The sequence below is a fragment of the Electrophorus electricus genome, chromosome 11, assembly GCF_013358815.1.
Source record: "Electrophorus electricus isolate fEleEle1 chromosome 11, fEleEle1.pri, whole genome shotgun sequence".
Lineage (NCBI taxonomy): Eukaryota > Metazoa > Chordata > Actinopteri > Gymnotiformes > Gymnotidae > Electrophorus > Electrophorus electricus.
Window position 1 is genome coordinate 16,462,116 of NC_049545.1, and position 133,149 is coordinate 16,595,264.

The 133,149-nt window shown below is 38.8% G+C and overlaps 2 protein-coding genes and 2 long non-coding RNA genes across 9 annotated transcripts; all 4 read right to left on the reverse strand.

Annotated features, from left to right (window-relative positions):
* Positions 1-4,356: 4,356 nt before the first annotated feature.
* mypn (myopalladin) lies at positions 4,357-74,178 on the reverse strand. 3 transcript variants are annotated; one of them, XM_035531413.1, is made up of 20 exons: positions 73,958-74,178; positions 58,903-59,772; positions 57,336-57,511; positions 57,157-57,202; positions 56,361-56,712; positions 55,509-55,580; positions 46,448-46,589; positions 33,441-33,557; positions 23,808-23,906; positions 23,272-23,461; positions 21,405-22,832; positions 21,190-21,328; positions 20,553-20,774; positions 11,282-11,431; positions 11,119-11,195; positions 8,002-8,128; positions 7,699-7,906; positions 7,257-7,422; positions 6,875-7,008; positions 4,357-5,646 (listed from the first exon to the last, which is right to left on the reverse strand). In XM_035531413.1, exons 2-20 carry the CDS (start codon positions 59,769-59,771, stop codon positions 5,468-5,470), a joined length of 4,893 nt encoding a protein of 1,630 aa, XP_035387306.1. In that variant the 5' UTR covers position 59,772; positions 73,958-74,178; the 3' UTR covers positions 4,357-5,467. The 3 variants fall into 3 exon arrangements, with proteins under 3 accessions (XP_035387306.1, XP_035387307.1, XP_035387309.1); XM_035531414.1 differs by having other exon boundaries at positions 58,903-59,775; XM_035531416.1 differs by lacking the exons at positions 4,357-5,646; positions 6,875-7,008 and having other exon boundaries at positions 7,391-7,422; positions 7,699-7,776.
* Positions 74,179-85,201: 11,023 nt separating this feature from the next.
* Positions 85,202-86,254, reverse strand: LOC113568186. The gene is made up of 3 exons (XR_003409553.2): positions 86,214-86,254; positions 85,834-85,974; positions 85,202-85,749 (listed from the first exon to the last, which is right to left on the reverse strand). It is a non-coding gene; the product is annotated as an uncharacterized LOC113568186 (long non-coding RNA).
* A 1,398-nt stretch (positions 86,255-87,652) lies between these two features.
* Positions 87,653-90,719, reverse strand: LOC118242227. The gene is made up of 4 exons (XR_004776678.1): positions 90,399-90,719; positions 90,172-90,298; positions 87,867-87,948; positions 87,653-87,682 (listed from the first exon to the last, which is right to left on the reverse strand). It is a non-coding gene; the product is annotated as an uncharacterized LOC118242227 (long non-coding RNA).
* A 17,367-nt stretch (positions 90,720-108,086) lies between these two features.
* Positions 108,087-130,286, reverse strand: cacul1 (CDK2 associated cullin domain 1). Of its 4 annotated transcripts, XM_035531836.1 has the most exons (10): positions 129,889-130,286; positions 123,755-123,881; positions 115,085-115,187; positions 114,878-114,928; positions 114,501-114,596; positions 114,235-114,337; positions 111,511-111,600; positions 109,770-109,908; positions 109,058-109,132; positions 108,087-108,842 (listed from the first exon to the last, which is right to left on the reverse strand). In XM_035531836.1, exons 1-9 carry the CDS (start codon positions 130,181-130,183, stop codon positions 109,102-109,104), a joined length of 1,035 nt encoding a protein of 344 aa, XP_035387729.1. In that variant the 5' UTR covers positions 130,184-130,286; the 3' UTR covers positions 108,087-108,842; positions 109,058-109,101. The 4 variants fall into 4 exon arrangements, with proteins under 4 accessions (XP_035387729.1, XP_035387728.1, XP_026851355.1 ...); XM_035531835.1 differs by lacking the exon at positions 109,058-109,132 and having other exon boundaries at positions 108,097-108,842; XM_026995552.2 differs by lacking the exons at positions 109,058-109,132; positions 114,878-114,928 and having other exon boundaries at positions 108,103-108,842.
* Between the last annotated feature and the right edge of the window lie 2,863 nt (positions 130,287-133,149).

Genomic DNA, 133,149 nt, shown 5'->3' on the forward strand with positions numbered 1-133,149 from the left:
GTTTGTAAGTCCAGTATTGTTTCTTTAAATTGTTTATTTTATTTTTTAAACAATGCAAGTTGAGTTGTGAGTTCACTAATAGAGTGTTGTAATGTTTTGTTTTGCAGCGGTAGCTCAGTGGATAAGTACTTGACTTGTAATTGAAAGGTTGCTGATTGAAGTTCCACTACTGCCAAGTTGCTACTGTTAGGCCCCTGAGCAAGGCCCTTAGCCCTCAATTGCTCAAGTTGTACTCAGTCATAATTGTAAGTTGTATAGGGTAAAACCATCACTCTGTTACTTTCACAGGGTGCTTGGAATTTCTTGTGTAATATCTTGACCAGAGAGATTCTGGCTTTCAGTGGGGATGGTTTATCATTGAAGCAGAATAGAACTGACCTCAACAGGGTGGTAATACTGGTTCTTCTGTTACTTCATGTGAGCTGGGTGGTCATGGGTGTTTTGTTCTATTTGTTTTTAACCTTGTCTTCTTTTTTATCTGTGTTCATGATGACAACGTTGTTGTAGTAGTAGTCAATGTGTTCTTTGAAGGATTCCAGGACATCTGATGTGCAATTCCAAAGAGAAAAAAAAGATGTTTTACGAGATTTTTGTGGTCTTAATTTTATTTGGCCAGTCTTCTAGCAGCGAGAAGCCACCATCTTGATTCTTGCAGTCTGTCTCATGGGAGATTGTTCAGTGTGTCATTGCCTCATTACTACAAAGCATTAGTAGTTAATAGTTTGTAACGTCTACAAACCAAGTAAGTAATTACACTGATTTGCTCTAACCTCATTCTAAGACCAGGAGGTATAAATTGATAGGAATACGGGATTTTTATTATTTTTAAAATTCCTTTATTGCTTTATTTCTTTTTTTTTTGAGTCATCGGACAATTTCCTAGAAAGGACACTAACTATTCACTGCCATTTAGGCAGTTGGATAAAAGACTGATCTTAACATCTGGCACGCTGACCTAAAACCTGAAGTCAAATGGACACTCCCTCACACTCTCCGTGCTGTCTGGACTATCCAATGGAAAACACTCAGACATATCCAGACTGTTCGACAGGGTCGAATTCCAGGGGGTTATAAGAGCAGACATTTCCTTTATATGCTATGAGTTGGTATCAATATTAGCTTTAGTGTCAGTAATCAAAGTAGATGAGTTAACCCTATCCCCTCACCTATGACACATCCATTTACAGCATTTAGCTGACACTTTTATCCAAAGCAACTTACAATTATGACCGAGTGCAACTTGAGCAACTGAGGGTTAAGGGCCTTGCTCAGAGGCCCAACAGTGGCAACTTGGCAGTGATGTGGTTTGAACCAGCAACTTTCTGATTGCTAGTCAATTACCTTTACCACTGTTTATAACTGTCCATCCTTACAACTTCTACTTAGTTCCCCACTTCACCAGTTCCCAATGGCTTTCTCTCCTGATCTTCCTATTAGACTGTAGGCATACATTTATTATGAATTTGCTGATTAATAAGTTTCCTTTGTTGGTCTTGATCAATAAGTAGATTACCCATTTGAGTACTCCCATAGATTGTGGAAACCAATCTACTTGCCTTGTTTCTCTAATTATTTTATTAGCAGCATAGCTAAATGCCTGTATCCACCACGAATTTGTGTTAAATTTACCTGATTTATATTGTTAGGCTTGTGATTATAATGATTCTATTGAACTAGACACTCCTGGTCATTAATAGAATCTTAATCAATGATTGTTGTGCATGTTTTTCTTATCTCTGCTTATTCAATAAACATACCTTGGTTATTACAGTTGTGGCCAAAAGTTTTGAGACTAGCACAAATTTAGATTTTCACAAAGTTTGCTGCTTCAGTTTTATGGTGGCAATTTGCATTAACTCTAGACTGTGAAGAGTGATCAGATAAATCGCAATTATTTGCAAAGTCATTTCTTGCCTGATAATGAACTTAATCACAAAAATTACTGCATTGCAGCCACTGCATTGCAGCCCTGCCACAAAATGGCCTGCTAACATCATTTCAGTGATATTCTCATGTTAATGAGGACAAGGCAGCTGATGTCACTCTGTGATGCTGATTAGAAGAGCAGACTGGTTGCTTTAAATAGGTGGTGGTGCTTGAAGTTTTATTCTGTTAACTATGGTTACCTACCAAGGTTACCATGCAGTCATCATTGCATTGCATCAAAAGGGCTTCACAGGCAAGGGCATTGCTGCTTGTAAGAAAGCACCTAAATCAACCATTTATTGAATCAAGAACCTCAAGGAGAGAGATTCAAATTGCAATGAAGAAGGCTCCAGGGTGCCCAAGAAAGTCAAGCAAGCACCAGGACCGTCTCCTAAAGAGGATGCAGCTATGGGATTGGGTCACCACCAGTGCAAATATTGCTCAGGAATGGCAGACGGCAGATATGAGTGCATCTGTATGCACAGTGAGCCGGAGGTTTTTGGAGGATGGCTTGATGGCAAGAAAGGCAGCAAAGAAGCCACTTCTAAAAAACATCAAAGACAGACTAACATTCTGCAGGAAGTATAGGGATTGGACTGCAGAGGACTGGGGTAAAGTTATTTTCTCTGATGAAGCCCCCTTCAGACTGTTTGGGATATCTGGACAAATGATTGTCCAGAGAAGAATAGGTGAGCGCTACCATGAGTCCTGTGTCATGCCAACAGTGAGGCATCTTGAGATTATTCATGTGTGGCGTTGTTTTTCATCCAAGGGAACTCAAAATTTTGCCTAAGAACACTGTCATGAATAAGGAATGGTATCAAAGCATTCTCCAAGAGCAACTTCTCCCAACAATCCAGCAGCAATTTGGTGATGAACAATGCTTTTTCCAGCATGATGGAGCACCATGTCACAAGGCAAACGTGATAACCAAGTGGCTTGGTAAACAAAACATTGAAATTTTGGGCCCACGGCCAGGACACTCCCCATATCTCAATGCCATTGAGAGCCTGTGGACAAACAAAAACACAGAAACTCCAAGCACTGATTAGGCAAAAATGGGTTGCCATCAGTCAAGATTTTTTCCCAGAAGCTGATATCCAGTATGCCAAGGTGACTTGCAGAAGTCTTAAAAAAGAAGGGTCAACACTAAATATTAAGTCTTTGCTTAAACTGGATGTATTTGTCAAACAAAACATATGAAATGCTTTTTCTTATCTCTGCTTATTCAAAAACCATACCTTGGTTATTACAATTCTGGCCAAAATATAATTGTACTTCATTATACCATATAAACATCTGACAAAAGGATCTAAAAAAAACTGAGCCAGTAAACTTTGTGAAAACCAAAATTTGTGTCAGTTTTGGCCACGACATTGCATCTGTGAGCCCAGAGTATATAATGTTTGGTAGACGAGTAATAATCATGTATCAAATTGGCGACTTTCATGAGTTGAGACTTAATTATTAGTAATTAATGCATTAATTAAAATGAATACATTTTCCCTGATAATCAGGGTGGTGCCCCAATTAAATTTACCAACTGTAACTGACAATTCATTAAAAGTACTAAAATCACTACAATTGGTACAAGACTAACATCAACACTTGTGTGACATGATGCATCTAACATGACTACACACAGAGGTTTAATTACATACATAGATGAAACAAACAACAATGTGCAGGTGTGTGCTAACAAGGGGGTGTGCAACAAACAAGGCAGTAACAGTGAACACAGTCAACAATAAACTCCCACTGCATGTGGCGGGCTGTACCATGTGATAAGTGGGAAGGTAGGCATAGCATTACAACTAGGCTTTATCCTTTTGATTAAAATACTGTAGTTCATTAGCGAAAATATATTGTGGAAAATTAAGAGCTTCAAATCATCAAAGCATTTTATATTATTGTTGTTTACCTTTATATAGCACCTTTTCCAGACTCGAGGACAGTTTATAGAAATATATCAGCACACACCGATCAGAAGTGGCAGCCAATTTGCGCAGAGCATACTCTCTATTGGAAACCACAGCCCCCTAGGGACTATACCAGGTTCAGGGGAAGGGAAGGAGGAGCACCAACCATCACTTGACATATTTTTGATAATATTGTCATTTTGATAGTGTTTCTGATAATAAGAAAAGGCCTTCTCTGCATCTAGTGTGACTATAGCAGTTTCTAACTTGTGGAGTGAAGTGTATTGTATTAGACTGAGTAGTCTACGCATGTTGGTGGGTGGTGTTTTCCTTTTATGAAACCACTTTGATTATGTGTATCATTGATGGAATAATGAAATGCCTTGCTAATAATTTTTGTGTCTATGTTGATGAGTGATAATGGTTGATAACTGGAGGGTAAGACAGGGATCTTTATTGGGTTTTAGATTAATTGAGTTCTGTCAGGTTTTTGAACAGAAACAGAGCCAAGTGCAGTAAAAATATACAGTTTAATAGGGGCAATATAAAGAGTAGTCAAATACTGGCAATGTTCAATACAATTAGAGGCGCTTTATTAGAATTGGCGCTTTATCATTATGAAACTCAAATGGACTAGTTTCTACCTCTATCTGGTAGGTATTTCTTAATAAGGTGCAAGGTATGTGTTCTAAATCTGTTGATCCTCAATATTGATATCCATTGGTATACATTATGATTTACTGTTTCTATATTTCTGTAGGGCATTGAAGGCTGTTCCCATCAAACCTTTGCAATTTTCATTTGGTAAGAAATAAATACACAGATGTATTTGTTAGCCAATGCATTTGTTAATCACCTACACTTCAGTAGATCCCAAAACAATGTACAACAGAGATTTTTGCAGAGATTTTAATTTAAGCAAAGTAGTATTTGATGTGTTTGTATTTTAGGTAGCTCAGGGCACATGAAAGCATAAAGCAGAAATACATACAGCTATTAAAACATACTGATTGAATAATCCCAAATTCAACCTGTTTTGACAAAAAAAATTGTCATAAAGATGTTTAATACAGCAAGATTAATGGATAGCTAGCTTTTTTCCCCATATGTTTCCTTACACTTATTACTACAGAAATTTTAATTTGATTTGTTAGGCTGGGGGGAAAATTTTTTGAAAAGAGAAACTGAAACTTTGACATTTTATTTTTTCTTGTTGACTTTATTTGAGATGATGCTTGGAGAATTGACAGGCAAATTTGTAGCTCATAAACAAAAAAAACTTTCAAAACTAAAGTTAAAAAAATCAAAAAATGGTGCATACAGCTGGTATAGTTGAGTCTCAACTTTCTCAATCATAATTGCATTTCTGTACTGCTATTTACTTTCATTGTGTATGCAAATATTCATTAGTTTGATTAACCAACATTAGCTATTATACTGTCATTTATATGAATTATTATAAACTCATTTGGCAATTTAAATACAAATCATACATGCATTAATAGAGCACATGCTGTTAACACACCTGTTAAACATTGCCCACTGAAAGAAAAAAATAAATGTAACAGATACCTCTAGGTGCTTTTAAAATAAAAATATGGTTGTTATTAGGTTATTAGCATTCAGAGCTCCTCACTTTGTGGTGTACACTCTTCTTGGGAGGTGGAGAATATCATGAGGTGGTTTTCAGATTTGGGAAACACTGGCTTAATATCTGGACCTTCACCAGTTGGTGGTGAATAGTGATTTCCAGTAAATGATGCATTCCTAATTGGTGAATGGATCTGTTGATGCCATTGGGCTACAAAAAAAAAACAGACAATCAGATACATTATATTTTAAATATAAAAGACTATTAAGCTGGCTTGCCAATATGCTTATAGAAAGTAAGACAAAATTGGCATAATTTTAGCAACAAGGTAAATTAGAATTTTCTTTTGAAGGGATGCACCTGGATTTTAACAGTTTGAGGTTATAACTCCAGAATTTGCAACAAAAACCTGAAAGAAATAAAGCAAGTCTAATCAAGTCTAATCAAGCAATACTCTATTATATTGTGGATCTATATAGACTAATTTTGCTTAAAAATTCACTTTAATTTTGTTTTCTGTTCTTCTTTAGATCATCCTCCATCTTCCTGATATACATACTAAAACTGTTTGTTCCATTAATTCTTCCTCAGAAACCTATTGATGTTGATACTCATGGAAACCTGCAACTAGTCATTAAATAAATCAAAACTAACTTCTAAACAAAACTGCCCTTCATACTCAAATCTACCTAACTGGCATCTTTTCTTTTATCTCTCTATTGTCCCATGGAACGCCACTGATAGCAGTTCTTACCAATAGCACTAACCCTAACCATACTGGAATTGTCAAGGTAGGTCAATCAAACATTGTATAAAATCAAATGATTAGATATCGTAGTGATTGATTTACTAAGTATTCTAAGTTCCTGTGCTTTTGGAACGGGCTTTTGTAATGAAGCTGGCCCAAGTGCTGCAGGGCGGGGGGCAGGAAGCACAGACTTCCTCGTTGGTGAAACACATTTATTAACATAAAACATATATGACACAGGTGGCACTCATACATAACACTTACAGTAAACATGACTATACATTCAACATTAAATTAAGAGGTATACACATTAACGGGAACTACACAAACCAATGTTACTGCTACAGAGCTAGGTGTTAACACACACATAGTGACAATGATCAACAAAGGGAGCACACACAGACAGGGGTTTAAATAGACACATTAACACTTAACAATAAACCTTGTGCACATGTATGCAATCCCGAAGGAATGTGGTTATAAAACAGATATTCACAGTACATATGTGGATCCCCCTGCACGTGGCGGGCCTTACCATGTCACTTATGGGGGAGGAGCAGTCCCTGACAGCTTTGGCTAGCCAACTTAATGTTTGTTCAACAAATATACAAAGTACTTGGAAATTGTATTATTGTATAATTTAATAATATATAATAAATAATACTACAATGCCAAGGATAATGGACTCACCATAAATGTCTAGTCTGGCTGTGCATGAAAGTACACCAGCCTCATTTTTTGCAGACACTGTATACCAGCCAGCATCCTCTTTCCTGCTTGGTTGAATGAGGAGGCAAACATATCCTGTGGTATCTTGGTGTAAGCTAAGTTGAAAGCATTACACACAATAATAAGCTTTAGGAAAAGGAAAACCCTGTATAATTGATGTTATAATGTCTGCAATATTCCTAGTTACAAATACTACTACTATTATTATCAATAATAATAGCAATAATACATATGTCTACATATGCTATATAAGCTTTGCAAATGAAGACTGCATGTATTTAGTATATATGTTGCTCTTGTTTGCCCATCTATTACACAGAAAACACTAAAAAGGCAGACTTGCCTATATCTCTCTTTAGAGTTAGAGATGGTGTCATTATCTTTCTTCCAGTAAATCACAGGTGTTGGCATCCCAACTATCCGACATTCTAAACGGACAGGAAGACCTTCTGCAATGCCTCTGTTCTGCAACTTTTCCACAAACATGGGGGCTTGTTTTGTCTCTTTCTCTAAAAATAAATAAATAAATGAATAAAGATTTTTTTCTCATGAAGCATAAAATGATGTTTATGCAATTACTTGCACAGTTCCAAGTGCTGACTGACATTCGCAAAACATAAGAACTAATAAATAAAAATGCAGTTATTTTGATGAAATATATGTTATTATTTATTATTAGTGACAGTGGCTTGGGTTAATATAGAACTGAATATATTAAAAGAATATTGTATAATTAGCTCACAACATATTTTCTTAATCATAAAATAGGACACTTGCTATCTTACCAACAACGCTTAGCTCAAGGAAGAATGAACTCTGTCCAGCTTTGTTTGATGCAATGCATGTGTAGGTCCCAGCATCACCTTTTGTGAGAGGGTCAATTACTAGAGAGTGAATCCCATTTTCTCTCACCAACATACGATGATTCAAATCTGGATATACTGGTTTTCCATTCAGGAGCCAAATCATCTCTGGATAGGGCAGTCCGCTCACCTAAATTATTTAAAGAGGTCTGTTAATCTCTTTCATACAAATCATGTTATTGAAAATGATTTGCTGAAGTTTGTAAAGACTAGCTATTTTTGTACCTTGTAATCTAATCTACAGATCCTGCCCTCATGAGACACCATGTCACCAGGAGCCTGCAAAAAATGAGGGTGGAAAAAATGCTCCTCACTAGGCTCTCCCTCCACTTGCTTTACACGGGTTCTTACCCTATGATGAATGCGAGAAATACACACAATTAAACACTTATTACATATTAAGACCTTTGGGTTTTTAAATAGTTTGTAATTTTGGCAAGACAGCACAGGAAAATAGTAATTTTTCAAACAACAGATATCAGTGAGTCTTGGTTACTGATATTCTTCCAAGCATTTTTGTATGTAAATCTTTTGTGTATGTAAATCCAAATATTACATTTATATTTGCAAATGAGTTATCATTTATTTAAAAATCTATAAATATGAATATATCTACTTTTACCAGCCATTGCCTTTGTGCATACATTTGAGAATCAAAAATCTAGCTCTTCAGTGATCTTAGTATGTAAGTGTTTATTTCATAAATAGGCTTTTGCCTCAATTAGGAGGGACAGTGGAAGCGTGAGGTTTTTTTGTTTTTTTTTTGGTCGTGATGGTGGTGGGGGACTTTAGGTAGAAAGAATTTTAATGCAAATTTGCAGATCTGAGATTTTTATTGCATCAGCTTTATCATATTGTATATGCCTCTTTAATTCTATGTTTTCAGTACCAAATGAATTCTTATTGTCTTAACAGTAAATTGTTTACCTGTTCATACAATCCACTCAGGTAAGACATAAACAAAAGCATAATCAATGACTTCCTTAGGAAACCCACAGTTATGAAAATATTCACTCATTTCTATACTTTTCTAGAGGAGGTCTTCATTCTCACTGCAAATGCCCTTAAGTCTTAGTAGCTGTGAGTAAGGGATGGATTTTTTACAGCCCTTGGGATGGGAATAATTGTATTGCAAATAGGAGGTTTATAATGTGCTATATTTTATGTATATTCTAGAGCTGAGTGTAACTTGGAGAAGGAAGAAATGAAATGAATAGTTGGTGCTCTTCAAATTTACATGCAGCAGTACCAAAAATGTCATCAATGTACGGTATCTACTTCTATTTTATTAAGAGTATTGTTTATGTTAAATAAAGTTAAAGCTTGTTTGCTCCACAACTCCTGCATACATACCTTCTTCCTACCTAAGCAGTATATAAACAGTATTATACACAAACTTTGGTCAAGGATATTATACACACTCATTGGCCACTTTATAGTGTCTTAATTAAGGTGTTAGGCCACTGTGAACCACTAAAACAGCTTCAGTATGAATTGGTACAGATTTTATATCATAAAACTGGAGAGATTCATCAAAAATATTTTTTTTCCAAAATATATGTAAAATATGGAAATACTAATTTGTACTCTAGCCAGGCTGAGGCTAGCAATTATGGAATTGTGATTGTACAGCAGTTGTTTGGACCTAAATTTTTTTATTTATTTTTTATTTAATAACCCGGCCACAATTTCTGAATTATGATCTAGGTATTAGGTGTGACCAAGCATAGCATATACCACAGAGGTTGTTAGTAATTGTTTTTTATTCTCTTATCTGCTCTAAATATTGTATTTTTGTTGTGCACTTACACGAGTAAATGTTTCAGAATTGTTTAGAGTTCATTCATATAGTTAACTTATATAGTTATTAGAATTAGTTCATATAGCCTTTGTTATAATTTAGTATGGCAGCATCATAAAAAAAACTAGCATACAAACTAGTAATAAATATTAATATTGCTAAAACACTTGCTAATATTAGATCATTTACCACATTTAGTTTGTTAGCTGTCAGTTAATTTGCTATTCCATTTTGTTGCAGTTTTGAAATGAATGTTGGCAGTAGCTATAGCACACCATAACCAGTAACATCTGTACTACTTCTGGCAGTACTATCAAATGACCTATAGAGATCATTCTTCCCTATAAAGATTTACAGAAGATTATATATCCACTGTTGGCTTTTTGACAACCATGTGGCTGTCTGTCATTGTTGCATTATGGGATACATTCTGGTCATGGAATATTTGGTTGGAGTCTTACATGAGCAGTGTGCGACCAATTTATATTATGCCATTTTGAAACACATTTACATTTATGGAATTTGTCAAATTATCTTATCCAGAGCAACTTACATATTTATCAGTATTTCTCATGGTTAGTCCCTCCTAGCTTCCATGTTCTATGGTTTCCCTGTCTTCTGTGTTTTGGTTCCATTCCATAGTTTCGTTTTCTCCACCCCTCGTTTGGTTTTCCACACCTGTACTTCGTTTCTAGTCTTGTTAAGTTCATGTATTTAAACCATGTCTTTTTAAACGCTGTGTCTTGGCTGTTAATTGGATGTTTGGATGTTTTTGAAAGCCTGTATCTGTATGCCTGTAAATTTTTAGTCCATGCCTCCTAGTCTGTATGTTAATCCTAGCCTTTGTGTTTCTTTCTTCATGTTATAGCCTGCTTCCCATGTTTTGCCATTGTGTGCTTTTGCATGCTTGTTATCATGGATCCTTGTATTCTCCATTATCGGTAAACTGACCCTGGGCTACTCTGATGACTACCACTTTGGATTTGCCACTAATAAATCTCGCTCTTCTCCACACATGCGTCCGCTTCCTTTACCGCTCACTATTACAAGATGTATACTCCCTGGGTACTGAACGCAACCTTTGTGGATGTGTGTTCTTATCTGTATGCTATCTTAGGTATATGGTTTCATCAAATGAGAGATTTTGAATTAACTAATAATTCTCTGTCAGATTAATTTTATACTATATGTATCATGATAGGGGAGACATCAATACCATGTTCTTAAAATCCTCAGGCAAGGGCAGAGGGTGTTTAAATGCTACTCAAGAAAACAACAGCACTAGGACACAGAACGGCTGGGACATTATGGGTCTCCCATACCAAGCCAATATGCTTTAGTACCTGGGATTCTAAACAGCAGATGCAGAGTGAGAAACATTTGCTCCAGAATTTCTTTAGTAATAAACACACTGTAACTACAATGATGTGCTTTATATTATCACATTTTTGTTGGTATTCTTTTCTTTTTACATTGACTAATGTTGTTTTAAAAAAGAACAAACATTAGGGAGACATAAAATAATATGGAGAATAACTCACCTCTGAGAATGAACCATAGGCCTACTTCGCACAATTCCTGACTGTACTATCAAATGGCCTGTGGAGCTCATTCTTCCCTATAAACATTTGCAGAAGATTATACTCACATATTACAATATTCTGAAGACACTCCAATATTGGAAGTCAAACTGTAAGTAGTTACCTGAGGATTTGCTGCCATAACAGTATAATTGCCATCATCATCATTAGTGGCAGCTTCGATATGCAAAGAACATGTTCCATCCCCACTTCTTATTCTTTTAAAGTGCTCATTTTTCTTGAAAATCTGTTTCCCATCCTTAAACCAGTAAACCTGAGGGGGGAGTATAAAGCACACAGTTTAAATATTCTATGTGTTGGCTGAATCACATGATTAATAAAATAGCTAATAAAGGAATAACATTTTTGTTAAGTTTCTAAATATTTGGTCATATAGAAGAACTGGGATCTATGACTATTGATTTCCAGAAATTTCAGACTTGATTCTGACTTGATTGTAAATAATTGGAATCAATGTAATGTAGTTTACATTAGGAAAAAAATAAGCAAATATTTTGCTGCAAACATATTTTTATTTTTTGTGAAATATTGCCATATTGTTCCAAAAAGTTTTTTAATGTCTGTAGTGTGAAGGGTTTTTGTCAGACAGTTCTACCCTCTCATTCTGTATCTTTGTGCAAGCAAGGCTCAGCAAACGTGATCCAACCCCAAAGGGTCAGGGTCAACTGTTAATTTATACTGTCTGAAATTTGAGAATCATCTGTTTTTTTTTCCAGGTTGTAACACTTTATTTGAATATAACTACTTTGGAGTTTCATTTCATAACACAGGTCATGAATTTATATATATTAGTATGTGGACTATGCTGGATTAATCTGTCAGATCAGGATTAGGACATGTGCGCATTGTCTGTCTGGGATATTACAACATTGTTCTGGCTACATAAACACGATAATACCACTAAAATATATATATATATATATATATATATATATATATATATATATATATATATATATATATATATATATATATATATAAAACCATTTAAGAAGTGATATAAACATTTATACGATACTCTACAAAGCATGTCACTCCACAAAGCATGTTCCATTACCACGGCTTTGCAAGGTTTATTACCCATTTGTGCTTTCAGCATTTTTGTCATTCCTGGTTTGTGGATTATCATTTAATGTTTAACTAGTCTTAGCCTTCAGAACAAGAATAAGAATCACTTTATTTCGCCAAGTATGTTAGACATAGAAGGAATTTGTATAGGTGTGTCCACACATTATGACATGTAAAATACTAGAAAGGCAAGACAAGTGCGAAGACTATTTACAGATATTCATAAGAAAGTAAAATATTAAACTTAAAAGATATTAACACTATAGTGTGAGGTAAAAAAAAAAGCATACAAAAAGTATACAATAAATAGAGCAGTGGTAGTAACAGCAATGAAACGCCTCAAGAGCAGCAGGACGCTCTGTTGGACACATGTAGCAGTACCAAGCTTATGGAGTATACCACATAGTAAATCAATATCAGTGAAACTGGATACTACAACTTAAAGATTAAAAACAGCCAACGTAATGTGTTGAACATGTGAATGTGTGCCTATTAGCAGAATCTGGAAAAACAATTGTCTATTATTTACAGTACATTGTACAATTATTTACAGTATATTACAGTTATGTGGACATTTTTACATGGGAGTTGGGACCTTGTAAGGCTGGTTTAGAGTCCAGAGTGTCCCTTAGGTGGGCCTAAAGTATCCTGTCCAAGTTGGTATTTTGATCTGTGTCATGTCTACAGACTGGAGCGTTCCCCATTTCCCGGGCAACCTAGTTACTTCCAGGTTTTCATCCCTCTCTATGGTTCCCTGTCTCCTCCTCTTAGTCTCCACCTCTTCCGAGTTTGTCCCTAATTGTTGTCTTATTTATACCACGTTCCTTCGTCTCTTGTTTGTTGGTCATTGTTTTGGTAAAAGGTTTCTGGTTAGTTCTCGTTTGGTCTCGCTCTATGTGGTTCTGGTTATTTCTTGCTTGTTTCTGTCTCTTGCTTATTGTGTTTTTGGTAAGATTCCGTTTGTCCTTGATTCTCGCTCCTCTGTTTAGTTAGATCTCATTTGTCCTCATGCATATGTGTTTAGCTACCTCCCGTTTAATCCCGCTTCCCATTCCTCGATCTAAATTCATATATATTTTCTCCACGCACTCTGTTTATCCTCGTGATCTATGTTGCTTTACTTGTCTAGTTCTGCTACCTGTATCTTTGTCGCGAATGTTGTTTGTTCATCTTACGAAGCCCAGTTCTTTTATCCCTGCTCGTCCAAGTCTTTGTGTTCATAGTTGTGTTTATCATTGTTGCTCTCAGTAAGTCTTTGTTTGTGTATGTATATACTTTGTTGCATAAATCTTGCCCACACCCTAATTAGCCTGTTCCCCTTATGTTTGTCTGTTTATCCTTGGTTCTAGTCAGTATTGTTAGTCTATGTTTGTTAATAAAAACATTACATGATTCCATTCCATCCGTCCCTTGTATTATGGCTTTCCTGGTTAGTTCGGTTTTGTATAAATGTGTCGGCACTTCGCAAGTGTGTTCGCACATTAATCCCTTCCTCGTTACAATCTGTGAGTTCAACAAGTACAATTTGGAATCCTGTCTCTTTTTCAAAGATATCAATAAAACCAATTGTTCAACAAAACTGATTAATAATATGAGAATAATTAAATAATGAGTACTATATTTTTTTTACTTAACACTACAGTGTTTACATGCATTTAATTTTAGCTCAGTAATGAAAATCAAATTTATATAGCGCTTTTTATATGTCCAAGCCTGCTTACCACTCAGCCATTAAATTAGGCTTTTATCTTAACATGGCAGGCTAGCCTAGCAAGTTACTATTCTAGTGATGTAGTTAAGTGTCATTTAATAAATGCCATGAAACGTAGCATTAGTAGCCCCCCTCCCAAATGAGAAGCCCTTCCTTTTACTCTCCACACAAGCTATCGCCTCCTTTTTCAGCAGAGTTCACAGCTTTTTCTTTGCAAATGCATCACAGACACTCAAAGTCATCCCCCAGTCAGAAATCACATCACTTCAATTCAGCATGGAAACGTTTGTGTTAGTGTGTTCTAAGGAATTATGTATATAATACATAACTGATATATCGCAATTTGAAAAAACATTTGATGTGGGTTGTGTCACCTACAATTTGAATAAAGTTATGGTGAAATAGTGCTAGGTTGTGTTTTACACACACACACACACACACACATACACACACATACACATACAGAGAGAGAGAGAGAGAGAGAGAGAGAGAGAGAGAGAGAGAGAGAGAGAGAGAGAGAGAGAGAGAGAGAGTTTCCACAGAACCAACGAAACAGAACATTTCAGACAGAGGTCCTTCATCAGCTGTGCAAGCAAAGCGCGTCTTTATTTATATATATATATATATATATATATATATATATATATATATATATATATATATATATACATATATATATATATATATATATATATATATACATACATATATATATATATATATATATATATTTACATATATTTACACACACGCATATTTATATATATATATATATATGTGTGTGTGTGTGTGTGTGTGTGTGTGTGTATATATGTGCCCAATCACACCAAGATAGCTTTCATCATCTCTCGAGTCATGGAGCGGTATCACACTAGGGGAGCTGCACTAGTGTCCAGAAAAAGAAATCAAGGCAGTATTCCATTGGTCAAGGTGGACACCTTCATCAGAGGACTGTGATGACAACTGCAGGCTGAACTAGACTGTAAGCAGGAGGCAACAACCCTGAATAATGTTGTTCACCATGCTATTACCTACGACCATCTCCTGCAGGAAAGACGTCACTCCATTTGCAGAGGGTCGCCTCTGCAGGAGTCCACATCACCAGTAGGATAGGCAGCAGCTCCTCAAGAACCCATGCAGCTGTGTGGTGCTGGGATTCAACTCAAACGGCTTTACATGATGTTATACACAAGGGTTGCTCTTTTCTTGTTGCAATGCTAATGGGCTACAGCACAACCTCATGGACCAGGGCCTTGCCAAATTGCTAAGCATCAAGCAGATTCCCCTGCCATCTCCACTACGTGTGCATACACTTGACACAGGACCTGTATCAAAGAGTGGGCACTCATGTGCAGCAAACAATGCTTCTCTAACTGGGAGCTTCCACACTGTCTACGTCTACATGAAGTTTTCTGGTAGATCTATTGTCACTTACATTGATGCCATCTTGATGTACTCACCTACCTTTGACCTACATATGCATGAAGTATGTGCAGTAAGGTGGAGGTGGTGACCGGATGGCCAAGAGCCCAGACATGCCATGAGCTCCAACGGTTCCTAGGGTTTGCCAACTTCTATTGGTGGTTCATCCAGTCTTTCAGAACCCTGGCCAGGCCTCTCAATGACCTTTTCCATGGGCAGGCTAAGTGGCTAAAATGGAAGCCCAAAGCAGAATAGGTCTTCAAAACCATATCTGCAAAGAACTGGCCCTCCCTCCCTCCTGCTTCGTGGGAGCTGTGCACTGCGACCTGGACCACGACATTGAGGCAGCAAATCCCCATCCTCACTGCCCACTGCCCTGACTCTACATCTTACTGAGACATCGTAAGGCACTCATCACACAGACACACACCTCACTGGGCACAGGGCACATCCAGGATTGACGTGCACTGCCCAGCTGTTAAGTGTACACTACAGGTGGCCGGCGTCAAACAGCTCTCCTCCTATGTGGAGTGTGCACACAGTAAAATACTGCATACTCTGCTAGAAGGCAAGCTGCTCCCTTTACCCATATCATATCATCCTTGGTCTCACCTGGCTTTAGATTTTGTGACTGATCTCCCTACTTCCGAGGGAGACACCATAATCATTGTAGATTGATTCTCCAAGATGGTGTGATTTATCCCTCCTGCCTGCACTACCCACCACTCTGAAAACAGCTGACCTGCTCTTCCATTACACATTTAGACATTTTGGGCTTCCAGAGGATATTGTATCTGCCAGGGAGATTCAATTCACATCATGAGTATGGCAGGAACTCCTTGGAAAGGTGTACATCACCATGAGCCTCACGTCCCGTTACCTTCTCCAAGCTAACAGGCATGTAGAGAGAGTCAACCAGGAGCTGGCTAAATTTCTCAGCCAATCCTTAGATGTGGTGTACTTACCTCTCCTGGGCAGAATACATCTAAAACTCTCTGCCATGCAGGGACGGGGCTCAGTCCCTTCGAGTGTGTGTCGATACTGGATACATGGATACTGTGGGGGATACCAGCCCCCACAGTATCCATGGAACCCCTTAACTTCAGACCAACCCAATGTCCAGAGTTAGCAGGTGTGAGAAGACATGCACTGGTGACTAAGCTCTGTCACTTTTTTCACTTTTCCTCGCAGAATTTTCACTTTTAACACCCTTCACTCTGCACCACGATGCGCTTCACATACAGCAGATTCTCTTATTTCTATTAGTCTAAACAATACTTACCTCAAACCGCTTCTAACCCCAGACCCAAGCTGGCCAACTAAGATCCTGAGGGAGAACAAAGGATGCGATGTGAGGAAAAGGCCTTGAGGGAAGCGAGCCGGCGCCAGGAACAGGCTGAGGGCTCAGGAACACCAACCTCCCTTACCTAGCATCCTGCTAGTCAACGTTCAGTCTCTGAACAAGCTAGACGACCTCCGGGCCAGGATAAAGTTCCAGAGGGACATTCGAGACTGCAACCTCCTCTGCTTCACCAAGTCATGGCTGAACCCAGTGGTACCGAGCCAAGCTATCCAGCTGGCCAGGTTCTTTTCGGTACACTGCATGGACAGGATGACAGATTTGGGGAAGTCGAGAGGTGTTGGAGTGTGTTGGAGTCTGCTCATCAAACCTGGAGCTGCTTGCCTTCAAGTTTCGTCCTTTCTACCTTCCTTCAGAGTTCACCTTGGTCATCATCAACACTGTGTACATTCCACCTCAGGCAAACACGGACACTGCACTGTGTGAACTTCATGAGGCTCTCACACAGTTTCAGTTACAACACCAGGACGCTGCACTGATCCTGGTTCAGGATTTTAACAGCGCTAACCCCAAGCTTGCAGTGCCCAACCTTTACCAGCACATAACCTGCCCTACCAGGGGAACAAGGACACTAGATCACTGCTACACCCCATACAAGGCCAGCTACAAGGCACTAGCTCATTGACAGACCAAAGCACTAGCTCGCTGGACAGAGCAAAGCACTAGCTCGCTGGACAGACCAATCGGTGGCCGTTCCGCAGGATGCTCTGGATGACGCAGACTGGGACATGTTCCAGCACAGCACCGATAATGTCAGCGAGTTAACAGAAACAATAGTGGGGTTCATTGGGAAACTGGTGGATGATACGATCCCAAGAACCACCATCAAGACATTTCCCAACCAGCAGCCATGAGTGGACAAAACCATCCGTGTGGCTTTGAACTCTCACACTGCTGCCTACAATGTGGGAATCATCAGAGGGAACATGGACAAGTACAAGGCTGTGGTATACGGAGTGTGCAGGGCGGCGAGAGAGGTGAAGCGGTGCTATGGGAAATTAGAGTCACAGTTCCAGCAGAGAGGCTCTAGATTCCTGTGGCAGGGACTACGGACGATCACATACTACAAGAGGCCACCGCCCGGACTGATGAGCGCGGATGAGTCTCTGGCGAAGGAGCTAATGCTAACAGCTCTAGCGCTAACAATGCAAATGGTGCTATCGGCGCAGCCAATGGCACATGCACAGAGCTCACTATAGGGCAGCACCCTCTCATCATCACGGAGAGTGATGTGAGGAAAGTGTTCAAAAGAGTGAATACCAGGAAGGCGGCGGGACCAGACGGCATCTGCGGGAGAGTCCTCAAAGCTTGCGCAGACAAATAAACTTTGAACTTGAAGTACACTGGTCCCTACATTATCATTAGCCACATAAACGACATTACATACAAGGTTGGTTTGTTGGGGAGCAACAGTGCATTGTTGGCCTTACATGTATCAGCTCTTATGTCCATGGTAGAAAGTCCCCTCTCTGACATCGACTTCTCAGGCCCTCTACCACCACCTCCACCTGCACCGGAGGAATGTCGCTGGACAGCGGCTTCCTAGATCCTGGATCTCGACCTCACCACCTCCTTCTACCATGAGGGGGGGTTCTGTCATGGTAGGCTGGCCATCCATCAAGAGGGATGTGTTCATGCATTCACACACACTGCACACTGCCCCAGTCCCAAACTCCTGCCTACTAGTGTGTACACACCAGTTCCTTGTTTGCCCTATTTTGTTTCTCACTGTATATGGCCACAAATTCCTACTGTTGATGTTGCACATTGCCAGTTTTCCATGAAGCTGTTGTCTGAGTCTGATCCTGTGCACGTCTCTTTACTACATTGTTTACACTTTTATTTTCATACTGCTGCTTTGGTAGCGTTTACTTTTGTTTGTGCTCCAGTCTGCTAAGAAAAATAAAGACTCAAACTTCAGTCGCCACTCTCGCTCCCTCTGTGCCACCAGTCACAGGAAAAGCCTATGGTTACCACCATCAAAATAAACAATTTCACAGACTAGACAAGGATATTGTACTGTGGTAATGGAGGCATTCGATAAACTCTTCACTTTTCCTCCTGACCGGAACAGATGGATTTGGTCCAATCAGTCATGGTATTGTTTTTAGTGAATAATTAATTTAGTGAAAATTTTGATCATCAATACTTTCGGCCATCATAGAAAGGAAGAAGCTTTTTTAGCTGAAGTTTATGTGAAGTTGTTTGGTTTTGAGCTGGAAACAGAGATGGTTCAGTGGCTTCTAGCATGGACTGGCAACGATGTCTGCATCGCAAATCACTGTTGTGTTGTTTTAGCAAAAAAATCTTGCATACTTGATGTATAGTGACTGATGATTTTGTGTGCACTTGGAGAGGTTTTTGGGCACTTTGTAGATGTCTAGGACTGTCACGCTCATGGACCGGGACATTTCCCATTTCCCTGGCTTCCTGATCACTTTCGTGTTTTCCAGCTTTTGTCTGTGTCCATGGTTCCCTGACTGCTTTCCATTATTGTGGTCCTATTTAAACCTTGTTCCTCATCTCATGTTTGCTGGTCATCATCTATGTTTATGTCGATGTCTATGCCATTTTCTGACTCTGCCTTGCACAGGCAAGGTTACACTGGTTACCTTTCTGGTTACGCTGTACTTATTGTCTATGTCCCAAGTTAAGTTACTCTCTCTGTTTACACTCGCCAGTCTCCTGTTTAGTTATATCTCTTGTTAAGTTCCTACAAGCTTTCTATCGTTACTCCAGTTTACGTTGCCCTCTCTGTCTGTATTGCCCTCCCAGTTCATGTTCGTTAAGTTTATTCTGTTTTCCTGTCCGCTGTACGTTATCTCGGTGCTCTTGCCTACATTTTTTTCCAGATCCATAATAACCAGTCTTAATCTATTCTCATTCCTCATCAGTTTGCTCCCTTTTAGGTTTCTATCCCCTTATTTAGTCATGCAAGTGTTGTTAGGTTTTCCTTTAAAATCTGTTACCTGTATTTTAGTCTTGGTTATTGTTTACCTAGTGAAGTAGCCCAGTTCTTTGTACTCCCCCTTTTCTACCCTGTTTATCTTAGTTTCATGCTTTGTTGTTGTCCCGTATGTCTTCCCTTAATATTTAGTTCCCTTATTTATCTAGTGCTCATCCTCACCCTGATTAGCCTACTATCCTTTTGTTTGTTCCTGGGTTTTGTTCTGTATTGTGTTCTCCTGGTGTTTCCGTTATTAAACTTGTCATTCATTTACACTGTCCTGTCTATTGTTTTCATTATGACTTCCCCTGCTTTGGATTCAGCTCACTCACATCAGAGGTGGTGGTACTTCACACGTGTTTGCCCTCAAACTTCCCTGTGTTACAAGGACACCTAATGTAAAATTCTGTGTATCGCCTGAGTAATTTCACATACACGCTCAAAACTGTTCACTTTATTTTACAAGACCCTTGTAAATCAGGAAATGTATAGCATGACTGAAAATGAATCTCCAGCATCCAAATACATATCATAAACCCCCAAAATAAAAGGTATTTTTTGGGGTTTTTTTACATTTCCTTCTGTATTAGATGAGCTCAAATGGAACCTAAATGATGGCAAAATAAGCCTGTATGTGAATGATTGTCTTGGCCTAAGTGTCTACTTAAATTTGAATTCTGAATGTTCATTGTGCTATGTGTACAATTTCAGATAACTAGTGTAAAATTGAACAAGTAAAAATCATTCAAAAATGAATTCAAAACTGGAGGTGCAATTAATAATATTTAATCTTTAAAATGTCTTTGTGTTGAGAATTTGATATCTGTTTACATATTGAAAAAGCATAAAAGTTTAGAAATGTCTACCTTAGGTATAGGAATCCCAACCACTTTACAAGTAAATGTGACAGGAACCCCTTCCATAACCCGGAAATTCTTCAGTTTCTGGTCAAACAGGGGGGCAATACATTTCCCTGTGGGAATCTCATCATGCTGAATCTCGTCATCTGATTCCTCTACTGGAGTTCTCTCAAGATGAAATTCAATCTCATTCATCAGCCTTTGTTCAAAGTTTGAGATTTTGTATTCCTAAAACACAATGAATTATTATTAGCAAGATCTTTATTGGCTAAAAATTTCTGAATTATTAAAATGAGAAATGCATTAGGTTCTGTTTTATTATGTCTGGTAAAAAACAAATGTTGCATAAATTCATAAATTTAGGAGTGTTATAACCTATTTATAATTCATTAACTATTTTGTAACTTGAAGCTTGCCTCAAAAAGTACAAAAGCCACTAATTTTCTTTTTAAAAACATCATTGACTATTTTGCTACAATTATAATATGTGTGAAAATATTTGTTCCATTTCATATCAGTAGTGCTCACTGGTAAAATTCCAATGAGTTCCTAGAGAAAGAGGACAGTCTGGACAGAAGTCCTTCATCAGCTATGCAAGAAAAGTGCACTTTATACATGCATATTGGCTATTTTAACCAATTACCTTTTGTCCATAATAAGGCAGTTCATTTTTAAATTGAAACATTTTTTGAGTATCATTTGAGAGAGTTTCTCTGCTGTTATGGATATCATATGACATGGGATGAGACCCTCTGTGATCTTTCCTCAGGGTGACTTGAGACCTGAACACACAATAATAATGAGTTTTAGATATCTCATTAAACTGTACACATAAAGAAATAAAAAAGATAGACATACCCAGGTGGGGCCCTCATGGGGAGTCCCATGGCATTGGTTGGAGGACATGTTGGCAAAGCAGGTAGAACAGAGCTGAGAAAGGCCACTGAGTTCTGAATAGGGCTAGGTGAAGAGCTGTTAGAAGAGGCCTGCGATGACGACTGAGGCTGTACTGCACATGCTGGATTCACCAGAGCCAGAGGTATTGATGAAACATGTGGATGACTGCTTACTACTGGGGGTTCCACATGATTGATGGGTGAGGTAAAATCCATGGTAGGTCTGGGAAATAATTGTGTAGCTAATTCATGAAATATTGGAACAGGGGATACAGTTGGTGAAGGAATCCTGACAGGCGAAAGATTAGAGGCAACAGTTAACTCCTTAGATCTAGTGTAATTCTCACTCTGCAAAGAATTTGCACTTGAAATTGGAGTGATATATACTGGTGGAGTCTGAATACTGGAAGCAGACATTGTGCTCAGAAAAGGTAAAGGGGCATTTTTAAACGAATGCAGGGGGGTGGTACAATTCAGTGTCACACTGTTTGCAATTTGATAATTATCTTTCTGTACCAATGCTGGCTCCAAGCTAAGTTTATTCAGTGGGGTGATATTCTGTATAGTTTCAGGGATAATTCCAGATTTGTTCAGTGAATTTTTTGTAGAGACAGCCATATCAACATGCATAATAGGCTTTGATCTCATCCAAGTGGTCAGAGCCATGTTCATTTGAGATATGGGAGTGGAAGGAATAGTTGAAGTCATATTTATTTTGGCTGTGGGGCATGGATTCAGTTGGGCTTTTGTAGTCAAACCAAATGGGGACAAAGATGTAGAGGGACCCACATTAGGTTGAGTCACTGATATTCTAGGAGTTGTGAGCTGAGACAAGGAAGTTGTACATGTGGCATTTAAATTGGAGATGGAAGATATTGGAGCTACAGTTGGGGCTACAGTAGGGGGCTCTGGTTTAAATGACACCATATTAAAGGATGACATAAGAGCTCTGGGATGTAAAATCATTTTTGGTATCTCTGTAAAAGGAATCGGATTTATAGAGAGAGTATTTAATTGGGAGTTGAGAGACATATTTTGTTGAGATATGGGATGGTTGTCATGCAAGATTACAGGGTTGTTCTCTTTCAGAGGAATAGAATCACCATGGCTTGCAGGTGCATTGTTATTAGGTGATAGGGCAGGAGTGGTACTTAGTAAAGAAAGAGGGGAAGTGTTCATCTTTGCCACTGAAAATGTGTTTATCAAAGGTGCAGAGGTTTGCATAAGTGCTGATGGTACTGGATTTAATGGAGGGAGCAAATTCTCTTTCTTGCACTCTGGTTCACGACTTGCACGGTCTGATTGTGAGAACTCTTGGCAAAGCGGAGCACTCTCCTGCTGCTGCTCCAAAAGTATTTGGTTGTGAAGAGTTTGGAGCTGCAATGGATTACTGAGAGAGAGAGTGTGTTAGAGAGAGATTAAATACCTAAACTTGAATTTAATTTTTACTTTACTTCCAAAAAGTAACTACATAGTTACCAATATCTTACAACCTATGTACGAATGTTATGGCTATTATAGCTGACATAAACTGGAAATAGCATGTATTGCTCAGCAAATAGCTAGGAAGTGTACTGAGTAAGCCAGAAGCTAACAGTTAGCTACAGTTCAGTGCCAAAAAGGCTTCTCTGCCCCTTGCTAAATCAGCACATGTAAATAGGATATGATATGTTTCTGTAAATTAACGTCATAAAATATTTTTATATTTAAGTTTTTGTACATAATCATGAAAGACCTAGTTTTGAACAGTAAAACCTAGTTTCAAACAATAAAATGTGGTTAGGTGGTGGGTACCCTGACTACAATAACAAAGTGGAAACATTACTTACAGTTTAGGTTTAGCAAGCACTGGTGGGGGCTCTTTATTGGATAGCATGCCTTCCTGGCTAATTGATTTTTTCTCGTCATCCTCTGGAAGCTTAAATGTTACACGGAGACCCACTCGAGAGCTGGACCGTGACTCAGTGTTGTTCTCCAGCACCCTCTCTGATTTACTCTTCAGACAGGATGTCAGGGGATCTGGGAGGAGTATAATAGGGGGTGCATTATGATGATTCCTGAAATGTACTGAAGGAGCAACAGAATTAGAGGAGCTGGTGTAGTTGGAGTTAAGGATCTTGTGATGCGAGGATTTATAGTTCAGTCAGAGTGGTTATTGAGGAGATCTAACTAAAGTAATATGGGCCTGAATGCAAGTTTTATTTGTGTTGATGGGTTTATTATGGTGAGACAAACTAGAAGGGAAAAGGCAGGCTATGTGAAGAAAACTACAATCCAAAGATGAAAGTGGGCTAAATAGATTAAGGCAAAGTGCAGTTTGAGGTTAGTTTTTGTTTCTTTTTAACCAGAGATGTGCTTGGCTTACATTTTGTTTCTGTTAAAAGGACAGATTCCAGGACACTGTGGTAAGAAAGGTCCACAGCTGAAGTGCTCAAAGCTTTGGTATAGTTCCTGTTGTCATTTCCTTTTGGTATAGAAAATATAAATACATAGATTTAAGTAAAATTGAACATGCAAAAATAGATAAATTGCTAATTCTAAATACACCCTCCCAAAAGGACCTCAAATACAAAAAAAAAAAAGCTTCAACATTATTAAACATTAAGATACAGGTTATCCAGTTTTAGATTATTTATACTCAGCAGCAACTGACTGTATTCCCTTGGCGCAGATCATCCCTTCCACAAAATTCTGTAATTACCTTCGCATAACTCAAAAGAATATAGGGCTGTGTTCAAAATGGCACACTATGGTCAAGTACTGATTTTCTGATTATTCTCAAAAGCAGTGGAGGTTACTGTGGAAGCAACATGGAAAAACACTTTGCTTGCACAGCTAAGGAAGGACCTCCTTCTGAAACATCCAGTCCTTTGGAAACCTTGTAATGCTAGCAATGACAGGGCAAGTGTTAGTGCCAGCCTAAATCAGCTCCACTCTCCTTATTCATGTCCAGGTACAAGTCTCTCCTGTGATCATGGCCTCTTCTGATTCTGTATCTATAATCTTGGTATTTTTTAAGGTGGGTCCTGTGCTTCTGCGTCGGACTCTAAAGGCCCATCAGGCTTACCCCATACGACATATGGGGAGGACTATGGGTCTGAAGGACTACACAGGCGTTGCTCTTCCTGTGTGTTTTCTAGACCCCAGTGTGGAATGCACTACCCAGTCTCCAGCACAGGACCCAGCCTTAAAAAATACATGGAGGCCTCCACTCCAAGGGCAAGGGCCACCAAGATACAGAATCAGAAGAGGCCATGATCATAGCAGCAGACTTGGACCCAGACATGAACGAGTGGAGCTGACGTGGGCTGGCACTTGGGCTTGAGGCCTCTATGGCAGGGAGGGATTTTTAATGAAAACAAATGACAGCATGAAACTGAAACAAAAAAGACTGACTACTTGAAACAGAACAAGTAAACAAAGTAACATGAACACAAACGAGAGCCAGGACAACCATGGAGCTAAGTAAAATGTAGCAAACACCCAAAGCCAAAGTAACCAACTGGGAACTCAGGAAAACACTGGACTTAAATATACAAACCAATTAGGGCATAATGGGGACAGCATGGTAGCTTGGTGATTAGCACATTTGCCTCTCAGCACTAGGGTCTTGAGTTTGAGTCCCTAACTGGGTGGAGTTTCCATGTTCTCCCTGTGTCTGCGTGGGTTTCCTTCCACAGTCCAAAAACATGAAGGTTAGGTTGATTGGATACTCTAAATTGTCCTGTGTGTGTAGCTGAATGTGTGCATATATGTCCAGTGATGGTTGGTGCTCTGTCCTGGTCTTAACTTCCCCCCAGGCACATGGTGCAGTCCCCCAGGGGGCTGTGGTTTCCGACTAAGAATACACTGTGTGCAAATTGACTACTGCTTCTCATCAGGTGTGGCTAGCTTCCCTGCGGCCATCTTGTGGACACCCATACCCGTTGTCTAGGTTCGTAGCGGAGGGTATCATCATGTCTCCTATTGGCCTTCCTTTTGTAGGCGGCTATAGCTTTGCAGTTTCTGGTGGGCCTCCTCCCACACCCACTCGCTGCACTGATACCACATCTCCACCACCAGCTAGTCGGACGTGGGGGGATTCCATGGGTACAGCAGGGGCTGGAACCCTAAAACACATTCAAAGGGGGTTAAGCCTGTTGCCGCATGCTGCAGTGAATTCTGGGCATACTCCGCCCAGGGGAGGTAGGTGCTCCAAGTCTCAGGGTGCTTCTGGCAGTACTGCCTGAGGAACTTGGCTAGCTCCTGATTAACTCTTTCCACCTGCCCGTTGGCTTGTGGGTGGTACCCAGACCTCAGGCTGATGGTGATGTTCATTTTACCCAATAACTCCCGTCACACTCTGGAGGTGAATTGGGGGCCCCAGTCCTAGACGATGTCCTCCGGTAGCCCGAATTGCCGGAAAACGTAGCAGAAGAGCTGGTCTGCCGTCTCCCAGGCAGTAGGTAGACCCTTGAGGGGGAGGAACCTTACCATTTTCGAGAACCAGACCACTATGACCAGGATCACTGTGTTGTCCTTTGATACAAGTAAGTCAGTGATGAAGTCTATTGCTAGGTGAGACCAGGGTCTCATCAGCGTGGGTAGTGGCAGCATCTTACCTGCAGGTGGTGTGCGAGGAACCTTGCTGCAGGCACACTCGGCGCAAGACACCACATACCTTACAATGTCCCTGTGCATGGCTGGCCACCAATAGCGAGCACTCAGCTGCTGCGACATGCAGGTTGCTCCTGGGTGACCTGTTCCCACGGAGGTGTGTGCCCACATAATAAGGGCTTGGTGTAGGCAGAGAGGGACAAACTAGTGGTTTGGCGGGCACTGCAGATGCAGCTTTGCTGCCTCTATCTGTCAGTACAGGTCCCAGCTTAGCGTTGCCAGGAAACAGGTGGATGACAGTATTGGCTCCATTCTAGTAGACTGGACTTCTGCGCGGTGTTGCGGAGTGAGAGCATCCGCCCTCACGTTCCTCTCTTCTGGTGAAGTTGAACCTGGTGAAGAACAACAACCACCAGGCTTGCCTGGATTTGAGCCGCTTCATGGTTTGGAGGTATTCCAGGTTTTTGTGGTCCGTAACAACCAAAAAGGGGTGTCAAGCTCTGTCTAACCAATGCCTCCATTCTTTGAGCGCTAGTTTCATGGCAAGGAGTTTTCGGTCTCCCATGCCATAGTTCCTCTCTGCAGGGCTTAGTTTTCTCAAAAATTAGGCAACTGGTTTTAGCTGCCTGGTTTTTGCCTGGTCCAACGTCCGACGCGTCTACCTCTACCGTGAAAGGCTTTCCCGGGTCCGGCTGCTGCAGCACCGAGGTGGTAGAGAAGGCTTCCTTCAGCTCCGAGAAGGACTTCCCCACCTCGGGTCCCCATTTTAGCCTCTTAGCTACTCTGCAGAGTAGGTCTGTGAGCGGTCTAGCTACCGTGCTAAAGGATTTTATAAAATGACGATGAAAGTGTGTATGACTATGTATGTGACAAATAAACCAAACTTGAAAGTTAGCAAATCCCAGGAAGTGCTGTCGCTCCCTGTGAGTCTGCAGTCTATGCCAGTCCCTTACTGCCTAGTTATCTTATACCGGAAGCATGTTTTAAAAGGCCATTTAAAACTACAGGCACAACTGTTGTGGAAATTGACCAAACAAAACTGTGTATTCAGTGTGGGATTTCTAGTGAACAGTTGCACACAGTCGGCTGAAAATCAGTAAGCAGGTACTTATATTAGTCCTAAGAAATTTTATTGGATTGTATTTTATTCAATGCTATCAAGTGATTTATTTGATTATGCCAGATCGGGCCCGCTAGAGGGCACGGGTGCCATAGGAGGTAAATACATTTTCCAGTGTAGTAGTAGTAATAAATTAATAAATGTACTCTTTGCAAAGAAATTACTACAGTTATCCTTCTAAGCTTGCTATGCCATAACCTGACAAATAGACTGATTATTCATTTACACAAATAAGTAAATTAGAGTAAGGTCCGATTAGAGTAACGCCACTGGTGGATTTCTACAGACTCTTAGGATGCCCATAGGCTTAGCAAATCTGCTGTATCTAAATGTGTGCATGATGCCACTAAAGCACTGCTGTGTGATGCACCAAGATGTATAACATTTCTACACACTACGAATGTACAGCATGAAATCAGAATAGCTTTTCATGCAATTAAAAACATTCCTGGAATTGTTGGTGCAGTGAATCACCTCATCCCCATGCACATCCCCAGCCTCTTGAGCCCTAACTAAATCAGCAATAAAGGCTTCTCTGTGTTGAACATGCAAGTCATATGCAACCATGAAGGCCCCTTTATGGACACTGTGGTGAAATGTCCTGTAGGTACTAATGTCCTGGGGGTTATCTGGGCCAATTCTGGAGTGTGTCAGATGGTAAGGGATAGTGCAATTGTAGATATATATACTGGGTGACAGCAGGTATGCACTCCAAAGCTACTTACTTCTGTTATGAATTACCAGGAGAAAGGGAAGCAAGAACTTTACCAGCCTGGCTTGGAAACAAAAAGGCAAATGATAAGAAATGTTTGTGCCTAAATTTACCCCCAAATTATTTGGGATAAGTGACCTGTGTTTGTTTTGGTTTTTTGTTATAAACATAATACAGACTCCAAGGCATTTACTGGGGTGCAAGTTTTACTTTCACTAAACTTTACTGCTGCACACTAGATAAATAATGAAATATAACAATTATTGAAAAAAATATTGTCTTCGCATCTTTTTTGTCTACTACAACAAATTTTCTTTATTTTTTTGCCATATGTCTGGACTGATGCATGAAAGGTTAATTGTGTGTCTATTATACAATAGGTAGGAATTGCAAGTTTAATGTTTTACTTATTGTCACGCTCACAGACCTGAGCATCTCCCGTTTCCCTGGCTTCCTGATCACTTACCTGTTTTCCAGCTCTCGTGTGTCTCCATGGTTCCCTGTCTCCTCCCTTTTATCTCTAGCTGTTCCTAGTTTGTCCTTAATTGTGGTCCTATTTAAACCTTGTTCTGTGTCTCATGTTTGTTGGTCATTGTTTTGGTAGATCCTGCTTGAGCGCTTGTCTTTTTTCTATGTACTTTGTCCTCGCGTTCCAGGTTAAGTTCCCCTCTCTGTCTATATTGCCTTCCCTGTTCATATTCAAAGGTAGTTTTCTTCTGTTCACTTGTCTGTTGTACTTTCTCTATGTGTTTTCATCTACGTTGCTTTCTCCATTAGTATTAATTTGATTCCGCTCTTTCCTCATCAGATGTTCTCCCATCGCTTCGCTTCTGTTTAAGTTTTTCTTCCCCTTTTTTATATACGCTAGTGTTTTCTGGTTTTCCTTTAAGTTCTGATTACCTGTGTCGTTTGTCTTGGTTATTGTTTGGTTTTCTTACGTTGCCCAGTTCTGTATATTCCCCGCTAGTTATACTTTCATTCCTCAATGTTTTTCTCCATTAGTCTTGCCTAGTTCTTGCCCTCAACCTGTTTGCCTATTATTCATGTTAGCCTGTTTGTTCGTCATGCTATTCTGTATTGCTAGTCTGTTTCTGTTATTAAACGTATTTATTTAATCCATTCGATCTATCCTGTTCCTTATGGCTTCCTTAGTTAGTGCCATTCCTTCTCATGTCCAAGGTGCCGACACTTCGCAAGTGTGTTCGCCCTTCACCTCCCCAATGTTACTCTTAATAATATTTTATTTTATACCAATACTTTTTAAATGCTTATTAATTATTAGTTTTTATAATAATTTTCCTAATTATATTTGTGGTATAATAATGAGAATGCATGTAAATCAGTGGTTTGGTTTTCAACTGGCAGTGCTTTTTCAGTGCAAACGCGTAGGGAGGGTCAACAAAGAACTACTTAAAATTTGTTATGAATTTTGGACATCTAGAAAAGTCTATAAAGACTTTTGGGAAACACCCGCAAATCTGGCGTTCAAAATGTTGTTAGTAAAACAAATCGTTATTGGGAAACACAATGAGACAGCAATCTACTGTGCATTTACCAGCAGATTCCATATGTCCATTATTTAAAATGCAGCAAAAAGAAGTTGAGTATGTCCTGGTAATGACAAGACATATATACAAAAAGGTGGAAGTATTCCCACCTGGCCATGGCACAGCAGCAGGTGAAAGAGATAATCCCCAAATGGAGCCCACTATGCTAACTGTATATCAAGCAACACTGAACAAGACACACATTAAAGGATAGATTATTTAAAAAAAACAAAAAAAACAGCTCAAGCCCTCTTAGTGGTGAATGGATTTTTCATATATAACACCAGTCAAGCCACACTAAGGAGTAAAATCAGTGTCTACATATAGACGAATGCCATTATGGCTGTCACAAAAGGCTGGTTAATTATGAATATAACATTTAGGCAAGAAGCTGTAAATGTTTACTGCATCCAGATATTTTGAGTTTGAGGTCCAAACTAAGTGGTTTGTTCTCTCCCTTTGAAATGTGAATCAGTTGACCTGTGACCAGAGGACTTCTGCCTGATGGGGAGAAAGCTACATCTAGTAGGTAAATTTGCTGCTTAACTACTTTCAGCTTTTGTCTTAAGTGAGTCTCACATGTACGAGATCCAAACTAAGATCCAGAAGTGAACCCATGAGACAGGAACCCATTGAACCTAGTGATGAGGTCCTGGAGATGGGGTGATAACGACCTGCTGATGAAGTCACCAGATGTTCATTCTATGCTGGACTTGTCTGTACTTGGTTCCCTTTACAAGTGGGGCACTTGGCCTTGAATTAATTTGAAATGCTTGAGGAAAATACTGGAGTGGGGTTCAGCATGAAGCACATTAATCTTCCTTCACTCCTCAGACTCCTAGGGAGTTTGATTCTCTGGACACACACACACCTGAGATGAGCCCTTATCAATACCATGCAAATTCAACTATTTGAATTCATTCATCCTTATTGAATAAGGGTAATTACAGTGTATGTAACAAAATATGGCAGAGCTCTTATTTGTGGATAGATGTCACTGGGTCTTGAGGTAATAAAAGAGTGTTAGCAGACAAAAGAGGCCTAACATTACATTAGACATATTAATAAAGTAAAACATAAAGGACTATAGAGAGTACTTTTAGAATGATTTGCATACAGGGCCTCTGTAAAGACCTCTGCAGGCTTTAGCAAAGGATCCTGGGTAGGCTTTGGTGGACTTCAGGGTAAGATATATAACCTCTCCACCAGGATCAGGATGGTACAGAAAAACTTCTTTTGGATAAGGTCAAGAGAAGTCCTCTCTTGGAATGTGGTGGTAACGGGTTTCTACTGGAGTGGGTCTTGAATGTCAGTTTGCATATGTTGACTAATGCATGGTTTGGATGTAACGGTGGTGAATGCAAACACTAGTATGTAAAACGGTGGGGTGAATACATAATCAATTATGACCATTGTATAAAAATGTGGGTTGTTTGGTTGTTGAACATTCTCAATAATGCTTGTTAATATTAACTTGCATTAAAAGACGGAGTAGCTATTCTCTTTAATTAATTCTGAAGTCTGCATCTTCATTTTATATTTAAATGTTTAACTTAATAACTAGCTGACTGGGGATTTAGGAATGAGTCTACAGAAGATGCCATTTCTATATCCATAGATTCAAACAATCATGACTGGACAGAAAAAATATTAACAATGAGTACCACAGCAGTGGCAAAGGGAGGACTATAGACTAACCAAGCTACTTGCCATCTGGCTTATGCAATGTATGCTACAGGGCAGGTAATAACTATTATGCTCCATCATATACCAGAAAATGTTAAATGTAAAAAGTTGAACTCAATTACATGGTGCGGCTATGGGCCTTTCTTCTTCTGTCAAATCATGCCGAACCCTTAAAACCTCTTATTCTAACCCCTTATACTCCTTTACTGTCTTAACCCAGCTGGTACTTCAATTACTATCAGCGCTCTACTGGTAGCTCCTAATATCACTGCTGAACTGTCCAATTCATCTCACCCTATTCGTGAAGTAAACCCCAAGCAGTCTTTAGAATCAGAGCAATAAAAGAAATCATTTCTAAAAAGTTAAAGGAATATAGGACCAAATTTGAGCAGGCATGTAGTTTTACAAGGGCAGCAACCAGCAAGTAGACCATTATCACCTTGCTGCTTAAAAAAGCTACAACTCAGATCCAGTGACTGACAGGATATCTCTTTTGTGAATGTGATTTCGTGTTTCTCTTTGGATCCCTTGTCATAAATCCACTGAAAGCTGATGAAAGAAAGCTTCCCTAATAGAGCCTGAGCTCTCTGAAGGTTTCTCCATTAATTGTAAATAAGCTAGACTTCTTTTCCAAAAGTATCCATTTGTTGTCTGTGTATGTATGTGGAGTCTAATTGTGTTCCATTTCAGATCTGCTTCCAGATCCACTTCTGAATTCCACTCCTGAGTTTCGTGCTTCCAAGGCAATCATGAGACAAGACTCCACCCACCCAGAGAGGGAATAAAAGGAAGAAGAACTAAAAGTTGGAGAGGCTAGGGAGGAGATTTGTATTTGTACTAGTATGTATAGTTGTTCTATGAGTGATGTGTAACCTTGCTCTTGTCTTTGCCCTTATAGTTAGTCTGCTGTTGTATATTTGTAAATAATTCACTTTGTTCCATTGTTGTGTGTTCACTGGTAAGTAGAGAGTGACTGCCATTTTGTTTGCCATGTGGGTTTGGTCTGTTGTTCACCTAGGGTTAAGTGTAGTTGTGTGTATTTTCTTTCGTTTGTGGTTTAGTTAGCATCTTTTGTTTAGAGTGTGGGTGGGTTTATTTTTTTGGCCTGGGTTACTCCTGAAGTTACATTCCAGTGTCACACTGTCTCTTTTACAATACACTGGCTAACACTGAACAACTTTGGTATGTTGTGGTCTGTTATAATTTCCACTGCACAATTGCCTAGCCATATTTCTCACACTTCCTCTTATGGACTAGAGCCCAGCTGAGGTTGTAACAGAACAAATAAAACAAATTTTGATAGACTTATGCATTTCTTTTTAAGCACTGAAAGGGGTATGAAGTAATAAGTGTGTTTACAGGGAAAAGAGGTTTAACATTGAATTAAACATATTAATAACATAAAACATAAGGGAGTATAGAGGTTCTGTGTCCTTTTAGAATGAGTTGTGTACAGGCCTCTGCAAAGGATCCTGGGTAGGCTTCAGTGGATGAGAGGCCTCTGCAAAGGATCCTGGGTAGGCTTCAGTGGATGACATGTGTAAAATAATTATCTCTCCTCCAGGCTTGGGACTGTATTGAAAAACAATCTTCTTTAGAATAAGTTCAAGAGAAGTCTTCTCTTGGAATGTAGTGGATGACCACTAACCCATTAGGGTTCCACCTGGTGTGGGTACTGAATAACAGTTTGAATATATTGACTAATGTATGGTTTGGATATAATGGTAGTGAATGCAAACTGCAATAAGTAAAAGGTGGGGTGAACACACAATTGCACAAATATATAAAAATGTGGGTTCTTTGCGTGATTGTTCTGACATTCACTGGAGGGTCCCTCAATAATGCTTGTTAGTTAACCTGCAACAAAGGATGGGACCAGATATTCTCTTCAACTATTTCTGAAGCCTACATCTTTTTCTATTTGAATGTTTAACTTTAAAACTAGCTGATTGGGAATTTAGGAACAACAGGTGTAATACTCAGGGATAAAGAAATTAAAGCATCTTAAAAATGCTTGCAAGTCTTTCACTAACAATGAATCTGTAGCCTGGTAATCATGTGACTTTGTAGGCCACTACTGAATATTGTGTTGTGTACTACTATGAGACAAACTTTCTAGTATAAAGGAATGTCATTTAAAACACAGCATATCTCATAATTTAATATCCCTACTGCCATAATTAGTCAGCTATGAACCTCATTAAACCAGTGCCACAACTAAGCTCCAATATCTCCCATCTCAAGCCATACTTGTTTTTAATCACATATTTACATAAGCACACACTAAAATAAACACAACAAAAAAATAGCATGTTTGTTGTATAAGTTAAATTTTACCTTTCACCTTCAACACAGCAATGCTTGATACTGTGCCATATTTATTGCTGGCTGTGCAAGTGAATGTCCCAGAATCTTCAGGGAAGACTTCAGCAATAACCAAAGTGAATCTCTCCTCTAAAATCCATTTCAAACAAAAGTGAAGTGAAAGAGCATTACAATAGTTAGTGATCAGCCACTGGTGGCTAGATTTATTTTCATGGCAGATAATTCTCAACCCAGTAATGACACTGTAAATGTGTTAAAACCCCAGTTCAACACCCAAAACCAAATTACCATCAAGGCTGCTAAGTTAAAAAAGGTCCACCACCTATACACACTAAATTACTACTTTATATGGTAAACATAATCTATATCTGAACCACATAGACTGCCATAAATTTTAGGGTCTATTGCAAGTTATAATCTACTACCAGTGCTACCACTATTGTACTCTGAAGTCTCTGAAGTGGATATTTCTGACATTGATCCACAGTGTTGAACTTTTAATAGCTAATTCAGCTAATTCATAAAATATATCAAGATATTGTATGTTTGTATGTCAAAGCATTATTTCACTTTTATCCTTACATAAGGATACTGTAACGATGAGCGGTTAGGATGACGCAAATGTGGCCAGAGGAGGATGGGCCCCACCTTTGAGTCTTGGTTCCTCTCAAGGTTTCTTCCTCATGCTCTAGGGAGTTTTTCCTTGCCACTGTCGCCCTTGGCTTGCTCACTGGGGGCTTGGACTTGGACATTTGTAAAGCTGCTTTGTGACAACATCTGTTGTAAAACGCTCTAAATAAATTCTGATTTGCTTTGATTTTATATGCAGTGAAGAGCGAGATTTATTATGGGCAAATCCAGAATCATAATCCTTAGAATAGTCCAGGGTCATAGAGCTAATACACAGAGTCTGGGAATACATCAAACTACATGAGACAAAAGACAATGACAAAAGGGGAAGCAGGCTAAAACAAGCAACAATAAGAACAAACACCAAACATTAGAGATCATAAAGGAGGCTTGGGTAACTAATAGAGGCTAGGATTCACAATGACCAGCAAACTAACAGTGAACAACACATATATACACGTACAAATGGGGTTAACAAGACAGGTGCTACAAATAATGGGTGAAGATAAAAGAAACACGGAAGCAAAACAAATACATGATACAGGGAAACCATGACAACATGGACAATAGGAGGGGCCAAACATGAGAGATACATTGTAGAGCAATGGTAATGGGAAACAATAGGGCAATCACGTCCTTCCATCAGGACCAGGACAGAGGTTGAGACGGAGCTTCTTTCCCCAGGCCACATGAACAATTAACAGTTAAATCTCATAGCACACATTCTGTGACACACACAAAACACACATACCTCAACTCCACACTTGCACATGTTCAGGACCCCAGTGAGGCACTCTAATTCTCACTCACATATGCACACACACACACACACACACACACACAGAGCAAATCTATAAATGTACACAAATAGGACTCCATCAAGTTACTTGAATTAGTAACTTTAACTTCATTTGCACTATTTGTATCATCACATATTTAATATTCCCCCCAGGCATCCCAATTCCATTGTTCTTGCCTATAATGTTTATACAAAAATTTGTTATATGTAACTACTACTCACACAGTCTTCAAAGCAGCTGCATTACATTTTGCTCTTCTTTTGTACCAGCTTAAATGCACCTGTGACAAATAAAGAATCTACTCCATTGAAGTGACAATGGATCAGTCAAATAAAGGATGTTCCATGATTATGTTCTGGTTGTGTACTACTGCAGATTCTTGGCCATAAGATAGGACCTTGCCTCGTCTGAGGGACAAAGGATTTTCCTGAGGATGTTGGTGAGCCAGGTGCGAGAGTAGAGATGACCATTCTGGTGGATCCAAAATATAGCCTTCTCCTGCAAGGACGTCTTTTTATTTTTGATGTGGCTCAGACAAGTAGCCAGTGCTGCTTTCTGGTCCAATGAACGTATAGTGGACATTCAAACAGAAAAGGCAAGTGGGTCTGTAAAGTTTATTGTATAGGGGTGTATCAGTGTCACTCTTGCCCCAGTCTGTTTATGAAGATCATTTTCAAAGAAACACCCCTTAACCATTGACAGTATGACTAGTCACATACTCCCATAAACACGTCAACATCTTTGGTTGCATGCTGTTACTAATGTGATGTGACATACTGCAGTGTGGAGACAGGAACTGCACTAATGGGGATGGGTTATTTACAGCTCATCAGCTTCATATTAAAGGTAACTATTAAATGTTCTTTGCACCTTTTCTTTCCACAAGACCAATCATGCTGTTCTCCACTAACCAGGGATGGATTGGCCCTCTGGAGTCCTGACTCTTTGTTTGGGCTTCTGAGAGAGCTAAAAATGTAAGTATTCTAACATTGAATTGCATAATGGTGCACAGTATCTTTAGTGTATGTACATCAGCCAATCATGGAAATGCTACTTCACCAAAGATAAACTGTAATTACAACTGCACAATCATTAGTTTAGTAATGAGAACAAAATGGAGAAATTAACACAAAAAAGCACAAAGGAGGGGCTGAAAAGGCGCATGATAAAAAGAAGATATTTCAACAAGATGAAGAGAAATGCTTAAAACTTGTTTGGCTATCAGAATGAAGAACAGAATGGCCTAAGTACATAAAAGGTACGTTCAGAGTTCAGAGCCTTTATTTTGTCAGCTAGCTTATGCCAAGTTTACACTATATGATTTTAGCCCCAGTTTTCCACTCACCAACAGGTTATTGGAGGTCAGTGAGTAAAAGTTGTAGCCAAATTTGCTGGGGCTAGAAAATTGGCTCTCGAATGCTATGTGTGAACTGTTCAAAGACCGAAGCCAACATATTATGCACTCTTTGGGTTGATGTTCTGCCATTTCATGTTCAACATAGTATACTACATAGGGTGGAGGAAGTAATTTGAGACAGTGCCATTAGTTTCTGTTCCTCAGAAAAAGTCAACTCTGTCCTGGCAACTGTTTGTAAAATAGAAATGAAAATGAGTTTTATTCAAGAAATTAAACTTTAGTAGTTATTCTGATAATAAGACAGTGCCTGTTATTCATAAATACATGTACTTACAAACTTGTGTTCTACTTATTCTATGGAATGGAGTCATTGTGACATGAAACATACAGGGAGCTGGGTGCCGGCAGGGGGAGCTGGGCATTTTCATTTTAGAGTTGTAGTGATTGTAGTGGGATGGCCTAGAAAAAAGTCCAGGTCTGAATGAAGTTCCCAGTCCAGCATTGCCTCTACCCTTGCCTCTCTTGGTGTGGTCTGCATGAAAGGTTTTATGCACCAGGTGAATATGTCTCCCTCTGCTGTATCATGATTTCCCCCTCTGGTGTTGCGGTTCCAATGGCGCCGTGTGCCTCTGCCATGTGCTTTTGTTTTCCTTTGGTTTCTGTCTCCATCCTTTGTGTTGTGCGCATCCTCACCCATGACTGTTGACAGCTGTTTTTGTTCCTCATTCTGTGTATTTATACTGTTTTCATGCCTTAATCATCAGTTGCTAAATGAACATTTTATGCTAATGTGCCTTTACGTACATATGTGCACTGTAGTTCCATTGTTGTACACATGTCTCTGTGAAAGTCCTTACTTGCTTTGTTTCCCTTATCATTAATTAATGCACATGCATCCTGCCTATGCCTACGCTGCAGCATGATGGAATAACTGACCAAATATCATGGCTGTAGAAAAGTGAAGATCATCAGACCAATGGACAAGACTATCGCTTGTCTCTCAGACTGGACATAGCACAACACTGCTGCACAAACAAGGCCAGCCAGTGCCTGTTAATAGGGGTTTTCAAGTGCCAGTGCCTTGCCAACAGTGGTCTGCCAGTGGTAGTGCCTGTGCCTGTTCTCAATGACTTGCTGATGGCCATCTTGTCAGTCCCTCCTGAATTCAAGGATGTGTCCCTCTGCCCCTGTTGTCCAGTTCACAATGTGTACCCTGCTCTCCAGGCTCCCTCAGGTCTTCCAGGAATTTGGGTAGGGGGGTGCAATGTGCCCATGCATGTGGCTCTCCTGTGGCCAATCAGTCCTCATCTAGCAAAGAGGAGACTGTTAGCCTAGACTAGCACTGAGGGCTCTCTCTTCCTGTGTGTGTTTCAGTGTGTCGAATCCCCAGAGTTGCAGATGCCACACAGAGTATATTTTCACCATTGCAGATGCCTTAGTGTGTCCAGTCCCTGGCATTGCAGACGCTGCCCTGTGTCCTGTCACCAATGTTGCAGATGCTGACCTGTGTTAACATCTCTGCAAGGAGTTGTGTCCGAGGATCCACAATGCCTTATAACTGCAGGTGTCACTGAGAGAGTCAGTGTCACACAATGGATTTCCCAAATTGTAGTAACACCCACAAGGAGAAATCAAAATGTGCATAGGCCTCTGGGAGCCTAATAAAGTGGACAGCCACCCCATCCTACCCATGGATGCACTGCTTTTCTCATTGTCAGGTACTACTCTTTTCTCCAAAATTGACTTAGAAAGTGCCTATTACTGCTTCACCAAGACAGCCATTACCTTGCAACCTTCACAACCAATCATGGGCTGTTCCATTTTTCAAGGAAATGGTATATGCCCCTTCAGCTTCCAATAAATAATCTTGAAAGATATCCCAAATGTTAAGGACTACCTGGATCACATCATCTGTTTTGGACGTACTCACCAAGAACATAATGCTGCCTTGAAGACTGTGCTACAGTTCAGTGATGCTGGACCTCAGTTAAATGAAAGAAAATGCAACTTTTGAAATCCAAAACTTTCTTGGGCAACTGCTGAATGTTAAAGTTATTCAGCCAGGCAACACCTGCATGCAATAACACAAGCTCTTGCACCAGGTGACACTTCAAGCCTCGGCTCATTCTCATGCTTGTTTTTGTGAAACTTTTACATGGACAGAAGAAGCACAGCAATGCTTCACAAAGGTGAAAAAACAACTGGTCAGAAGTACAGTCCTTGCCTTGATTAAGCCTCATTTGCCAATAATTGTCCAATGATGCTTCAGATTACAGCCCGGGTGGTGTTATCACCAGTACAGATCAAACTGAGCACACGGTGGCTTTTGCTTCAAGGACTGACTCCAGCTGAAAAAAGTAATGAACTGTTGAGAAGGAGGTCATCACATGTGTTTGAGCTTTGGAAAAATGGCACAGGTCACCAAGCACTGATTATTTTGCTGTCTACTAAAGAATCCGATCATATAGGCATACCTCCTGTTTTTCATGTATGGTATCATAATACATCACATTGGAGACTGTTTGTCATGTTTACCTTTGCCAGTTAATTCCGCATCTAATTCAGATGCCAAATTAGACTTGGTTGGAAATACTGTGCACAGCACTTCAATTTCACCTCAAGAATTCAAGAGCCTCCTTCCACTCCTGTCCTGAAGGCGTGGCTCTCGTTATGCACAGAAGGGAAGCTCCCCTAGAATTTTTTGGGGTAGGGTGGGGAGCGTGAGGTGCTCCTGATTTGGATCCTGCCATTGACCAATAGGTCCTTACCTGGGTGGTCAGGTTGGCCCATGAAGGTGCCCAGGAGTTTGTTTATATGCCACCCTGCTCACCAGGAGGTGCTCTTACTGCTGTTGAGGTAGTTTAATTTTCCTTAAGATGATCACTTTTCCTACTCTTTTCCAGCCTGAATGACATTCCAGTGTAGATCCTGGTCAGATGGATCATGAGTCCATGCAAGATGGCGCCGGTGAGGTCGGCTGCCGTCACGACTGCTCTGTCCACACCTGGCACTTTTTTCGCTCTTTTCGCTCTTCCCGCTACCCCTGATTTCTCCGCAGCCCTTCTCTACACACCACGGCACGTATCCCGTACAGCAGAGACGCCCTTATTTCTCTTAATCTACATAGCACTCACCTCAAGCCGTCTATAACCCCGGACCCAAGATGGCCGACGGAGATCCTGAGGGAAAACAAAAGACGCGGCGCGAGGAAAAGGCCTCTAGGGAAGCGAGCCGGCGTCAGGAACAGGCTGAGGGCTCGGGCACACCGAGCTCCCTTACCTAGCATCCTGCTAGCCAACGTCCAGTCTCTGGATAACAAGCTCGATGACCTCCGGGCCAGGATAAAGTTCCAGAGGGACATTCGGGACTGCAATCTCCTCTGCTTCACTGAGTCGTGGCTGAACCCAGCGGTACCAAACCACGCTATCCAGCCGGCCAAGTTCTTCTCGGTTCACCGCATGGACAGGACGGCAGATTCGGGGAAGTCGAGAGGCGGCGGAGTGTGTGTGATGGTAAACAACAGCTGGTGTAACAATGCCAATGTTATTACTCTCACCCGCTTCTGCTCACCCAACCTGGAGCTGCTCGCCTTCAAGCTTCGTCCTTTCTACCTTCCCCGGGAGTTCACTTCGGTCATCATCAACACCGTGTACATCCCACCTCAGGCATGGACACTGCACTGTGTGAACTTCATGAGGCTCTCACACAGTTTCAGACACAGCACCAGGACGTTGCACTTATTGTGGTTGGGGATTTCAACAGCGCTAACCTCAAGCGTGCAGTGCCCAACCTTTACCAGCACGTAACCTTCCCCACCAGGGGAAATAGGACACTAGACCACTGCTACACCCCATACAAGGACAGTTACAAAGCACTAGCTCATCCACCGTTTGGTAAGTCGGACCACGCCGCCATCTTCCTCCTACCACAATATAAGGAAAGGCTGAAACGGGAAGCTCCGGTTCAGAGGGAGGTCACGCGCTGGACAGACCAATCGGTGGCCGCTCTGCAGGACGCTCTGGATGACGCAGACTGGGACATGTTCCAGCGCAGCACTGATTATGTCAGCGAGTTTACGGAGGCAGTAGTAGGGTTTATTGGGAAACTGGTGGACGACATGATCCCAAGAATCACCATCAAGAAGTTTTCCAACCAGAAGCCCTGGGTGGACAGAACCATCTGCGAGGCTCTGAACTCTCGCACTGCTGCCTACAATGCGGGGATCATCAGCGGGAACATGGACGAGTACAAGTCTGCAGCATATGGAGTGCGCAGGGCGGTGAGGGAAGTGAAGCGGCGCTACGGGAAGAAACTAGAGACACAGTTCCAGCAGAGTGGCTCTAGATCCCTGTGGCAGGGACTACGGATGATAACGGACTACAGGAGCCCACCCTCCGGACTGATGAGTGCGGATGAGTCTCTGGCGAACGAGCTGAATACATTCTTCGCTCGCTTCGAGGCTACATCTAGCAGCCCTAATGCTAACAGCGCTAATGCTAACAGCGCCAATGCTAACAGCACCAATGCTAACGGCGCTAGTGCTAACAGCACTAATGCTAACAGCGCTAGTCCAAATGGCACTATCGGCGCAGCCAATGGCACATGCGCGGGGCCCACCATAGAACAGCGCCCTCTCATCATCACGGAGAGTGACGTGAGGAGAGTGTTTAAAAGGAATACCAGGAAGGCGATGGGACCAGACGGTATCTGCGGGAGGATCCTCAAAGCCTGCGCAGATCAGCTAGCCCCGGTATTCACATCTTCACTGCCAGCCTCCATGGACCCACTGCAGTTTGCATATCGCCACAACCGCTCCACTGACGATGCAATTGCACATCTGCTCCACACTACACTGACTCACCTGGACGAAGGGAGGGGAAATTATGTTAAAATGCTATTTGTTGACTACAGTTCAGCATTTAACACTATCATCCCCTCCCTACTCACTACTAAGTTGGGGGATCTAGGACTGCATACATCCCTGTGAGACTGGATCTCCAACTTCCTAACAGACAGACCACAATCAGTACGGGTGGGCAACTGCGCCTCATCCACCCTCACCCTCAGCACTGGAGCTCCTCAGGGTTGTGTCCTAAGCCCCCTGCTCTACTCACTGTACACCTACAACTGCACAGCCACTTCCAGCTCCACCATCATTGTCAAGTTTGCTGACGACACCGTTGTCACGGGTCTGATCTCGGACAACGACGAGAGGGCCTACCTGGAGGAGATTAAACACCTGGAAAACTGGTGCCAGGAGAATAATCTCCTCCTAAACATCAGTAAGACAAAGGAGCTGATCGTGGATTGCAGCAAGAAGCAGGAGCGGCACTACCAACCTGTGAGGATCAGTGGAACCACGTTGGAGAGAGTAGATAGTTTCAGGTACCTTGGTTTTCACATCTCGCAGGACCTGTCCTGGTCCCGCCATACCAACTCCCTGGCAAAGAAGGCTCGTCAGCGTCTTTACCACCTCAGACGCCTAAGAGACTTCAGACTGCCCTCCAAAGTACTGCGGAACTTCTACACCTGCACTATCGAGAGCATCCTCACGGGGAACTTCACAGTCTGGTTTGGGAATAGCACCAAGCAGGACAGACAAGCACTCCAAAGGGTAGTGCGTTCAGCAGAGCGCATCACTCACACGGAACGTCCTGACCTGCAGACCATCTACTACAAGCGGTGCCAGACCAAGGCCAGGAGAATTGTGAAGGACCCCACCCATCCCAACAATAGACTCTTCTCTCTGTTGAGGTCAGGGAGGCGCTTTCGCTCCCTGAAGACCAAGACAGAGAGGCTGAAGAGGAGCTTCTTCCCACAGGCCATTCGGGCCCTGAATCAGGGAAACTGATAAACTGTGGGGACCACCACCACCATGTAACATAACTGTATATATATATTTATATTCAATTACCTTGTTACACAACAACTGTAGATATATTTTGTACATACATAGAATATATATATTTATCTTGCATATATATATTTCACATTTAGAGAATATCTATATTTCTCTATGCACCCCTGTTTTCTTTTCCTCAGTTTGGATAGAGCACTCTCCACCATTTCACTGCGAGTTATACTGTGTATGACTATGTATGTGACGAATAAACCAAACTTTAAACTTGAAACTTGAGTCAATGTCCTTTTCTTGGTGTATGGCTTAATCCTTGTCATCCTTGTACAGGAGATGGCTAATGGTAGTTTTGCTCCTGATTTCTATTTATTTCATTCAATTCATGGCCTGTTATTTCCAAATATGCCACTCAGTTGCTTGTCCAATCCCCTATCATTTCAAAACTACACTACCGTAACTCACTCTTGGCAGACCTTCCTGCACACACCACAAGACCCTTGCAGCTGATCCAGAATGCAGATGCATGACTCATTCTCACATCTTCCTAAGTTCACAATCAATCTACTGTTGTGTTCTCTCCATTGGCTTCCTATAGTTGCCTGCTCCCTCCTACATGTACGCACTTGTCTCCCTCCGCTCCATATATTGCACCCTTCATGCCTTTATTAAAGTCAAGGTCAAACGTATTTATATAGCACTTTTTACAATGCTCAATGCCACAAAGCAGCTTTACAAATGTAAGGAAACACTCCCTAGGTGGGCTTTAGGAAGAAACCTTGGAAGAACCAAGACTCAAGAGGGAACTCATCCTCTATTGAGCAGTCCAGCTAGTATCATACATCTACAGCTTGAACTGAATCAGTACCCACTAAGAGTCATGGACATGCCTGAACTCTTTTATGTGCTAGAACCCAGACAGTGGAACTCATACTACCTGTTTGTACATAAGAGTCTCTTGCTGTCTTCAAACATAAAACCCATCTTTTCAAGCAGCACTTGAATGATCCATTGTCACGTCAATGGAGTAGCATAATCAACTTTCACTTACTTCTCTACCAACAAAGTTCTTTATGTGGTTTCCCTCTGACAGGATTCTAAACATAACGCTATTCTTAAACTCAGAAATAGCATAAAACATAAGTATTTCTTCCATGGAGACAACGAATCGCTACAGTAAGCCAAGAGCATCTGATAAATGCTGAAAAATTTAATGTCATGTCCTCAAAATAACTTTTGCATTTTTAACATATAATTGTCAATTTTCTATTTTTACCTGAAAAGAAAGGTAGCATCTAGGTAGTATCCGCTTAAAACTTGAACATTGATCATAATTAGGTCACTCCTGAAAGAAGCCAAAAGTACAGAGGGTACCGCACTCCAAAGTCACAGTTGACATCACAGTATAATAGTGGTTCCAATACTGGTGTAATAAAATTAACAGCATAAAATTTATGGCAGCCCATGTGGTATTGCTACAGAGTCTAACTCAATAAATATATATATATATATATATATATATATATTATTTTTTATTTATTTATTTTTATTATGTGAAATGATATACAGGTGCAACACAATAAATTAGAATATTATTGAAAAGTTAATTTATGTCAGTAATTCAATTCAAAAATTGAAACTCGTATATTATATAGATTCATTACACACAGAGTGATCCATTTCAAGCATTTATTTATTTTAAATGTTGATGATTTATGGCCTACAGCCAATGAAAACCCAAAAGTCAGTATCATAAAATTTGAATATTGTGAAAAAGTTCAATATTGTAGACTCATGGTGTCAGACTCTAATCAGCTAAATCAACACAAAACACCCAAAAAGGTTTCCTAAGCCTTTAAATGGTCCCTCAGTCTGGTTCAGTAGACTACACAATCATGGGGAAGACTGCTAACTTGAAAGTTGTTCAGAAGGCAGTCATTGAAACCCTCCACAAGGAGGGTAAGCCACAAAAGGTCATTGTTAAAGAAGCTGGCTGTTCACAGAGTGCTGTATCCAAGCATATAAATGGAAAGTTGAGTTGAAGGAGAACTGTGGTAGAAAAAAAATTGCACAAGCAACAGGGATACCCACAGCCTTGAAAGGATTGTCAAGAAAAGGCAATTCAAGAATTTGGGGGAGATTCACAAGGAGTGGACTGTTGCTGTTTTCAGATGAAAGTAAATTTTGCATTTCATTTGGAAATCAAGGTCCCAGAGTCTGGAGGAAGAGTGGAGAGCCACACAATCCAAGCTGCTTGAGGTCTAGCGTGAAGTTTCCACAATCAGTGATGGTTTGGGGAGCCATGTCATCTGCTGGTGTTGGTCCACTGTGTTATATCAAGTCCAAAGTCAGCACAGCCATCTACCTACCCGGACATTTTAAAGCACTTCATGCTTCCCTCTGCTGACAAGCTTTATGGAGATGTGGATTTCATTTTCCAGCAATAATTGGAACCTGCCCACATTGCCAAAAGTACCAATACCTGGTTTAATAACCACGGTATCACTGTGTTTGATTGGCCAGCAAACTCACCTGTCCTAAACCCCATAGAGAATCTATTGGGTATTGTCAAGAAGAAGATGAGAGACACCAGACCCAACAATGCAGACAAGCTGAAGGCCGCCATCAATGCAACCTGGGCTTCCATAACACCTCAACGGTGCCACAGGCTGCTCGCCTCCATGCCACGCCGCACTGATGCAGTAATTCATGCAAAAGGAGCCCTGACCAAGTATTGAGTGCATATACTGTACATATTTTTCAGTAGGCCAACACTTGTGTATTAAAAATCATTTTTTTAATTGGTTTTATATGATATTTTAATTTTCTGAGATACTGACTTTTGGGTCAACATTAAAAGAAATAAACGCTTGAAATAAATCACTCTGTGTGTAATGAATATGAATGAATATGAGTTTCACTTTTTGAATTGAATTACTGACAAATAAACTTTTTGATGATATTCTAATTTATTGAGATGCACCTATAAATGCATGGAAATAATTACATTACAAGAAAATAAGCCAGCAATGTTAAAACTCTATCAGATGAATAAACTATTGAATATGCTAGACATAAATATACAATACTAGAAATATGAGGACACTTAATGCAGCCAAGTAGAATGGCTAGTGTAATTCCAAAAATAACCTTTTCATTTTTTAACCTATATTTGTGTAGTCCAATATACAGTGGTGTGAAAAAGTGTTTGCCCCCTACCTATTTTATTTTTTTGCATGTTTGTCACACTTAAATGTTTCAGATCATCAAACAAATTAAAATATTAGACAAAGATAACACAAGTGAACACAAAATGCAGTTTTTAAATGAAAGTTTTTATTATGAAGGAAAAAAAATCCAAACCTACATAGCCCTGTGTGAAAAAGTGATTGCTTAAAAAGGTGGTTCATGCTAGAAAACCCTCCAATGTGGCCGAATTACAATTCTGCAAAGATGAGTGAGCCAAAATTCCTCAACAGCGCTGTAAAAGATTCATCGCCAGTTATCGCAAATGCATGATTGCAGTTGCTGCTAAGGGTGGCCCAACCAGTTATTTGTGACAGGATAAGCAAGGCCAGATGCTCGCAGATGTAGAGAAATAGATTTATTATATTCCAACTTCGTGATGGGTGAACAAACCAGGGTCAAAACCAGGAAAGCCAAGACAGGGGTAATCAAATCATCAAGGTAAACAGTCAGAGTCCAAAAACCAAAAGAGCAATACTAAACCAGGCAAAGTATACAAAAAGGGGCAGGCAAAAATCAGTAGTCCAGAGAGCAAAAAATACAATCGAAACACAGGAAAGCAATCAAGGAAATAACGCTCGCTATAACAGTCTAAACTAGTGGCAATACCGGTAAGGTCTAAACAGGTTTATATACAGTTGAGATATAAAAACTGGCACTGTCAATATTCTGGTGATGAGGATCTGAATGAATGTGTATGATTGAATGAGTCTTTAGCCTTGGGACGAACAGCATGTTGGGTGTCGTAGTGTGCTTGGGGTTCGATGTGACATTATTAGATTTAGGGGGCAATCACTTTTTCCACACAGGGCCAAGTTAGTTTGGATTTTTTTTTTCCCTTAATAATAAAAACCTTCATTTAAAAACTGCATTTTGTGTTTACCTGTTATCCTTGTCTAATATTTAAATTTATTTGATCTGAAACATTTAAGTGTGACAAACATGCAAAAAAATAAGATATCAGGAAGGAGACAAACACTTTCACACCACTGTATTTGTTAAACTTTTATTTTAGCAGGGAAGGTGAATTCGGAGTATTTTCAGTTACAAACATACCTGGGAAGAAAACATTTTAATTTGCTCTCCCAGATTTGTAACGGGCAATGTACATGCTTAGAACAATTATACATACTCTTTTGCAGAATCCTGAAGTCAGGAGAATCCTCGATGAGTGACCCCTCACGGTACCAGTTGACTCTTGGTGAGGGGACTCCCTTAACATGGCATTCCAGTACCACTAGCTGACCCTCAAGAGCAAGAACATCTTGAAGACTCTGAGTGAAAATTAACAATGCCATTTGTTAATAGTTTAAACTTTTAAAATGCACTATGGGATTGGGTGCAAACCTCTTCTGGTTTGATCTTGATTATTATCCTGCAATGTGCTCTACATATGACAGCATCTTCTTTACTTTCTAACAGCAAGAGATGATTATAAAATGGAAGCCTTAGACTGATGATGAAAATGGAAAAATATAAGGCCAAAAAAGCTGTATATTCAATTCTCAAATAACTGGAAAGCTGAAAACATTATGAATCCAAGAACACAGCATCATATCTATATATAGTTGTCAAATAAATATATATGTATATGATCAATAAAAGCATCAGGACAAGACAGTATATCATCTCGGGTTCTTAAACTGTCAGTTAGTTACGGTTTTAATGCATCATTGTCTACTTCAATTGTATTGACTTTTTTTTTTTTTTTAATCAGCAATTCAGGAAAGGAAAAAAAAAATCAAGAATCTGTGTTAAAAAATTCTGTTTTATCTAGCATGAATGAATATCGTTGATTAACGACTGGTAAAGTCATATTTGTGCAGTAAATCTTCAAAATGATCAGAATCCTTCCAGTTTGTTTATAAACAAATAGATCAGTATCAGATGCTGTTTCGTTGCTTCTCCACACAGCCTTGGAGCAGGTCACTGCACATGAAGTGAATTATTTAAGAATGAGTGATATAACAAAGTCTTTAGTACTTCACCATTGTTGACATTTTCCCTATATTTTAGGGTGGTGCCTGTTTTCAACAATTCATAAAATTATGTGCTTTTGCTGCATTACCGATTTTTAGTTGCCTACATACAACCTTTTGCCAGAAATACACCTTTTTTTTCCCCCACAACAACCATGCCTGTCCTTTTAAAAAAATGCTCCTGGTATAAGATAAGATTTTGTTAGAAAATTAAATCAACATCAAAGCAAATATGTGACATGTTTAAAAAAATATAGAATGCTAGTAAAGTTCTTTATTCACTTGCTCATATCTTTGTACAAAAATACATGTTCCTTTCCTTCATAATCTAACACAAAATACACAAGTCTTTAGTTACCACAAAATGCACATTACTCACGTAGCATTGTTCCTGAATAGAAGACGCCCCTTTCTTAGATTCCATGTTTTTTACTGGGCCATAAAGAGCTATTTTCCCATGGCGAGAGCAATTCACACCTACCACAGACCAAGGTGTGAAGGGGAAAAGGGGGGCTATCACATTCCTTCACAAGTGTTTTCCAGGTGCAAGCGCCATGATTGGCAGCTGTTTCAACAAATAGAGGATACTTAGACGAAAACATAGATGCCTCAATTGCTTTATTTGTTTTCCCCTTTAGCCAGTTACAGCTTTATCCATCAGACCAGCTCTTGCGCATTGTAATTAGATAAACTGTAGCGCACGCATGTGATGCGGTTTGGTAAAACTCATGCAGCCATACAAATGACATGATCGCCAATACTACTGGACATCATGCCATTGAAGAGGTTTATTTTAGCTTAAGTTTATGTGGAGTTGTTTGGTTGCAGTTATGAGCTGGAAGCTGTAATAAAGTTTCTAGCATGGAATAGTAATATTTGCATGCAAATCACTAGATGTTTTCATTCACTGCAGGAAAATACATAATCCTGCTACAAACTAAGTATAAAAGCATACCATTTCTTTACAGTATTACAGCATTTACATTATTACAGTATTTACCCCATCATAAACTTTTAGCCTAATAGCAATGAAGCTAATATTGTTTAGCCTTCAACAAAGATGCTATGAAGCCAATGTTGGCTTTTAGTAAGTTGTTGAACATTGTTGTGATATTTTAGCAAAAATAATCTTACAAACTTGATGTATAGTGACTGATGACTGTGTACATTTGGAGAAGTTTGGGGGCACTTTGGAGATGTCTAGCACGCCTAGTTGAAAATGCTGTGTATGTACTTAGTAATTTCATGTATATGCTCAAAAGTGTTGTTTATTAGACAAGACCCTGGTGAATCAGGAAATGTAGAGCATGACTGAAAATGAATCTCCAGCATCAAAATACACATTAAAAACTCCAAAAATAAAGGGCATTTTTTGACATTTTCATCTGTATTAGATAAACTCAAATAGAACCTAAATGATGGAAAAATAAGCCTGGATGTGAATGGATGTATTGACCCAAGTGTCTACTTCAATTTGAATCCTGAATGATCATTGTGCTACGTTTACAGATAACTAGTGTTAAAGTGAACAAAGTACAATTCATTCAAAAATGAGTTTAAAACTGGAGATGCACATAGGGGTTAAAGCAGGGGTGGGCAAACATTTTGGCTCAAGGGCCACACTGGGTTTTACATTTACGGTATTTAGGAGACCCTCTTATGCAGAGCGACTTACAAAAGTGCTTTGTCATTTACTCATAGAATATATCCAAGTACAGTATAGTAGCTTAGAATTAAACATACCAATGAACTAGAATACAGGGATGAATGCTGATACCTAGAACTGCAAAATACATAAGGTGTCTCTTAAACAATAAGTGCTATAAACAATAAGTGCTAGTGTTTGTTAAAAATCATAAATAGTGCCCTACAATAAGTACTAAATTAGTCAGTCACTAAGGGAGCAGTGTCAGTTGTCCTTTAAATATTCTGCAAATAGATGGGTCTTTAGTCTGCGTTTGAAGATTGCAAGGGACTCTGCTGTCTGGAGAGCAAGCAGGAGATCATTCCACCATCTTGGAGCCAGGACAGAAAATAGTCTTTTAAAATTTAAAATAGGGTTTTAAAATTTGACAAACGAGCCAATGCATGGCCGGTAGGAGATTGGTGGGGACACCAATATAAATTACATGGAAAATTTATTACCCAACAAATAAAGATTGTTTCCCTACAGTAGAAACATTGTTGATCACCCTTTTAGCTAGCGTATCAGAGTTTGGTGTCAGCTTTGTTGTGGTAATCAGGACAGATCTCAGGTATTCATCGGTTAATGGGGATCTGTGCCATGCTTTGTTGATGTTCATAATGCGGAACATCTGCTCACACATGTAGGTAGAGCCAAATCACCAGCATCTTCTGTGCCATCTGCTGGATGTTCGGAAACTTTGTTTCATTTAGCATAAAACGCATCTAGTTTCAGGGAGTTGAACTTTTCCTTTAATAGGGAGACACAATGAAGATATATCACTCCCAATTGAAACTCCTCCGGTGTTGTTGCAGAATGAATTGACAGCTAAATCAACATCATAGACCAAGGCTGAATAACTGCTGAATTTTGTTAAGATTTTGAAAATGGAATCAACATTGATACTGCAACATTGTTTGGGCAATTGGGCATTCGATTATTTTATGTGCTAGTTTGGAATTTGTTTTTACATATTTCATGTTTGTTCACATTTAACTTACTTGCCGAACCATACATATAAGTCAGCTTGAAAGTGATCAAAATGAAAAATTAAAATAGTCCACTTCTTAGAATATTTTTAATCAAAGAGTTAGAAGAGTACAACAGGAAAATGAATAAGCCAGGCAATTAAAATGCACATCCCACATATCTTCATTTCTTTTGGCTACCACCACCCATTCTGGCTGGTGCTTACTTCGAGTATTTAGCCATGGTCTCCATAATGTTTGTGTGTGGTTTTATATGTACTGAGGACAGTGTCTAAGGAGGAAAAACCACAGGTTAGGTTATGGTCTCAAATACTGTACATTACAGCAAATACGGTGTACATTGCCAACAATTTTCCAAAGCTGTAGTTGTTTAAGTATGATCACATTTAGATCACACCTTGCGTGTTAAGAGACGCTTGACTTGTGAAGCCAGAAAACCCACTTTGTTTTTGCTATGAAACCACACTCCACTAAAAGTATATTACTTGACTAACATCTTCAACAGCAAAGGATCTACTGTTGATCCAAAACTTGGATAGGCAGAGAACAGTCTCTCTAGGATAGTGTTCAAAAGCAATGATTGACTGACAACCAGCTGAGGTAGTGTGCTTTGTCCAGACTGCACGCCAAATTTTGACTATACTCACTGCTCACCCTAAATGACAGTGTGCACATTCAAGAAACCTGTCTACATTTACTGCATTTATCTGATACTTTTATCCAAAGCAACTTAGAATTCTGACAATACAACTGAGTGGTTAAGGGCCTTGCTCAGGGGCCAGCAGTGGCAACTTGGAAGTAATGGGGCTTGAACTAGTAACCATCTGATTACTAGTCAATTATCTTAACCACTGGGAAAAGGGAAGCTTCCCACATCTGCCCTTAAACCTTATTTTAGACATTATGGCATTTGAGATGGTTCTGAAAAAAACACAAACATATTTAATTTTAAAGTAGTGAATTGAATATTTTGGTTATACAATAACAAATGTAGCACAAGTACATTTTACAAAAGTATTTACTGTTGTTGAGGAACATTTTGTACAAAGGGTGCACATTCAAGAACACTTACACAGTCATTATACATTTATACTTTCATTATACTTGACTACTTAGGAATTTTGTGAAATGTGTTCATTGTAAACTCAAGATTTTAAAGTGGCCAACTGTTTAATCTTCTGCTGCTATCCTATTGGCTGGGAACATGTCAGAGGAATACATGTGGTCAGAGAGAGGGGACTGTATAGTTTGACCTGAGGTTGCTGTTGCTGTCTGAGGAAAAGTTATAAATAAATAATCAAAAACAAGAAGTTTGTTCTACTGAGGAGCATAAGTTTCTCACATTTTTGTGGTTGTACACCAAATAGATTAAGATATATAATGCCCTGGAATAAAGTTATAATAATAAATACAAATACAGCTATGGGTCTTACTACATGGCTTCTATAGCTAATGTGTATGTGTAGTGAGTGATAAAATTAAGACGTGAATAGGGAGAGGAAGTAAGGGAAAGATGAGGGTCCATGCATGTGTCTTATTAAACTGACATCAAGTGGCAGAATTCAAACCAATATTCCACAATGTATTTCTAATAGCAATTTTCAAGTTTTGAATGGATTCTGTAGCTATATTAAGAGGTTCAGATGTACTGATCGAAGAAAAGTGGAGAATAACATTATGAAAACGTATGAAGAACAATACAATGCTTCACATACGGCTGTAATTATGAATTAACACCAAACTATTTATTCAGCCATTGTCAAGCTATTTCCAAGCTGCCACAAAAACAAGAAAAAGGCACAAAAAAGGCACAAACAAAAAAGGCAAAAAAAAAAGTAATATTAGTCTAACTTCTGCGGGACTGCAGAAATTAGCCTGAGTACCCTTATTACATTAGAAATTTAGCGGTCAACTTCGGCTACTTTTGCTAGCTAGCTAGGTTAGCTACTTTGGCTGCCACATTAGCTACTACATCTGCGGTCTACAGCTACAACCATAGAGTCACTAGCAAATTAGTAGCTAAGTTAGCAGCCTAGCTAGCTACGTTACACAAGACGCACTTCGGCTCTTTGGAAATGTTATTGACAACTGCAAATGCGTGAGCTGACAGTATGAGTGTCAAAACGCACATGCTTCTCACCGTTTCCCGACCAAGCTAGCGTTAGCTTTCTAACTAATGTATTTAGCTTATAATGAGCTAGGGTCGCCAATTCAGTTAGCTAATAGCTAGCTAGTTAGCAAGCTAGCTAGCTAATTAAGTTAGCTGACGTTAGCGAACTTACATAAGAATTATCGAAGCGCTGGCAGAATGCATTTTAGTAATGCATTTGAGAGTCATAACCTTTGTTATGTAGGTTATGACTCTCAAATATAGATAGACTTAACTTACCTTTAAAAGTCGTGATGTCTCGTTCCTTTGTTTTCAGTCCATAAAATGGTGCGAAAGTGTTATGTAGCGTCAATTACCCTCCTCTCCACTCACACGTGGAGCTGTTATGAGCTACGTCACCTCTAGAGTCTATAAAATAATGTTAGCTATGCATTTTTGTGAGATATATATTATTGTTTTCTGTTTTTAACATAAATTTGACTTTTGATGTGGTCTTGATCACAATATTAAAAATGTGAATAAAATAAATAAGGCAGAATTTCACTGTTGATTCTGCATTAATAATCTAACTTTGATTTATAAGTAATTTTCACAATGTTTTAAACAACATTTTTTTTTCAACTTTGAAACAATGGACATTATTTTAACCACATTTCCACATTTCAGGATCGCTCAAATGCCAGCTTGGAGGGAACATGACACCAGCTGAAGAAACCTCTCTATCTTTTTAAAATCAGAGAATCAATGGCAGAATTCTCCGTGCAGTTCGGCCAGTGATTTATTTGCATGTTGAGGGGCTTCTTTCAGTGTCACTAGTGTTAGGAAATGAGCAAATGAGTTGTTTGAAATTTGTCTTGAGAATAAAATCAGTTTGACTTTGAAGGCTTTCACATTTGTAAGTACATTTGTATCAGGCACAAACTGATCCTTCCCTTCTAGCTTCACGTTCAGGACAATCACGTCTGCCAATATCACAAAGCCAGCCTGTATCACTCAACTCAGGAAAATCATCAGGTTTCCCCATTAACTCCAAAAATAAACTTATCTGCCCTTTGAGCTCCCACACTCGCTGACATACTTTCTTCAAACTTGATCAACAGACATTAGTGTAGTAAAGTAAGTCCTGGTGATCAGCATCAGTTTCTTCAAAGAATTTGACAATTAATTGAAGATGGTTAAGCCCCCTAGCTTGTATAAAGAGCTTTACAATTAGATTCACTCCGTGATCAAGCTGCAATACAGACTTGCACAGGGCTTCCTGGTGGATTGCGCTTTGTGGGAAAATTGCAACAAACTCAGGGTTTTCCTCTTTCATTCTTTTCGGCAGCCCAATATTTTTTCCCTGTTAATTTTGGCAATCCATCTGTGGTGACATTCGCAAGTGTATATTACGGTATCTTAAGCCTCTCAATGACACCAGACAACCTGTCATGCAAGTCCACTCTTCGTGTTGTCCCCTTTATGGACTCTATGGCCAACTACTCTGTGATCTCAAAATTGTCATTAATCCCTCTAATAAAAATTCTTCATGGTGTCTCTTATGTTAGTTTCATCCAGTGCTAATGAATATAACTTAAATGACTGCTTTTTTCTTTAACTCACTGGTAAAGTCTTTATCAGTTAGCTCTATACAGCGAGTCACTGTTGTCCGTGATAAACTATTTTGTTCAAATTTATTTTTGATCTCTGGACACAAGATATTGCTGTCTCTACCATGCATTATTTCAAAAACTCCCCTTCAGAGAAGGTTGCAGAAAAGGGTTGATTTCAAGTGGGCTTTGAAACTAGCTTGTGTTTTGGGAGAGTTATTTTAATTCTGTTGAAATAACAATAAATAAAACAGTAACTCACAAACATTCAACAAACCAGTACCAGATAAGTTACTAAATAAATTTGACAATAAACATTATGGTAACAGTTCATTTCGAATGGTTCTAGATTAATAAACTCTCAACAGAGTAACATTTTCATGAATGAATCAGAGGAGTGTCTGGATACAGTCACTGACAAGTTTACTCACAAAGTGGAAGATTTCAAGGGTCTGACACCAAATGATCAGACCTCAGACAAACCCTACTAACCTTAACCTCAACTCAAAACATAAATTGTTAAAGAGGACAAGGCTGCTGATATCACTCTGTCATGCTGATTAGAAGAACAGACTGGTTGCTTTACAAGGGTGGTGGTGCTTGAAGTTTTCTTCTGTTAACCATGGTTAACTCCAAGGAAACACATGCAGTCATCATTGCATTGCATCAAAAGGGTTTTACATATTGTTGCTTGAAAGATAGCACCTAAATCAACCATTTATCGAATCATCAAGAACTTCAAGGAAAGAGGTTTATTTGCAGTGAAGAAAGTTTTAGGGCACCCAAGAAAGTCAAGCAAGCACCAGCACCATCTCGTAAAGAGGATGCAGCTACAAGATCAGTTCACTACCAGTGCAGAGCATGCTCAGGATTCACAGAAGGCAGGTGTGAGTGCATCTGCATGCACAGTGAGGCGAAGGCTTTTGGAGGATTGGTATCAAGAAGGGCAGCAAAGAAGCCACTTCTCTCCAAGAAAGACATCAAGGACAGACTGCAATTCTGCTGGATGTACAGGGATTGTACTGCAGAGGACTGGGATAAAGTTCTTTTATCTGAATAAGCCCACTTCAGACTATTTGAGGCATCTGGACAAATGATTGTCTGGAGAAGATAGGTGAGCACTACCACGAATCCTGTGTCATTCCAACAGTGCTTCTCATCCAAGGGAGTGGGTTTGCTCAAAGTTTTACCTAAGAACATTGCCATGAATAAGAATAGTATCAAAACATTCAAGAGCACCTTCTCCTAATGATCCAGGAGCAATTTGGTGATGAAAATGCTTTTTGCAGCATGCCTGTGCACCATGTCACAAGGCAAAAGTCATAACCAAGAGGCTTTGTGAACAAAACATTGAAATTTTGGATCCATGGCCAGGAAACTCCCCAGATCTCAATCCCATTGAGAACCTGCATCAATCCTCAAAAAGAGTTTGGACAAACAAAAACACTCCAAGCACCGATCAGGCAAGAATAGGTTGCCATCAGTCAAGATTTTGCCCTGAAGCTGATATCCAGCATGCCAAGGTGACTTGCAGAGGTCTTAAGAAAGAAGGGTCAAATATTAATTCTTTGCTTAAACTGGATGTATTTGTCAATAAAAAGTTTTAAAACCTTATGAAATGCTTATAATTGTATTTCACTATACCATATTCATCTGACAATAGGATCTAAAAAACCTGAGGCAGTAAACTTTCTAGAAACCAAAATTTGTGTCAGTCTCAAAACTTTTGGCCATGACTGTGTGTGTAATAATTTCAGGTGTCCATCCGTGTTACCGTTTGTCCATTAAAATGTGGGTAAGATACTAAATTATTATTAGTTTTAAAATATCATTATAATTTACCTTTGTAAAAACAGGTGCAGCCATTATTGGTCTTCCATCTAAGCCTTGTGGATAACTGTTACAGTTTTGGTTCTAAAACAAATGAATACAAAACACAAACAAAGAAATAAACAAAGTTTCAACAAACAAAATCATAAAAAATTACCAGAGATAAAAAAAAAAAATTGAAATTGCTATAATTTCAGTCAATCTGCTGATTTTTTTTTTTTTCTTCAATTTGATCCTATGATACATGGCTCTGTACCTGAAAGTTCTGTTTTTAAAGTCAAAAGACTTCTCTGGTCATGAGAAACCAACTTTCACTATGATGGACAAGAAGCTACATGTGTTCTTGAGACGAGGAACTGATTTCTATCAAAGAGGCAAGGCAGTTAAGGCAGTGTATTGCAGTACTGATGTCAAAGAGGGCAACAGTGTACATTATATATATATATATATATATATATATATATATATATATATATATATATATTATATGTGTGTGTGTGTGTGTGTGTGTGTGTGTGTGTGTGTATTACAAATGAAAAAAATCTTGTCACTTCTCTAGACAAGTTTGTAGGCCCTTCTGTTGAATTATATTGCATCAAGGCACCACTAGATGGTTGTCACTAATACAGGGGCCTTTTGTATATATCCAAATAAAATTTGAAGAATGTTATCCTATTCCAAACATACTCATAAGATGTATTTCTTCTTCCTTTGAAATTGTTTCTGCACTGCACTTACACTGCATGTCACTAATTTTACAAAAATACATACATTTTTGTCTGCTGCACACTATCACAACAACTTCTCCCCCACTTTTTTAGTGTCAGAACAAAAACTGAAACTACAAATGCACTTATGTTTTACCTCAGTAAAATTGTGTTGAGTTGTAGACAGAAGATTGGAGATTTCTTGGCCATGGGCAGGTGTTGAAGTATTGACTAACTGGGCAGTGCATGTTGAGGAAATCATCTGAGATGGTGCAGTAGAGGGTTCCTTGACTGTTATCTGAGAACTATTTACTTGAGCAGGGTTTATATCTACTTCAATTGATATGGTAGAAGAGGCTAGGTCATTGAACAGAGTTGATGGGGTATCGAATGGAACTGGTTGGTTGAGAGAGGATGTCAGATCTGACTTGGAGTCTTCAGTATTCAGAGGTGCAGTGTAGGCCACTGGTGGTATAGTAAGGGAACACTGTGGAACTCTTTTGTGTAGTCTGAAAAAAAAGTTTGAATCAGTGCTGGTAACTGATATTACATGTATCTAAACCTGTATATACTGTATGTACTTAACACAATGTAGGAAACAATATTTATCTAAGCTTGTATATACTGTATGTACTTAAAACAATGTAGGAAACAATATTATAGTGTTCCAAACCACATAAGTATACTTAACACTACATAATGATTTTAGACATATTTCTGCAGTAGTATGATACAAAATGGTTGGCATGAACCTTGCCTTGCTTTTTAGCTATAACATCTATGTAATACTAAATAAGTAAAATGTAGACAATAAGCATGTCTCCAACTGACTATGATATAAGGGGAAAACTATAAAAAGTAATGTTAAATATTTCATTAATACTAAATATTCAAAATATTACCAAATGAAACGATCCTTAAGTTATCATCTTAGGAAATCTGTTAAGACTCACTGTGCTTCAAAATGCTGTTCCGTGTCAGAATCAGAAGATGAGGCACCTACAGAAAGTGTTAACAAAAGCAGATTGATTAGAAGTTGCTTTTAGAAGTAACATTGCTAAACACACATACTTGTCTGATATTTATGTTTAAGATTCAATGTTAGATTGCACCATAGGCTAACATTACTTACCTTCAATATAGATTTCTGCTGATGTTGAGTCTGTGCCACAAAAGTTGGAGGCAAAGCAAGAGTATCGCCCTGTGTCTTCTTCAAAAGCCTCTGAGATACTCAGTGAGTGCAGCTCACCATTATTTATAATTTGAATATCAGGGCTATTTTCCAACTCTTTACCCTCACAAAACCACCTGAAAAATATCAGCATGGGAAAAAAATGAGATGAACTTACATTGATGCAAAATCTTATATACAGGTCCTGTTCATAATTTTTGACACTTTTTGTAAAGATAAGCAAAAATAAAATTAAAATAATGTCTTTGTGACTTATCAGCTTGTTTTTATACTGAAAATATTACAAAATAAAAATTACATTTTTATGTAAATACATTACATTAGACAAAACAGAAATTCCATAACAGTAGGTTATCTGAATTACACAAACCAGTTTTTATAGGAACTAATGTATGTGCACATGCCTACCCATTTTATATCAGCAAAAGTTTTTTTTTTCTTCTTAAAGCAGGTTTTTATATACTTCATGGTAACCTTAAGACAAGTCTGTAAATGTGTATGTTAAACAGTACATAAAATATATTTTATTTAATAGTTAATTTAGCATAATAATTATTACATTTGTGTAAACAGAAGAATGCATTCATACTGGATCCACAACTACTCAAACTAAAGAAGTCCTCTTGACAATTTTCAATAAGCTGTATTCAACAATTTCTTAAATACAAGTTTTGTTCCATGAGATTTAAAGTAAAGTAAGATGAATATGGAAGATTTTTTTTTAAAACGATGTAGCAATAGCTTATCCTTATTCCTCTTGCAATACCATGATGTCTAACAACAGCAGCCATTAATGAGCAAGCTAGTGGTTGACAGTGGATTAAGAAAGAATCCTTGACAGGATTCAAGAGGAAACCAAGACTCGAGAGGAAACCCATCCTTGGCCAAGCATATAAACAGTCCATGCATTCGATGCACTATATATCCATGTAACCAGTTAAGTTCAGAGTTAACAAAGTCTTCAGTTTTATTCAATTTTAGCAGCAGCCTCACCTAGCAAAAACTGTCATATCAGTATTATGTCACTGTGACATACCATAAATAAATAAAAAAGCACTGAGCAGCAATCATTATAATATGCTATCATTTCACCGCAGATGTCATCAAGCATCCATCACTTAACATAGTTATGTCAACTTCAATCAAAGTTGACAAAAGCAGCTTTTATGACAGGATATGCTTGTTGGAATAAGCAAGATGGAGTCTTCTAAACAGTGCCCTTCAGTAAGTTGTTACCTTATTTTTAAAAAAACTTTAATTTCTTAGGAATTTATCTAGTGATACTGATTTTTCCCTCTGTGCTTGAAAAAATATATCTGTAATTAAAAAGGCATATTTTTTGTTCTTTAGGCATAAATAAAAATGAAAGAAGAGTTCTTGAAATATGTGATTTAAATGCTGTTCACAGATCCTTAAGTTGTATAATGCTTAGGCATTCAATGATACTAAATTGATAATAAATTAATAGTAACCATAAATTAATTAAACTATATATTACTTAACTCACCGAACCTCTGGTACTGGGAATCCTCTCACAATGCAATCCAGGTGAACCTTGCTTCCCTCTGCCACCTCTCTGCTTTTGAGTTTTTGTATAAAATGTGGGGGTTCATACACAGGCTCTGAGCTTTCAGGCTCCATCATGGCTGGAACTTCACATTCCATCATGCATTCTGACTCCTCTTGCATTGTGTTGTATGGAACTTCTTTAACCTGGTTATTCTGGGCATGGTTCTTCAGAGGTTCATTATGGTGAATAGATCTTTCCCTATTCTCTGGATAATGGATAAATGGAGCTGTTTCAGCCTGATGTTTGATCTGGTTTCGGCTTCTTTGAGTTCTGCAGGCTCTAGGCCGAACCCGCTTTGAGTTGTTGGCCTTGAAGAGGGAAGAAAGCTCCTCTATGAAGTCAGCTGCTTTGTTAAGGAACTCTTTCTTGGACTGAGTCTCTAGGCCATATGGAGTGTTCCTTATGGTTCTCTTAAAGTCTGCTGGGGGCTCCCTTGGATTTCCAATGCTCCCAAGTTTGTTGTCCAGGATAGGGGCCTGGAGCATTTCTCCTTCATCCATTCTTTCTAATGTGGGTTTTATGATAGTGGCAGAGTAAGAAATGATTTGTGGACAGCCATCTATCCTTTCATCTTGTTCATTGCCAATAGACTTGCGGGCAAGGTCAACACTTTTATCCAGTTCCTCCTGGCTCAGGAAAGCAGACAGATCAGGAAACTGGTGTTCCTCTTGAGTCCCATATTCCTCAACTTTTTCTCTCTGAGTCCCACAGCCAAACTCACTATGTCTATAGTTGGCATCAACCAGGTAGCTCTCTTGCAATAACAGCGGTAATGACGTTGGATGAGCCACGTCATGCTCCTGCATGCTGCTGACAAAAAGAAAAACAGGTAAGAATATGAGCAGCATAGATTATGTACCATATTAAGTACCATTAAGGTACATTTAACACTAAAATAACTAGCACAAAAGGATCAATCATTATCATCTATTTCTCCTCATGCAGAATTTTTTACTATATTAGTTGCAAGAGATGTAATCAGCTTTCCATTGGAAAAACCAAGAGAAGGCTTGCTGATTGTTTTGTTGAAGACCTTTGCACCATGAGAATTTGTTATTTCCTGTGGCAAGGCATTTTCATGTTAATGGACATTAATCTGTTTGTATTTCCAGTTGTTGCTATGGCAGTGTCATGGTACAGACCCCTCCTCCCAAATGTCTCTCTGTGTGTTTGTTTCCATGGCCACGCCCTCCATGTGTATCACACCTGTTCCTTGTTTCATGTCGTTAATGTGCATGTATATAAGGTCCTGTTTAGTCGATGATGTTTGTCAATGTTTGACCTTACATTAGCCTGTGTGCTACATCGTTGTTGTCTGTGTTCTACACGGCTCATTTCTGCCTCCTGCGTTACAGGCAGCAATGAACTTGACACTATTTTATTGCAATTATCAAAAGGTAAGATATAAAAACTAAATGACATTAAGTCATTAAAATAGCAATAAATATGTTCAGTAACTGAATGGCATGATGTGTATAAACACCCTGTAATGAACAGAAGGCAGAACTCTGTGAACTTCAGCAAGTTTTTAATATTTTTAAAACAGCCAATCTTAAAACACAAAATGCATAAAAAGTCACAAAATTCCAGTGACCATCCATATATGTAAGTGTTTCCATACTCTACTGATTTTGACTTTAAAAATAAATTACATTTATTAAAAATAAATAAATATTCATGATGTTTAGTTTACTAACATCCGTAGAACTGAGCATTCCCCATTTCTATAGCAACCAAGTCACTTCTGGGTTTTTGTCAGTCTCCATGGTTCTGTGTCTCCTCCCCTTTGTGTCCAGCTGTTTGTCCCTAATTGCATTCCTATGTAAACCCCGTTCCTACGTCTCTTGTTTGTTGGTTATTCAATATCTCTTTGTCTCTCTGTTTTGGTAAGGTTGTTTCTGGTTAGATCTCGTTTATCCTCGCTCCTTTGCACAAATGTGTTTTGGTATATTTCACTAGATTCTCGTTCCATGTTTTGTTACCCTCTCAGTATATGTTCCTTTCCCTATTAATATTCACCAGTTCTCTGCTGTATGTAATACGTTCTCTCTATGTTTTCGTCTAAATTATTTGTTTCGTGAGTATTTGTCTCTTAACTTCGTTTAGGTGTTTCTTTCCCTGTTCATTTATGCAAGTGTTGTCTGGTTTTCCTTTTCAGTTCCACTTACCTATGTTTTTGTTATTCCATCATAAGTACCTGGTTCAGTGTATTCCCCTTTCATTCTAGTTAAATTTATTATCGTTATTCTCCATGTTTCCCCGAAGTGTTTACGCCCCCTTTACCCAGTTCTCGCAATCACCTTGTTAGCCTCTTGTTCTGTCTGTCCTTTGTTCTGCTCTTGTTTGTATATTTCTGTTATTAAATCTATTATTAATAATATTCTATTAGTCTCGTTCGTTATGGCATCACTAGCGAGTTCCGTTTCACATGACCTCCAAGGCGCTCGCACTTCGCAAGTGTGTTCGCTGTCCAACCCTCACACATTACAAATGGCCTATAAAGTCTCCACATCCCTTGGATATTCTAAACAATTCTAATCTTAGGACTCAGAGGAAGCAACTAATGATCACACTCTTTGTCTTAAGCTGTATTTGAAGACCTACCTCTGAAACCTTAATGAGGAAGGGTAACCAGCATACTAAAGGCTGGATTATACTTCCTTCCTAACAGGCTTCTGAAGCCCCAGTTTATATCCACAACTCTTGATGTTATAAGTGCAAGAAACATAGGAACACATTCTATAAGATCCAACAACTTGGGGCATACAGTTGGCAGACACCAGGATGTGCATCAAAATATGAGTGATACAAGTAGGAAGATGAGGAACTATAGCAGTAAACCTGGACACTGAGAGGACAAGTGCAAGAAAAACTTGCACAATTAAAACAGCAAAGGTGTTATTATATTTATTATAGAATTACATTATAGACTGCCACTGGAAATAGATAATTTTAAAAATGTTAATGTTGAATATTATTACACCACTCTACAAAAATGCATGTCATATCTATTATGTAGAACATGAAAGTGTTCTAAAAATATGCTTTTCATACTTATGCTTTTTTTTTTTTTTACTGCCTGAAAGCACTATGCAAGATGCATGCCCACTATTTTTGAGTACATTCAAGCTAATCTAAATAGCCTTCCTTCAAGGTTAATTGTCACAATCAGTCCCTCCCAGGTTTCATGTTTTCCCTGTCTTGTGTTTTTTACTTCCGTACCATAGTTTCGTTTTCTCAAGTTCAAGTTCAATTTCAAGTTCGGTTTATTCGTCACATACATAGTCATACACAGTATAACACGCAGTGAAATGGTGGAGAGTGCTCTGTCCAAACTGAGGAAGAGAACCAGGGGTGCATAGAAAGAAAAAAATAATAAAAAAAAAAATAATAATAAAATATATATATATATATATATATATATATATATATATATATATATATATATATATATATATATATATATATATATATACACACATATATATACATACATATATGCACACATATATATACATACATATATACACACAGATAAATATATATATTCTATGTATGTACAAAAATATATTAACAATGTATGTACAATATATGTATATTATGATTATATACACAATGTACAATGTATATGGTTGGGTATATATGTACACAATCTACAGAATGTACAGATCCATTTTGTATAATACCATATCTACAGTTGTTGTGTAACAGGGTAATTGAGTATAAATCTAAATCTATATATACAGATGTACAGATATACAGTCATGTTACATGGTGGTGGTGGTGGTCCCCACAGTTTATCAGTTTCCCTGATTCAGGGCCCGAATGGCCTGTGGGAAGAAGCTCCTCTTCAGCCTCTCTGTCTTGGCCTTCAGGGAGCGGAAGTGCCTCCCTGACATCAACAGAGAGAAGAGTCTATTGTTGGGATGGGTGGGGTCCTTTTCCTGGCCTTGGTCTGGCACCGCTTGTAGTAGCTGGTCTGCAGGTCAGGAAGTTCCGAGTGAGTGATGCGCTCTGCTGAACGCACTACCCTTTGGAGTGCTTGTCTGTCCTGCTTGGTGCTATTCCCAAACCAGACTGTGATGTTCCCCGTGAGGATGCTCTCGATAGTGCAGGTGTAGAAGTTCCGCAGTACCTTGGAGGGCAGTCTGAAGTCCCTTAGGCGTCTGAGGTGGTAAAGACGCTGACGAGCCTTCTTTGCCAGGGAGCTGGTATGGCAGGACCAGGACAGGTCCTGCGAGATGTGAACACCAAGGTACCTGAAACTATCTACTCTCTCCACCGTGGTTCCACTGATCCTCACAGGTTGGTAGTGCTGCTCCTGCTTCTTGCTGCAATCCACGATCATCTCCTTTGTCTTACTGACATTTAGGAGGAGATTATTTTCCTGGCACCAGTTTTCCAGGTGTTTAATCTCCTCCAGGTAGGCCCTCTCGTCGTTGTCCGAGATCAGACCCACGACAACGGCGTCGTCAGCAAACTTGACAATGATGTTAGAGCTGGAAGTGGCTGTGCAGTCGTAGGTGTACAGTGAGTAGAGCAGGGGGCTTAGGACACAACCCTGAGGAGCTCCAGTGCTGAGGGTGAGGGTGGATGAGGCGCAGTTGCCCACCCGTACTGATTGTGGTCTGTCTGTTAGGAAGTTGGAGATCCAGTCGCACAGGGATGTCCAGGTAAGTCAGTGTAGTGTGGAGCAGATGTGCAATCGCATCGTCAGTGGAGCGGTTGTGGCGGTATGCAAACTGCAGTGGGTCCATGGAGGCTGGCAGTGAAGATGTGATGAAGTCTCTGACTAGCTTTTCAAAGCACTTCATCACGACTGATGTGAGGGCGACAGGGCGGTAGTCATTGAGGTCGGAGGGTCGAGGTTTCTTCGGGAGGGGGACGATGGTGGACCGCTTGAAGCTGGACGGGACAATACCGAGCGTCAGGGAGAGATTGAAGATGTCGGTGAATACCGGGGCTAGCTGATCTGCGCAGGCTTTGAGGACCCTCCCGCAGATACCGTCTGGTCCCATCGCCTTCCTGGTATTCACCCTTTTAAACACTCTCCTCACGTCACTCTCCGTGATGATGAGAGGGCGCTGTTCTATGGTGGGCCCCGCGCATGTGCCATTGGCTGCGCCGATAGTGCCATTGGCGCTGTTAGCACTAGCGCCGTTAGCATTTGTGCTGCTAGCATTAGCGCTGCTAGATGTAGCCTCGAAGCGAGCAAAGAATGTATTCAGCTCGTTCGCCAGAGACTCATCCGCACTCATCAGTCCGGAGGGTGGGCTCCTGTAGTCCGTGACCATCCGTAGTCCTTGCCACAGGGATCTAGAGCCACTCTGCTGGAACTGTGTCTCTAGTTTCTTCCCGTAGCGCCGCTTCGCCCCCCTCACCGCCCTGCGCACTCCGTATGCCGCGGACTTGTACTTGTCCATGTTCCCGCTGATGATCCCCGCATTGTAGGCAGCAGTTCGAGAGTTCAGAGCCTCGCGGATGGTTCTGTCCACCTAGGGCTTCTGGTTGGAAAACTTCTTGATGGTGATTCTTGGGATCGTGTCGTCCACCAGTTTCCCAAAAAATCCTACTACTGCCTCCGTAAACTCGCTGACATCATCAGTGCTGCGCCGGAACATGTCCCAGTCTGCGTCACCCAGAGCGTCCTGCAGAGCGGCCACCGATTGGTCTGTCCAGCGCGCGACCTCCCTCTGAACCGGAGCTTCCCGTTTCAGCCTTTCTTTATATTTTTGGTAGGAGGAAGATGGCGGCGTGGTCCGACTTACCAAACGGTGGATGAGCTAGTGCTTTGTAACTGTCCTTGTATGTGGTGTAGCAGTGGTCTAGTGTCCTATTTCCCCTGGTGGGGAAGGTTACGTGCTGGTAAAGGTTGGGCACTGCACGCTTGAGGTTAGCGCTGTTGAAATCCCCAACCACAATAAGTGCAGCGTCCTGGTGCTGTGTCTGAAACTGTGTGAGAGCCTCATGAAGTTCACACAGTGCAGTGTCCATGTTAGCCTGAGGTGGGATGTACACGGTGTTGATGATGACCGAAGTGAACTCCCGCGGAAGGTAGAAAGGACGAAGCTTGAAGGCGAGCAGCTCCAGGTTGGGTGAGCAGGAGCAAGCGAGAGTAACAACGTTGGCATTGTTGCACCAGCTGTTGTTTACCATCACACACACTCCGCCGCCTCTCGACTTCCCCGAACCTGCCGTCCTGTCCATGCGGTGAACCGAGAAGAACTCGGCCGGCTGGATAGCGTGGTTTGGTACCGCTGGGTTCAGCCACGACTCGGTGAAGCAGAGGAGATTGCAGTCCTGAATGTCCCTCTGGAACTTTATCCTGGCCTGGAGGTCATCTAGCTTGTTATCCAGAGACTGGACGTTGGCTAGCCGGATGCTAGGTAAGGGAGCTCGGTGTGCCCGAGCCCTCAGCCTGTTCCTGATGCCGGCTCGCTTCCCTCGCGGCCTTTTCCTCGTGCCGCGTCTTCTGTTTTCACTCAGGATCTCCGTCGGCCATCTTGGGTCCGGGGTTACAGACCGCTTGAGGTGAGTGCTATGTAGATTAAGAGAAATAAGGGCATCTCTGCTGTACGAGATACGTGCCGTGGTGTGTAGAGAAGGGCTGCGGAGAAGTCAGGGGTAGCGGGAAGAGCGAAAAGAACGAAAAAGATAGTGAAAAGAGCGAAAAAAGTGCCAGGTGTGGACGGAGCAGTCGTGACGGCAGCCGACCTCACCGGCGCCATCTCCGCCCCTCGTTTGATTTTCTACATCTGTCCCTCATTTAGTTGATTGTATTTAAACACTGCCTTGTTCCCTTAGTTTTTGCTGTTCATTTGAATGTGTTTTGTTCACTGAATGGTTGTATGTTTATTTCGTATGATTGTTTTGGTTTGTACTCTGTTTCCTAACCTTTGTGCTTCCTAGCCTTTGTTATAGCCTGCATCCCCGTTTGTCTTCGTGTGTAATTATTTTGTTTACTCATCTATCCCTGTGCTCTCCGTGTTGGCTCTTTGACCCTGGACTGCTTTAACGACTCTGATTTTGGATTTGCCCCTATTAAATCTCACTCTTCTCTGCACATACGTCTGCCTCCTTACCGCTCAACATTACATTAATAGAAACACAAATATACCAAGCTGTTGTACAATACTGTTTTGTACTCTGAATTATTATTGTCAAAATAAATGTAAACCTAATTACTACCTCAAAAAAAATCACTGTGCAAAAGACCTTGGGCAAGCTGCGCTTCCATCTCAGCAAACATGGTGATTTAGCAGAGCAGGGGAGAGATGCACAAGTGATCTTTTTGCCTGAGATAACATGTATGTCCATAATTAAATCTTCCAAAGTTCTCCCACTATGAAATTCTGTATCTCTGCAACCATGACGCCTGAGTTTTTGAGGTAAAACCAAAAGGACGTTCACCCTATCTTTCCATATCCTTTTCAGCACTGCAAGAAACAAAATACACAGGGGGGAAATTACCAAAGCACTTGTGGACACCAAGGAGCCAGGTTCTTGCTGTTGTGTTGTCTGTCCTGATGACATTTGATTTAAGCACTGGCTGAAATTATTACCTTTGTCAAGAATCTATGGCCTTTTTCAACACTGATTGGCTTTCCAGCACTCAAGTGTCACTTGGATGATTGTTTCCATCTCTCTGGAGATGGAGCATGTGAGATTTTTTGGCTGATTGAAAATATGGTACAATTAGCATAAATTATTTTTGCTTATGCAAACTGGACATGAATTATGTACAATAAATGTTAAAGAAATTACTTGCATTGCATCACTGTTTTAAATTTGCCAAAATACTCAACCAGGGCACCACCCTAATTTAGGAAAATTATACATTATCATTAAAGATTAATTAACAAATTTTTAGATTAGGGTTTGGGTTTTTTTTAAATAATAAATCTGTCTCACTCTAAGACATATGTCCTTACATGTATGCAGGGATATTAAACCCCTGGTTAGATGCACTTTCTCCAAACAACAGGTTTTTAATAATTAATGGAAGTTTATCAGCTCATAAAGTGGGCTAGGCATTACATGGCAGAAACATGGCTCAGGAATATTGGACTAACTAAATTAAACAAAATGAAAGTATAAAATGACAACAAAAAGAAACTAGTAAGCACACTAAAATAACCACAACCAGTAAATAGAACCAAAGAACTAAACTGGGACTCCTGAAATGAAAGGGAGGTCCTAGATACTAATCAGTGAACCAGGCTGGGTTTGTTTATCCACAGTAAAGTTATGTGGTCACAGATAATGAATTGACTTCTGAGAAGACCATGTAAATTGTCAGGATTTGCAAGCAGACACGACTTTGCAATAACAGATTGGGTGAACTGAGTTTATATAGTTGAACATATGGGGGATAACTAAGCACTGCTGAGGTTAATAGTTAGGTGATCTAGATCGAACTAGGGGTTTGTGGGCAGTATAGTTTGTTTGGCTGAGTCAGACTAGAAAACATGACATAGATGAAGTGAAGGTTCAGGTCACAGTCTCCTCTGCTTTGAATTGGATCATGCTGGAGAATTTTTGGAGCGCCAGGAGCAAGAGCTGGAGTGTGATTACAGTGGTTTCAAAAGCAATAGGACAACCTTCTATATGTCCTTAGAGGGAACTCAAGAACACCAACATGATCCACCATTTACCAACTCTTCAAGATTACTCCAACCTGTACTTCTAGAGAAAAACTAATTACTTTTACTGTGTCCTGAGTTTCAACTAAATCTTTTGAGGGGCATTAACAGGGGTGTTTGTTTAACTTGACTCATGCAAATCTAAATCATAAGCATTCATTTTTGGATTTCTACCCAATTCCCTGGGTTTACTAAAAATAAATGTAAATAAAAACACCTATGTATATATACCTATACATTTTCTTTAATAACCTGATACCTGAGGCATTGTAAATCTGGTTCCCAAAACATTAAAGGCATACTAATTCACCTGAGCATATCTATGATTAAAATAGTATTTCTCATGTAAAATAGTATTTCTCATGTTCATTAACTAGGCTCACGAGGGCACAACTTAATAACTGAGACTGTCATGACTGGCTATCCAGCGTCCCTGTCTCCATGGTTTCCCTGTCTCGTGTCTTTGTTTTTGCATTACTTCCTTGTTTTGGTTCCGTTCCTTAGTTTTGTTTTCTCCGCCCCTCGTTAGCTGCACCTGTGTCTAGTTAAGGCCTCGTTACGCTGCGTATGTAAACCCTGCCTTTTCGCCTGTGTTTTCCCAGTCGCTGTAATTCTAGCTTCCGTGTTTTAAGTTTAGTCTCTGTATGTGTGATTCTTAGCCTGTTTGTAATTCCTAGTTGTTCGTGTTTCCTAGCCTGTTTGTTATCGTGTGCTTTTGTTTCATTTAGTTGATTATATATTCCCGGAATCTTCGTACCAGCTCACTGACCCTGGATTTGCCCTTAATAAATCTCACGCTTCTCCACACATGCACCCACCCCCTTACTGCTCAACGTTACAGAGACACTTTCATTAAACTGGCTTATGTATGATTACTGGGGTTTTTTGTATTGACATGACAGCATAAGAAAAAAAAAAACAATTGAGAAGAGAAACATCATAAATTTATAAAGAGATAGAATCCAGATAATAATGTAATGGTTATACTAATTAGTTATACTAATTATTCAGGAATATGAGTAATAGTTGTCACTATGCATATTGAACCAAACTTCATATTGAGACAATTCATATGTATACATATATTTTGCATCAGTCTGATTGCAGGCACAAAGGTTAATTTGAGAAATTTAGACAGTAAAAAGATGATCTTGGGACTTCTACATTAGCTAGTTTCCATGATCATGCATAATCAGTCAACGTGTGGCTTCATGAATCGTGCTCTGGCATGAAACATTTCTTCAACACAAAAATGTCTGACATTTAGCTACATAACCATACATGAATCTTAACCATAGTTTCCATATTCAATTTATTTGCATTAGTAATAATTTTAATAATTGCCTATTATTTTTGTGTTAGCTAATTACAGGATATAATTAATATTAATTTAATATAACAGAACCATCAATTTCAGATAGACGTGTCAGATGGTTAAGGATATTGGAATGTGTGATCTTGTAACCACAATGATGCCAAGATTCCCAATTGCAAAACAGCAAGTTATATAGTGTGAAAAGTACAGCAATCTGATTACTTTGAAATTCATGTAGTGTGTCCGTGGCATAAACAGCTTGGTGAGGTCATTGCTATTTACAGCTGCCTGTATTTTCATCAGGCAAAAATAAAAATGAAATGGTCAGAAATTGTGTATATTTATGAAACATAAAATGATAAGATAGTTTTACAAATAATTTACTGCTTTCTGGAGGCTTGCATAGTTGACCATGGGTGCACAGCATCTATGACACCTATTTCACACAAGTTAGCGCTACCAGTAAACTATCCAGCTAACCAATTTCATGTCATCATTGCTAATGTAATGGTAATATATTGCGGCAATCCAGAGTGAAAACATAGTACCAAATAGTACAATATTATAATATGTAATCTTTTATATATAATGTTTTCTCAAAATAAATTCCAAAACAATTCTGTATAAAACTCATTAAAGTTAGGGTGTTTCATGTCCACTTTAAGTCTACAGTATTTACTCTTTCAGTCCATCCATAATACATTAATGCTTATAGTAGGCAACATTTAAACAGGTAAACACATGTTTATTTATTTTAACACACATGTATTTATGTTTTAACCCATGGCACATAGAAAAATGTTCACTTAGAAAAATAATTGCTATACTGCTATTAAAACATTTTTCTAGGTGTTAACTGGCCTAAAGCGATCCAAATTCTCCATATTACAGGACCTGTTTACAGAGGAGGACATTGACATTGTTAAATGGACAAATGGAATACTATCTCCTACAGAAATGGCAAGAAAGGAAATGCAAGTATACAGAAAGATGCCAACCCTACTGACTTAAAGTTATCCTGTAGCTTGGAGGTGGGAAAATAAAGTGTTGCCAATGTTGTCAGACTTTGCACTGAAGTATCCATGTACACTGACTTCTTATTCACCAGAATCCATCTTCTCCTAAATAAGTTATACTATCAGTCATCAGAATTTTAGAATGCAATATTGTAATCAATTCCCAATTATCTAATAATACCCAGAAATGTAATAAATGCTTGCACTTAACTCAGTCAGAAATGGAATAAAAACCAATAATGTAATAATTTCCCTAATAATGTAATACAATTATTGGGAATGTACTGTTTTCATGAGTTCCCTTTGTGTTAATATATTACTTAATATATTCAGTGACTCCAGTGAGTAGCTCTGTGTTTTATTTGTTTTTCCATATTTGTATAGGCAACAAACAAATTTGTATACTGGTGCGGAAGTTTTGCCAAATATCAGGCAGTACATGCAACATTGCTCCTGATTTTTCATGTGTTTTTGGACATTTTACTCAGAGGGCACATCCCTGTTCAGCAAACACAGATGCAGGCGGACACACAGACATGGACAGCATGCAGGAGCACTCATTAAACTACAACAGCACGGATTACGTACATCACTGCCCAGCATCCATATGGTGAACCTTCGCTCTTTAGGGAACAAAGGGGATGAGCTTTCACTGCTTAACAGAACAAACAAGGACTTTTCTCACTCCACTGTGCTGTGCTTAACCGAGACCTGGCTGAGTGGGATTATTCTGGACAGTGTGCTCCAGCTCCACAGTTTTCATATTCACAGATCACACCATGCTATAGAGATCTTAGGAAAAACAAAGGCCCCTCTAACAACTGCCTACTCCATCTTCTCCCAACATACAGGCAGAAACTCAAATGCACCAAACCTATTGTCAGTACTATGAAGAGGCAGACTAATGAGGCTAAAGATTTATGAGACTGGGGTGTGTTTGATGATGCTACAAGCAGCCTGGATGAATACACTGACACTGTGACATCCTACAACAGCTTTTGAGAGGACGTCTGTGCTCCCACCAGGACTCACATTAAATACAATAATGACAAGCCCTAGTTTAATGCCAAGCTGTTGCAACTTCATGGACCCCTCAGTCAACTTCCTTTTCAGATCAGTCATCAGTCATCAGTCTCGTACGTGACGGTGATGAGTCCGCTTACCGAAGGGTGGTGTACCAGGTTGTTCTCTGGAGCATCCACAATAACAATGGATGTGACAGTGGACTTCAGAAGAAGTTCCCCAACCCTGCCAACACTCACCATCCTTGACAGAACTTTGTCGGCAGTGGAATCCTTCAAGTTCCTTGGTATTACAATCACCAAAGACCTCAAGTGGGACAGCAACATCAGCTCCATCATCAAGAGAACCCAGCAGAGGATGTACTTCCTGGATCAGTTGAGGTTGAATCAGCTGAGTTCAACCTGTCCCAGGAGCTGATGGACCAGTTCTATGCTATCAACATAGAATCTGTCATCACCACATCCATTATAGTGTGGGGCAGCTCAGCCACCAAGCATGAAATCCATAGACTGCAGTGCATTATCAGGTCTGCAGAGAAGACTATTGATGTTAAGCTGTTGACACTGATAGACCTGCTCACTTCCAGAATCAAGAGGCAGGTGAAGAAAATCACAGCAGACCCATCACACCCAGGCCATCACCTGTTCCAGTGCCTACAATTTAGTTAAATGAGGATCACAACAACCCATCTACAGAGAAGCTTTTTTCCATATGCCATCAAATTCATGAACAGTTGAACACCACAATGCATATAAACTCCCCATAATATATATAATCACCACATCTTAACATTTTATCTTGATCTTGTCATAGTACTTCACATTGCACATTCTGCACATTTCTCCTCTACCTTTTACCTGCAAATGTACTTATTTATTTTACTTTATTACTCTACAACTTAATTTCCCAACCACTTCACTCAACACTCAACATTTGATGCATATGTAAGGTTCACAAGTATGACTGTGTGTGTATGCGTGTGTATGTGTGTGCATGTGAGTGTGGTGGAAACGTCTCTTGTTCTGTGTACAAGCAACTATGTGGGGTGAGCTACTGTAACCAAGAACAAATTCCTTGTATGAGTGAGCATACTTGGCCAATACAGCCTGATTCTGATTCTGATTATAGAATGGCTTTTCTTTTCTTAGGCACAGACCACAGCAAAATAAACTTCTTTATCATTTAATATCATTAAAATCTTTGAGTGTTGCTCTAGTGACAATTCTAAAATTCTGCACGTTCTAACAGACTGCAATGGAATAGTCCTTGTTTTGTTTTTTTTTGTTTTTTTAGTTGCACATTGTCTTATCTAGATAGAACACTGACACTTAAAAATCTAACTAAATGTCCTGCTAGCCAGTTTACTAATAAATCATTAACTGGGTTTGAGTGTTAAAATATTAATGGGAATTAGGTGAACACAGTATTGCCCCTTCTGATAGGTTTGACTTACACTGTAGCTGGACTTGGCTGCATTAGTGATTGTGGAAGTGGGGTGTTTGTTGTGATTATTTACTCACACCATGGCCGACTTGAAGAAAGTAGAGGATAAAAAAAGAAATCATTAGCCTTTGGGGAAATTGTTATATATTTTGTTCAAGGTTAAAAGCAGAGGCATTCAAAATTTAACAGCAGCAGTGCCACATTGATTTCATATGGGGAAATGTCTTGAATTAATAACCAGTGGTGACAAAATATCCCCTGCCTTGATTATTTGAACTAACTGAGGATCATTTCAGAGTCTTTTCAGTCCTTTAAATTCAGAGTTCATTTCCAACAGTTCTCCAGCCTGTCTGAAAGTATTTTATGGTTGACAGTGTTGAAGGTAGCACTGAGAACAGTGCTGATATTTCACCTGAATCATTATATTTTCAGTGTTTGATTGAAAGATATGATTTGCACTGTGATATTATAAGACAGGAGTGATGAGCTCAAAAAGCATTTTATTTGAAAAGGGCAAAACAAAGAAAAAGCAAGCCTTCGGTGAAGAATGCAGCAAGCTTAGCAAAGTTTCTAACCGGCAATTAGGGCTCATCAATGCAAAGTATGCTCAGGCACCTATGTTAACTCAGTTAACAAGAGTTTTCCTGTTCATATTTTGTAACTTCTTGAACTGACCCCATGATTGAAAACCTCAAACTGCTTGAACATTTACCTTTTGAACTTTCCATGCCCTAATCAGAAACAATGATTTATTTTAAGTTGCGAAGACACCTTAATGAGATACACCCAACCTATCCTAGTTATTTTGTGTATATATTGATGCATCTCCACTAATGTTCTGAACATGTTTCATGCTGTCCACTTAATTGGTAATGTTACTGTAGTTTGTAAATTCTCCCACATTGATACCATTTGGCAAACCCCTGACAGATTTAATTCCTTAAAATGGTTGGGTCTGATTAAGATAAACAAGATACTGATACTGTGTCTCTCATTTCTCTGCTGAAAGCACCAAAAGATATTTTAACCAGTGCACAGATTGTGAGCAGCTCTCACCAGTGTCACACTGTTGTTACTGAATCCAGAAATTAGATAGGCGTGCAGATGGTACTGACACTCAAATAAGAGCAATTATTGGAGGGAGTAATGCCCTTCCACCTGACCTGTGTAGGCAGCTGCTGTGTACACAAACACTCAACCACCCCACCCTCGTCATTGCTAATTATAGTAAAGGGTTATTTTAGTCCTAAAAAGCAAGGAAAATCTAACATCTCGACACAGACAGAAAATCACAATTAACAAATAATTCAGTGTCATCAAGATTATGCTATTTCACATCTGTCACTGCATTTTCATAGGTAATCTAGGTAACTGAAGACAACACCAATTTGACACATCCTGGGCCAATACTTCAACAGATCTTCCAAATGTCATACTGTTGAATGTGGCAAGTCAAATGCACAAGTAATCTAGTACATCTTAAGATGTGTGTATAATACATGCCAGGCAAAATGAAATGTACTGAATTGTCACCAATTAATAGCAAGTCTTACCTTCAATTTCACCTTGTGCTGGTCCAACACCAAATGATCTTGCTCTGTACTTGACAAGTTTCACAAAAACAAAGTCCAGCTATCCAGAAATCACCACAAGTAAAATGCTGAACACCAACATCTTAAGATCACTTTCTACTTGGTGCACAGTTGACTTTGTAATTTACAAGAAGAATATGGATACATGAGGAGTAGAAGTAAACAGCCTGTCATCAGTCAAACATTTGTCTGTGCAGTAGGGCCAGGTTATTTTTGGGCCATCACAGACCATGTGCCAGGGAAACAGCATCTCATTGGACAGGGTGAATTCTTCGCAAAGAGACTCCAGTCTAGATAACATGGTTACAGTGAAAAACATATGCAGAGTAACCCATTCTCATTCCCAACCTCTCATGTGGTAAAGCAGAACACTTTGGCATTAGTCTATATAAATTTATACCTCCTACATATTTCATATCAATCCAGTCTCACTCCTGTTTATTGTACAGCCAAGTAAATGAGAGAGTATATTTTGTGACTTAGTCACATATAGGTGTTATGCAACAAGGTTATTTACTTCTCAGAAATCTTGTGTTGGAATGACAACCTGTGTTATATCAACTGTATCACACCTTATGGGACACAAATATTTCCTAAGGTTTTGCCACAGGGCCAAGAATTAAGGTTGTCCATCCACATATTTTCTGGAAACAGATTGTTTTATTTAAATAAACTCAATATAGATTACCATGGTTACTACAGAATCCCACAGTCAGAGTCTTGACAGTTTCTGGTGTTCACACAAGTGCCAAGCAGCAAACCAAAATCCCATGAGAACATGCCACTATGCTTCTATGCTTTATTTTATCCAAGATACTTCATGTTGGATTTAACCTTTATATGGGCCATTCTACCAAATTAAAGTCAGAAACGTTTTGAAGTGTAACAGCAGTGTGAAAACAAACGAGTGACAAGTTTCACAAAAACATAAACAACCAGATATACAAAACATCTGGAATAGAACAGACTAACAGCCTAAAAGGGAAGAATTACAGCTAGGCAGCTGAATGAAACTAAAGTCAAAGGAATGACTAACGCAAGAATACAGGCAATGCATAAACCTAAGACAAACAATCGTGACAAAGAGTTGCAGAGATAATTTTTTTTTAAATAAGACGAAGGGAACACCGGACTATACTTGCGCAGAGAAATTGGAACGCGAAAATAGAACTGTCATCACGAGAGAGTATTACCAGCAAACAAGAGAAGCGAAAGCATGGCTTAAATAGGAAAACTAACGACAAACAAGCAACATCTGGCGCTAAAGCGGAGGAGACAGGGAACCATAGCAACAGAGTTAGTTCCTCCCAACTTCCATTTTCCATGTTTTCCCTGTCGTGTGTATTTTAGTTCCATGCCGTAGTTTCGTTTTTCCGCCCATCGTTTGATTGCGCACACCTGTCCCTGGTTTCTACCTTAAGTTCATGTATTTAAACACTGTTTGAGGCCATGTGTGCGTGCGTGCTCGTTCGTTCGTTCTCTGTCTTGTGTTTGGTTGTATGGCTGAAATTATTATGGCGCCCCATTAAAGCTTTAGGAGCTTCTTCCTGATTGTGTCGAAAGAGATTCGATGCATTGGAGCATTGAAATCCGACATCAGAGAAGAGTGACATCTGTTGGCCATAAAAAAAATGACTGCAGATAAACACTGCGAAAGCGTGTTAATGCTGTGTGGCTTTACAGTTCAACTCGTGTCTGTTCAATCATGTTTAATTATTAAAATGCTGCAATAAATGCTTGAATGTTGTCATTATTGATTGTAGAATGTATAATGTCTACGGAGAATAAATATCAGTATATTAGCAACAAAGTAACCACTCATCTGTGAATCATGATTTTATAGGGAATAAAAAAATCTTCTACAAAGTTTGAAAATATGACCTGAGGAAACATTTTACTGGGGTATATTGAGTGTGCTTGTGGTTAACTGGGAACAGAACGTAGTACAGAAGAGGAGTTAGTGTTCAGTTCAATAAATTGAGCCCAAACGAACAGTTATGCTGACAAATTATTATTTAAGAATAAAAGTTTCTCCACAGTGTTGGGTTTAAGTCTGTTTCACGATTTCACCAGTATGTGGTGCTGATGTGCTCTCATGTTTAGCAGGAAGGTGTCTCAGCATTGAGGACATGTTGTTATTAAAGGACAACTCCTGGGAACGCTGCCGACATCGCACCTTTAAAAATACGACATTTAATTAGAATAAGACTCTTATTGTGTTATTTTATATAAACCATAAAGATACATTATATTTAGTACTTACCTTATTTCTAGATATCTTATTTTAAAAATTTCCCATGCTTTGGAACGCTTATTTTATGTAGAAGTTTCCATTTTCAAATGACTCTGCCACAGAAAAGAAGCTCAGCATTTTACTGTCCCTTAAATAGTCATTGAGATATGGGATAGCGCCAAAATTTTGAACCAGTCCCGCCCATTTCCGGTGGTTCACTGTCGTTTTCGAAGCTTCAAACGTCGTAGTCACGTAAGGGTAAGTGAATCAATACAAGCTCCGGTACACTGTGTCGAATCAGCAAGTGTTGGAAAAGTGACACGAGTTTCGGTATTAAACGTCCCATCCCTGTTTTGTGATTCTAGCCGTTTGTTTTTCCTTATCTCCGTGTGTTTTTTTCTCCTGTTTGCTTTCGCGTACTTTTGTTTTTGGTTCATCATGCATCTCCGTACTCTCCGTATTGGCTCTATAACCATGGACTACTTCAACGACTATGAATATGGATTTGCCCCTAACAAATCTCGCTCTTCTCCGCACATGCGTCCGCTTCCTTACCGCTCACCGTTATACAGAGAGGAACAGGAAAACACGGAAGTAAGGTAGTCAAGGATACGGGGACGCTCCGGTACGTGAGCGTGACACAATGATTGGCAAAATTATATTCATATATAAATCATATTCTCTCAACCTTTTTGTTTACTTTTAAATCATTACTTAATTATTGAGACATTAAACATAGATGTTGCGTTGATGAATTAAATTACATTTAATTTTTAACAGCGTAACACTAGTTCCTATCACCTGTATCCTTTTATTTTATATATGGGACAAATGTTACTTTTCAACTGTAAGTGAAGTAAACAACAGTTTGGTCATACATCTTACTACAGATGTTTCAAATAATAACTCATTGGATTTCTGCTTAAAAAAAACTCAATTATATTGATAATTAAGCCTAAGGTTTCTGAACACATAAATGCATAAATTAAACTCATGCATCCTCAAAATGTCTCTAACAAGATGTCCACTGTGTACCAGATATTGCCTTCTATTCTGGTCCCCAAAAAAAGGTTTTGCCCAATGTTGACTGACCTCCAGTGCACCTGCAGACAGATTAGGCATAAAATAAAAGGACATGGGGCATCACATGGTGGGTATTGCTGGTATTGAAACCTAACAACAACAAAAAAACAATTAAATAAAGTGTAAATCAATGGGAATGGATATCAGAATGGAGGATGGCCGAGTAAAAATAGAATGTAATGTAATTGAATATTAAAATATGTAATGTGACAATACACCACTTTCTGATAAGGTTTTCACTAACATCAACTAGAAATAGTCCCTTCACACCCAAACCTTGATGTGGGTTGGCTCTCTTTTTCTGGGAATGATAGTTTAGGTGTTCTTACATCTCTTCCAGGCTGTGCTCTGTAAAAGCAGCTAACCACTCTATAATGGACTGTGCTGGCGATAGTACAGATAACTTGATGAATAATCAGTTTACCTTTGATGGAAGGCATCTCTGTTCTTCTACATAGATAAGCTTGAGGAGATGAGAGAGGAAGGAGTGTGTCATAGAGAGCTTTTGCTGTAGGCATGTCAGTACCCCAGCAACCTGTGAATCTGCAGTTCACTTAATGGTGGCTCCAACACCATCGGCAGGCCCTTTGCTACAACCAACTTCCAGGAAACTCCAGTTTACAGCAGTAAATCCCATTTGAAAAGCAAAGGTGCTCATGAAATAAAAGTTCATTCCTCGATATTGCATTTTACATCCATCACTTATGAAGAGCTTCTGTATTCTGGGATGGCTCTCCTTCAGCAACTGAAAAAGTGGTTCAAGTTGAACCCATTTGGCAGGAAGATCATGGCAGGAAGATCAAGGAAGGTGATAAAGCACAGTATGTCATTGTACCATCTGTGGTGTACACACAGCATTGTACAGAGTTACCTGTAGCTTCATCTTCTTTCAGAGATCTGTGCAAGGAGTGTAGCTGTCTGTATTGATGATGAATGTTGAAGAGGTGCTTGCACACTTTGTCTTTCATTTCTTTTTCAAAATCTTCCAAAAGGTGCTCTGGGTGCCCATCACATCTTTCTTTAACCGTTGTTGTCATGGCGATCTTTTCTCTTTCCCCATCCTTTTTTTCAGTTTTCTTTTTTGTGACTCAGTTGTACTAGCAAGTGATTCCTGTGCTTGATAGACTTTTTATGTGTGTGAGTGAATTGTTCCTACATGACAGTCTAGCCTGCGTGTCACAGTACAACGCATCTGCCACTTTGCTCAAGCTCTGCGAGTTAATAAAGCCAAGCTGCTTGAGCCTGTCTGCTTTTATGTGGGTATTGTCATGCAATTTGCAGGAACATGTCTCGCTGTTATTGATGTTTGGAGAAACAATCCAAAATAGTGTTGCCCTGCAGAAAAGTGAATAAGAAAGTTTCATATGAGGCATCTCCAGAATTAGTTTCTGATGCAAATTAAACATTGTGTCAAAGAGGAATCTCTTGTTTCTTCTTTCTGAATTTTGTAATTGTCTTGTTCTTTCCTGCTGATGAACGACTATTTGGATTTCAACACTCAGTCATTTATTTAGCCTTCTGTCCTTTCAAGTAGTATCATAACACAAATATACAGAAAATAATGTCACACAACACAACCAATATGTCAGTCTTAAAAACGTTCATAAGCAGGGAATAGCAAGCAAGGTAAACCAGGGTGAGGCTTAGCAGAGACTCCTTGGAGACTGGACTCACCCAAAGGTCCCTCTTGGTAGATCAGAAAATGATGTTCTTAAATCCCGCAGCAAATTCTATCACTAGTCAGTATTACTCCAGGGTAAGGAAGGATATAATACACCTCCAGGTATGTTTCCACTGAGTGAAAGTGGCGGGAGAAGATGTGAACGGTTTCCCAAGTGAAATCCCATGACCTGCTACTTTCGTGTGCCCAAAAAAGTTCTCTCCCTGGTTCCTGGGATTCCGTATTTCACAGTCAATCCATTCACAATCGTCCTCCCCATTAGTCGCCCTCTCCATCAGTCCCAACTAGTCTTCTGCTCAGAAAGGGGATGAACCCTGAACTTGTGTACCACACACCCTCCTCATGGGGTATGCACACAACAAAAACACGGAAAAAAAGGGAAAAAGTTGATACACATGTAAATATATATATATTTTTTGTGATTATATACAATTTTCATACATACATGAAATTACTTTATATATCTGCTTGTACTCTACTTTCATTGTAGGAGTCAGCATCTGAAAGTTTGGAATATTGTCAGTTATGAAATATGCAGCAACATAATCTTCCATGTCTTTTTGAAATGGGCAATGACTGATCTTTCTTAATATGGCTGCTGTAACAAGGTTCACACTCAGTGAGATCATTAATAACAACGAAGCTCTCTTTAAAGCTCTCTTAAAATATTAAATATGTGTGATGCTAGTGTTATATTAGACATTTTCAGTAAAAAAGTACTGAAATACAACTCCCCAAAACCCAAACAAAATTAGTCCCAGCTGAGAGGACTGTGGATGGTCATAATATTCCGATTAGCATGCATGACTGACAGCCTGCAGTCAAAGGTTCAAAATCGCTTCTCAAGCATAGCTAATATAATAGTGAATAGGAATCACACAACCATGCCGTAGAAAGAATCTATCGATAAGGGGTTTGTTAGTAAATCTGAAGCTCTGTCACCTGACAAGCCTTGGAATTGTAGGGGTTTTTTTTTTTACATGATAAAAACAAAACATTAGGCCTGCAAAAAATTGTACAAAACATTGCATGGACCACAGCAAAATAACTTACCCTTACACTTTATGTCAGTGGAGTTTATTCTAATACCTGTTCTGATATGTTTAGAATTCATTTTTGTTTCTATAAGGTTGGTGAAGGTAATGCTCAGATAAGCTTTACTCAACCTTCACCATCCATTTTAGATCGGAAAGGGAAAAATTCTAGCAAAAAATAATTGGTGATTTATTGGGTGATTTATTGTGTGGCCAGAAGAGAAGGATTATCCTAAATTTAAAAAAAATAAAAAGTTGCATGCAAATCCAGGTGTACAATTTAAAGAGTGCTCACAGAGCATTGTGAGCAGACAAGATAAATGTGGTAGATAACTAATATACTACTCTCTCGTGTTTTAGCATACTGATAGTATTATTTGGATTCAGTCCAGAAAGCCCCAGGACCATTTTATCTACATTTCAGAAAATAATGGTGGTCCTCATGAAACTGAGATGTAATTTTCCAGAGCAGAACTTGGCTTATAGATTCCATATTTCACAGTCAACTGTATTGAACACATTTCTTACAGTGATACAGGTTATGTATAACAACTGAAACAATTCATGTTCTGACTAGACAGAATAGAACTTTACACATCAATGCCAGTGGTTTTCAGAACACATTTTCAATCTATAAGGATTGTGATAATACTCTCTTTTGAGATACTTTTTAAGCATTGGCAATTTAACACTCATAGAGTTAATTTAGACTCTGTGAGGAGTAAAATTTTAACACTGTTTAATACTAACCATAGTTACATTTTCTTAACACTGGTGTACAGGGTTACAAATGAACTCTCACAGTGTAATTTCTTAATACTTAAGGGGTTTCCTCAATATTCACACTATTTTGCACGGTGTGCAATACTGCAATTAATTCTAAAATTACTAGAAAATGAATTGCATACTGTTTTTTGTTGCTTTTGCATATCTTTTTTCATACATGTGCACCACTTTCAGTGAATCATTCAAATCACATTCACTGGTCAGATTTCAAAATGTAACAATAAGTCACTATGTATGCTCTGTAATCATTCTCATTAGAATATTATCATTAGATATAATTAGATCATTAGATCTCAACATTAGATTTCATTCTCATTAGAATAATTCTTTAAGGCTTTGAAATAAGTGGTCTACACAGAAGGAATCATTTGTCTCCACAATACAGAATGCATTAAAGTGTGTCATAATACATGTTCTTTATATTACAGATCTTTTGGAACTCCAAGAGATCATGTCATGGTCCATTGCATATGAACAAATTAACCTGGTACTCAATACCATAATTTCTGACCCACTGCTCCATGTTACAGAAAATTGATCATTTGTAATAAAGTTCCAATGCCAATTGAAGTTGATGATGTTTTACTAGATTATGAGATTTCTGAAATTTTTCTTAGACATTTTGAAAACATGTTTAGCCTTGAACCTCATACATGAAATGTGGATAAGAGTGCCTTTAAAAAAAAAAAAAAAAACCTCATAGGTAGTGTACCATTAAGTAGTACTTGGGGATATACCTTTTGTCAAGAAACATGGACTTAAGTATCTTATAGTGATCACAGAGCTTATGTTTCATGTAACATATCCCATCAGTTATGACTTGGGAAAACACTATGTTTACTATTTGTATCAAAAAGAGGTTCCAATGATTGTCATCCATTTCAACATCACCATCAAATATAAGGGAAGTGTTGCATAGAATACATTATGACTAGATAATGTTCAAACCCAAGTGTTTATCATCTATTTGTAACCTACTTGTTTTTATGCTCTGTGTAACCATAATTAAAGCTCTGTATTCTGCCATACATTGCGTTAATAGAGATATAGCCCTTTAATGAAAAAGCAACTTAAATTCATACCGTACAACATCATCTACCAAATTGTGCTTTGTCTAAAACATAGTAGTCAGAGTTATTAAAATACTGTAAAGAACTGAATACACACTTTTTAACACTAAATACTGAATGTAGGATTTTCAGTTAGTGCCTTACGGTATGAAGGTCTTTAGGACACCATATTAGACCAGGATGATCCCCAGTAAATACAAACTGTACTACTTCATTACTAGTCAAACAAAACTGACAGAAATTTGTTCCACTAAAAATTCCACATAACCTAACCAGCCATATAATGCAGAATTATCTGGATATCTGCATTACTGATGGTCTTTCAAAAGAAGGAAGCTACATTGCTTTTGTTTTCCGTTTGTTTGGGTTTTTTCTGTCACATTTTCAATGTAGAACAAAGCTGCAAGATGTATATTCATTAGCACAGATTTACACATAGGTGGAATTTTTTTCTTTTTTTCAAAAAACTATGACTAAGTTTGTGGACCTCCCTTTTCGACCCTAAAGGGTTATCAGTTTCAAAATCTGTAGAAAATACCTCGGCTGTGGGAATAGGGAATGATTTTGGAAATATGCACCAATATTAATGTCTAATATTAATGTAAATGCCCTTATCACTCAATTTGTCCTGTAAGAAGCTCTGATTTCTTTTTGAAAATGTATTTGAGAGTACCCAGAATGGACACATACATATACTTGTCTGTTACAAGGAACTGGCTGAATATACCTGTAGTTCTACCTCTACATACATTCATTCTCACTTCAAGGACATGTTTCAACTATTTCCCATCTTTCATCATAATATTTATGTTTCTTTGCCTGTGTGTTTAATGCTGAAAAAGGATTGTCCAATTGATTAATACAGTATTCTATTTTTTTTTATAGAATTCTGAATCCTTAGCTTCAGGAGAAAGGTTTTGAAAACTTTCATGTTTGGCTCTGAACATCATAAAATCTTCCACTGAACTAACTATGGTTGGACAGTGCTGTCAGAGAGATGTTTGCAAATGTGTAACAACAGAACCTCAGTTGTTCATAAGAGTTGTATGAAGGAACAGTTTGCAAAGCAGCAAAAAAAGTTAAACATACTGGTTGATCACTTGATCACTTGAAAATTCCACTTCACATTCACTTTGTGTAGTATCTTGTGTAGTGGGCCAGTACCCACATTGGAATCTAAGGTTTGTCAGTGAACAATGCTGAGATGCTTTCTGAAGCCACCATAAGTAAAAAAAAATTAATGAATTAATTTTAAAAAAGAACATCCTTTCCACAGTTCAGATTTCAGATGCAACTTTTTGCCAGCATATAAATGATGGTGAAATTTTAATTGCTGACAAAGAAGTGAACAATTTTTGTGGTACACTTTGCAGACAAAACATGAACATTATTCAACTAAAAGCAGTCAGTTCAATCATCATGCTACAACAACTATGCTCTCTCAGATTAACATGTAGGCTTTCCTTTGCAGTTCCAATACACCGCAGTTTGCATTAATGCATAGAAATTGCATAGAGGTTCATCATAGGAGAGAATGAAGATGTAGTGAGCTTTAAACGGCTCATCAAAAGCACCCACCAATGTCTGACCCTTGCATGGATCAGCCTTCTAGTCGAAAATGTAGAACTTTTGATTTCATTCTTTTGCTCACTGATGCAGAGGAGGATGGGCTGCCTTGCATCCGCTCTCTTAAGGAAGGTAATGAGACTGGCTTCTTCCTGTAGGTTACCATGGAGGATGCAATATTAAAGGCTAGTTAAAGCAGAGCTTTATCGATTCTGTTCCTTTTTAAAATGATCTGTATACAGGCTTCTACAAAGGATTCTGGGTAGGTTTCATCAAACCTCTGTGTAAAGCATATCATCTCTACACCAGGTAGAGGAAGATACTTAAAAACAATCCCATCTTGAAGATGAATTCATTTTTTTTAAAAAAGACTAAAGTATTCTCCTTGGACTGTAATGGTACCAAGCTCCAACTGGTATAGGTATTGAATATCAATTTACATATATTGAATAATGTATGGTTTGGATATAATGGATTTGGATTTCAAACTCTAGTAGGTAAATGAATGTAGGGCAATTATATGATCAATGTTGGAAACTGTCATGGTTGGCCGGTCCACCACCAGGAGGCACATGCCCACGTCAGACGAGGGCTGTACCGTTTGTCTACCTTGTTCCCAATCATCTGAGTACTGATTGGAGACACCTGCTCCTCATCACTTGTCTCCCTATTTATACACCCACAGGTCCAAAAGAACAATTCTGCACATTAGCGGCCAAGAGGACTACGGTGATCCCTCAGTACTTCTCACCTCGACTCTCAAAGCCTCTCAGTGGATTACTTTATCACATACCTTGATTGTGATGGAAAATAAAGAGCACGTTAGTTCAACTTTGCCTCTTGCTTCTTCTGTGCCATCAGCATTACAGAAACTGTATAAAACTTGAGTTCTTTGTATGATTGCCAGACATTCTCTGGAGGATGCTTCAATAATGTTTGTTAATGTTGACCTGCAATAAAGAACGGGATGAGCTATTCTCTGCAACTAATTCTCAAGTGTGAATATTTATGCTTGAATAAAATAGAAATTATGCCAGCATATACAGGAATTTGGGAATGGCATAACATTTAAACATATCATTATACAAATCAATGATCCCTCATCACAACACAAAACAAAATCAGATCATATATACTGTTCCAACCACTAAATGAGCAGCAAATCAAAAATATGGTGTGCACAAGACAAAAGCCAAGATAATATTTATATATATTTGCCTCTTGATGTTGGCGGAAGCAGATGCAGCAACAGAACTGCAGACATATCACTGTCCCATGATAGATTATATACAGTATATTTTTGGTTTGACAAAAGCATTTGGAACACTAATTAAATAATCTGTGAATACAAAACTTATTAACCCTATCCTCAGGTTGAAGTTTGATTGCTGACAGCAGTTCCTCAAGCTTAACATCCAGGATAGAAAATTATGCATCCTTATCATGAACCAGCTTCTGCCCAAGATGAAAAGTTGCTCTCCTTTTCTCTTTGATAACAAACTCATCCGTTTGTTGAGTTTGTTAGGGTCTCATTGTAGATAAAGATACCTTGCACTCATCACCAAAAAATCTGTTCACAACTTCTTGTCTTTTTTGGGGCCGTCCTGATGAACAGGCCTGGAATGATTCCAGGAGCCAACAGTGCTGATGAACAGGCCTGGAATGATTCTAGGAGCAAACAACTGTCTTAATTCTCCATACTAGGAATCCAGTCCCCATTTAAAAAAAAAAAAAAAACACTGCAGGGATGTTTCAGTCAAAACACAAAAGGAACAGAATTTATATAATATGACAAATACAAAGAGCATGTTGCTATTACATTTAAATACTCTCAATTAATTAAATATCCTCTTGCATGTGTTTTTCATGGTTGGTAGAAGTGTAGTATGGAAGACAGTTACTAGCACCAGTTTTGGTCTTCACATAATATAAGCATAGGTTAATTTTTAGAGTACAGAGCTTGGATTTATGGAAATAGGGTCACAATTGCCAGCGCATAATTGGTTTGCATAACTGATTGTAGAAAACCAAACAAATAAACTAACAAAAAAAATTATTAGTAATTATATGTATGAACTGGAATATGTGGAAGATACCCAGGTGCTTGTGCAGTCTCTTGTAATATTAAAGCTAAACTACTTCAACTTGCTACTTGCTGGTCTTCCTTTAAGAGCCATCAGGCCTCTACTTGTCCAGAATGTAGCAGCATGAGTAGTCTTCAATCCTCTGAAGTTCACACATACTCCGCTGCTGCGTTCCCTTCACTGGCTTCCAGTAGTTGCCCACATCAGATTTAAAACCTTGAAGTTCACATACAAAGGCATAAATGGACCAGCCCATGATACATTGATACATGATTTCAAAAGTGAAAGTCCAATCCATACCTCAAGTACTTTGAACCTCGATTACAGCTCAGCTTGACACACCATGCTTCAAGTCTAATGAAAGACAAGCAACTAGATTCTCTGTCCTGGTTCCCCAATTGTAGAATGAACCATCTCTAAGCAGAGCCAGTCACACCAAGCCTGGAAAGAACAGAGAGAAGAATGTTGTGGTTCACTGTGTCAAAGGCTGCTGAAAGGTCTAGAAGAATCAAAACAGATGACTGTTTGGCAGCTTTAGCGGCATCGCTATGAGGGCCGTTTCTGTAGAATGTGCCGGTTTGTAGCCAGACTGATTGGGATCATGCAGCTGGTTCTGGGTGATAAAAAGGACAATTGACTGCTCGTTCGAGGGCTTTTGAGAGGAAAGAGAGAAGTGATACCGGTCTGTAGTTGGTAACGCTGGAGCTGTCAAGTGTGGCCTTCTTGAGGATTGGTACCACCCTGGCGGTTTTGAATGCAGTAGGCACGTATCCAGAAGATAAGGAGTTGTTGATGATGATAGGGATGAAAGGAAGCAGATCTCTTGCGATTGTCTGTAACAGAGCAAAAAGAATTGGATCCAGCGGACATGTAGTCAGATTGCTGGAAGTCAGGAGTTGAAGGATTTCATCTGTGGAGAGAGGAGAAAAATAAGTCAGAGAGTTGGATGTTGGGGAATACACGTTGGTTGGAGGGGTGGGAACAGAGGAAAAGGACTGGCGGATTGCTGCAACCTTCTCCTCAAAGAAGGTGATAAAATCCTCTGGAGTAAGAGATGAGGAAGGAGGGGGAGGGGAGGACTAAGGAGAGAAGAAAAAATAGTGCAGAGCTTACGTGGATCAGATGCTGATGATTTGAATTTCTCTCTTCAGTAGGATGGCTTTACAGATCTTACTTCCAATGAGAACTTGGAAAGGTGAGACTTGTATGAGCTGAGGTCTGAATCTAGGTGAGATTTCCTCCACCGCCTCTCTGCAGTCCTTAGTTCTCTCCTGTGGCAGCGAAGTGTTTCTGTTAGCCAGGGGGCAGGTGCAGAGCAGGTCTAGAGGAGAGAGGGCACAGAAGATTAATTGATGAGGAGAGTGCAGAAATGAAAGAATTTGTAACTGTATCTAAAGAGAGAGAAGATAGAGAGTCAGGGTGAGGAAGGGTGGACAAAAGAAGTAAGGGAAGAGGGAGTTATGGAGTGCAGATTATGATGGAAGGAGGAGGAATATGTTGGAGAGGACTGGATAAAAAGAGAAGGAAGGGAAAGCGAGAAGGATAGAAAGTGATGGTCCGAGAGGTGGAGGGGGGTGACTGCAATGTCTGATGTTGTGGTGGTATGGGTGAAGATCAGGTCCAGAACATTGCCTGCTTTGTGAGTCGGAGGAGAGTGGTTGAGGGTGAGGTTGAATGTTGTCAACAGCGGAAGGATGCAGGAGGAATGCAGCTTGTCTGATGGAAGGTTGAAGTCACCAAGGAGAATGAGTGGATTTCCTTCAATAGGGAATTGACACAGGAGGATGTCGAGCTCATCAATAAAGTGATCTAGGGAACCTGGAGGGGAGTAGATGACAGTGATAAGAAGTTTGGTGGGGAAAGACACTATAATGGTATGAAATTCAAAAGAGGAGATGGAAAGAGTAGAGAAGGAAAGTGGAGTGAAACGCCACTCTCGAGACAATAGTAAACCTGTGCCACCACCCCTGCCGAGACGCCTTGGAGAATGGATAAATGAAAAGGCAGAGGACAGGGCAGCCGGAGTCACCGAGTTCTCAGGGGTGATCCATGTTTCTGTCAGGATCCAGGAAGTGTAGGAAGTGGAGGGATGCTAATGCTGAGATGAAGTCAGCCTTCTGGACAGCAGATTGGCAGTTCCAAAGCCCTCCTGCAAACACAATATGTGATGGTCTGAAGCGTTGTGAGTCAGTGAGGTTGCTGAGATTGCAACATCTGTGATTGTGTCAAGGAGATCTGTGGGATATGTGGACAGGAATTGTGAAGCACATTTCAGATGCTTGATTTGTGGATGTATGAAATAAAGGATTGAGATAATATGAGAAGGTACTTACCTGAGTTTGTGAAGTCCTGTAGTTGAGATGTAGCTGGACTGATTGAGAACACCACTAAACCTCCTCCAGATGTCGAGTTGTCCTAATAATAGATGTATGTGTTTTGAAACTAAGTAACGATGAGAAGGTTGACATATAAAACCTTTGATTGCATGCTTTCATTTTTAATTGAACGTAACAAACATATCCTCTTTTGCTAAAAGTATGCTAATAAAACCATAATCCATTCTAGCACTCTATTCACTGTGTTTCAATCATTTCGCCATGACTGATTGTCTGCTGAAAAATATTTACTACACTCCTTCAAACCCGGGATCCTCTGGAGGGGTCGAGAGTCTGCAAAGGTCCGTGGTGGATGAAATGGGTAAACAGGTTGGCGATAAGGAAATCAAAAATTGGTTAGCAGCTCAGGATGCGTACACACTACATAAACCAATCTCTGTGAAATTTAAAAGAAACGGAGTCATTGTAAAAAACAGATGAACAATGGCAGGCCGATTTGGTGGACAAGACCAACATAGCGGAACATAATGGGAACAGGAAATTTATGTTAACGTGTATAGATATAATTTCCAAGTATGCTTGGGTACGCGTGATGAAAAACAAGACAGGTGCCAAGGCTACCAAAGCCTTTGTATCGATTCTAAAAGAAGGCAGAGTTGCTAAAAAACTTCAGAATGATGAAGGGAAATAATTTTTTAATAAAAGTTTCAAAACATTAATGAAAAAACATAATGACAATCACTTTGCTACCTGGACGGGGCAAAAAGCATCAGTGTGTGAATGGTTCAACAGGATGTTGAAAAATAGAATGTGGAGTTACTTCACAGCTGTCAATACGAGAAAATATATCGATGTACAGGACTTGCTTCATGCTTATAACAACAGTTATCACAGTAGTATTAAAATGAAACCCGTTGAAGTGAAAGAAGGAAATTCCTTCATGGTGTTTAAAACCTTGTATGGGCTGTTGCAACCGAAAAAGGTGGAAAAACTAAGATTGAAGTTTAGAGTCAGTGATACAGTCAGAATTTCATGATTAAAACGACAGTTTGAGAAAGGGTATGAGCAGAACTTTACAGATGAATATTTTTACCGTTTCTGAATGTCTAAGGAGAGACCCTCCCGTATACAAATTTCAGGATATTGATGGAGAAAATATAGATGGGACCTTTTATGAACAGGAGGTACAAGATTATAGTGGGAAAAGACAAAGCCTTTAAAATAGAAAAAATGATATCTGAAAAAACTAGGAACCGAAAAAAGATGTGCTTGATCAAGTGGGTTGGGTGGCCCAATAAATTTAACTCCTGCATTCCGGCCGAGAACATCCTTAACATTGTGAAAGGTTAAAAGGGGGGGTGCTAAATCAAAATGAAATTATAATCCGATCACCATGGAAGAGAGCGGATTCCACGTGACTCTACCGAGCAACGCCTCCAAAGATATTTACCCCGATAATAAGATTTTGTGCTACACAAACAAATTTCTGAAGTCTATAGAGTTGATGGGGGGATGGGAGGTCACACTCACCGAGGTACAATACCCACACACAGTACTCGCTGAAGGAGCTGGACATGGAAAGTGTCTTTTTTGTTAAACTCTCTGCAGAAGGAGAAAATGGTATGGTATTTCTGAACCAAGGGTATTATAATAGTATAGAACATCTGGTTAAGGAAATTAATAAGGAGATAAAAAGTTTCTCTCTTGATCTAAAAATCGATTACCAACCCGTGAAACACAAAATTCGCCTGACAACTAGCAAACCCTATTCGCTATGGACTCAAGGAAACCTTTGACTCATTCTGGGGCTGGATCATAAACCTCTCACACGTGATGAGCCAGAAGCACCGTTCCCCGCCGACATTCACGCGGGGTTTTACACCATGTTCATATATACAGATATTATACAATATCAGAGAGTAGGGGACAGTTTTGTTCCTTTGCAGAGATGTGTATATATAACTGGGAAGAACAACAAAATCGTCACTTTAACGTACGACAAGCCATACTGCGTACCTGTTAGCAAATCTCTCATAAGCGATATTACCACTGAGGTGAAATCTGATCAAAACGTTCATATACCCTTTCTGTATGGGAAATTTATGGCAAAGTTTCACTTTAGACCCAGTGGTATATTCAATGCGCTATAAAGGATAGCTGTACACATTATTAAAATAGGTATCTCTATAGCAAAACCTCATTTAAAATCTGTCGCAAAAGGAATTGTAAATGACATGGTAAGTAATATTATCACTCGTCAAACGCATGCGCAAAAGGGTCAGGACTAGCGGCTATCGCTTACAAGAACGCTAGACGTCCTCCAGGTAGGCGTGCTGTATCCATAAATAAAAATCATAAGATCACCAAGAGTAAAGTCAGTGTGAAGAAGAACAGACGAAGAAGTAACAAGCGTTCTTCATCCTCTTCCTCTAACAAACGAAGAAAACAGAACATATTCTAACGTTATGGCCTTCCTGCATAGTCTGTCGACTGAGTGTACCAAGTCGGAACTAGACATTTTAACATTACCTTACACCCAAATGAGTATCGAAAAGTACACATACGTAGAAATCCCACTGCTTTCAGCCATTACCGACAGTTCTCTGATCGAATTATATGTGGCAGGCAATGGTGATGATTATCTGGACTTGAATAACACCGTTTTGCATCTAAGATGTAAAATCATAAACCTTGACTAACGATTGCTAATGATGCTAAGGTCGGCGTGGTACACTATCCTATAGCGTCTCGTTTGCAACGAGAGAAGCGAACGCGCTGGATTTCGTTTACACAAACATTTCCGGTGCGTACCGGGCGGAGCCACGCCCCCACCTCGGATACTCTGACCACATGTCTATAATGTTGATTCCTGCCTATAAACCGATCGTCAGACGCTCGAAACCGCTTCTGAAGCAGGTGAGAATCTAGCCAGCAGGAGCCATCTCTGCTCTTTAGGACTGTTTTGAGCAGACGATTTGGATCCTGTTCAAGGAGGCTGCTACTGACGGTGGCACTGTTAATCTGGAAGAGTATACAGCATCAGTGACTGGGTACATCAGCAAGTGCATTGATGATGTTACTGTCTCCAAGACCATCACCACATGCCAAAACCAGAAGCCATGGATGACTGCTGAGGTGCGCATGCTACTGAGGACCCGTGACTCAGCCTTCAGAACAGGTGGCTCTCAGGAAAACGAGCCAAACTGTCACATGCGATCAGGGAAGCAAAGCGTGCACACGCACAGAGGATCCATGGACACTTCAAAGACACTGGTGATACACGGCACATGTGGGAGGGCATTCAGGCCATTACTAACTACAGGAAAACATCACCTTCCTGTGACAGTGATGCCATCCTCCCAGATGCATTGAATGACTTCTATGCACGGTTTGAAGCACAGAACAACGTTGCAGCAGAAAGGTCCAGCCCTCCGCAAAATGACAAGGTGCTGTGCCTGACGGCGGCTGATGTGAGGCATACTCTGCGTGGAGTTAACCCACGGAAAGCTGCTGGACCAGACAACATCCCGGGTCGTGTGCTCAGAGAATGTGCTGACCAGTTTGCAGACGTCCTGACAGACATCTTCAATATCTCTCTGAGCTGCACCGTGGTCCCAACATGCTTCAAGACCACCGCCATCGTCCCCGTGCCTAAGAAGCCAACGGTGTCGTGTCTCAACAACTACCGTCCCATCGCACTCACATCCATCATCATGAAGTGCTTCGAGAGACTCGTCATGAGACACATCAAGACCCAGCTTCCCCCTTCTCTGGACCCCCTGCAGTTCGCGTACCACCCCAACTGCTCTACAGATGATGCCATCTCTACCACACTTCATCTGGCACTCACACATCTGGATAAAAAGGGCACCTACGTAAGAATGCTGTTCATAGACTTCAGTTCAGCATTCAACACCATTGTTCCTCAGCATCTGATTGGAAAGTTGAGATTACTGGGCTTGAACACCTCCCTCTGCAACTGGATCCTGGATTTCTTGACTGGTAGACCTGTTTGTCTGGATTGGGAGCAGCACTTCCAACACCACCACACTGAGTACTGGTGCTCCCCAGGGCAGCGTACTCAGCCCTCTGCTGTTCACACTGCTGACTCATGACTGTGCAGCGATGCACAGTTCGAATCACATCATCAAGTTCGCTGATGACACGACCGTGGTGGGTCTCATCAACAAAGACAACGAGTCAGCATACAGAGAGGAGGTGCGAGAACTGGTGAGCTGGTGTAAGGTCAACAACCTGTACCTGAATGTTGACAAGACAAAATAAATGGTTGTTGATTTCAGGAGAGCAAGGCGAGATCACTCCCCGCTTGCCATCAACGACTCCTCAGTGGAGATCGTCAAGAACATCAAGTTCCTTGGTGTTCACATAGTGGAGAACCTCACCTGGACCCTGAACACCAGTTCCATCACCAAGAGAGCCCAGCAACATCTTTACTTCCTTCGGAAGCTGAGGGAAGCCCATCTCCCATCACCCATCCTCACTACCTTCTACAGAGGTACTGTAGAGAGCATCCTGAGCAGCTGCATCATTACCTGGTTTGGGAACTGCACCGCCTTTGACCGCAAGACCCTCCAAAGAATAGTGAGAACAGCTGAGAAGATCATTGGGGTCTCTTTTCCCTCCATCACGAACATCTACATAACACGCTGCATCCGGAAAGCCACCAACATTGTGAAAGACCCCACACACCCCTCACATGAACTGTTCACCCTTTTGCCATCTGGAAGAAGGTACCGCAGCATCCAGTCCCGCACCTCCAGACTGTGCAACAGCTTCTTCCCAGAAACCATTAGACTCCTGAACTCTGGCTAACTCCAATTCCAATTCAGATTCCAAAATTGGCACTTCTATACATGCTTATAGACAGTCTCACACACACACACACACACACACACACACACACACACACACATACATACGTACATACATACATACATACATACATACATATCTATACACACACTCACACATTGTTTTGCATCGGACTAGTGCTGAAGTCAAACCTCACACAAATAAACTATGCACTCCTGTTGCAGTCTTGCACATTATCCTACTTGCTGCTAGAGTACTGTACTAAACCAGCACTGTACTCTGAACTGTTCTGGCTGCTACTGGTGACTGCTATGTTCAGGGTAGCATGTCACTGATTGCTACGCACAACTCGCTTTACATATGCCCAGTACTGTGTACTGTACTAAATTGCACTGTCGACTCATTTTGTATTTGTCCTGTCCTGTATTTATTATTGTTTATTTAATGTTTATTTAATGACATTTTGCACTATATTGGACTGTTTGCACTTGTGTAGCATGTTGTCTGTTGCACTGTTGTTTTTATGTTGCACCATGGTCCTGGAGGAACATTGTCTCGTTTTTGTTGTGTACTTGTATATAGCTGAAATGACAATAAAACCTCTTGAACTTGAACTTGAACTTGACTCTGTTTTCACAAGTGGATGTTATGTTGGGTGACTGTCTCATCAGCCAAACGAGTGACATGTACCTCTACAGAGCCGTCATTGAATGTCTTTTGAATTATAGTAGGGACACCCTGGAAACAGTTTTCTGCCGGGTTGTTATACAGAGACACGTCATGACATATGGAGTCTACGGACCCGACAGGACGTAACCTCAGACTCAGGACCAGAGCCGCTTTCAGCGACGAAAGTAAAAACTAAATGTAAAAATGTCCATCAATCGGCAAGAATACGCTGCTTGGTGGGGACCACCACCACCATGTAGCATAACTGTATATATATAGAGATATTATATTACCACCATGCAACATAAAAACTGTAAATATGCCATTTTACAAAATGGATCTGTACATTCTGTACATTGTGTATATAATATATACACACAACCATATACATTGTACATTGTGTATATAATCATAATATACATATATTGTACATATATTATTAATATATTTTTGTACATATATAGAATATATATTTCTCTATGCACCCGTTTTCTTTTTCCTCAGTTTGGAGAGAGCACTCTCAACCATTTCACTGCGAGTTATACTGTGTATGACTATGTATGTGACAAATAAACCCAACTTGAACTTGAACTTGAACTTGCTGGATATACCCTTATAGCTTTTAATCCATCCCCAGATGATTATTGCGGGCAGCATTTGTCGTTAATAAAGTCGGGAAATATGAGACTGGAACTCATATTTAAAGACCCGCTCCCGAAGACCATAAATCTCATTGTCTATGCCAATTTTGACAGTATTTTGGAAATTAACAATCACCGCAACATACTCATCGATTGTCAATAAAATAAATAACATGGACCCCAGAGAGCTCATAAATGTAATGAGAAACTGTCGTGATCTGGAGAGGATCTTTTGCGATGTGGTTCCGTGCGACCAGCTGCCCAGGGTCAATCAAGTCCTACATGGGCGATCCTTTAACGGTTATTCCTTTGAAAATAAACTCTCCTTCATCGTTCCACGATGCTACATCACCGGATTTTGCGATTTTGTCCATGGTGTAGGAATCATTTTTTCTAGCTCTCGTAGGGACATTACCTATAACCTCTTTAGCAATTTCGTTCTCAACCATTCGACCGGCTTCTTCATTTACCCCGGTCAACGGCTTATTTTCAGGTTCGGCGGGCAGAGATAGGGTCACTCTAGCCATTTCTTCTTCACCACTTTTAACTATATTTAAAAAACTTACAACAAAGTTTAGCCTTTTCATAAGGGTCCAAGTTAGACCTGGTTAAAATGTGTCGCATCATTTCATCTAGGTCGTTTTCCACGGTCTGTCTTAAATTTGTTTTATCGGACGCGAAGTTTTTCCATCTGATGATACGGTACCAAATACATCTTCTCGGCAGTATCCATTTTAATCTTTGCGCGATGTTATCAAACTGCTTATAAAGGGTACAGCAACGCTAAGCAAGGATAAGAGGAACCCTCCGGACTGATTAATAGCTTTTCTCTTTGTATCTATAGGCGATCTTTTATTAGCAAAAAGTTTTATCCCCTTTAATGTCTTTTCAAAAGCTGATACTGACGAGCCGTCAGAGGGATGTTACCACGGAGTAGATTAAAAGCCAGTTCGCAAATGGAAAGTATGAGATCCGCCGACACCTTGCATAATATAACCTTCCTCTGCTGGCGGGGTGACTTATAAAAGGTATTCAGCATCGTTAGATTTGACTTTAGTCGTGTAGACATTTTTAATAATTTTATTTATTTATTTATTTATTTATTTATTTATTTATTTATTTAATATTTTAAAGCTTTTTTCTTAGGAATGTACACCGCAGGGGTCTCCCAGGAAAACACACTTGCCCTAAGACGAAGGTCTTCTGGTGTCTGAGCTTTCAAGTCAACAAATAAATACCTATAAAGTCTAGAGCTGGCGTCTTGAAAACATTCCACAAAATATTTGGCATTTCCCAGATACATCTGACGAGCCATTACGCTGACCTGTGACTTGTCTCTAAGGTTCTTAAATAAAATCATGTAGTTTGCGTTCAGGTTGATAGTTCTGCTGATCTTTTCCTGAAAATACAGATTCTGTACCAAATACAATACACATACAATACACTCAGATGTATCATACAATACACTCAGATGAGTATAATTTGTAAAAGCCTTTTATACTTCTTCGTTCTTACTAGTGTTATTCATCAAATCGTCTAGAATTAGTTAGTCTTGCTGAGGGGAAACAGTTCATCATCACACAAAGATTCTGGTATTCCCTGAACAAAATTAATGTTTATTTTGTTCATCAGCTCATCATACAGAGGTTGCCAAAAATAAATACAAATCTTATATAAATACAAATCTATTATATAATCAGATTCTTAATATCCATACAACAGAGTCCTGAAATCGGGCAACAAAACACATTTGTTATAAACAATCCTGAATCTTTTAATTTGTGATTTGTTTTTCAAGAGAAAGCCCTTTTTATCTCTCATGATTTGATTGTGGGTGGTCGTAAGTACTCTAGTCTGATCACCATTTTTCACACATTCCTCAACCAGTTCTGTCAGAGATTTCAGGTTTACAAGTTTAGCATTTGAATGGTTTAAAGTGATACCTTTGGCTTTCATTGTTGTTTTACCTTTGAGAGTCCTATACCCGTATACCCTCAGGTCCTGAGCTGACAAATTCTACAATCTCGTCACCACAGTCCAACTCACTTGAAAGACCCCCCCCCCCCCTCCCCAGGTAATCGCCCAAATGCGGTATCCAATCACCTTGACGACTTTTGAAGATGATGCTATCCATGTCTGTGTACAAGCAATGGTCTTGTAAATGATCTATCAAATTTTACAGTTCGAGCCTAGCATACACGGTCATAAAAATACCTATGAACATGTTAGCGTACCCTGGTTTATAGCACCTGATGTCCTTGTGACACCACTGCACCATTGCCACCTCATCGTTCAGCAAAGATAAATGACTTACATCGTACAGGTTTGAGAACATGTACTCTAAAAACTCATCTGGATCTCTGATCAAAACCGTGTTTGACCTTTCTTTTTTTTTGACACATAATACCCCACAAAGAATTCATCACAAGATTAGCTACAGATCTCTTAACCCCTTCATTCTCCTCATATACGTACTCCTTTTTCGTGGTTTCGTCAACCACCCAGGAAGGGTAACCTGAGCACTCTTGTTTGGGTTTCAAAAACATTTTAACATATTTTGAAAACAGCTTATTTGTTCTATTAGGAAAGTGCCAAATCTAAAATACTTTCATCACTCTGTACCCCTTCTGTAGGGCCATCATCAGCTCCACACTGCACCAAGCACCTGTCAGGGCCCTCTCATCATCCCCATGATCACAGCTACTCTGTTGTTGCTCAGCGCAGCTTCTACAGAGAGGGAACAAGAGTTTCTTCTTTATCCGGTAGGGAAGAACAGAGGCCCACAAACCCCTGGGAGGTAAAACCTTTACCTTGATGTTACCGAAGTAGTTTTCCAACGACCCAAAGTCACGATAAAGGATGACAGGGTGACCTATGGGGTACAATTTTACCATATTCACATAAGGGTAGAGTGAGATGAAGTCATAGCAATCGATTCTTTCACCAGGTTGAGCTGTGTAATAGAGCTGTATTGCATTGGTTCGTCCCCCAAACAGAGCATCCCAAGGATTTAAGTGCTCTGGAAAGTCAAAGGTTTTGAGAAACTTTTTTACATCTTCATCATTCATATCATTCCATTCATGTTTCCACATGATAGTGACAGACAATTTGCGGCGTCTGAATTTTATTGACTGGTCTGACGAGCGTCTCAGAAGGTTTCTGAGGTTTTACTTAAAGGGTGTGGCGTGCACGATGGAAAGCACGCATCACATCCATGATAAAAGCAGCCAAGAAACTCGAACATTTTGCGCATTTTACCATCATCAAAGTAACCATCTACAAAATAATTTTCGATCTTGGCTTCCCCTTTGTTAAGTGCATGTTGAATGGGTATGTTCTGTTTGTCTGAGACATACTCGAGCCATTGAATAGATTGCGTCAAGAAAGATTTCTGACAGTTGATGTAATTATCTAGGAGAGGGATGGCCAAAGTGTTTTCGGACAGGAACATGGGGCAGAATATTTTCATGCATACGGATGCTATAGCAATCGACTTGAACAGGTCAATGCCTGTGTCTTTCAGAATCTCACTCCTGAATATTTTACACCCTGTTTTCAAAATCTTTACATTGTTACAGCAGTATTCTTTAATCTCTTTTCTGAAGTCAAAGACTTTATCAGTGACCGTTTCATACCAATCAAAGAAATCTTGCTTCTCTTTGGGCTTCATCATATCCACACCATAAAACTCAGGCTGAGGATACAACCCCACATAGTTCTGATTCTATAGGGTGTTGTAAAAGTGTGGGAATGTTCCTTTTTTAACGTCTGTAAACTGCATGGCTTTTGGAATGGCACTAAGTTTCATAGGTAGGAATGAGAGACTGTCTATAAATCTATGTTGATAAGCGGTGTCTTCAAAGCACAAAATTTTCCCCCCTTGTGCTATGATAGTAGGATTAACTACTTCTTTCACCAGATACTTCAACAAAAGATAGGAATCATACCCCCTTGCATTATGTGCTACAAATGTGTATCCTTTGAATTTTCTGTGACGGAACATTTTTAAAAAAGCTTCGATGCACCCATCCCCTTCAGCCACCCACACACCCTCATTAAACCCCATGCAACATATAACATTAGCTATATGTACCCCTGTTTCCTGTCTGGACTCTATATCATAAAATATGTAACGTTTGTCTGCCATCTCTACCTGTATCGGTTGTATGAAACATTCGTGTTTGACCTCCAATTCTATTTTTTCACTACAAACTTTGCACCGAGGCTGAACACATTTGTGTTTTTTGCTTTTATGCTTTTTTTTTTACCTGTGCTAAAGGGGCTCAGATATTCTACCATTCCGCATTTGGGGCAGAAGAATCCTATTTTGCATAACGAGCATGTATCACCCAACAAGTTCTGCATCTCTTCTTTATGTTTTTCATAGCAGAAATCTGACCTGTACAGTCTTAGACAATCTGAACACTGCAGCGTATTCTGCGGATAACTATAGCAATCCGGATCAAGGCATATGTTACACTCGCATTTATAATACTCGCATTTGTGTTTTCCCATACTTGTGAATTATTTGTAACAAAAACAACAGAAACTCGAGATTGAAACCCGAGATGACCCTCAATATTTTGAATACCATAGTAATGGTTGTCATGCAAGAATAAGAAAATGGCTTTCTCATGGGGTGTCCTGCTAGTTTAAAAAAAAGAGTAACCACTTTTGTTGAACGTCTGATACAACACAACTATTTTACAATTCAATAACTTCTCAAATCGGTTTATATCGTTAAAACTAACCGTATCATTATCGGATAATCCTACACCCCACTGTATCGGACTAGCAACATTTTCATTGTATTGGGGTGTTTCCTGAGGATTCAAAAGCTGTGCAACGCATAAAGCAAAACATAGATTGCTGTCAGTGTTGTAAAAAACATACATATGTCTCATCTTCTTTCGGAAAACATCTGATCTGAAGAGGTGTGATCATTTATTCCTAATTCCGCCTTTGGGGTGGTGTACTATCTGAACCACAAATTCCATACTATCACTTGCCAGTATCACAAGATTGCTCTGCATAGCTTTCTTGAGCGTGGTTAGAAAAGAGTCTAGTTCTACAGCCCCATTATTCAACTCAGGTTGTGATGAAACATTCATATTAGGACCTTGAACTAGAGAATTTACAGCATCTCTCGGACCAGCTATTTCATTAATAGTATACATCATGCCGTTTATAACCTCTAGAATGTAATTGTAAAATTATGCAAAACTGTTAACGTTACCCACTGAGGCAAAATTAACTCTCCTCCTAATTTCTGTGTTACTGAACTTTTCTCTACGAATTATTCTAATGTCAGGATTTATACCATACCCCGTTTGTTCCGTTTCCATACGGTTTTCAGTATGAGCTGAAGGGAGAAATTCTACATCAGTTTCATACATTCTAGAACAAAAATAACAAAAATAACAAAAAATTAAAATGATAAATAAAATACATAAAATTAAAATGTATAAAAGTTCACAAATAAGAAATTACCTTGGTCGGCAATTCTCTTCACAGATTCAAGGTACTCCTGATCGTCTGAACCTATGGAAATACAAAGAACAGAGCATATGCTCACAGACCCTGAGCATAAAAGATCGTCATGATGTTATCCTCTCTACCAGAACAAATAGATGTTACGTCATGTATTGGTTATTTTAAGTAAATAGATTCACCTACTTCGAAGTTAAAGTTTTTCTATATAGCTAACCATGAGAATCAGAATAGCCGTCGATCAAAAGAGTTTCAGTCGATCAAAATTATTCACGTAATCTAAAACACAATGGTCATATTTCATATTGATCAAAAATAGAATCAGAATAAAGACAATATCCTCTTCTTAGCTATCCCACAAAAAGAATATATACGAAAGCTTGTACATAATACGTAATGATTGTTTGTTAAAATATATGTTTTATCTAGACTGGAAATTAATTACAATGCTAAGCCCCACTGAGTTAAATCACGCAACGCATGAGAAAGTATTTCAACCATTAGCTAAATAAAAAATAGCTAGATACACGTCAGCCTTTTTAGTAACTTTAACTAATATAAGGTATAGCATGAATTAGTTAAGCATTACTGAATTGCTTACCTGTTGAAAATGGTTGAGCCATGTCCATGTTCATTCAGAGGTCTTGACAAAAGTTTTCAGATGTTTCGCTTACAATTACGACTGTGAACTAAAAGGAGTGAAGTACCATAAAATATGGCTTTAAGAAAGAAGTGTAGGTGGAGAAAAAGAAATGGTTTTCAGATAAAAGCTGTAAATTACAATCTACCCCTCCCCAACACCACTCTCAGATGTGGAATGCACTGAAAAGTGTTAAGGGCCCAAAGTGTGATAAGAGACAAGAACCTAGTGTGATAAAACTTGTAAAGTAACCACATTTGTTTAGAGACCACAGAAACCACGTGGTTGGGTACAAAGAAAAAAGGCGCCAAAATTTTATCTTTCTGGCCGAGTTCTGACCCTGGGAGGAATTTGGTTTTGGGAGGGGGTTTCCTGCATGGTTGTGGTGGTGAGGGGGGGTGACTTCTTAGAGAATCAGCCAGTGGGAGGAGAGTGGGATGGGTGAGGGGCTATTTATCAATTTTTGTCAGAATGTTTTTACTGCATGATAGGGTGAGGACTTTTGAGGAGGTGTGACTTCTTAGAGAATCAGCCAATGGGAGAGAGTGGGATGAGTGAGTGGGTGAGTGAGACAGTGAGAGACACACACAACCGAGACCCATACGCATGTTTGAGTATCAGTACATGACCGGCAGTGGAGCAGAGCAGACATTAAAGACTGGGTGGTATGTAATCATTTAAGACTCGTAACTTTTATTTACTTTAATCACTTGAATATTTCACAATTAAAGAATTTTTTTTTTTAAAGTCAGTAAAACTATTTTGAGGATCCCTCATGGTGTTTTTTTATTTTCATATAATTTATATGAAAAATTTATTTTCATATAATATTGTCACATCATAAAGCATATAATAATAATTATATATATATATATATATATATATATATATATATATATATATATATTTATTTATTTATTTATTTATTTATATATATATATAAAAGTATTATTATTATTATTATTATTATATGTTTATATATATTTATATATATTATAATTATTGTTTATATTTTCATATATATATATGTGTGAAAATATAAGCAATAATTCTGATATTTATATATATAAATAAATATATATAAACATATGATAATATATAATAATGTTTTTTATATATATATATATATATATATATATATATATATATATATATATATATATATATATATATATATATATATGGGGGGGGTCCAAAATCAGTTCAAGCAATAAATCCTTTTTTTGGAAAATTTGTAAATTACATTACTTATCCATTAACCTATTGCACTTATCGTCTGAAATAAACTTTTATTTGTTTTGCACTTCTAAGCCTGTATTTCAACAGCATTCTAGTTCAATGGTATCTTGAACTCTAACCTACTGTACTGGCTGGGATACATTTGATGAGTAAATGACTAAGTACTTTTGTAAGTTGCTCTGGATAAGAGCATCTGCCAAATGCCATAATTGTAAATGTAAATGATAATAATGGAGTCTTTGACACTATATAATGCTGATTCATCAGTGACAAGTTGAACATCCAAGTCTATAAAATGGCAAGCATCAGTATAAAAACAACAAACATAAATACATGGATAAAATGACAAGAAAAATCAAAGCACTGCACTCCATTTTAATCAACAAAATCCTTCCTATGCCTATATACAGTAGTGCGTAAACATTTCTCTACCTTTAGAAGTTTCTCCATTCCTGTATAAATTTGCCATCAAACATCAGATTGTCACAAAACAAATCTCAACTCTCCAAGACTTATCATTTGTGTCTAGAATACCCTCAAACCCCATGGAACTTGATCAAAAGTCTGAATGGTTAGAATCCATATTCCGCTGTACGCTCAATAATGCTACTCCACTTAAGAATAAAATAATTATGGACCAAAAAAAATGTGTACCTTGGTATAATGATTACATTCACATTTAAAACAAAACACTTGAAAAATAGAATGTAAATGGCGCCACTCTAAACTTCTTGTCTTCCAGCTCACATTGTTACTGTGTTCGTTTGGTGTGGATGTGTGTAGTTGTGTGTGTGTTCCATTCCAGATCCAGTCCATTCCAGTACAGAGCTTCATGTTTGCAGTAAATCATGAGAAAAGACTCTGCCCGCCCCGAGGAGTAATAAAAGGAAGAAGAAGCTAGGAAGAGGAAGGCCGTGATATTTGCTTGAGACATTTGTTTAATAGTGTATGATATTTGACCTAGTGTATGACCTTGCTTCTAGTTTTGACTTTGCTCTTGTCTTTGCTCCAATACTTTTGCTGTTGTTTATTTGTATATATTCCACTTTGTTCCTTTTGTTGTGTGTTCACTGGTAACAGGGAGTGACTGACATTTTGCTTGGGGTGTGTGTTTGATCTGTGTTTTCCAGTTAGGGAGTAAGTGTAGTTATGTGTGTATTTTCTTTTGTCTGTGTAGGTTTAGTGAGTGTCTTTTTGTTTCTAGTGTGTATTTGTTTGTTATTTTGGCCTGGGTCACTCCTGACATCTTAGTCTGTTGCACTCTGCTTTCATTTCCACTACACACTTGTTTAGTCATTAATAAATAAATTATATATATATATATATATATATATATATATATATATATATATATATATATATATAAAAAAGAAAATCAAATTAATACATGTATGTGAACTATACTGAAATGTAACAAAATAAATTTTATCACTGAGAGATTGCTGGAATATCAGGTCATGCTAACTAGTTCAAATGGTGATGAACACCTTCCCACCTAAAATGGCTTTCTTTCTGTGCAATCCCATCATTAGCCTATAGCATGTTGCAAGAGAATTTGTTATTCATAACTTATCCTAGCTACATTACATACTAAAACACATAGGTTTTGCTTAAATTTGCCAAAATGTCAAATAATGTACTTCAAAATAAAGTTTAAATCATAAGTATGATTAATGCTGCATTAGCATTTGTAATGTAGGTTCCATTAGCGGCAAATGATCATAGCTGGAGTTATCCTAGCTAGCTATCTAACATTACTATTATGGGAAATAAAGAATCACAAATATACATGTATTGTTAATTTCATGGATATTACAAAGCACTGACATAGTGCTTACATATATACTGCCTGGCCAAAAAAAAAAAAAGGTCACCACCTGGATTTATTTAACCCTAACTGATGCAGTGAGTAGCTTCTCATTTGTTAAACAACCATGTCAAAAGACATATCCTGTGGTCATGGAAAAGATGTTAATCTGTTTCAGAAGGGTCAAATTATTGGCATGCATCAAGCAGAGAAAACATCTAAAGAGATTACTGAAACTACTAAAATCAGGTTAAGAACTGTCCAAAGCATTATTAAAAAGTGGAAGGACAGTGGGGAAACATCATCTTTGCGGAAGGAATGTGGTCGGAAAAAAATCTTGAATGATTGTGATCGCCGATCACTTAAACATGTGGTGAAATCAAATTGTAGAAAAACAGTAGAACTCAGGGATATGTTTAATAGTGAAAGTAAGAGCATTTCAACACACACAATGGGAATGGAACTGAAGGGATTGGGACTAAACAGCTGTGTAGCCTTAAGAAAACCACTTGTCAGTGAGCCTAACTGGCAAAAATGGCTTCAATTTGCTAGGGAGCATAAAGATTGGACTCTGAAGCAATGGAAGAAGGTCATGTGGTCTGATGAAGCCAGATTTACCCTGTTCCAGAGAAATGGGCATATCAGGGTAAGAAGAGAGGCGGCTGAAGTGATGCACCCATCATGTTTAGTGCCTACCGTACAAGCCTGTGGGGGCAGTGCTATGTTCTGGGGTTGCTGCAGTTCGTCAGGTCTAAGTTCAGCAACATTATGTGCCCAAAGAATGAGGTCAGCTGATTACCTGAATATACTAGGTTATTCCATCAATGGATTTTTTTTTTTCCCTGATGGCATGGGCATATTCCAAGATGACAATGCCAGGATTCACCGGGCTCTAATTTCGAAAGAGTGGTTCAGGGAGCATGAGACATCATTTTCACACATGGATTGGCCACCACAGAGTCCAGACCTGAACCCCATTGAGAATCTTTGGGATGTGCTGGAGAAGACTTTGCGCAGTGGTCCAAATCTCCCATCATCAATACAAGATCTTGGGGAAAAATTAATGCAACTCTGGACAGAAATAAATGTTGTGACATAGCAGAAGCTTGTGGAAATGATGCCACAGCGAATGCGTGCCGTAACCAAAGCTAAAGGTGGTCCAATGAAATATTAGTGTGTGTGACCTTATTTTTGGCCAAGCAGTGTGTGTATATTATATTCTATTATATTTTATATATATATATATATATATATATATATATATATATATATATATATATATATATGGGAATGAGCTAATGCGCTAGTCTAATTTAAATGCCCCAAGAGCACATTCAGACCACATTGCTAACATTAGTTAAGGCTATTTAAAAGTTGCATCTGCCGTTTATGGCTATTTAAAGTAGTTATTATAAAGAGTTCACGTAATGTTTTAATGCAATAATCAACAAATTAAAGAACTGCAGACAACTTTAATATGAATTGTACAGACTATCATCATCACAGAATGCTCTGCTCCCACGAGTCACGTGGTTTGGCCCGCCACGTGCAGTGGGAGGGTCTTATTTGTTTAGTGTATTTGTAACCACGCCTGCACACACCTGTACCTGGTTAGTGTTTTGTGTATTTAAACCCCTGTCAGTGTGTGCAGCACTGTCGGTCATTGCATTTGTTCATGTTGGTTACATGCTTGCTCATTTTCACAGCGTTAATGTTAAATGTATTCGTGTCCATTTTCACTATGTCAATGCCTGTGTTTGTGTTCATCGTTTACGTTATATGTGAGTGCCTTTGCCTTCTGTCCTTTTCAGTAAATGTCTGTCTACATCGGCGAAGTCTGTGCTGTGCCTCCTGCTCCTCGCCCTGCAACACTCGGGCCATTACAATCATAAATGTATAATATCTAGCTACCATTAACTGTAGACTGTAATGATGTTAACTAGCTCAGTAGCTAGCAAACATGGCCATGTAACCACAAACACTATTACAAGTAAAAAACAAATATTAATAGCTGTCTTTATCAACATATATGATACTGTCCCAAAATTCATACATTTAACAGATATTGGTATAGTACCAAGACACAATAAAAACAAGAGAAACACAGGAGGAATGAAAAGTCTTAACACTGGACTTAGGTGTGAGGCAAGGGGCAGAGTTACTCACTTAACAATCTGGGTTTTAATCAGCAAATATCAGAGTTGAATTTTAAGACAGCAGGTTTAACACAATCTCTTTGTTAACACAGAAAGAATCCCAACAGATGAGACTCAATCCAGTGTTGAATTAACTCAGGGCAATAGTCAGATTGACTCTTTACTTGAAATTACTTCATTATCACCAGAAATGTATCTGTTTATTTATCTGTTAACAAACCCACTGTCAACACATGGTCTTCCTACAGGTATCATAATAATATCAAATTCCTTATAGGCATTACCTCTCAAAGATCAGTTTAATTTGTTTCATTTCTCGTTCTATTCTTTAATGGGTATGTTAGCTAGCTATTTTGTTGACAGTTTACTAACCTTTGCTGCTACCAAAACATGATTATCAGAACTGATGGTAAAATGTTGACCTTGACATTTAGCTGACGCTTTTATCCAAAGTGACTTACAATTGACTTTGTACAACTTGAGCAATTGACGGTTAAGGGCCTTGCTCAGGTGGCAACAGTGGCAACTTGGCAGTGGTGGGGCTTGGACCAGCAACCTTCCAAACACAAGTCAAGTGCCTTAACCACTGAGCAACCATCGCCCTGCACGTTGATTGTTGAAGGTTTTATTTAAACATCAAGTAAATAAAAAGTAATCTCTTCTCTAAGCCTCATATCCAAAACATCTGTTTTGTCTTTAATTGCAGAAGTTCTGAGACATCCTCTGATTAATGTCATCAATGCAGGCAACTAATGAGTCAATAGACTTTTGGACAATATGCAGCCATAGCTGCATTTTGTGTCAAAAGCAAGTGTCAAAGACATTTTTCAGATGTTTGGGTCTAGATTCCTAATGAGCAAGCCAGGGACAACAGGAAAAACTCCCTGGGTGAAATTTAGGAAGATACCTTGGGAGGACCAACACTGAAGAGGGAACCCATCATCCTTGGGTGGCACATTTATTATGCAGTCCATGCTTTATTACATTATGTTTAGTCCAAGTAGCCACTCCACTATAGATGTAGGTGTTAGAGGGCTAAAAAGTGACCACAGTCCTGAGGGCTCTCTGAGACACTGCTTTCCACCCACATCTTCGTCACAAACCGAAGTGAATGCATAAAATGGCCGGACAACAGCATCAACACCACAGATTACCAGAAAACTGTATGCCTGTGATCCACAAGCTCTGCACCTTTATATACAGGAAGTTACCCGAAATCCTTTTTAAATAACTATTTAAAAATTGAATTTAAAAGTTTTGTGTGAGTGCCGAAATAAAGCCAGAAGGCTGTTCCATACATGAGGAGATTTACTAGAGAATTTAGTGCTTTATGACAAGAGTATTTTAAAGTCAATTAAACATTTAATTGGGAGCCAGTGCAGAGATGAAAAAATGAGACTAAATGTGGTCAAATTTTCTAGGTCTTGTAAGGCCATTTGTAAGGACTCTGTACATGTTGGGAGTTTATTTAATAACTATTTAAAACATCCAACAATAACAACAATTGACCTGATTCTCACGAATCACTGTTTGACATAATTCATGCTATTGGACACTGCCGAGAGGAGGGGCAACCCCCTAGCAAGCACAATTTTTGGATGTTGGTATTTCTAAAACCCAGCATACAGCTATACCTGCAGCATTGTGCTCATCCTTGTCATCCTCTGTAATACCATTCATTTCTGCTGCAGGCCTATACAGGTTTATCACTGAAAACATTCATTTAAGCTTTTTGGAAATGTTACTTTTTTGTTTGATGCTGCTTAAGCAAACGTGTGGCCTCCTGGTGGAGGTGTCTCCTCAACAAATAAATATATATTATAAATATATTTTTCCACACATCCAAACAACTCTGCTTAAACTACACATAGTTTGTTAGTGATTACAGTAAGATGCTACAGTTTGCAGCCACCACAAGGGGTTCCAGAGACAACAGCCCCAGCACTGTTGTGAGCTGTAGAAATGCTCCATTGAGAGCACAAATTAATGTTCATTTCCTCAAATTTCCTTTAACAGAACCAATTATGGCTACAGGTGATATAGCTCCCTGTATATGTTGATGATACAATCTCAAACTAGTAATAAAAAAAAATTCATTGAGCATCTGCAGTGACCACTTAGACACAGCTGACTAGTTTTTTTTTGTTTTTTTTTTGCACTGGGGCATGGCAAAGAACAGAGCTACAATCTTTGGAGTTAGGTGTGCTCTTGACTAACATTATGAAGCTATAGGTAACTTCTTTTTGTTCAGTTTCACTGAGTCTATTTAATTTGGTACAGTTCTTAAAGCTATGACTCTGGTGGATCAGTACATTTGTATGATTCATGCATGCAAAGGCAATTAAAATAACTATACACTTTACCCTTCTCGACAGCCTTTTCTTGAACAAGAATGTCAACAAAGTCATATTTGTCATATTTGTCATATTATATCAGCTAAGGTGTGCAATGTGTCTAATATGGATGTTGCAATATTTGAGTTGGGGTGCCTTAATTTTAATTTGTTTTAACAAATTATTTGAGCAATTGATATACAAACTACCTGAGATGCCTAGACATCAACCTATACTTTTATACTTGCTTAGTGTCATGATTGGCCCCTCCTAGTATCCATATTTCTATGGTTTCCCTGTCTCGTGTCTTTGTTTTGCTTTACTTCCTTGAGTACTTCCTTCCTTCCCTGTCTTGTTCCCTATGTCTGGGCTCTTGCTTGTAAGCCCGTATGGAAGTCTAGCTTCTGTGTATGTGACTTAAAACCTGTATGTAGGTCTAACCACTGTTCGTGTATCAAAGCCCTTGTTTGTTATTAGTTGATCGTGTTTCCTAGCTTTCATTTATCCTAGCCTCTCACAGTTACATATGTGGAAAACCTTTTAATAAACTTTCTAGGGAAACTGCAAACAAACTAGGGAAACAAATACTGAAGAAAAACAACTGTAAAAAAATTTGAAAGTGGTCAAAACAGTTTGATTTAATTCCACTATTGTTATTTCCATTCAATTAATTGTTATTATGTGAAGATGTTTCTCTTTCAATACATCAGTTAATCACGACCTTCAACAGACCTTCATCTTATTTAGCCTACTCTAGTAGGTTATGCACCTACACAATCACAGCATTGTCAAACTATCAAATGAGCTGCTTGTACAGACCACCTATGAGGTATCTGAACAAATATTAAGTACTTGGCATTATCAAACCTCTTAAGGTAGCCATGTCAACAAGTCACTTAACTGTCATAATAGCATGCAAATGCCCAGCTGAGTAGTACACTATAAAGAATGAAAGACAGGAATCTTGGTGAATATGGAATTTGGAATAAAATGCTAATCACAAAGAAAAAATGCTCAAAAGAATATAAAAAATCAAATGGCTGTAGTCTATTTCTATGGTTTTAGTAGTCTTTAGGATCTCAATATTGAAAACTGAATTAAAGTAGCTGAACTATCTTCTTTTTGTCAAGATTCTTCACTTGATCTCTTACGTGACTGGTCACCCCTATAGAAAAAGAAAGGGCAGCACAAATTTAATCATTATTAAACAGATAAAGGTTTGGCACTGCTCTTTGACATTTCCCCCCCACCCAACAAGTGATTTACAAAAATGCAATAGAAAGATTTTTGACACAATCAAACGCTTTAAAGTAAACACATATTAGAGCATGTTAACATAAAAGTGCATAATAAAATATTTAACATTTTATCTCAAAGTACCTTAAATGTCCTATATCAGAGGAACAAGTAACAAGAATGGGCCTTTAACTGGCTGTTGTGTGGTAGAATTTTCTTCTGCAATGCAGAAGACCATGATCTGATTTCTCAATACAAGTTACAAAAATAACAATAAAACCATAATAGATAAAAAAAGGCAGGTAATTTGATGAGAACAAACAAGGAGGAGGTTTGCGGTATTTGAAATTACTCAATGATCAGTGCATTTATTACCTTTCTACTGCAGCACGATACAGATTAACAAATTAACATGTCCTGGAAATTCTGCATTTGTCTGTATATGTCAGAAGACCACCAAGGACCACCAAAATAGTTACATTTTCCATATATATTAATCTAAAGATGTCTAAAATTTAACCAAATGATGTTTTTGCTCAGTACAAATGTTAATACTTCAAAGATTCACAGCTGAGATCACAGAAAATAGATTTGCCTTAGTGAAACTCCAGTTATTGCTTTTCAATTTTATTTTATTTTCAGATTGGTTTTAAATTGTATATTGACCCCCCATATTCTATAGCTAGGAGAATTACTAGCAAACAAAAACAAAAACCTAAATAAATGATATGTTTATCAAAGAAATGTAACAGGTTTCTTTCATAAGCTTTTCCAGGATTATTCCTACCTCTAATTATGTAAAATCGTGTACTTAATGTTTTTAAATCAATTATATTTAATCATGTTATTCCATTACCTGGAGAAACCATTTAGAGAAAGCTCCATTTGCAGTTTCTGGTCTTGAGCTGCATAATGGAGGAGTTGAGACTCCAAAGCAGGAGGATGAATTTGGGGAATGAATCTAGAAAACAGGGCAGGAGCTAATGGAGCCCAGTCTGTGTGGAAAAATGGAAAAACTCCAATTGTTTATCAACTTCAAATTATTTAGTAATGCAAAACAGAATTTACTCCATAATTTTATTCTAAATATTTCTTTTTAAAGCAGACATTATTTGTTATAATAGGGATGGTTAATAAAAATTGTGTGTGAAGAGACTGGCCATTACTTCAAGCAATTAGTTATCCAGGGGAACATTCTGTAATAAAAAGTACAATAGGAGAGGCAACCATATACTTTATATATTATTTCACTTAGCTTTCTTTGCAGGAGAAGCAGATGCAAAAAGATCATGTTACAAACATTGGCATAGCATTGGCACTTGGGTTGGTTCTTTTTTTACACACAAGATTTTATGGTTTAAGTGGTTTAATACCACTTATGATACACTGACTACTTAACTCTGTAAGGTTGTGAGAAACAATTTATCTAGTAAGAGTAGACTACTATTAATATTACTTCAATTATCTAGTGAAAAATCAGAATAGCAACAAACGCAATTCTGGAAATCCTTAGTAAATTATGGGCTAAACACAAAGCATATGAACAGTAAACAGTGACGCATGCACTTCCTCTCTAGGCTACCAGTTATGTTAATCAGTTACTTTTGGTGTTACATTTTATCAGCAGATTGTATTACCTCAAATCTGTTACAATTAAGGATGAACATTACAGTAAAAATTTGATATTCAAATTGTTAGCCATTATTCAAATAATTTCAATAATAACCCCTGCAAATACCAAGGGCTCTGGCACACCAGTGCATCAAGCAACAGCCAAAAAAGTGCCACTGAACATCTTATTTTTATTATGTGAATCCATGATACAGACAACAAAAATCTATAGTAGCTTTAAATCTCTGTGGTCTGAAGAGAGCAATAAGTCTAATATGTTTAAGATAAAGAAATGCATATTTTTACCTCAGCTAACACAAGCCTATTTATAACATCTTGCTTCTCATACTTTTTGTTAAAAAGCAAGTTTGTAGTTAGCTGAGTAGTAGTAGTAGTAGTTAGCCAATACAAAGTGTGAAATTACTGAGATGTTTAAAATTGTATATCATTAAGTCTATTCCAGTTATACCAAAACTATTACAGCTTGGAGTCCTATATACATGCATACATGTATATATACATATATAAATGCTCCTGATTTCATGTAGCATTTTACAGTATTCTCACTTGTCCAAAGTGACAAAGTGTTTTGAAGTCTCTGTCCAATACATATCGTCATGTGACAATAGAAAGGCAATAGATAAGTCAGTGTTAAGAATGCCATCAAGATAAATACATGGCTAGAGTGGAAAAGAAGACTGTAAAACACAAACAAGAGTTCTTATGCATTCAGTGCCAGATGTCTTTGGAGTTCAGGAAAATCATCAAACTGAGGTTTTCCACAAGTTTTAAGATGGTTGTAACCTGTCCTCTCTGAATTAAAATGTAAGAAGCCAGTATATATAATACTTCCTTGTTTTGTGCCCCCTCTTACAGCTCTTGAAATGATTCCTATGCCTTTGTTTATAATGAAATACCCAATATAGTTTGGGAACATCTGCAAGATAAGGATATGCATTTCCACAAAGGTCTACAGAAATTCTCACCTGGTCGCAGAGCATAAAGACCTTTCACCACACTTTCCATAGTTGATGGTTTCACTTGAAATGGCATGGCATGTGCATTTTTAAGAAGAGCTATTGGAAAAGATAAAAAATGTAAAAAATCCATTTACTACTGATGTATATGATTGGTTTAATCTAGCACATTTAATTACTTAGTGAAATTAACTATGGGTGTTAGATGAAAACCTAGAGAAATTGCTTACTATTTATCCAATTCTAAAAGTATATCACATCCCCAAAAGAGTTTACATGAAATAAATAAATTAACAAAAAAAAAAACACATCTTCAAGGGATTTTTTCTTTTTTTTTTTTTCCTTCAAGTCTCCAGGAACTCCTTTGTTATCTATAATTTTCCTGTTTCATTGGGGTACACAATGAGGTTAAACATATTCAAAAATCAAGTCCTTTTGTTATCCATCAACATTGGTAACACCAAAGAGCTGTTAACAAATGAGCCAGGATGTTGTGAAAATAGCTTCTGGGCACCCAAGAAAGTCCATCAAGTGTCAGGACCATTTCCTAAAGAAGTTGCAGCTATGGGTTTGGATCAGCCCCCAGTGCAGAGCTTGCTCAGGACTGGCAGCAGGCAGATAGGAGTGCATCTGCACGCACAATGAGGCGAAGGCTTTTGGAGGATGGCTTGGTAGCAAGAAGGGCAAGAAAGAAGCCACTTATCTCCAAGAAAAACATCAAGGACAGACTGACATTCTACTACAGGAAGTATAGGGATTGGAATGCAAATGACTCGGGTAAAGTTATGTTCTCTGATGAAGCCCCATTCAGACTGTTTGGGACAGCTGGACAAATTATTGTCCATAGAAGAAAAGGTGAGTGCTACTATGAGTCCTGTGTCAAGCCAACAATGAGGCATCCTGAGACCATTCATGTGTGGGGTTGCTTTTCATCCCAGGGAGTGGGTTTGCTCAAAATTGTGCCTAAGAACACTGCCATGAATAAGGAATGGTATCCTCCAAGAGCAACTTCTCCCAACGATCCAGGAGTAATTTGGTGATGAACAATGCTTTTTCCAGCATGATGGCGCACCAATGAAATTTTGGGTCCATGGCCAGGAAACTCCCCAGATCTCAATCCCATTGAGAACCTGTGGTCAATCCTCATAAAAGAGGGTGGACAAACAAAAACACAGAAACTGTGATCAACTCCAAGCACTGATCACGCAAGAATGGGTTGCCATCAGTCAAGATTTTGCCCAGAAGCTGATATCCATCATGCCAAGGCAAATTGCAGAAGTCTTGAAAAAGAAGGGTCAACACTGTAAATATTAAGTCTTTGCTATTTTTTTTAAACTTATGAAATGCTTATAATTGTACTTCACTCTACCATATAAACATCCGACAAAAGGATCTTAAAAAATTGAGGCAATTTGTGAAAACCAAAATTTGTGTCAGTCTCAAAACTTTTGGCCACGACTGTAGAAGGCTTTAATCCAGTAAGCAGGTACTTATATTAGTTCCAAGAAATTTTATGTCAATAAAAGTATTTTAAGAATACTTAATGCAAGTGATTTATTTTAGTATGCAAGTTTGGGCCTGCAAGCTAGGGGGTGCAGTGCAATAGGAGGTTCAATATGAATATAAACTTTTCTTTGCATTAATTGAGATCTGAAAACACATTGTTTTTGTAATTTTGACCAGTTGGCATTTTCTGCAAATAAATGCTCTAAATGACAATATTATTTGTAATTTGGGAGAAATACCAGTAGTTCATGGAATAAAAGAAAAATGCTCCTTTTTTCAAACACATTCATACAAATGGTAAAGTCAGAGAAACTGCTCATTTTGCATTGGTCTGTTAATTTATTCCAAGGTTGCATTTATCCAAAATTTCAAAGGACTTTAAACAGACAAAAAAATAATAAGGTTTACATGATAATAGATATCAATGAACCATACTTATGAAATATAAAATATAATTGATATAAGCCAAAAAGGCCCAACAAATGTAAGCCTACACTGAACACTATTTCGGTAGATTTCTAAAAGTAAACATACAGATGAAATGAAACTGAAATGAAATGAAATGATGAACTTAGGGAATTCCACATGTTTTCAGTTTTGTTTTTCTTTAGATTTATGGGTTGTGCATTTCAGGTTCATTAGAAAGAAAGCAGCATTTCCAGAAGCAATACAGTCCTTTCAAAATAGATTTTTTTAAAAATCCCCACCCGCTTTTCTGCACTCATTTTTGATAGCTAAATTGATGGATAAATGGGCTAATGGATGTGAACTATACAACAGGACATTGGTATAATAATCATCAAAAAATATCTAGTATGTAGTCACATGAAGAGTGTCTTAGTCTGAAGACAAAACACATCTCAATATCATAAACATCGACCTGAACCCCACTGCTGATTCAAGAATTATGGCCCCAATTTTGAACTGACAAAGGGCATCTTGGCAATACTACCACAGACAAATTTACTGCATGTCTTTTTTATTGCAAAGTCTATGTTATTTCTGTACCTAAAGCTGCTACAGGCTTTTTTGAGACTTTTTGTAGAAATACATTTAATTTGATGTGGGTCTGAATGAGGTCTAATCAAATTAGTATGTGGATTTATTAATATATTTATTTGTTGTCCATGTCGTAAAATACGAATTGTAAAAAATGTAAAGTTTAAATAAAGGATTTAATAATAAGAAGAAAAAAGAACAACAATAATAATAACAACAAGTACTCACGTATTAAGGTGTCGACATGTTTCTCTGCAACATAATCAGAGAAAAGCTTCATCAGGTCATCCTTCAAATCTCTATTCAGCTTAGTTTCAATATAGAACTTGTTCTTGAAAAAATAAAGTGAAAAAAGTATTAAACAATTAATACACAAACATAATATACTAGTAATCAGAAGTAATAATTCTGAGGAAACTGATCATTCATCACTGATCATGCTACTATACTTATGTAAATTAAAATAACTAAATAAATAAATAGAGGCAAAGTACCATATAGATAAATACTGACACAATGCACTGATGTGCAAATGTATATTGTATGAGAGCATGGTTGAAGTTTTCAATGAGACTTTCAGGAGGACTTTCCTTTAGACAGACAGAAAAAAAGATACATTTAGATTAATCTCTAATAAACTTGTGGCATTACTTTCCATTGTTAAAGTTTCCTTATCCAGAACCCCCAACAATTCATAATTGTCAACTGTATTTTGTATTCTGCTGATATTGTCTTCTTATTGTTATTACTATAAAGTTACTGTAAAATTACTATTGTTATTATTATAAAGTAAAGAGAAATCAATAAAACAATTATACTGGTATAATTGTTTCTCAGTGGCTCAAGCTAGTAAGGTTATTAAAGCATGTACCCAATTACTGGTGCCATGTGTCACCTGGATCCAAGAGAACAGAACATACTTCTGTGTAATGTACAAAATATACATAGTTTTATTATTATGATTTATTTATAAACTGAACCCAGCTATTTTGAGAAAAGTCCATGCTAATTTGGCCACCACTGTGTAGCATACAATTTATCATCAGAACATAATTTCAGAACATAAGTTAAAACATACTTGTAGTTTTAAGGAGACTTGCTGTAAGTGAGATGTGATCTTCTGCATCAGGTCATTGTAGAGAAGTTCTGAGTGTTGCTGGCACACACACTTATAAACATGACTGATCAACAAAGAACAAAAAAACAATAAGCCTTAAATAAGTCTTTATTTATTTATTTTTTAAAAATCTTTTTTTTTTCTTGTAATGTTGAAGTTCTTTCATTGGCCACAAGACAAAAACCTGAAATGTTTTCCACAAATACAATGTTATGATTATTTCAACAAATTTACTGATTACTCTGACTTCAGTGTATTTTTTGGATATCCGTTATAGAGCCATGGAACATCGCCATTATCTGTCATTGCAGGATATCAGTTAGACTTTCAGCACTGTATGGGATCATGTTACCAACTCCTCATTAGTTATCTGCATGGTTGTTATAGGAAAAGAGTCCATTTGACTGAAAAACATAGGAACATTGCATAAATTGCCCAAAATGTGTTTTGTGTTCAAATATTTGCAGAGCTCAGCTCAAATGTAACTAAATGAGGAGGTATAATCGCGTAATAATCACAGGAATAATTAGCTTTACAATTTTTTTTAATTTTCAAACTGTATGCACCATTGTAAGGCTATGTATTAAGTATGCTAATACATAATTTGTATGCACCGTTATGTTTTAGGTACTCATAATGACTAGTAAATAGCAGGATTAATCAGATAATCCAGTGTTTGAGTCTTCATGTTCAAGTACCACAGCACATTTTAGTGTTGTCCTGCCTCCAAAACATGCATTTAAACTTGTGAAGGGCTTGCTACTCAAGGATCCAGACAGGTCATTACTGAGATTATGCCAAACCCCAAGGAAAAACAATCACATACAACTTAATTGCAATGGTACATATATGGTATAATATTAATTATCTAGCTATAAGTGAGTGTTCATAATGCAGTGCACGAGCTAGTGCAGTATGTACAAAGTGATTTTAGCATAGAAAGTTCCAGTAAGAAAAAGATGCAAAACAAACCAATAAAAACAAACAGGCTACAAAGAGTACTATCACATAAAACTATAGGAGAAATAAGGCCAATTTCAAGAGGGTTCTCAGTCTGAGGTCATGGTATTGGGGATATTTAAAAAGTGAAATAATGATATAGCGTTAATAATACACATGCGATAATATAACATCCGATTTTACTATATCAACATACCTTGGTACTCTACTAGTATGTATTAAACATGCATGCATCCGTTAGTCAATTTAGGTTATGTATGCACAACAAAAATGCCTGCTGTAGCTTTTTCATATTCAGCACTCTCTAAACTCTGCTGCTCTTTACTCAGACACTAAGCAGCTGCACAATCAAGGCATGATCGCTGGGTTCAGTTTCTCATAAAGAGGCAGCATCTTGTAAACGTTTTTTATTTTTTAAATACTGCTATATTGTGAATTATATTGTCCATGATAATTGTCTACTGAAAATCTGATATCATGATAGCCCTATCTTATGCATATATTATTAACAATACTGACCAACTTACATGTAATGTGGCCTTGATTTAGAAACGTGTCCAATTTAGTTATGTAGGTAAGCATGCATGACTAGTGGATACAGACATCACTGGAATGCTCAATGTGTCTCATAAAGCACACTTTTGTCCCCTGTGATACTAAAAACTCAATTGTATGTCTTGATGACTATAAACAGAGGGCTGTCCTGAATAATTTTTTTTGGACTCAGAATACCATTGAAGGTCTCAAACATTTTGTACTCGGCTGAGATGAATCACACTAATGTTTAAGACTTCTGTTATTCTACAGTTTTATTGCATGTTATTAAAAGCCATTTTACCTAAAAATAGTTTTATAGTTATTTATCACTTTGATATGTTTTGTGAGAATCCAAAACTAGAATACTCTTACATTTTTCTGACAACTCACAAATCACTCAAATGCAATTAGTATTTTCAACAACTACAGACAATATAAAGGGTATTTAAAAAAAACAAAACAACAACAACAAAAAAAAAAAAAGTGAAAATTAAATGAATGAACCAGGGGTATTTGGTGCCCCGAATGATTTATTTTCCATCTGAGGCTTATTAAAACAGTGTTTTAGCACTATCGACACTTTAAAAGTTATGCTACAGTATATGCCTAGCCCAGACCCCTCCCCTAAGAGAGGGGGCTGCTGATATCCTTTCATTCATCCCTCCATCCTCCCATAGGGAACCAATGATTTTATATCCAAACTTAATTTTTAAGATAGAACAATCAAATCTGGTAAAGAGATTCAACAGCTGAGCCCATGTACAAAACTGCATTTCATACTCTGTACTCATCTGTCAACCCCTTCTGTCCATTCAATATGTTGGGTGCCTGAGCCAATATGGTACAGTGGATATGAAAACTCTACACACCACTAATACAATGCTAGGTTTTTGTGATATAAAAAAATGAGACCAAGATAAATAATTTCTGAACTTTTTCCACCTTTAATGGTGATTTGTAAAATCTGTAGAATTCAACTGAAAAACAAACTGTTCTTTTGGGGGGTGGAACTTACAACAACATGGTTGCATAAACATGCACACTCTTAAACTAATACTTTTTTGAAGCACCTTTTGATTTTGAGACAGCATTCAGACTTTTTGGGTAAAGACACATCTTGACTTTGACAACTCTTCCTTGCAAAAGTGCTTCAAATCTGTCATATTGTGAGGGCATCTCCTGTGCCCAGTCCTCTTCAGGTCACCCCAAAGATTGTCAATTGGATCCAGTCCTCAGCTCAGGCTGGGCCAATCCAAAACTTGGATTTTCCAATATATCTGACTGATATTTGGAAGTGTTCATAATTTCATGACTAAAGACTCAATTCCAACTGATGAAAAACAACCCCTAAGCATAATTCTGCTACCACCACGGTTCATTGGGGTTATGTTGGGTTCTTTTTGGCGATGTGCAGTGTTGTTTTTGCACCAAACATACCTTTCGGAATTATGGCAAAAAAGTTCAACCTTGGTCTCATCAGACCATAACATTTTCCCATATGCTTTTAGCAGATTTGATGTACGTTAGTGCAAAATCTAGGCCAGATATATGAAGAATATGGGACAATTGTTGTACAGTACTCCTTTAATAAAGCTGTACGCTTCTTGACAGCCTTCCAGAAGAGCAATTTTCTTCCTGTGTATTCTTCAGTTTTGGAGAAATGTCCAGTTCTTGGTAAAGTCACTGTTGTGCCATATTTTATCCTCTTACCCTTGACTGTCTTCACTGTGTTCTATGGTTTATCTAATGCCTTGTACTGGTCTATACCTTTCAACAATGAGATCCATTTCACGCTTTGTAAGTTCTTTGTGGTCCATAGCTTTGCAAGATAACACTACATAAATATCAGAGAGACTCCTACTATCCCACTGGGATTGTGGGATTGATCACTTGGACTTGGGTGGGAGTATGCTTGGTGCGTTTGTTGCTGCTGCTTCTCACCAGATCTTTTACTTTTTGCTGCGATTTTTCTTTCAGTGATCATAATTTGATTACTTTTTTTGTTTTGTTTTTTTGGGTTTAAGTCCTTACCTGCCTTCCTGCTGCGAGCTCTCTCCCCACTAACCTTCACTTTGGCTGCTTCTTTATTGGGTGAGTTTTTAACTGCTCTTTAAAGTTGTTGGCTGCCAGCACTTGGATATGTTTGGTTGCAATGTGTGTCCTTGCTGTTCCTGGGACTAATAAACTTAACTTTGCATTATTCAACTGTTGCTCCCTCACTGATAAAGCCTCCATATGCCACGATCTCATTGTTCAAATCAAATTTTATTTATTTTTGCTTACTGACACTTAGCAGCAATCTGAGGACTACTTATATCTCAATTTACTAACACCCAGTAGCCATAATTATTCGGCTAAGCCCAGAACCGAGGGAAAAGGTGGTGGTTACTCCACTGCTCCCTTCATTGGCTCCCTGCAGCTGCACGCATCACATTTAAAACCTTGCTGCTTGCCTACAAAGCCAAAAATGGACCAGCCCCTTCATACATGTGGTCAGTGGTCAAAGCCCGATCTGTACCTTGAGTACTTCGAACCTCAAGTGCGGCTCGGCTTGAAATACCGTGCTTCAGGCCTCATGGAAGACAAGCATTGAGACTAATTTCTGTCCTGGCTCCAAGATGGTGGAATGAAATCCCACTTGCTGTCCAGACAGCAGAATCCCGTGCAGTCTTCAAACGCAGACTGAAGACCCATCTATTTGCGGAATATTTAAAGGACGACTGACACTGCTCCCATATTGACTGACTCCCATATTGACTAAATTAGTACTTATTGTAGGGTATTGTTCATGTTGTTTAACAAACTCTAGCACTTATTGTTTAGAGCAATTTTCATTGTTTAAGACCTTATGTATTTTGTACTTCTAGGTATCAGCATTCATCCCTGTATTCTACAGTATTCTAGTTCATCGGTATGTTTGATTCTAACATACTGTACTGTAGGATATATTCTATAAGTAAATGACAAAGCACTTTTGTAAGTCACTCTAAATAAGAGCGTCTGCTAAATGACAAATGTAAATGGTCTGGCTGCTGTCTACAAGGTTTCTGTCTTTATCTTTCATGAGTTTTCTTCATTTGAATATTTGGTATGTTTTTGGTAACCGTTTTTGTTCATCTACAGACCACCCAGAACATCCTCAGACTTTCTGTCAGAATTCAGTGAACTTCTCACTCTGGCCAGTGCAATATTTTCAGCGATGGTTGTGCTAGGGGACTTTAATATCTATGTGAACAATGATTGCTCATTTTCAGTTCCTATCTGTGCTTGACTATTTTTCTCTGACAACACGTCGATTTTCCTACACACTCATGGTCACACATTATGCTATAATATGTTATAATATGCTCCTCTGCTTTAGATATTACCTCTGATACTGGATTGCTTGTTGGTATCTCTGATCATAAACTTATTGAAGCCACTTCTAGCATCTCAGTCACTCGACCAAATCTCTCATCTCTTTCCATAATATCAAAGCTGTTGACCTTCTCACTTTCTCTCTACCACCTCCTGTTTTACTCTTCTGTATCCAAGATCTTAAACAGTGGATGGACATAAACCTCTTAAAACTGAATTCTGATAAAACGGAATTTCTACTTATTGGCCCGAAGTCCAAAATATCAAAATTGTCCAATCTTAAATCTGGACAGTCCCTGAACGCATTCAGTTCAAAATCCTCCTCCTTACATACAAAGCTCTGCACAGTCTAGCATCCCCCTATCTAGCTCAACTTTTACACCCTTACACTTCGGTCCTCTAATGCAGGTCTCCTCTCCATCCCCAAGTTTAGACTGGTGTCTGTAGGAGGCAGAGCCTTTAGTGTCATGGCCCCAAAACTATGGAATACTTTTCCTCAATCTCTCCATCTCTGCTCCACACTCTCCTCCTTCAAATCTCAACTTAAAACATACCTCTTTTCTTATCCGTATTTTTTAAATTATTGTGTTGTCAAATTGTGTACATTTTTTATTTTTTAACCATCATTGTAAAATGACCTTGTGTCTGTGAAAAAAACTATATAAATTGAACATATTATATAATTATTATTACTAAAATAGCTTCTCTATGCGGTTAGACAGAATCACTTTAATTAATGGCAGGTTTGTACTCACTACTATTTACTACTATTTGAATGCAAAAGATGATTTCTGTCTTTAAAATGTCCTTGAGTTTGAGAAAGGTGCTATATAAATTTTCTTTTTATTCTCCCCCTCTAAATGATTTGTTTGTTTTTCAACTGAATTGCACAGATTATAGGTCAGATTAACTGAACGTGAATTCATCAAGTGCAGTAAAAGATGCAGCCCGGATTTGGGCAAAATATCCAAAATGTGAGACTAAACTGAAGTTTCTAAGATAAAAGGTATTCTGGTTTTGGCTATAGAAAATGCGGCCACTTACTTGTTCAGATAATATTCTAAACTTAAAAGATGTGTGTGCACATCAAATATGATCCTTCATCTTTGTGTCATGTTGGCCCCTCCTAGCATCCTTTTTGTCACATGGTTACCCTGTCTCATGTACATGTTTTGCTTCTGTGTTTTGTTTTTCTCTGCCCTTCATTTGTAGCACCTGTGTCTAGTTAACTCTTATTAGTTCATGTATTTAAACCTTGCCTTGTTTGCCTGTTTGTTGGCTGGTTAGCTGTTTGTTAATGCTAGCCATTTGTTAATTCTAGCTGCTGCTTGTCATTGGGTGCTTTTGTTTGTTTATTATGATTTCCTGGACTCTCCATGATGGACTGTGATTATGGATTTGCCCTTAATACATCTCGCTCTTCTCATCGTATGCATCGAATGCCCATGCCCCTGGACCTCCTGCACTCACCTGTCACCTCCACACCCTTAGATCTGCCTCTTCATAGGCTTCATGTTCCCTGCCCGTTCCGCCCCTGTCTGTGTCTCTCCTGTGGCCTCCGCCCCATGGTTCCCACCCATCCCACTCTGGCCTCTGTCTCCTGTTCCCTGTGGGCCTCCCCTGTCTACGTTGTTGCCTGCTCCTGCTGCCCCATTTTGTTTGCCTTCTCCAGTGCCTGGTTTTGTTTTTGCCCCTGTTGTGTTGTCTGTCCCTGTGCCCATTCCAGTGCCTGTTGCGGTTCCTGTGTCTCCCTTTGTTTCTGTCCCTGCACCCATGTCCGTTTTTGTTCCTGTTCCCTTGTCCCTGCCCTGGTCCATGTTGTGTTGTGGTGTGGTTTTCCTCATCATTTTGTGCCTCCTGTCATCCCATATCACTTGTCTTTTGTTGTCTCTCCTCTTCCTCCCTCCGGGCACTTTTGTCATCCTCTTGTTCTTGTGCTGCTCTGTCTGCTCCTGTCCCCCTGGTTTCTGTATCTGTTCCCCCCTGTTTCTGTGTTGTTTCCCACAGCTGTTCCCTTGTCTGCTCCTGTTGAATCTCTAGTCTCTGTGTCTTCTTTCTCTTCTGCTCTTCTGTCTTTGTTTCCTTTACCTGTCTGTGTCCTTACTGCTTCTGTTTTGGCCTCTGGGTCTGCTCCAGGTCCTGCTCCTGGTCTGCTCCTGCTCCAGGTCCTGCTCTCTTGCCCGTTGTTCCTTTCGGTGTCTTTTCTTAGTTGTTTTTGGTCTGTTTTGTTTTTGGTTGTTTTTGTGTGCCTCGGTGCTGCGTACTTTGGGGAGGGGGTTGGGTCGGGTACTGTCACGTTTGGCCCCTCCTAGCATCCTTACGGTCATGGCATTTGTTTAGCCACTGTTTGTCATCATCTGCTTTTATTAAATCTCACACTTCTCAGCATATGCATCTGCCTCCTAATCATTTCACATTACACTTTGCATGCAAATATGGTCTTTCATCTTTGCCTTTCCTTTACTAGCTGATAAAGAGCTTCTCATCACTGATTCACATTCAGAAAAGAAGAAGTTGCTCTTGGAGGATATTCTGATACCATTCCTTATTCATGGCAGTGTTCTCATGCAAAATTTTTAGCAAACCCACTCCCTTGGATGAGAAGCAATCCCACATACAAATTGTCTCAGGATGTATCACCGTTCGGATGGTGACACATGGTTGTGCTCACCTTTTCTTTTCCGGACAATCATTTCTCCAGATGTCCCAAACAGTCCGAAGGGGGCTTCATCGGAGCAAATAACCTTACCCCAGTCCTCTGCATTCCAATCCGTATACTTCCTGCACAATGTCAGTCTGTCCTTGATGTTTTTCTTGGAGAGAAGTGGATTCTTTGCTGCCCTTCTTGATACCAAGCCATCCTCCAAAAGCCTTCGCTTCACTGTGCATCCAGATGCATTCACACCTGCCTTCTGCCATTACTGAGCAAGCTCTACACTGGTGGTGACCAGATCACATTTGCTTGACTTTCTAGGGCTCCCTGAAGCCTTCTTCACTGCAATTCAACCTCTCTCCTTGAAGTTCTTGATTCGATAAATGGTTGATTTAGGTGCTCTTACAAGCAGCAATGTCCTTCCCTGTGAAGCCCTTTTGATGCAATGCAATGAAGTCTGCACGTGTTTCCTTGGAGGTAACTATGGTCAACAGAAGAAAACTTCAAGCACCACCACCCTTTTAAAGAAACCAGTCTGCTCTTCTAATAAGCATGACAGTGCTATCAGCTGCCTTGTCCTCATTAACACGTTCTCCTGAGCTAACGAGAACATCACTGAAATGATATTAGCAGGCCATTTTGTGGCAGGGCTGAAATGCAGTGGCTGGAATGCAGTAATTTTTGTGATTAAGTTCATTTTCATGACAAGGAATGACTTGCAATTAATTGCGATTCATCTGAACACTTCACAATCAAGAGTCAATGCAAATTGCCAGCATACAACTGAAGCTTCAAAGCTTTGAGAAAACCAAAATTTTGTGCTAGTCTCAAAACTTTTGGCCACGACTGCACATAAATAGTGCCAGTCATAGTGTGTCTACCAATGTTACAAGTGTGTTTTGTTCTAATAACATAGGTCTGCTTGTTCCTGCTATGCTGTTGTAGAATGTAGCTAAAATAGCATTCAGGTTAAAGTTTGATTTTTTGACAGACGTATTCATGTGACACAATGTATATAATGCACTGCAACTAGGTTGTATGTGAAATATTTTTTTCCCAACAGAAAGAAAAGAGGAAACACAGTAATAAACATCATATGTATATTCCAACTATAAACCACCAACCTATATATCTGCTCATAGGAGATGGAGATGTGGTCCATTGGACTTTGTGTCAGCAAATGTTCAATGGCTCTCTCAAGTTTAGGCCAGTGGGCTTTCTTGTAGTCCTCTACTGTTATTACATTCATTACTGTGTCAAAACATAATATACATCACGTTAAAAACATGAGACAAACAATTTACTAACAAATTTAAAACACTTTTTCATTCAAGAAATGACGACATTACCATCAGTAATATATCAGTAATAATAAATGTAGCCCCTTTGATGTACCTAGAGGGGCATTTTTTGGCTTTACATGTGGTTAAAACGCATTAGTGGCAAAATAATTTTCAAAGCAGTCACCTGGATTCACCATGTCAGTATATTTAATTTTTTTATAAGAATGGCGTGTGCCTAATAGTTTTTATAGTCCAAATCCTATTTCCAGAATACAATGGGACACTTTATAAAAATGCAATAACTAAAAATTGTAATTTGTTAAATTAGGTTATAATCAAGAAAACCTGTCTACAGGCTGGGCAGAATGAGTAATCCCTAGGATTTTTGTACAACTACATTCTAGGTAATAAAAAGCATGGCTTTTTCAGGCAGCAGTACCTTGCATTTAGCCAACTCAGAAACAAAACCTGCTCAAAATGTGGTGTATTCTTCATGAAATTATCAACGGTAACAAATTAAGAGGAAAGGGAACATGTTAAGTAGGAAAAAAGGTTCGAGGAAGGTCTCACAAAAGATAAAGACTACACACAGTGTAATAAAGTGAAATAGAGCGAACAGTGACAGGCATATAATAATACTGGTATAGAAGGGGATAAAGTCAACAGTGACAGCAATATACTATGCATTTATGTACTGGCCAGGAAATACCATTATTGATACTTAAGACATGGAACAAAACGTCCAGCAATTGTAACTGCAGGTTTAATAACTAGAATATTTTTACTGTAAATGTTATGAATATAAATGTATTTAACATGATTACCATCACCATCAATCATTATTATATACAATTTGTGACACCCAATAACTAACTAAAATACATAACTAAAACAGTGTGTCAACAGAGAAAGGTTTTAAACATAAGCAATAAAATGTATTTAAGTGTTACAAAAATGATTACATAGATTTTCTTTTTCATAAAAAGCAACATTTAAAAATCTCATATAAACTAGATTGTTTTCGAATGAGACACGCGTGTTTTATAAGGTTTCAAAGTTGTGTGGCAACTTTGTCATTGCTGTCAGGCGTGCATTAAAATGAAAAAGCCTTGCCACATTTCAGCTCTGCAGAATATATCAGTGTCAAACAGGGTCTGGTATGTTTTATATATTAATATTTATGTAGTAATAAAGGTCTATTATTTCTAATAAAGCAGACATCTTAAATGCAGCTTGACAATATATATTGCCTTTATGGATAGCTATTTATTAGCCCAGCAAGATTTAGGGGATAGGGGTAGGTTTAGGTTGGAGTAAGAGGTCAGGATTATGGGTATGGTTAGGGTTGAGGGAACATAGAGGAGAAACAACATAAGGCTGAGGATACATAGGTCTCAAGGAAACAGGCAGAAGGAACACAGGCCAACTCGCCTCTAGGATAGTATAGGGTATTATGATAAAAGATATTCAAACTTGGATAATGAAAACATCTAGGTAGAGCTCTATTATCAATTTTTATTATTTTTATTTGTAAGATAGTGGTTAGGGAAATCCTCTCATTGGAAAAGGATAGGAAAAAGAATGGAGAGTACTAAATGAAGTGTAGGGGAGAAAGAATCAGTCCATGATCAGATTTAAAAGAGGAATTTCTAACACAGGAGGGACAAGGATCCATCTCGTGACTTGAATGAGACACCACACATCCTCAATGGCAAATTCCCCACCAGCCAAATAGACATGAACCAAAAGTACCCCACATCTAAATTCAGACTCCGCTACCCCACAATCAACTGTCCCTCAACCAAAATACCCTTCCATGTCCAAATGCCCTTCAACAGCAACTATGCCTATCAGCCTAAGATCCTGCAACCATAATTATTCAGACAGCTGAATAACCCCTCAACTTCAACTACCCCACAGCCAATTGCCCCTCAACCAAAATACCCATGAACAGCCAAGTGACCTTCAATGGCATCTACCCCATCAGTCAAATAACCTTCAAGTACAACTTAACCCAGAGCTAAATACCCTCAACCAAAATGATCTCAATCAGTCAAATACCCCTCCTACTCCACAGCCAAATGCCTTTCAACAACCTCATCAGGAAAACTGCCCCCAAACACGACTCCATAGCAATTTCCCCTCAACCAAAATTAACATCCACAGTCAACAACCACCACCATTAGTCTGATACCTTTTACCACAGTTTCCCCTACATCTAAATAATCCCCCAGATTCAACTATCCCAAACTATCTTTTGCAAAGCATGCATCACTGGCTATAACATGCCTTTCAACATGCCTTTTTTCAATAAAAAGGATATAAAAAATAACTTCTTCACTGTTAGTTGTTTTAATACTATAACTGATTCTAAGTAACAAATAATTAAAATGACTATAATTCCAATCATGTGACACCACTGCCAAACATGTAAACCCTGTCAATGTCACCACCGCCAGATTAATATTTTGTTTATTTTTATTAAGATATTTCATATTTGTCAAGGAATTGTAGGTCATAAGTAAAAAAAAATGTAAGCTGTCTCCTAATAACAACATGTTTTTAAATCTTAAAAACATATTGATTACAGGTAAAGTCAAAATTAAAATTGCACTGCATATTACATTTTAACCATAGATAGAAACCTTTATAATATTTATATTGTGCATTTACAACAACTGGGTATCTTTCATTCTTGGTGAAAATCAGAGGTTACTTCTAAAGCTAGTATGATGTAGGTAAAAATTAATTTGTTTTTGGTGTCTGGTGGTGTTAATGTTAACAAAATATGAGTAACACCTAGTTAATAGGCACATTTTGATGAAAAAATGTTGGGCAATTTTATTTTCCAATGTTGCATCATGTTTTGTCCCACTTCAAAAGAATCACTGCCATGTACCCTGCTTCAAATTATTATTTTTTCCAGTTAATGATAAGATTAACATAAGCATGTTTGTGTTTGTAGCTCAACATATATTCAGTGATTAAATGTGTCATCAGTACACTTATTAATCACTTTAACAGATAATATGAAGTCTGATCACAAAATGTCTATGTAGGACATGAGGTATGAGGGGACTGGATATAGCATATTTGGAAGTTGCATGCTGTGCTTCTTAGTGGTTTCAACTTTCACTGCACATATCCACAGATTGTGAGTTTATCATGTATCACGACAGGTGTTGTGGTTAAAACAACCTGAAGAAGCTCCACCTTATGTCAATGTTTACATCCCAGCATTACTTTATACAAAGAGAACTAATGCTCATACTATTCATATCTCGCCCCCCATGTGATCTGTACTTAAAAGAAGACAAAAAATGCCAGATTCATAAAACCTCTTGGTAACCATGCAAAATATGCAATATGTTATTTAATTTCTGTTCATAAAGTCACTGTGGAGATAATTAGCACACCAGTATCATCTTGCTGCCGTGGTAAATTCACGTGTGCTCAAGCTGAAAGCCAAATAATAATAATAATAATAATAAACAAGCATGTAAATCAAGCCATGCATATTCAAGACCCAAAACAAGAGACAGGTGACTGAAAACTGCCAATTGCATAAAAATGTAATGCATTTGTAACTTTCATCAAGATAAGAACTGCATGTTTCCAGTGAGTTAGAGTCCATTGCCAATGAAGAATGAAGAGTACCAGGACTTCATGGCATTAAAATGTTGGCATGTGTGTTAGATACAAGTCTTGGTATTTGCACTGATATTCATCTAAATTATTATTTTAAATCATGGCAGAGCAACAAAATTTTCCTCTCTCCTCCTGTAATGATTAGCCACCCTCCTAGCGTCCCTGTTTTAATATTTCCCTGTCGTGTCTTTGTTTTCCTTTACTTCCCCTGTTCCGTTCCTTGGTTTTGTTTCCTCCGCCCCTCATCTGTTCCTTAGATCCAGTCCGTGTTTTGGTTGTCGCAGTTATGTTCACCTACGTCTGATTAATCCTTAATTGTTCTGGTTATTCAAGCCCTGTGTTTTGTCTTCTAGTTTGTCGGTTATTTTGGTAAGTTACGTTCTTCCCGTCAGATTCATATTATGCTCGTTGTACTGTCGTCATCATTGCTTTTCCGTTTGGCCCGTTAGTATATTACTTACCCTCCATGTTTTCCCCTTGCCTCTGTTTATTTTGCCGTTCGTGTTTGTATTTCCCTCGTTAATAAACGCCTTGTGCATTTGCGTTCTGCCTCTTGCCTCGTTCCTGCTGGGATCGTAACACCTCCATATTTATTCTTTCTTCCTCATTGCTACATGTAAAATCACACTCATAGGATGAGTCCTTTTCTACAGTTCAGTTAGTGAAATTTCTGCCCTGGTAAACTGCAAGGGTTATTATTGTGAAATTTAAGCAGCTAGGAACAACAACGGCCAAGTCGTGAAGTGGTAGAGCATGCTAACTCACACAGCGAGGCCACCTTGTGTGCACAGTATATTAAAATCACCTATCTTTTGTTGCATCACTCACTACAGAGTTCCAAACTGCCTCTGGATGCAACGTTAGCAATGTACATGATCTTCATGGAATGGACCTCCATTCCTGAGTAGCTGCACAAAAGTCAATATTTGTAATTGTGAGGCGTGGCTTGACTATAGCACAGTGGAAACCTGTTCTCTGGAATGATGAATCACACTTCACTATCTTTGTCTAATATACTAATCTGGATGTAATGGATGCCAGGAGAATGCTACCTACAGCAGTACAGAGGATCAACCATAAAGTTTTGTTGTGGAGGGATAATCTAAGGCAATTTTAGGGTTTGAGCTAGGCCTCTTGGTTTCAGTGAATCTTAATGTTACATCAAACAAAGTATTTTAGAAAATTATATGCTACCAAATTTGTGGAAACAGTTTGGGGGAGGCCTTTTCCTGTCTAAGCATGACTGTGTCCCAGAGGACACAGCGAGGTCCATAAAGACATGGTGTGATGAGTTTGGGGTGGAGGAACTCACCCCTGACCACAACTACACTGAAAACCTTTGATGAATTGGAATGTGAATAGCATGTTTTTATCAAACATCAGTGCTACACCTCACAAATGGTCTTTTGACTGAATGGGCACAAATTCCCATTCCACAACCCTAAATCTTGTGGAAAGCCTTCCCTGAAATTTGGACTGCAAGGGGACCAACTCAATATTAATGACCAGTTTTGGAATGGGGTGGCCAACAAGCTATCTTCCACAGGTCTCCACATACTTTTGGACATAGAGTTTATTATGTACTACATGAAATGCATCAACTGTGATTCACATCTAGTAGTTGTCATCTGTATTTAAGCAGTAGTTGGGTGTGTGTGTGTATATTTTATATATATATATATATATATATATATATATATATATATATATATATATATATATATATATATATATATACACATACATACACACACACACACACACACACACACACACACACACACACATACATACATACATACATACATATATACACACACACACACACACACACACACGGGGTGACAAATTACATACACAAACTGGTTGCGGGAAATAAGACAGAACTGTTAAGTCTTCATTTAAAAATACAATTTTCGACTCGCATCTGCGCTGAAAAATGGTGTGGGGATGCAACAGCAATTTTGGAACAACGCAGGGATTAAAATATCCTCACGTTAGCGAATTTCAAAAATCACACTTTATCCACTGCAGTGCATGGGGCCTTTATTCCTTGCCACGAAATATGTAGCTAGCTGAACGAAAACGGGAGAGTTAATTAAAAATCACTAAACTGAAAATAGAGTCAGTTTTATCTATTTCTTTACAGTTTAAAATAAGTAACATTTTTGACGACTATATTTTGTAAATGACCTTATACGATACATTAAAAATGAACTAAATAGCTAAAATTAATGATTTCCCTTAAAGTCAAAATGATTAATGAATTGCATTGAAACATCTTCACAAAAGTAATGCAAACAACTAACACGAAGATTTAGACTTACGAAAGTTTGAGGGCGAGTTAAAACTCAGTCTTCCGGCATTAGACGTGGATACACCGTAACTGTCACACTCGCTGGCCTCGCTGCTTGAATCTGATTCGTACATGGGCTCTGTCATTGAGTATTTATCAAAGACCTCCTCTGCAGAAACACGTAGGCCTACACCGAAAACAGGTGGGCAACAATGGGTCTCTCCAGCCATATGCGACCTACAATTTGAGTAATAGGCATTCCCTTGGGTTTCACGACAGTTGTGATTGTGGTCATCGTTTACTTCTAAACACCCAGCTTCCTCCATTTCCTTGACTAGGCACAATGCGTATTCAAATTTAATTTTGACTTCAACTGCACCTAAATTAAGACATGTTTTCAAAATTGTACGTCCATATTGTTGCCGTGAAGCCTGCTGCAACATTGATATCCGTAAAATCATACGCTTTAAGAGATAGTACAAATTAAAAGTCACGCGCTTGCCAAACTGGCTCTAAGTACAGCGTTTATTTGAACAGGATTAAAAGGGCAAATACTGCAATAGAATCACATTGGAAAATATGTTAAATTCTTAATTCAAACATGACGGCCGGATTTTTCTGTCTTGGAAAAAAAAACCTCACAAACTAAATGAAACCTAAATAATGCAACTTGTCAAATAATGTAAAAATAATAAAGATTAGAGAGCCATAATTAAAATTAAAGGCTACTTACTATAACACAAGCATGACAAAGGTAAACTGAGACTTACAAAAATGGATTTCTTAAAAAAATCACATTTTATCTTTTAAATTTAGTCATTTAGTCATAAACACCCCACTTATGTGTAACTGCAAACCTAGCCATAGAGGGTGTACATATCAGTGCATTTTTAGTGCTGGTACTACGTCTGGTTAAATAGGGAGGGTTGTGTCATGAAGGGAAGCTGGTGAAAAACTGCCAAATCAAGTATGTGGATCAAAAGACATATTTACATACCAGATCGGTAGAGGCCTGGATTAACAATGACCACCACTATTGCTGTTGGCCAGTAGGGTACTGGTGGCAAATTGTGATACTGTCTAGCTAAGGAGGAGAAGGGGGAGGAAAGAATGTCTTACAGAAGAGACAGAGAGGTGGAAGGGTAAGAAGGATGATGGGCACAATGACTGGTAAAGGGAGAGAGCTAGAGGATATGATGGAGAAGTGCTGACATACTATGTGCACAAAAGACCAAGTGGAAGCAGAGCAAGGCTAGGAGGATTGGAAGGGGGGGTAAACTGATCTACCATGGTGTACATGAGGGGAGAAATGGGATGGGGGTATTCTTGAAAGAAAGTATGTAGTGGAGGTGAAAAGAGTGTCTGATAGAATGATGCGTGTGAAGCTCAAAATGATGGAATGCTGATGAATGACATCAGTGCATATGCACCACAAGTGGGTTGTGAAATATAGGAGAAAGAAGATTTCTGGAGTGAGGTATAGGAATTGGAGAGAGTACCCAAAAAAGAGAGAGTTGTAATTCGAGCTGAAAAAGAGAGAGTTGTGATCAGTGGGCATTTTGGTGAAGGAAATAGAGGTGATGAGGAGGTGATGAGGTATATATGGTGTTATGGATTTGATTAAGGAAGGGCAGATGGAGGTCGACTTTGTAAAAGGGATGGAAATGGATGTACTGATCATATTTTAAGAAAGGAGGAACACAGGATGATAAAAGTGAGGGAAGGTATACACAGGTGGACTATATCCTTTGCAGGAGACAAATGATATTGGAAATTATACGGTTGTGGTAGGGGAGAGTGTAGTTAGACAGCATGAGATGATGGTGAAGAGGAGAAAGAGAGTGAGGGCAGAACAAAGGATCAGATGGTGAAAGTTAAAGGAAGAAGACTTTGCTGTGAAATTCAGGTAAGAGTTGAAATAGGCACTGGGTAGTGGTGAGCGGAGCTAGACAACTAGGCAATGACTGCAAAAATGGTGACAATCAGATAGGAAGGTACTTTGTGTGATGTGGTAAATGTGTGGATGAGGGTAAATGCATGGAGTTGAATGTACAAAGTAATGGAGAGTGTGATAGAGAGGTGAAGAAGAGAGTGCAGCAGATAGTGTACAGTTGCTGGAGTGATTTTTGATAGAAGGGAACCTGCCAGAGTGAAAGGGAAAGTCTATATGACAGTAGCAAGGCCTGCTATGTTGTATGGCTTGGAGGCAGTGCACTAATTAAAAGATAGGAGAGGGAGAATTAGAATTAGAATACCTATAGCAAACTCAGCACAACGTGATGTACTTAATTCCAACATACAAATTAATGTTAAAAGTAATAAACCCCAAGAAAAAGAGGGCAGGGTGTGGACTCAAGACAGTATGGATGAGCTGAATTCTTGTTTTGAATGTACGGATTAAGAGTATACTTCAGCAGGGAACACTGGATGAAATAACTACAGTTACAAGTGACTATATAAGTTTCTGTGTGCAATCATATATTCCTACAAAAAAGATCAAGGTATATTCAAAAATATGATGCAGATCGCTAAGAATGTTAAACAGATTCTAAATCAAAGGAGGCAGGCCAGGACTGGGTGCTGTCAAACTAGCAGAAGAAAACCTAAGGGGGAAGCTATGGGAGGTTAAAATGGAGCATCTGGAAACATGTGAAAGATGCTTTTACCACAAACAACCTGAAAAGGCTATAAGGGATATAATGAAGAGCATGACAAGAATATCCTCATCAAGAAAGCCAATTCCAGTAGGAAATGAGCCTGAATTTTCAAATTCATTAAACAGTCAATTTTCAAGATTTGAAAAAGGGGACATTTGTAAAAAATGTGTTGATAATGAAATTTGTAAGGGCAACATAACAAGTAGTTAGGTAGAATAACAATCAAGGTTAATAATATGTTACATAGATTTTGATGCATCAGTAAAAGAAAAGGAAAACTACTGGTTCAGATAATGTGAGCATATTTGTTTTAAAATCTTTTGCAATAGAACTAGCTCCAGTTTGGCAAATAATTTTCCAACTTTTCATAGATACTCACACTATCCCAATACTTTGGAAGACATCTCATATTACGACAATTTCCAAGAAATCTTGTCCCAGGATGTTTAATGACTGCCATCTGGTAGCAATTGGATCAGCTGTAATGATGCTTTTGACCCAGCATCTTACTAGAGCAATACACAGTAAAATTGTATCAGTTTGCATATAAACATGGTTGTAATGCAGAAGATAGAGCTGTCGCACTGGCCCAGTGTGCTTTAAAAAATTAATCAGGCTCCGCATATGCCAGACCA

Excerpts from the sequence above, each read along its gene's own strand:
- mypn (XM_035531413.1), bottom strand. The coding sequence starts at position 59,771 with ATGCAGGAGCATGACGTGGCTCATCCAACGTCATTACCGCTGTTATTG. Across the intron at positions 20,775-21,189 it reads TGCCTTATTATGGACAAAAG|GAATACAAAATCTCAAACTT; the intron begins GTAATTGGTTAA and ends ATTGTGTTTTAG. Across the intron at positions 7,009-7,256 it reads AACTCTAAAGAGAGATATAG|CTTACACCAAGATACCACAG; the intron begins GCAAGTCTGCCT and ends CTTTCAACTTAG.
- cacul1 (XM_035531835.1), bottom strand. The coding sequence starts at position 130,183 with ATGGAGGAAGCTGGGTGTTTAGAAGTAAACGATGACCACAATCACAAC. Across the intron at positions 114,929-115,084 it reads AAGTCTCCTTAAAACTACAA|AAGTATGTTCTGTTCTCTTG; the intron begins GTATGTTTTAAC and ends TACATTACACAG. Across the intron at positions 108,843-109,769 it reads TCTCTAAATGGTTTCTCCAG|GGGTGACCAGTCACGTAAGA; the intron begins GTAATGGAATAA and ends CTTTTTCTATAG.